At 42.5% G+C, this 118,410-nt stretch overlaps 2 protein-coding genes across 3 annotated transcripts; one reads left to right on the top strand and one right to left on the bottom strand.

Moving 5' to 3' along the window:
• Nucleotides 1-17,678: 17,678 nt before the first annotated feature.
• Nucleotides 17,679-20,311, bottom strand: GPR27 (G protein-coupled receptor 27). The gene has a single exon (XM_033132628.1). The coding sequence runs from the start codon at nt 20,124-20,126 to the stop codon at nt 19,002-19,004; it is 1,125 nt and encodes a 374-aa protein (XP_032988519.1). The 5' UTR covers nt 20,127-20,311; the 3' UTR covers nt 17,679-19,001.
• Nucleotides 20,312-20,523: 212 nt separating this feature from the next.
• Nucleotides 20,524-102,984, top strand: EIF4E3 (eukaryotic translation initiation factor 4E family member 3). Of its 2 annotated transcripts, XM_033132631.1 has the most exons (8): nt 20,524-20,639; nt 46,222-46,369; nt 62,942-63,014; nt 87,795-87,889; nt 89,406-89,466; nt 91,697-91,763; nt 95,159-95,314; nt 99,574-102,983. In XM_033132631.1, the coding sequence occupies exons 4-8, from the start codon at nt 87,864-87,866 to the stop codon at nt 99,618-99,620; spliced, it is 357 nt and encodes a 118-aa protein (XP_032988522.1). In that variant the 5' UTR covers nt 20,524-20,639; nt 46,222-46,369; nt 62,942-63,014; nt 87,795-87,863; the 3' UTR covers nt 99,621-102,983. The 2 variants fall into 2 exon arrangements, with proteins under 2 accessions (XP_032988522.1, XP_032988520.1); XM_033132629.1 differs by lacking the exons at nt 20,524-20,639; nt 46,222-46,369 and adding an exon at nt 49,725-49,891 and having other exon boundaries at nt 99,574-102,984.
• The last annotated feature ends 15,426 nt before the right edge of the window (nt 102,985-118,410 follow it).

Below are 118,410 nucleotides of genomic sequence, written 5' to 3'. Positions count from 1 at the left end.
AAAAACATATAACCAATGTTTTAGAACATTTATTTTACATATACCAACTCGATTTAAAAAAAAAATCGCTCAAGTTGTAGACTGTTACGCATGGAGCCGGGAGAACGGGGGGAAGTCTGCGTGGAAACGTAGAATTGTACCTGCTGGCTCACTACCACCCAAAGGAAAACACAACTTTGGTTTTTGTTACCGCTCCCCTTGGTTATTACTTTTATTGAGGACTAATACTCCCTTTGGCGTTCCCTTTGGAGTTCTGTTTGCTTACTATTTTTTAACGTGTTGCCAAAATTAGCACTTTTCAAATGTTTCCAAAGAAACTTGTAATCGTACTTCATGGAGATTCTTTAAAACAATTCTGTGCAGAACATACATAGTCGTCACTACAAAGACTGCGGCGCTGTCTCTTCCAGGCCAGAGGACGCAGAGGATGCTCTCGCACTGCAGGCGGGACTTCCTAGGCCAGAATTTCTACAAGGTAAGGCAAAGTGAGAATTTACACAAGAAAAACGAAGGCAGCAATGTACTTTGGTGTAAGTATTGTGAATGGATGGAAACCATTCTAAGGTAGAAATGGATCTTCTGCCACAAGCTACTGGCCAATGGGTTTCTTGGCAAACATGAAAACTGTCATGAAAACTGACTTTCATGAAAACTGTAATTTCTGCCTTCAACCTTTGTTATAAAGCTTTTTTTCTTTTTAAGCCATAGAAAAGTTTGTGCCCAAACGATTTTCTTACAACCTCTCCTATCTAACTGAAGACCTTCATTCCTCCCAGCATTTCAGTGTTTTTCTTTTGTTGGACTTGACGTCAGTCTAGTGATCAATCACATAAACCAATTTTCTTCTTCATTGATTTTCATATCAGAAATTTCATCCCACTTATTTCTATCTTCATTTTTTAGAATATTAAAGTTGGTGACCATTTTAATTTAATTTTAATTTAATTTAATTTTTAATTTAATTTTTGGTATTCAGTGAGGTGCACTGTCTAAAATTCACTGGCAACCTTTTATGATCTTTCTGTTTCAACATGTTGCCATGTAGTTCAAGTCATATCCTCAAAATTAATATTGGTTTCACTCTCTATCTTCCCCCTAATTTGTTAATTCTTAATACTCCCTTCTGCATTAAAGAGAACTGTATTTTTAAATGTATCTCAGAGATGACAATTCTTAACATAATCTATAAATAAACTTTAATATCTCCCACCCCCCCAAAAAAAAAAATTGGTACTTTCAGAACACACATTTTCCAAAATTAGAGGTTCTATTAATACGCTGTTCTTGACGTACCATTCCCATTTTTTTCCATCATCTACTGCCCTAGAGATTCTGACTGGATTTGTCTGGGGTAAGGCCTGGGTGTTGGGATGTTTTTTTAAGCTACACATTTAGTTCTAATGTGCACCCATGGTTGAGAGCCACTAAGAAAGAATAAAGGAATACACTTCTATAGAAAGGCTACTGTTTTCCTGTGACACTACTTTCTAGTTAAAATTGAAGTCAAGAGTGTAGCTAAATGTCTTTCTTTTCTTGCCACTCTCAAAAGTTTCTACAACTTTCAGGCATAATGAATCCTCTCTTTCTCCCACCACCACTCCTCATGGGAAGCTCATGGAAGGTCCCACTGGAGGATTTTAGTGCAGTCATGCAGCTCTGTGAGGAGCCTATTCAATGTTCCTTAGACCTAGATGAGGGGAGCAGGCCTGTTGTGCAGCCTAGCTGGCCCCTTGGGTCTCCTGCTGGCCCTGTGGCAGGGCAGGGAGCCCCAGCTGCCTCAGTGTCAGAACCTCTCCTTCCACGTGCCCAGGTGACTCAGCTTCCTAACACCTGTTCAGATGCTCCCCTTTCCCAATCCCTCTTTCCCCTACATTTTAGGATTATATTCTAATTTACTGGGCCACAAATCATCAAAATGCTTTGAAAGTCCAATATTGCAGCAGATTATAACTGAATAACTCAGTAAGCATTTCAATAAAACATGTGCGTGTCACAAAAGATTAAAAGCAAGAAAGTGGAATAGCATGGTGCAAGCATGATTTCTGATGATAAAATGCACAGGCTAACCTAGATTACATCCATACCAATTATGCACCTTTGTGTCCATGCTGGCTTTTCCCACGCATGGGCTTTTCCCTCGCATGGGCCAGCTAGGCAAAACGATGTCTGCTCCATGGCAGGGCAACTGTGGCGACCAACCCCAGGCATTCTCTCTCTTTCATTTGTTAGTTTAGGGTTTCTCCATCTCAAAACAACTGACTTCCTGGACCACATAATTTTGTGGTGGGGGGACTGTATTGGATTTTAGCACCACCACTGGCTCCTTCCCAGTAAATTCAAGTAGTTCCCCCACGTTTGACAACCAAAAATGTCTCTAGACGTCGCCAAATTTCCCTTGGAAGAGCAGGTGAGGTAAATTGTCCCCCTGTGAGAACCACTGGTTTAGTCTGAAGATACTTTGTGTCTGCTTGGCATTATTAATGATACATTTTTGTTTCAGTATCAAACAAAATTTGAAACAACAGTATTAAAAAGAAACATCAAAATGGGGTTTTAGAAAATCAGTATCCTAAAAAAAATTTTAAACTACCACTTTGCGTTCAAAGTAGTAGAAAGGTAAACATTTGATGATAAACTTTACATGGTTAATCAAAGAAATATATGTCCACTCTGTAGTTTACTGTTTCAAGGAAGAATTTTTATATCAAGTCACTCTTTAAAGCTTAAGGAAAAAGGCTCAGGTAAAATAACTTCAATCATAAATGAAAGATTTCACATCTTTAGAGTGCACCTCTAAGCAAATTTTCACGTTGTTTAAATCCAAATTTTCATCGGCTTGATTAAAATATCTAACTTATGAAAAATATTTCTGTCACAGAAACAAAAGCTTTATAAGAAAAATTGGAGAAAATTGTTTTATTAGATTTGAATAACTCTTGAGAAGTTTCATAAATTGAGTTTTCTCAGTGTGTCTGAGAACAGACCTGTTCCCTATAGACAAGATTGATGCTGGCTGGCCTGAGTATACTTGATTCATTCTTAAAAATAAATATGCAAAGCAATAAAAACCTTTTATTATGAAACTTTTTATACATAAAAGTAAACAAAGTTTATAAGGAATCTCATATATCCATCATCTAGTATTTTATCAACAGTTATCATCTCCGTGCGTCTTGTTCCATCTCTACTGTACAAGCCCCACCCCAACCTCTATCTCTCCTTCTTGTCTTGAAGCAAATCGGTTTGGTCTCTTCTTGATAGGGTCCACTAGTCTTTCTCTACTTTGAGAAAGACAGCCACATGCTATGTGTGAGCAAAATACCAAACCTTTTTCTTTTAAGGATGGCTCTGCTCAGATGTTGCCACAGTCCTTTTACTGATCAACCTGAACTTTTAAACATTTACTCTTGAGATATATTTTTTTTTAAATCTCAAGTTGAAATAGAGGAGCAAAATATTTCAGGCCCAGAATGTTGATATTAAAAGACTTAAAGAAGAATATTGCTAACTATGGTGTTGTGACTTGGTTACGGGGATTTGAATGTTGTTGGTAGTCATTAGACCTTTGGGCAGCAAATGTTAATATTCTCTGTTAATTTCCTGGATTCAGTTAGGAGAGGGAAAAATCATTGAATGGAAGACATGGCTGATAGACTCCAATTGTTTTCCACAACTCATTCATTCTCATCTTCTCATATTTATTCATTCTCTCTCTCTCTCTCCCCTGCCCTTCCTCTTCTCTCCTCCCCCTCTCCTCTCTCAGTAGTTTTAGTTGGGCACATGACCACACATCTAGACATCTAGAGAATGAATTTACCAGCAGCTTTGGCTAGGTATGGCCACATGACAAAGTTCTTAGCAATGGACTGTGCTCAGAAGCCCTCTGCGTCATCTGCTTAAAAGAAAATTGTCTCTCTCTGAGTTTTGTTTCTTCATTTGTTCCTTTGTTGTTTTCAGTTTTATATAGCACATATCAGTGAAATCATATGGTTTGCTTAACGTGATAATCTCAAAATCCATCCATGTTGTTGCAAATGGCACTATTTCATCTTATGGCAGAGTAGTATTCCATTGTATACCTGTACCACATCTTTTTTTATATTTATTTTTTTATTAGTTTCAGGTGCACAAGACAAAGTAATACTTAGACGTTTATCATTTATATCCCTCACACTGCGTGAACCCCCCTCCCCCATCCACTACCCCTCTGACATCGCACAGAGCCATTGCATTTCCACTGTGTCTATTCCTAATCTTGTACTCTGCCTCTTGTAAGTATATACATACATACATATATATATATATATATATGTATATACATGTATGTATATGTAAAATTATAGTTGACATTCATTATTCTTCAGCTTCAGCTTCAGGTGTACAGTGCAGTGATCAGGCATCTACATCATCCCTGAGGTGGTCTCCCTAATGAGACAAGTGTCCATCGGATACCCTATAAAATCTTTACAACATTATTGATTACATTCCCCAAATTAATTTTCAGAACGCCAAGGCCATCTTGTGGTTACTGACTGTTTTCTAATCCCCTCACCTTCCCCCTTATCCCCACCCCTCCTCCCATCTAGCAACCCTCAGTTTTTATGTCTCCAAAACTGTTTCTGATTAGTTCATTCACTTATTCTTTTCTTTAAATTCCACATATAAGTGAGATCATATGGTATTTGTCTTTCTCTTCTGACTTATTTCACTTAACAATGTTCTCTAGGTCCATCCATGTTGTTGCAAATGGTACGATTTCTTTCTTCTTTATGGCTGAGTAATACTCCATTGTATAAATGTACCACAGTTTCTTAATCCAGTCATCTACCGATGGGCATTTCGGTTGTTTCCATGTCTTGGCTATTGTGTATAGTGCTGCAATAAACATAAGGGTGCATAAAGATTTTTGAATTGGAGTTTTGGATTTCTCCGGATAGATACCTAGGAGTGGAATTACTGGATCATTAGGGTAGTTCCATTTTCAGATTTTTGAGATACCTCCATACTGTTTTCCATAGTGGCTGCACCAATCTGCAATCCCACCAACAGTGCACAAGGGTTCCCTTTTCTCCACATCTGCGCCAGCACTTGTTGTTTGTTGATTTATTGATGATAGCCATTTTGACTGGAGTGAGGTGGTGTCTCATCGTGGATTTTATTTGCATTTCTCTGATGGTTAGTGAGGTTGAGCATTTCTTCATATGTCTGTTTGCCATCTGTATGTCCTTTTTAGAAAAATGTCTCTTCGTGTCCTCTGCCCCTTTTTTAACTGGGTTATTTGTTTTTTTGGAGTTGAGTTGAGTGAGTTTTTTATAAATTTGAGATATTAACCCCTTATCAGATATATCATTGGCAAATATTTTTTCCCATTCAGTAGGGTCCCTTTTTGTTTTATTGATGGTTTCCTTTGCTGTGAAAAAACTTTTTAGTTTGATGTAATCCCACGTTTATTTTTTCTCTACTTCCCTCACACACTGAGGGGATATATCAGTAAAAATTTTACTCTGGGTAATGTCTGTGAAGTTTCTTCCTATATTTTCTTCTAGGAATTTTATGGTTTCAGATCTTACATTTAAGTCTTTAAGCCATTTTGAATTTATTTTTGTATATGGTGTAAGGAGGTGGTCCAGCTTCATTTTTTTGCATATGTCTGTCCAGGTCTCCCAGCACCATTTATTGAATAGACTGTCATTACCCCCACCATACATTCTTGCTTCCACTGTCGTAGATTAAATGGCCATATAGGCATGGATTTATTTCTGGACTCTCTATTCTGTTCCATTGATCTATGTGTCTGTTTTTATGCCAGTACCATGCTGTTTTGATTACTGTAGCCTTGTAGTATAATTTGATGTCAGGTATTGTTATACCTCCCACTTTGTTCTTCTTTCTCAAGATTGCTGAGGCTATCCGGGGTCTTTTATGGTCCCATATAAATTTTAGGATTATATGTTCTATTTCTGTGAAAAACGTCATTGGTAATTTGATAGGAATTGCATTGAATATGTATATTGCCTTAGGCAGTATGAACATTTTAACTATATTAATTCTTCCTATCCATGAGCATGGTATGTGTTTCCATCTATTTGTATCTTCTTTCATTTCTTTCTTCAGCGTCTTATAATTTTCTGAGTACAGATCTTTTACTTCTTTGGTTAAATTTATTCCCAGGTATTTTATAGTCTTTGAAGCAATTGTAAATGGGATTTTTTTTTAATTTCTTCTTCTGATGTTTTATTATTGGTATATACAAATGCAACTGATTTCTGAATATTAATTTTGTATCCTGCTACTTTACTAAATTCATTTATCAGCTCTAATAGTTTCTTGGTGGACTCTTTAGGGTTCTCTATATATAGTATCATATCATCTGCATATAATGACAATTTTACTTCCTCGTTACCGATTTGGATGTCTTTTATTTCTTTTTCTTGACGGATTGCTGTGGCTAGAACTTCCAGCACTATGTTGAATAGAAGCGGAGATAGTGGGCAACCTTGCCTTGTTCCTGATCTTAGGGGGAATGGTTTTAGCTTTCCCCCATTGAGTATGATGTTAGCTGTGGGTTTATCATATATGGCCTTTATTATGTTGAGATATGATCCCTCTATTCCCACTTTCTTAAGGGTTTTTATCATAAATGGCTGCTGGATTTTATCAAATGCTTTTTCTGCATCTATCAATATGATCATGTGATTTTTATTTTTCATTTTGTTAATGTGGTGTATCACATTAATTGATTGGCGGATGTTGAACCACCCTTGCATACTAGGGATGAATCCTACTTGATCATGGTGTATGATCTTTTTAATGTATTGCTGAATTCTGTTCGCTAATACTTTGTTGAGGATTTTTGCTTCTATGTTCATTAGCGATATCGGCCTGTAGTTTTCTTTTTTTGGTGGTGTCTTTGTCTGATTTTGGGATCAGGGTGATAGTGGCTTCGTAAAAAGTGTTTGGGAGTCTTCCTTCCTTCTGGATTTTTTGGAAGAGCTTGAGGAAAACAGGTGATAATTCTTTTTGAATGTTTCGTAAAATTCACCTGTAAAGCCATCTGGTCCAGGGCTTTTGTTTGTTGGGAGATTGTTGATTACTGATTCAATTTCCCTGGTGGTAATCAGTCTATTCAGATTTTCTGTTTCTTCTTGAGTTGTCCTTGGAAGGTTGTACGCCTCTAGAAAATTGTCCATTTCTTCCAGATTGTCAAATTTGTTGCCATATAGTTGCTCATAGTAATTTCTTAAAATTTTCTCTATTTCTGCACTGTCCGTTATCACTTCTCCTCTTTCATTTCTGATTTTATTAATTTGGGTCCTGTCTCTCTCTTTTTTAATGAGTCTGGCTAAAGGTTTATCAATTTTGTTTATCTTGTCTAAGAACTAACTCTTGGATTCATTGATCTTTTGTATTGTTTTTCTGGTTTCTATTTCATTTATTTCTGCTCTGATGTTTATTATCTCCTTCCTTGTACTCCCTTTGGCCTTATTTTGCTGTTCTTTTTCCAAATCCCTTAAGTGTGAAGATAAACTGTTGATTAGTGATGTTTCTTGTTTCTTTAGGTAGGCCTGCAATGCTATGAATTTCCCTCTTAGGACTGCTTTCACGGCTTCCCATAGATTTTGGGTCGTCATGTTTTCATTTCATTTGTCTCGAGATATCTTTTGATTTCTACCTTATTTCATGGTTGACCCATTCATTATTTAGTAACATGTTATTCAGCCTCCATGAATTGGTGTGTCTTCCAGTTTTTTTCCTGTCGTCATTTCTACTTTCATAGCACTGTGGTCAGAGAAGACAATTGGTATGATTTCAATTTTCTTAAATTTATCAAGACTTGTTTTATGGCCTAACATCTTGGAAAATGTTCCATGTGCGCTTGAGAAGAATGTGTATTCTGCAGCATTGGGGTGAAATGCTCTGAAAATATCGATTAAATCCAAGTGGTCCAATGTATCATTTAAGGCCGTTGTTTCCATATTGATTTTCTGTCTGGAAGACCTGTCGCTTGTTGTCAGAGGTGTGTTGAGGTCCCCTACTATGATAGTGTTACTGTTGATCTCTGTCTTTATGTCAGCCAATATCTGTTTTATATATTTAGGTGCTCCTATGTTGTGTGCATAGATATTTACTAGGGTTATGTCCTCTTGTCGGATCGATCCCTTTATTATTATATAGTGCCCATCTTTGTCTTTTAATATATTCTTCATTTTAAAGTCTATTTTGTCAGATATAAGTATTGCAACTCCAGCTTTTTTTTCTCATTTCCATTTGCATGAAATATCTTACTCCAACCCTTCACTTTCAGCCTGTGAGTGTCTTTTGATCTGAGGTGAGTCTCTTGTATATAGCATATACAAGGGTCTTGCTTTCTTATCCATTCAGGCACCCTATGTCTTTTGATTGGAGCATTTAATCCATTTACATTTAAAGTGATTATTGATAGGTACATAGTTATTGCCATTTTTAAATTTGTAGTTAGATTGTTTTCATCTTTCTCTATTTACAGAAGTCCTTTTAGTATTTCCTACAATGCTGGCTTGGTGGTAATAAATTCCTTTAGCTTATTCTTTTCTGGGAAGCTCTTTATCTCTCCATCAACTTTAAATGATAGCCTTGCTGGATAAAGCAATCTAGGTTGTAGGCTTTGTTTTCCATCACTTTGAGTATCTCCTGCCACTCCCTCCTGGCCTTCAATATTTCTGTAGAAAAGTCATTTGATAGTCTTACGGGAGTTCCCTTGTATGTAACCCTATGTCTTTCTCTTGCTGCTTTTAGGATTCTCTCTTTGTCTTTAACCTTTGCCAGTTTCACTATAATGTGTCTTGGTGTGGACTTGTTTGGGTTTATCCTGGATGGAACTCTCTGCACTTCCTGGGCTTGTATGTAGGTTTTCTTCATCAGGTTAGGGAAGTTGTCAGACATTGTTACTTCAAATATGTTCTCAATCCCTTGCTTCCTCTCTTCACCTTCTGGTATTCCTATGATGCACATGTTGTTGCGCTTGATGTTATCCCAGAGGTCTCTTAAGCCATCCTCATTGTTTTTTATTCTTTTTTCTTTCTGATGTTCCGTTTGGGTGATCTCTGCTAACTTGTCTTCTAAGTCGCTGATTCGATCCTCTGTTTCATTTAACCTGCTGTTAATTCTTTCAAGTGAGTTCTTTATTTCGGTAATTGTGTTCTTTAGTTCTAACTGGTTGTTCATTATGATTTCTCTGTCCTTCTTTATGTCATAGAGACGACATTAACTCCTTAAAATTTAAGCTCCTTAACCATTCTTATCATCAGTGTTCTGAACTCTGTCTCTGGTAGGTTGGTTACCTCTGTTTCATTTGGTTCCATTTCTGGAGGTTTCTTCTGTTCTTTTATTTGGGACATATTTCTTTGTTTCCCCATTCTGGTGGACTCTCTGTTTGCCTCAATGAATTCGGTAGATACCCTAGGGTTCTTAGTTCTTGCTGGGTTATCTTATGTAGTATGTGCCCTTTCTATTTGACTTGCACTACTTCCTTCTTCTCCTCTGTGTGTGCTCCAAAGGTGACTCTTGTGTTGTGTATGTTGTCCTGTTAAAGAAGATCTTTAATTGCTTTTCCCTTGTGAGTAGGTGGGGTTAACTCCTAGGCTGACTATTTGTGAGACTTGGCTCTGCCCACTGCAGGGTGTTCTGCTGCGTGAGGGTTGACCACTTAAATATGGTTTGGCCTCTATGGGCTCTTGTGCCTGTAGAGAATTCCCTCTGGGTGTGTCACTTGTCGGTCAAACCCGGTAGTACTCTGGTTTGGTCTGGCGTTGGCCTCTGGGTGTGTTGAATCTTGTGCCTCTTGAGCTGGGCCCTGGTAGGGCAATTTCAGAACAAAGCAAATCACCAAGCACAACAACAACAACAAAGAAAAAAAATCAAATACATTCACATGTAAAAACAACCGACCACCCACACTCAACACACGCAATGATATCAAAGATATAAAGACAAAACAAAACAAAAAGCAGCGCCAGTCTTGGCTTAAGCCCACCAGGTAATCTCCAGGTTGTCCTCTGCTGTACCAAAGAGTCCTCTTTGTATTGTGCAAGCAGAGCCGGTCACCTGGTGCCCAGAGTGACGTTGGGACTGCATATTTAGATGCATGGGGCTGAAGGGTCTGGATGGTAGTTTCTACAAAATCAGTGCAGTTTCTGCTTTTGCATGCACATATGCACACTGAGAGTAGTAGCACCACCAGCCCTGTGTCCAGTTCTCCTGAGTCGTAGGGCACTTCTGTGTGTGTGTGTGTGTGTGTGTGTGTGTGTGTGTGTGGCGGGCGGGAGATTTCTGAGCTGCTGAAAGCCCAGAGCTGCGTTTGCCGCCTACTGCTGATCCCTGGGAGTGCGTCCCCAGTTGTAATTGCCCTGCCCTAGGCAGGCCAGAAAGGGTGGGGGTTGGGGATGGAGGGGTCTTCTCTTTCCCAGCCCAGCCGTGTCACACTCTTCCCACAGGCCAGAAAAGGTGGTGGCTGGGGGTGGAGGAGTCTCTTCTCTCCTAGCCCAGCCAAAATCACACTCTTCCCAGCCTCTTCCCTGGGTCAGAGCTGCAGGCCAGTCTTCCCAGAGCCTGAGCACTGAGGCTGCTCTGTAATCTGACACTACTCCTCAGTTCAGGGGCCAGTTTAAGTCTCTGGAAGGGTGGGGGTAAGATTGGAAGAGCGAGGAGAGGGGCCCAGGCATGGAGTTGTGTCCTTTGTCGGTCTAGGGCCCAACTGGAGATATCAGCTGAGGTTATTGCCTCAAATGCTGGATATACTGCCCCCTTGGCGGGAGAGATCAGCTGTGGGACGTAGGGAAAGAGCCCACTTCCTGGCTTTTGTGCTCTCTGTTCCATCCTGGGATCCCCTGCATCTCTGCAGCTGCGGATGCTGGCTGCATGTCCACAGCCACAGCTGCGGACCGCGTTTCCACAGCCACAGATGTGGGCCACGTCCCCATAGCTGCAGATGCGGGCCGCGTCTCCACTCCGCTCTCTTCCCCTGCTCGCCCAATTTGCCCCTACCACACCTTCTTTATCCATTCATCTATAGAAGGACACTTTGGTTGTTTCCATGTCTTGACCACTGTAAATAAAGCTGCAATGAACTTCACGGTACATGTATCTTTACTGATATAGACACAGACAATAGTTTAGTGGTTACCAGAGGGTAAGGGGAGAGGGGGGTAGATGAGGGTGAAAGGGATCAAATATGTGGTGATGGAAGGAGAACAGACTGGGTGGTGAACACACAATGTGATTTATAGATGATGTATTATAGAATTGTACACCTGAAACCTATGTAACTTTACTAACAATTGTCACCCCAATAAACTTTAATTAAAAAACAAAAAATAAAAAAAATTTTGAGGCAAGAGGGAAAAGAAGCAGATGATGTAATGGAAGGAGTTAGAGTACTAGATAGAAGAGTGACTGTCTAGCTGGCCCCACCTCTGCCGTGGCCACATGGGTCGCAAGCACTCAATATGAGGATGCTGAACTAATATGTAACAAGTCTCTCCCACCTCGCTGATGCCGCAATCTGAGCAGGCGTTAGTCACATACAACTAATTAGTGCCTACTTGCTTTAATTATGGCTATCCCAAGGGAGAGCAAATCTCACAGGGCACTTCCTTTCCATTATTACTGTCACCCCAACATTAAAGAGAGAGAGACACAGAGAGAGAGAGACAGAGAGAGAGAGAGAGAAAGGGGAAGATGCAACAATAACTCTAGCTACTTCAAACCAGAGAGTGAAGGCACCTGGGGAGAGAGTTGCTGGATGGCCTCCTAGAGTGGTCATCTAGGATCCCAGAGAAACAAGTAAGCCACTCTTATTTTGGGTCTCTGTTAAAGCACTTCCACCTTTACCCTAACCAATGCCAATGGAATCCTTCTTTCCAAAAGTACATCATTTTGTTATACTTCAAACTTCATTCTTATATTTTTCAAACATTGATTTGGGGTTCTTGTTTAGTGGTTGTCCTGCAAAGGGTGGGATCAACCCCCACCAAAAATTGGTTTAGATGTGACTCACATCAAGGGATTTTCTGATGAGAACAGAGCAGGTGTAAGTCAGTCCAAATGGCAATAGTGAGGCAGTTTGGTTGGTTTTAGCTTTTTTGCGGCCAGGAGGCAGGGCCGGGAGTGAGAATTCCTACCTGCAGGGGCTAGCCCAGGTGTGGGGGGAAAAAGGAAAGGGGAGGTGAAGCTTGAGAGCTGTCAGTGTTCAAACATCCAAAGTGTTTTCCTTTTAATCACAGTCCTGAAATATCTTAATGAGAAGCTGATAACAAAATGGAAGAATAATCTTCAAATCAGAAATGGTTACACTTTGATCATGGCAGCATCGATATTTCAAACATGAAGAAAATGTGTAAATCCACTTCTTGCTGTCACTGTTTCAAAATCTGAAAAATGTCATCTATCCAGGGATTAAGAAAGTTTGGAGACAGCAAAGTCACTGAGACCCATTACAATGGTAAATTTTCTTATAATGTTTAAATGAATTTTAATCTCACCAAGAGAAGCCAGAAAAGAAGGGGATAAACTTTCAGTGACAAACTTTCAGTGAACAAAGCTGCCTTTCAAACTTGCAAAAAGTAAAGTAATATGCCATTAGCAGAAGACTAATCACGCTTTTGTATAATTGTGTTCCTTTCAATAGAGGCAAGTTATTAAATATATATCTAAAGGTGTTTAATTCTAATATCCTTAGAAAACTTATAAGGTAACTTACAAATTAAAAAAAATCTTTTGTCAGACTACATGTCACCATACTCAGAAAGGATTAGAACAATTATGCAAATCAAATTCTAGAAATAGCTCTGTGTATCCCATAATTCCTCAAGATAGATATGCAAATTAAATCGATCATGACCGTGGGTTAAAAGAATTATACACTGTACAATTACACTCTTTATATCTCTCTTCAGAATAAATACCTGTGACGGGTTTTTTTTCCTCTCTCTCTTCGCCATCTTCTTCTACCAAGCACATTGCCACGCAAACTGGTCACTACTCAGGAAATATGTGGAGAAAATATATGGAAGAGTAAAAGGGGGAAAATGTTAAATGAGAAAGGCAAGGAAAAGTTTCTTCTTATGTATTTAAAATTTTGTGATCTCTAGAGAATATTTTAATAAGACATGTATTAAGCCAGCACTGAAACTTTAATAATTTTTCAAAGCCTTTTGAAATTACAGCACATCTGTATCTTCAAGAAAATGAAACCAATTATGGCACTCTACAGGTTTCAATATAGGTTCTAACCAAAAAACAATGTGTACTTAGATGTCACACCCTGGAAGAAAATAAGATTTCCATCCTAGAAAGCTACACAGACTGGCACAATTCAAGTAATATAAATGCATTGGGGGGAAATTTAAATATGTATTCTTTTCCAACAGTTTACCTGTTCTCCACCTAGACTAGGCTGAGGTCTTCACTGGCTCTCCTTAAACAAGACTACAGAGCAAACTTCCTCCATTAAAATGACCACATTTCTTTCTGGCACTTGGACATTCAGATAGAATTAGAACAGAAACTTTGAAGAGAAAATGATGTGGTTTTATTTCATTTAGAGGAGTTTATTTCAAAACGGACTCTGGAGTGAGGACAGTGGGGGAGTCAGAAAGAGATGTAAGACCAGGAGGAGGGGGAGATGGGAACTTATCTGGTTTGCGGCTTCCCTCAGCTGGGTAAGCAGAGACAGAATTCCAAGGGGCCTTTTCAGACAATCTGTTATTATATGATGTCTGATCTCGTTATCCCCAGCTCTTTATCTAGCTCCCTCTTTTGGCATCTGTCATGTTCTTCCTTGCTTTATGGTGTTGGGCACAGTTGCCAAGTTTTTCTGATTAGTTTGGTAACTAGTTAGCAAGATAACTGTGTCACCCTGCACTGCCCAACACAGGAACCCACTGCTTCTTAGCTCCTGGTATCTATTGATTAGATGGATTCATTGGGTAGGTTTCCAGATTACTGTAACTAGATTTATGATAGCAAAAAGCTTAAGCAAACACTGATCAAAAAGGTTTTATAAAGTGCAATTAAACAGAATTGGCCTAGTAATGGGTATCTTTTTAATCTTCTAGATTTATTTCTAAGAAATCAAGTCAAATCTAGCTTATTATTTTTCCAGAGCTGGGTTAATTTAACAGTTAACAATAAGCTGAATGATCTGATAGTTAGAAAAAGTAAATTAATTCTAATTTTTAAACATTTGTGAATACAGTTACAGGATATCAAGCATGCCTATCAAAAAAGTGCAAGGGATGGAGTAGTTTTAAGTAATGTTGTGGTTAATTGTTGCTTCAAATAGCAGTTTCCATGAATACTAGTTCCTGAAGCAACAGTAGTTTTTATTTCAAGACCAGAAGTCTAGAGATATGGGGTTGCATGTTTGGTTAAGCAGTTCAACAATGTTAAAATAGGTGTCTACTCTTTTTATCTTTCTGGTCTGTTATCTTCACTGTGTTGACGGTATCTCTTCTCATAGTTGCAAGATAGCTGCTGTGGCTCCAACCATCACATCCTCACCAGAAACATCCCAAAAGGAAGGAAGAGGAGGGGGCAAAGGGATCTCTTCATGGGCTGGCTTAGACCCCAAAAGTCTTGTCCAAGTTGGAAAAAAATATAAAGAACCCCTTGGACTCAGATCAAGTTTGCTTTTACTCCTATTTACTCCAGTAGCCGCTAATAAACAGTACAAAGGATATTGATATGGGGGTAAAATGTGGGTGGGTGAAGACATTTTCCTATTACCTCCTTTGCCCTTCACAGAGGGAGCTCTGAAGTTCAGGTCGCACAGAGTGACATATCTGAGTAGTGACTGGAGAACATTGTTTAGGGTCCACTGCTCTTTATAACCCCAGCCACTTCAGTGCACCACTTAAAATGCTGCTAGGACAATTAGTCTGCTACTCAGTCCACCATGGCACTTGGATCTAATGACTAAGTTTGGAGCCTTGAAAATTTTGCAGGGCCTTCACTGGGACACTCCTTCCTCTCTGTAAAGGCTAGTTCACCCTTTATGTCTAGGAGCTCACCCCAGATGCTTAACAGCTGTCAATTTGGGAAAAGGGAGTGAGGACTTTGGACACAAGAAACAACACACACAAAGGTATGTTGTGTGACACAGTCTGATCTGTGCCTCGGAGACTGGAGTACACGACCTGAGAAAGACATGGGAGGTGGTGGGATTGCAGAGGGAGCCCGGAGCCAGTGGCATCACCAGGATTCATGGAGGCAAACACAATGCATCATGAGAGCCCGGAGGAGGGATGACTGGGCCAAGAAGGGTTTCCAGAAGTCTTGGATGTGAGTCCAGCATAGACACAATGTTCGGCCAGGACCCAGGGGTATGGTTGTACAGACTAGCATGTCCATGCTATCCCAATTATTCAATATTTTGAATATTGCCTGTGCTCTAAAGGGGTTAGTGAGGGATCCCTGGCAGAGAAGGGGGTGTGGGCTTTCCAGGGAGAGCTAATACAAAGGCAATCAGATAAGAGAGAGGGGGAAGCACAAGGGGAGCCTGAGGCCAAGGTGGTGGAGGGGCCCAATCCGAAAGCAAGCGGGGCGGGCCAAGAATGTTCCACTCCTCCTGTAGACCTTGGAGAGACAGTGAAGAGTAGACCCAACCTCTCCAACTCAAAAAGCTTTACAGGGTTTGTAAAGCTAAACCCTGAGTCAGCCCTAGAACCCGGGACCCTGTCACCTCTTAGGCGTAGGGCCCTTGAGAATGAAGAAGCCTGATGGTGAGACCAAGACTTGACAGAAATAGTTGTCATTTTATTTCTTTTTTTAAAAAGAGAGAAGGTCAGGGAGGAAGGAAATGAAGAAAGCAAAGGGAGGAAGGGAAGGAGACAATAAGAGAGGGAGCAAAGAAAGAAAAGGAAAAAGGAGAAAGGGGAAAGGAGCAACCAATATGGCAAAACTGACAAGATTTGGCAAGGCTGAAGAGTGCATGCAGAGATTTCACTTCTCACTGTGGTTATTGATGTTATGTGCTTCTCCACTTTGCTTGAGATATTTCGTTTTTTAAAAAATGAACACGGTCAGGTGGAGTAGATATGATCTTTTCAAAAAGATATTTAATGTAAGATATCAAAAGATCCCCAAATGCTCATTTTTGACCTAATAATTTCATGCCAGGACATGCATGATTTATATACAAGAAATCTATTTTCATTGCCTCAAATTTACTGACAATTGTTTTTCTCACCCTGGTTGGGATTGAGGGAGTGCTAAAGTAACTTCCCAAACAAACAAAGTGAGTTATTTTACTGGAAGTCTTCCCCAGTACATTGTATCTGTCCTGGCACAATGAACAGAGTATTCAGAAACACAAGTAACCTTTTCTGGATGATTTTCTTATTAATATAATTAACAAAGTACATGTTAATAGATTCATTGATCCAAGAAGCTGTTGAAGTATGAGGGGCTTTTTGTGCCTGCCCCCCTCCCCCCACACACACCCTCTATTTTCCTGGACAGCTTGTTTCCTCTGCCTCTTGTGGTTCTTCTTTCCTTTTCCTGTGCTGTTAGCTGTCATTTCTCATTACTCTTTACCTCAACTCTCATTAGAAAGCATCCATCTAATCAGAATAAAACAAGATAAAACCAGATAACCAAGTTTGTATACAAGTTGTCTACAGTAAATTATGTCTGAAAAAAAAGCTTGGAGTTAGGCCTCCAACCACCTGGGGAACTTGTTAAAAATGCTCTTTCCTGGGTCCCACCTCAATCCCTCCGAATAAGAATTCCTGAACCTCGCAAGCACTTCAGGTAATTTTTATAAATGTAAAAATTTGAGAATTACTGGCTTATGGATTCATCTATGAAAAAACGTCCATGAACTCAAGGCCATCTAGCACCAAAAGGGTATCTCTGCAGTGGGGCTGCCGAGGAAGGCTGGCGCTGGTCAGGGCTGGCCCTCGAGGACTGGTTCCTGTGCGGCGCCCGCGCGCTAAACATTCTGAATAGCACCTGGGCTTAGCGACTAATGTTTTTTTTTTAACTTGGATCACGTGGGTGGGTGGAGGGTTAGATGAGGAGAGACTTCTTCCTGGGCCTGTCTTTAGGTTACCTGAGATTTCTCATGAGTGGCCCTGGGATAATCGACATCTACCTGGTCTTATGACCTGGAAGGAATAGGGTAATAGTTATGCATATTTTCCGAGTATGAGGCCTGTCTGCACAGACTGATTGACTTTTGAAAAATAAAATAACGCTGACCATTTACCAGAGATAAATTAAATTGGCCACACCATCTTACTGTTATATTCCTCTTGGACTGAACAGTTAATTGTTTATATTATGTTCAACTAAAATAAATTTCAATATATTTAGTGCACCCATTTTTAAATATTTTATCAAAATGATTACTTTGCTCATACTCAGGTTTTATATGTTCATAAAAAATAGTTTTAAAGCAGTGTATATGTCTACCTGCTTCTTCCCCTTAAAAGAGATTTGCAGATTTTTATCTTGCATTTTAAGTTGACAAGCCTCCAAATATCTTAGATATGCTGACCATCACCTAAACAACATGCACTAAAAGGATAATAGAACACGAGTACCATGCTTAGACACCTATTAGTACCAGTCACAGGCTAGTACTAGTACATACAGCCTCATACAACAATAACAAAACAAACAAACAACAATACTCCAGAGTGAAAATACTGGTATATTTGTATAATGCAAAGAGAAATACAGATATAAATCCTCAAAACAGAAGGTACATTAATAAAAATGTAGCATTATAAGGAAAAATGATACAGTACTTGCAGAATTTAGTCTTTCAATTTAAGATTACCATGTGTCTAACAAAGAAACATTATTTAAATTACAGTTCTCATTATTAATTTAAAATAACCATCAGTAGAATAGCACAGCTTAACTTAGCAAACATTTTAAGGAAATGCTTTGTTTCCTAGAAGTAAAGTATCATTATATGCCATTCATTTATTTATACCATGAACAAAAGAAGAACAATGTTCAAAGTGGAAATTAGTTTCATAAGACAGAATAATGCTGGGCTCCTCAAAGCACAAGCTGTTTCCATAAAATTATTTTAATTTTTATTGGCAAAAAAATAGCTAAACAATTCTGATTTAGTACTCTGCTTCTCAGAGCCTCCCAATCCATGAACCGAGATCAGTACATACAAAAACATGCAATACCGTATTTTCTCCACACCATTACTAACCAAAACACTTTTTAACTCTTTTAAAAGTTACAATTTTACAGAAATGTTTCTAGTCAAGATTGGTATACTGCAGAGAGCAGTTGTTGGAGAGGAGAAGCATCTGGTAGTGTAAAGTAACATAGGAAACAAATCTTAACTTGTTACTGCTTAAAAAACTACTGCCTTGTTAGTCACTCCCATAGCTGCTCTTTTAAATTCATTATCAATACTGAACAAAGTTCTCAACACTTTCAAAGAACCAGAGCAACACAACTGACTCCGTGGCCTGCAATTCAGAGGGAACTTAAGACAATCCCCGCCCCGCCCTTCTGCTTCCAGCAGAAGATGTTCAAGAAATCCAACTTGTGAAGACCTCCTAGGTTCCTCTACTTCACTGCAAAAAGTAATGCCACTCGAGGTTGTCAAAAATAGCTTCTGTAGAAAACTGGCCATGGTCTTTAGGAAACGCTGCATGAAGGAAATTAGTTTAGCCTTTATTTAAAAAGGAAAAAAAAAACGAAAGAAAAGGTAATAACATGGAATAAAAGACATCAGTACTAATACAAAGACTCCAGGCCTATTTTCAGGATGAAAATATATTTCGGAGGACAATGAGCGGAGCGGGGGTGGTGCTGGAACATCCACACCCACCTCTTCATTAAAAGCAATCTGTACAATCCAAGTGCTTATCCAGTTTGTCATTTTGAAGGCAGCTTAGACCATTAAAAAGGGGACAGGGGGAGAAACAAAGTCGTTGTCCAAGCCAAAAAGGAAGGTCGGGTTGGGGTGTACGTGGCAGGAGAGCCCTTTATAAACCAATGCCTTTCAAGTCGCAGGGGAGGGTGGCCTGGGTGGTCTGGGGGCTCTGGCAGCAGGGGAACTGGGCCCTGAAGCAGTCCCTCAGCTCCCTGTTGAAGAGGAAGCACACGACTGGGTTGATGCCGGCCTGTGCGAAGGTCAGCCACACGGAGGCCGTCAAGTAGGCCTGGGGGACTGCGCCAGGCCGCACCAAGACCCGCAGGTAACTGGCCACGACGTATGGCCCCCAGAGCAGCAGGAAGAGCAGCGTGATGGCGTAGAACATCTTGCACAGCCTCTTCTCCGTCTTGAACTCCTCCAGCACGAGGAGGCGGCGCGCGCCACGGCCGGGCCCCGCGGGCCGGATGCCCACGAGCGCCGGTGGCGTGGGCCCGCGGCCGAAGCCCGCCGTCCAGTTGGCGGCCGCCTGGCCGGTGGCGCCTGGGCCGTGGAAAGTCCAGTCGTGGCTGACGGCGGGCACGAGGCGCGCGGGCCTCATCTTGCGGCGGTCATGGATAAAGAACAGCAGGCGGAGGTAGACGAGGTGCGTGGCGCCCACGACCACCGCCAGCAGCAGCAGGAAGCCGAGCGCGCCGGGGGCGCCGTCGGGCCGCTGCTCCAGGGCGCACGGCGCGTCCTCGTCGTCGCCACCGCCGTCCAGCACGGGCGGGAAGGCCGCGGCCAGCGCCAGCGCCCAGGCGGCGCACACCAGCATGGCGGCGCACGGCCAGCCGGCCAGGCGCTCGGCGTAGAAGCGGTGGTGCGCGATGGCCAGGTAGCGAGTGACGCCCACGCCGAGCAGCAGGAAGGCGGCGTGGAAGCAGAAGAGCGCGGCCAGGAAGGCCAGCAGCTTGCAGCCCAGGGCGCCCGGCGGGGTTCCCGCCGCGGCCGCCGCGCGCCGCGCCGCCAGCATGACGGCCGGGAGGCAGGCGAGCGCGCGCAGCCCGTCGGCCAGGCACAGGTCGAGCAGCAGGTAGTACGGGGCGCGGTGCAGGCTGCGCTCCCGCACGATGAGCAGCGCGAACAGCACGTTGCCGGCCAGGCTCACGCACAGCAGCAGGCTGAGCGTGGCCAGCTTGAGGCCCAGCGCGGCCGCCTCGCCGCCACCGCCGCCCGGCTCGCTGGCGTTCGCCATCGCGGCCTGCCCGGCCCGACGCTCCGTTCCGGGGCCGCTCCCGGCCTCGCGGCTCCGCGCGCCGCCCGGCCCAGGCTCCGCCGCCGCACGGGCCCTGCGCGAGCTCCCGGGCCGGCGGGGCTCAGCCTGCGCCCGGCGGGCGCCTCTCGGGCTCCCCGCGCCGCCGCGCCGCCGCCGCCATCTCAGCAATGATGCGCGCGGGAGGCGACGGCCACTCCCTGCGCCCTGGGCGCCGCGGGCTTCACTGCGGACAGGGCCGTGCGGCCGCCAGCAGCCCCCCGCATTCTCCTCCTCCCCTCCGCCAATGCCGCCGCGCCTCTTCGCTCTGCCCCCGCCGGGCCCGCCGCCGCCGGCGCCGAGGAGCCCCCTCCCCTCCGCCGGAGCGCGCAGCGCGGCCGCCTCCCGGGCCGGGCTGGGCTGGGGCGCCGCCGCGGCAGCTGCGGGGCTGGGAGGCGGCCGGGAGGGATGCAGGGCCCAGGACGCGAGGTGGTGACAAGTCGCGTTTGGCCCCAGGTAACGGGGGTCCGGCAGCGGCGTCCGGCGCCCGCGCTAGGGTCACGATGGCCGTACGCTGGGGTGGGGGTGGGGGGGCGGAAGGAGGGGAAGGAGGGTTGCTTGGGATAGCAGGGTCGGGAGGCCTCAGGGGACAGGAATATCTGGGATGAGCCTTCTGTCCGGAAGCTAATAATAATTAACAGTGGTAATCAGCATCGTCACAGTCGTGCAACCGCTGATGCTCAGGTGAGCACTGATGGGTGGCAGTGTCCTGGGAGCTTTACATGCGTTATCTCGCTCAGCGTTCACAATAACTGCGAAGTTGGTTCTAATCTTAACCCGTTTGTACCCGAGGAAGCAGAGCTTGGAGGTCAAGGGAGTTGAGAGCCGGTAAACGACCGAGCTGGGATTCGCATCTCTCGGGGTCTGATATCCGAGGCTGGGTTCACAGCGGCTTTGCAGCAGGCTCTGATGCCCGCCTCGCCGTGGTCCCAGGAAAGACATGTCGGGAAAAGAAATTCAGCGTTTTCTCTTAAGTGACCTGGAAGGTGAACCCCATGACACCTTCTTCCCACCGTGTCCATTTTCTGGGTAAGCCTGAAAGGGCAGCCCCTGTTCTGAGCCTCAGACACACTAAGTTCTCTCAAGTCTTTGCACCTGCTGTGCCCTCTGCCTGGCCCAGCCTCACAGCAGGCTCTCCAGCCTTTGGGCCATCCTACTGACCATCTTTCTACTTTACTGTCCATTCATTTCCCTCCTAGCACTTATTATTTATCATTACATATTTTAATTTATTTTAAAAATCTGATTCTTCCAACTAGTCTCTAAGCTCCATGTAGGCAAGCGACCATGTCTGTTTTTTGTACCGCTATCCCAAATGCCTAGCACAGTAAAGCCAGAATTAAGGAATATGTTGTTTCCAGGTACACTCACTTTTTTTCTTTTAAGCAGAACTTTATTTATTGCCTACCTACTATGTGCATAGAGGACACTTTGGTGGGCATTTCCAGGGCAACACAAGATCATAGAAAGCCTGAATCATCAGGAATGTCAACTTGAGTCTGTAGGCAGTGAAGAGCCCCTGAAGGTTTTGGAGGAGAAAGACATGATGAGAGCTGTGCTTTGGGAAGACTATTTCGGCAGTTGTGTTTAAGTGGACTCACAGCAGAGCCTGGAAGTGTAGCCTAGAGCCTCAGACTTCAGTGTGCATGGAAATCACTGGGGATGCTGTGAAAATGCAGATTCTGATTCAGTAATCTGGAAGGGAGGAGAAGATTCTGCGTTTTTAGCAAGTTCCTAGGTTACACTAATGGTGGTGGTCCACAGACCACACTTTGAGCAAGGACCTTGAAGACAGTGTGGACATCTTGCAAAAATCTAAGTGACAGCCAATAAAGATCTGACTTAGCACCCCTAAGTGGCCAGGGGCCAGTGGCTAACCAGACAGGTCTGCAAATGTTTATTGACAGAAAAGGGTATTTTGGTTAGGATTGCATTTTGATAATAGTAACTAAAAATGTACATAAATTTATTTTCCTCCTGCAATAAGAAGTCCGGATGTCGGTGATTGCCGACATTGAATTATTGGCTTATGACTGAGTCTCTGAAAGTCTTTTAGCCCTTCCCTCATGATCAATAGGCTGCTGACACCTTAAGGACAGTAAAGTGTTCCTTCCAGCCAAGTAGGTCCCTCTGAAGAGATTTTAAGAAGTCCTACATTATAACAAGCAGTTATATGTCATTGGCTACCACTATCAGGAAGGGAGGTTGGGAAATGGTTTCTTTTTTTAGAAAGCCAGACATGTAGCAGTAGAGAATGAGATCCTGCCTTGATGTGGACCTTAGCACTTGGACTGCTTCTGCCCAGGGAAGAAGCCTTCTAATGACCCACGCAAAGACCCCAACTCCAGTTCCTGTGTGATAATATGAGTGGCACCCACCAGTCACTAAGCACTTCCTGTGTGCTACGTTCTGTGCTGAGTCCCTGATGTGTTATCTCATTTCATCATTGTAAGGGCCGTCTGTAGTAGGTTCTGTCACAATCTCTGTTTTGCAGATGAGGCACATAGGTTAAGTAATTTGTGCAGGCTTTCACTTCACCACAAGTAAATATGAGAGCTGGGATTGCAAGGCAGAAAGTCTGGTCCTAGAGCCCACACTCATGATTACCATACAGATTGCCTCTTTTTCATAACTGCAAAGAAAGTTACTGAGTTTCTAAAAACAACAAATAAACAAAAACTATGGATGTTTATGTTCACAGAATTATAGACCCTTCAGAGAGGGAAGGATTTTCAAAAACCATCTAATCTAACACTTTTATAAACTGAGCAATTCATTATTGGTTGAGTGGGAAGTAGAAGCCACGTTTTCTCACTCTGAGGTCAGTACCCTTCCCACTTAGTTGAAATAATAATATTTGTTCTAATGCACACATGACATTGGACAAGTCATTTAAACACTTGGAATCTGAAATGGTCCCATTTATAAAATGGGGCCTTGGACCAAATGATTTCTGAATGTCCTCAGCTCTGAAGTTCAGACTGTATATGAGAAAATACAAGTGGAATGGTTCTATAACCCCATATGAAGAGAGATTTATTCTTCAGACAAGGACACAGAGAAGAGGCGGTGGGCTCTTATCATTTAGACTTCTCCGTGATTTCTACTTCTCTCTATGGCTCAATATGTTTCTCTTTGGTATTTGAGATTTGGTTTAGTCATTTACCCAGGATCAAATAGCAGAAGCAGCAATAGAAAATGTATAAATCATGGCTCTCACAGCATTTATATGCCTGCTTCTTCCATGCTCAACATTTGTTCACTAGATTAGTACTTAAGGAAAAACTATCAATGTTTATTTCATTGCCAGAATCAACTTATTTTCCTTTTATTGTTTCTAGGAAGCTTCAGACAAGAATTTAAATAGTTTCGTAGGCTCCAAGTTAAGTGCTTGCACCTCAAAGCAAAATAGCTCTATGATATTTTTCCCTATAAGAAAATTTTCCATTTTGCTTATAACCAAATTCTTCCTTTTGCACATAGATGGAAAAGTTGCGATTTTCCCCTGAATCAGATATGTCACTTCTTTGCTGAATGTATAGAATGTGAGAACGGTAATAAAAACCCAGACTGTTCAGAGGAACTGATTGACAGATGCAGCAAAGCCATGAGTCCCACCATCATGGGAGCCAGTGTGGCCGATATCTCTTGACCAGTCATCTGCCAATGGGTGCATTGCACACAAAGTTAGAAAAGGTTGGTTTGACTTAACCCCATCCCAGCTCTTAGAAAACATGAGCCTATGTCCAGTGGATGCTGGGTTCTCAAACGACAGTGGTCAGACTAGCCTCTCATGGGAGGGAGTCATTACTTCAGGAATGAAAGTGGACTTGGAGTTACGTGTACCTTGGTTCATAACCAAGTCCCACCAATTACTAGTGTGCATCTTAGCCAAGTCCCGTGCCTCCTCTGAACCTCTGAACCTCAAAGCCCTGTTGTGAGGAAGACTCCATTAAATGTGATCCATGTACAGAGTGTGGCACAGGTGTCACACAGTGGTGTGTAATGAATGGCAGCTACAGTTACTCACGTTTGCTTTTACCAGACTATAGATGCCTTGGCTAATCATGTCTTGATTGACTTTTGTATTTCTTACCCCAAATTAGCCTATCAGGAGGTCTTATACATAGTGGGTTCTCAATATTTGTGTGGCAGGTATGAGTGTCAATCCATAAAATCAAGCATGCAAGAAATATAACTGCTTTCTAGAAACCTAATTTCTCACTCTGAGTTAACCATTTTGTCTTGCTGGAGTGGGTTTAAATGTAGGGGAAAAAAATGTAACCTTAGTGCTTCTTAGGTTTCATCATGGCCCCTTGCTTCTTCAGGACGTGACATAATTTCAGGGTAGTGCCTAGATTGCACAGACACAGTCGTTCAAGACATGCCTGTGTGTGTGTGTGTGTGGGGGGGGGTATCTCATTTAATGTTTGGTCGGTTCTTACCATATTATTCTTGTCCTTACAAGCCATTGTGGTTTAGTGATCCTTAGTTGCATTGTGCCAAACTTAGGGTTGAGAATTTTGGGGCTGAAGATATGTATGATACAGATACATCCACAGCCACGTCTCGCAGCAGTGTGTCCGGGAAATGGGGTGCAGATCCCTTATCTCTCGGTGCCCTTTCCTTCTCCTTCCTTCTGCCTTCCTTTCTGGGGACTCCCTAACTACTCTGGCAGAAGGGGAAACCACTTCTTCCTTGTTTTTCTGGACAATATAATTGGCCAATTCCCCTGGTCCTAGAATTTAGGTGTTTGGGAGAACAAAAGCCAGGCAGCTACTTTGCTATAAACCTCTCCTAGGCAAGGAAGCATTGGGCCTGCTATCTGCTTGAATATTGGGAAGAAAGAGAAAAATAGAGGAGGAAAAATTATGAGTGCATACCTTAAAATATTGTTTTCACTGCGTATATTTGTTGACTGATTCATTTAATATCTTTATTTGTATGTGCATGGTATATTGTCAGTTTAGTAAAAATTCTTTTAACAGTTGATTTTTTTCCACATGCAAAAGAATGAAGTTGGAACCCTCCCTCGCACCATATACAAAACTCAAGTCAAAATGGATCATAGACCTAAGAATTAGAGCTAAAACCATATATTTCTTAGAAGAAAACATAGGAGTAAATATTCATGACTTTATATTAGGCAGTAGTTTCTTAGGTAAGACACCCAAAAGATAAGTAACAAAACAAAAATAGATAAATTGGATTTTATTAAAAGTTTAAAAGTTTGTAATTCAAAGAACACCTTCAAGAAAGTGAAGAGACAATCTACAGAATGGGGAAAAATATATTCAGGTTACAGATCTGATGAGGGACTTCTATCCAGGATATATAAAGAACTCTTATAACTCGACAATATAAAAACAAATAACCCAATTGAAAATTGGCCAAAGGATTTGAATGGGCATTTCTCTGAAAAGACTTACAAATGGCCAATAAACTCAAGGAAAGATGCTTAACATCATCGGTCATTAGGAAAATGCAAATCAAAGGTATCACTGCACACCTATTAGGATGGCCGTTATCAAAAAGACAGAATTACAGATGTTGGTGATGATGTGGAGAAAATGGAACTCACATACAATGCTGGTTGGAATGTAAAGTGATGCAGCTACTTTGGAAAATAGTTTGGCAGTTCCTCAAAAAGTTAAAATGGAGTTACCGATGACCCTGCAGTTCCACTCCTAGATATGTATCCACGAGAAATGAAAACATGTCCACGTAAAAATTCGTACACAGGGCAGCCAGATGGCTCAGTTGGTTAGAGCATGAGCTCTGAACAACAAGGTTCCCGGGTCGATTCCCACATGGGCCAGTGAGCTGCACCCTGCACAACTAGACTGAAGACAATGAGCTGCTGCTGAACTTCCAGAGGGGTGGCCGGATGGCTCAGTTGGTTAGAGCACAAGCTCTGAACAACAAGGTTGCCAGTTCAATTCCCGCATGGGGTGGTGGGCTGCGCCCCCTGCAACTAAAGGTTGAAAATGGTCACTGGACTTGGAGCTGAGCTGTGCCCTCCACAACTAGATTGAAGGACAACGACTTGGAGCTGATGGGCCCTGGAAAAACATACTAGTCCCCAGTAAAATTTCTTTTTATTTATTTTTTTTTATTGGGGAAGGGGAACAGGACTTTATTGGGGGAACAGTGTGTACTTCCAGGCCTGTTTTTCCAAGTCAAGTTGTTGTCCTTTCAATCTTAGTTGTGGAGGGTGCCGTTCAGCTTCAAGTTGTTGTCCTTTCAGTCTTAGTTGTGTCGGGCGCAGCTCAGCTCCAGGTCCAGTTGCCGTTTTCTAGTTGCAGGGGGCGCAGCCCACCATCCCTTGCGGGACTCGAGGAATTGAACTGGCAACCTTGTGGTTGAGAGCCCACTGGCCCATGTGGGAATCGAACCGGCAGCCTTTGGAGTTAGGAGCATGGAGCTCCAACCGCCTGAGCCACCGGCCGGCCCTAAAATTTCTTTTTTAAAATTGTACACAAATGTTCATAGCAGCGTTTTTCATAATAGCCCAAAGGAAGAAACAATCCAAATGTCCATCAATGGATGAATGGATAAACAAAATGTGATAAATCCATAAAATCCATACAACGGAATATTATTCACTCATCAGAAAGCATGAAGTACTGTTACATGATAAAACATGGGTGAACCTTGAAAATGTGCTAAGTGAAAGAAACGAAACACAAAAGACCATGTATTATAGGATCCCGTTTATCTTAAATGCCCAGAATAGGCAAATCCGTGAAGACAGAAAATAGATTAGTAGCACCGTTTCCCCGAAAATAAGACCTTGCTGGACCATCAGCTCTAATGCGTCTTTTGGAGCAAAAGTTAATATAAGACCGGGTCTTATTAGCACCTTTGTTCTGCTTCAGCATGTCATGTTTTGATGCTGAAGAGAACTTGGGAGAAGGGATTAAGAAATTCTTATTCAGTCAGTAGCTTTATATGGGTATTGCAGTGTCTGTCTGCTAGAAAAACTGTCGCTTTTTTAGATCCAGTAGTATACCGAGGTGCTTTGCATGCATTATCTAATTTACTCCTTCAGAACCCTGTACCCCATTTCACAGATGAGAAACCTTGAGTCTTATATTAATTAGAGCAGTTAATTACGTAGTCTGTGGTTACATAGCATAAAGTGGCAAAGCAACGTTAAAAATCTAGTCTGTCCGGCCTGAAAGTCTGAATTCTTAATAAATACATATAGGGCTGTGTTGACTAATACATAATAGAGTGAAAACCCATCAATATCTTATAAATATTAAACTGGGGGTTGTATCACCTGATGCAGAATTGAGAAAAACCATTGTGCTGTAGGCAGTTTTTTAATCACCTGAATATGAATACTTCCAATATATAATAGAAAAGAAACAAATATCTACAGTAGTATGTTATCACCATTTTAAAATCTCATTTTTCTTACATCTCATTTTTCTATATTTCTATAATAAAATTTTTCAAAGAGTTATAGCCATGACTCCAAGTGAGAAAAAGCCTTAAGTTTTATGTGGTCACTCTCTTTTCCGTTGTATTTAATAGCTGTTTAAACTCCCTCTAGTGGTTAAATCCTGTTATGATCCTAAATTATTATTATTTTTTTTTTTCTAAATTATTCTTTTAAATATTGAATGCTACCATCAAGATGAGGGTGCTACCATCAGTGCAGAAGATTATAGGATCAAACCTGTTTCTTAAATATTCTCTTCTGCGTATGGAATAATGGTGTGAATATTATATATCAGAGCTGCTACTGATATATAATATATAATACTTCAGTCTAGCTAAAATCTTCTCCACCTCCCTCCTCTCTTACACAAAAGTCAAATAGTGGATTGTCTGTTACTTTCTATTGAGAATTACAGAGACTGTATTTTTTAAGATACAGATTTGTGTGGGGGGACACATCCTTATTAAATGCTCTAAGCTATGGAACTGAGGTCCACAAGACACATTTTTAGAGATGTACCACTATTTTTTCATTTTCTGTTTTTCCTATTAGCCAATGACTTTCTTGTAACAAAAAATAAAAGTTTGACTCTAAAACACCCACCCTCTACGCACCAAAATCCCACACACGTATGAATTCTCCCTTTTCCCCCTACCACCAAGTTTTGCATTGGATTTTGATTTAGATGAGGTTGAGACTCTTTTTTCATTGGGCAGAATTATTACAATTGTTGAGGAGAGTATCCGTAAGAATAAAATAAGTCTTACCTTAGAGACAAGCCAGACAGATTTTTATGGTGAAACAAGTAACATAAAAGGCATGACTTTGGCACATTTCTCCTTAGATTTCCATAATTACTCGAGGAGGTCTGAGTTCAGTGTCACAGACGTTTTGATTCAACAGCTCTTTTTCTCAGACACGCCCCTGCTGCCACCCTAAAAGGCATAGAACTGGTTTAATGATTAAAGTTGTTTGGAGTATTTAGCATCAGTGAGGTTGGGATTGTAAAATTCCGCACTGCGTAGTATAGTTCACAGCTGAATTATGTATTATAACTACATTTTGTAAATTATACAACTTTTTAATTTTCCTTAAAACTAATAATTTCCTTTTTTCCCCCTTAAAGTGACATGTATCTAACTCACTTGACCTCAAATTTTCTGGCAGAATTGTACAATTTCACTCAGTACAGCCAAATTCATCATCTGTTTTATTGGTTGTGTTTTTGTCCTTGGAGACATCTTTCCTGAAATCTTTATCCTCTTACTTCAGTCTGGTCTGGACACTTCCCTTCACCATCATGTTTGTCTCTTCTCTCCTTTCCTCTGTCAGGTCTCTTGTATCTTGGAGCCCACATTTTTCTCTTTCTTCCTTTATTCTTTCATTTCATTTTTAGGTAGTGTGTATACATCAGTGGCTTCCTGAGAAAGGTGCTTTGGAGCTAAATATTTGAAAATTTTACATAGTTGGCAATGCCGTTATATTGCCTTCATACTTCATTGATAGTTTGGGAATGGAATTTCTACTACATCGGAAATAGTGACTAATGATGTTGAGTATCTTTTCATGTGCTTTTTTTTTGCCATGTCTTATTTGCTGATGAATCTGTTCAAATTTTTGTCCATATTTTTTCATTAAGTCATTTATTTGCTCATTGATTTTTAACAGTTATTTATATATTCTAAAAATCAGGTCTTTTTCAGATATATGATTTGCAAATACTTTCTCCTAGTTTCTGGCTTGTCTTTTTGTTACTTTAATAGTGTCTTTTGAAGGGCAGAAGATTTTAATTTTCAAGTCTGGCTTATGAATTTGGATTATTTTATGAATCATACATTTGGTATCACATCCAAGAAATTCTTGCCTAAACCTATGTTTTCTTCTAGAAGTTTTATTGTTTTAGGTTTTACATTTAGTTTTATGTTCCATCTTGAGTTCAATCTTATAAATGATGTGAGATGTGAGTTGAGAACATACTTGTATGACTTGAGTTTATTAAATGTATTGAAACTTATCTTACAGGCCAGAATATGGTTTATCTTGCTAAATGTTTCATGTGCACTTGAAAAGAATCTGTATTGTTTAGTTTTTGGGTAGAATGTTTTACAAATGTCAATCAGGTCAAGTTGATTGATAGAGTCGTTAAAATATTTTATAGTCTTACTCATTTTCTGTCTACTTGTTCTGTCTACTTCTTGAGAGAAGAATGTTGAAATCTCTGAGTATAGCTATGGATTTGTTTATTTCTCTGTGTACTTCTAGCAGTTTTTGCTTCATGTGTTTTGGAGATATGTTATCAGGAGCAAAAATGTTTAGAATTGTTGAGTCCTCTTGGTGAATTGACTCCTTTATATTAATGTTACTAATTGAACTTCTTCATTTCTGGTAATATTGTTTGCTCTGAAATTTACTTAGTGTCATATTAATGTAGCTACTTGAACTTTCTTTGGAGTAGAAGTATAGCACAGTATATCTTTTTCTACTTTTATTTAAAAAATTATTTTATGGTAGGATATGCTCAGAAAACCAACCTAAGGATCAATATAACTTCTAATTTTGCTTACAACCTAAGCCTGGGATTTCAGGGTGTGTGTGTGTGTGTGTGTGTGTGTATGTGTGTGTGTGTATGTGTGTGTGTGTGTGTGCATATACACAGGTGTGTGGTTTTGAATGATTTCTCACAATATTTTGGTTCTCTTAACAGTTTTTCTCATATATTCCTGGTCATAATAGATACTCAGTACATATTTTTTAAATTAAACGTTTTTTGTATAGTACCTGCTGAGAGACAAATAGACGTTCTATCTTTTTACTTTTAACCTATTTCTGCTTTATATTTAAAGTGTATTTCTTGTAGGCAGCATTATTTTTGGGTCTTGCTATCTTATCCAGTCTCACAATCCCTAACTTTTAATTAGCGTAGACGGTTTACTTTTAATGTGAATATTAATATGGTAAGACTTAAGTCTATCATTTTGCTATTTGTTTTTTCACTTATCCCACCTCCTTCTTGTTCCCTCTTCCCTATTTTTTTGTCTTCTTTTGGATTAATTAAATGTTTCTTATGATTTCTTTTTATCTGCTTTGTTGGATTATTAGTTATAATTCTTTGCTGTGTTATTTTAGGGCTTTACATAGGGTTTAAAGAATAATCTTTAATTTACCACAGTCTACCTTCAATGGATAGTATGCCTCTTCACATACTCGAATAGTATAAAAACATGTTGGCTTGCTTTCATTTCTCCCTCTCAACCTTTGTGCTATTATTGTCACACATTTTTCTTTTCTTTATGCTATAAACCACATACAGCATTGTTATTATTTTTATTTAAACAGTTCATTGTCTTTGAAAGAGATTATTTTAAATATAAGAAAAATTCTCATATATTTACCCATGTGATTACCATTTCCAGTACTCTTCTTTCTTTTCCATAGATCTCAATTCCCTTCGACTTTCATTTTCCTCCTTCTTGAAGGACTTCATGTGACATTTCTTGTATCATGGGTCTGCTGGCGATGGATACTTTCAGCTCTGGCATGTCTAAGAGTGTCTTTATTCTTTTTTGTTTGTTTTATTGATATTAGCTATTTTTTTCAACTTCCATTGATTTCTGTTCTTAATCTTTATTTTTTCTCTTTTTTTTCTTGCTTTGGGTTTACTTTGCTGTTCTCTTTCTAGTTTATTAATGTAGGTCTTAGATTATTGATTTGAAAACTTTCTTCTTTTCTAATGTGAGCATTTAGTGCTATAAATTTCCTTCTCAGCACTATGCATCTGGCATATTTTAATATGTTATATTTTTATTTTCATTCAGTTCTACGTATATTTAAATTTTCTTTGAGACTCCTCTTTAGCTTATGGACTATGTACTTATGTACTATTTGTACTATTCAATTTTCAAGCGTTTGGAAATTTTCCTGTTGTCTTTCTGTTATTGGTTTCTTTTAAATTTGTTAAGGTTTGTTTTATGTTCAAGATGTAATCTATATTGGTGAATGTTCCAGGAGCATTTGACAAAAATGTGTGCTCTGCTGAAGTCCTGTGTGCATATACACAGAGGATGCCAAAAAATGTGTACACATTTTTTTTTTGCATTTTCATAGCACAGACACTGTTTATTCTTTTTTTTTATTATTAGTTTCAGGTGTACAAAGCAATGTAATAGTTAGACATTTAAACACCTCATAAAATGATAACCCACCCCGCAATCCACTACCCCTCTGACATCTTATATAGCTGTTACAATACCATTGACTATCTTCCCTGTGTTGTACTCCATATCCTGTGACTATATATACCTATATATTTAGTTATAGTTGACATTCAATATTATTCTACTTCAGCTCTTCAGGTGTACAGTGCATTGATCAGGCATCTGCACAGTCTATGACGTGATCCCCCTGATAAGTCCCGTGCCCATCTGGCACCATACATGATCTCTACGACATTGTTGATTATATTCCCCATACTGTGTTAGCTATCAATTTGTGTTTCTTAATGCCTTCACCTTTTTACCCCTGACCCCAGCCCCATTCCCATCTATCATTCTGATAGATCTAGTACCTATCTGGTACCGTACCTAGTTATTACAATATTGTTGACTATATTCCTTATGCTATAACCTACATCCCCATGACTACTGTATAACACCCAATTTGTACTTCTTAATCCCTTCCCCTTTCACCCGTCCTTATTCCCCTCCCATCTTAAAGAAGTCCCTCTAAGAGTCCCTGTAATACTGGTTTGGTGGTGATGAACTCCTTCAGCTTTTTCTTGTCTGGGAAGCTCCTTATCTGTCTTTCAATTCTAAGTGACAGCCTTGCTGGGTAGAGCAATGTTGGTTGTATGTCATTGCTTTCCATCACTTGGAATATTTCCTGCCACTCCCTTCTTGCCTGCAAAGTTTCTGTTGAGAAATCAGCTGACAGTCTTATGGAGGCTCCCTTGTAGGTAACTAACTGCTTTTCTCTTGCTGCTTTTAAGATTCTCTCTTTGTATTGAACCTTTGGCATTTTAAATATGATGTGTCTTGGTGTGGGCCTCTTTGGGTTCATCTTGTTTGGGACGGTCTGTTCTTCCTGGGCTTGTCTGTCCATTTCTTTCACCAGGTTAGGGAAGTTTTCTGTCATTATTTCTTCAGATAGGTTTTCAATTACTTTCTCTGTCTCTTTTCCTTCTTGTACCCCTATAATGCAAATGTTGATACACTTGATGTTGTCCCAGAGGCCCCTTAAACTCTCCTCAATTTTTTGGATCCTTTTTTCTTTTTGCTGTTCCGGCGGTTGGGTGTTTTCTGCCACCTTATCTTCTGCATCACTGGTTGGATCCTCTGCTTCATCTAATCTACTGTTGATTCCCTATAATATATCTTCGTTTCCATTATTGTATCCTTTATGTCTGACTGGTTCTTTTTCATGGTTTCCATCTCCATTTTTACGAGATCACTGAGCATTCTTATACCCACTGTTTGGAACTCTGCGTCTGACAGATTGCTTATCTCCATTTCACTTAGTTCTTTTTCTGGAGCTTTGTTCTGTTCTTTCATTTGGGACATGTTTCTTTGTCTCCCCATTTTGGCTGCCTCCCTGTGTTTGCTTCTATGTATTAGTTAGGGCTGCTATGTCTTCCGGTCTTATTAGAGTGGCCTTATGCAGTCGGTATGCTTTGGGTTTCAGTGGCGCAGTCTTTCTTGTCACCTGAGCCACATGCTCCAGGTGTATCCCTTGTGTGGGTTGTGTGTGCCCTCCTCTTGCAGTTCAGCCTTGGTTGATAATTACACATCAATAGGAGGGACTGACCCTTGGGCTCACTGGTTGTGAGGACTGACCTTGACTACAGTGGAAGGGTTGTTGTGCAGGGGCTGATCCTACAGAGCAGGATCTGCCTCAGCAGGACTCTGGTGCCTGCCCAATCCGCCCCTTGGGTGTGTCATACTTGGAGATGGCCAGGTGATTCTCCAGGTCATTTTGAAGTTGGCCACTGGGGGTGCCAGCCACAAGACCACCTTGGAGGGTATCCGCTGTAGGTCTTCTCCAGCCACAGCCCGTGCCCCACCTGGGGCCACCTAGCTGGAGCCAGAAAGAAATCTGCAGATGTCTGCTGCCCATGCTGTGTTTGGAAATGCCTTTGAGAGGCCAAGACATGACCCACGGCTGGCTGTCACTAGTGCTGGCTTAGGGCTGCTCAGCCGGAGGTACAGGACATGCTCACGCCAGATGCTTCTTGCCTCAGTTCCGTGAACCTTTGAGAGGCCCTAGGAAAGTCTGCAGCTTGAGCCAAGGCAAGCGGTCTGCATGAAAAAGCCACTGACAGCAGCCTGGGTGTGCCCAAAAGTAGGTCTCAAATCACCAGGGCAGGGCGATCGAACAGCGGAGACTCAGAAATCAAGGCTGTCTGTGTTCACACGCCGGGAAGAGGGAAGGCTCAACAAAGAAATAATGGCCTCCACCAGCTCCCCCCTCCAGGAGAAAGCTGCCTCTCCAGCCCCGGCCCAAGCCAGACAACTCAGTTCCCCTGCCCCAGCGCTGGAGCTCAGAGCAAGTGACCACTGGTGGGTAAGTCCACGCGTGGTCACTTAAGAGGAGCGCCTGTGAGTGCAGCTGCATTCAGTCTCTCTCAGTCACAATCTCCGCTGTTTTTCACAACCAGAAATTATGGGGACTTCTCTCCCCGGCACTGGTACCCTGGGCTGGGGTGAGGCTGGTATCTCTTTCTCCTTTAGGGGATGAGGGGACCCCCACAGCCGAAATATCCCTCCTGATCTTTAATGGTCACCCATGGGTGGGGGACCAGCCCGTGCCGCGTCTCTGACCTTTCTACCAGTCTGGAGGTGGCTTCTTCTGCATGTCCTTAATTGAGAGGCTTCAGGTCAGCTTGATTTTAGGCAATTTTCAATAATGGTTGTTTTGTAAATTAGTTGTAATTTTGATGTGATTGTGAGGAAGGTAAACACAGCATTTACCTACTGCGCCATCTTGGTTGACTCCAATTGTATACATTTTAAGAAAAAAAAACTGTATTAAAATTATGCTGATGGTAACCACTTTGAGTGCCTCTTGTAATTGCAGAAGTCAAACGTGACTTGTATTCATCTTTTGTTATCAGTATATACTGAGTATTAAAATTTTAATACAGTTTTTTCCTTTCTAAACTGTGTGTGTGTGTGTGTGTGTGAGAGAGAGAGACAGAGAGACAGAGAGACAGAGAGACAGAGAGAGACATAAAAGAGAGAGAGTGTTAGTTACTGTTGGTTGATTTTGCTTTTCATTCTTCTGTATATACACCCTTGCTGATTTTCTGTCTAGTGGTTCTATCAGTTGCTAACAGTGAGGTATTGAAGTTCCCAACTATAAATGTGGATCTCCTATCTCCCTTTCACCCTATTAGGGTTTGCTTTGGTATGTTTTGAGACTCTGATTTTTAATGTACATGTTTGGGTTTGTTATGTCTTCCTGGTGGGTTGATCCTTTCATCTAGGGTTTCCAGGTGGGAATTCCCGCCCATTCTCAGGAAATTTTTTCACTTTCCCTTTCCCGAATCCTGAAATATACACTGTTTTCTGTTCTCCAAGATGAATCGTTTCCACAAAGTGAAAGCCGATACTACCAACCACCTGGGTTCAAGGAGCCGATTTTCCCGATTTCCCGACCAACTTTTCTCTGGCTTCGGGAATGGGAAAGTGAAAAAAATTCCTGGGGACGGATGGGAATTCCCGCCCGGAAATCCTACTTTCGTCATTATGTGATGTCCTTCTTTGTCTCTACTAAACTTTGCTCCGAAGTCTACTTTATCTGGTATTACTATAGCTACTCTTACTTTTTTAAGATTAATTTTTACATGACATATATCTTTTTCTATCCTTTTTCTTTCAATCTACTCATGTTGTTGTATTTGAAGTGAGTTTTTTGTAGATAACATATTGTTGGATCATGGGATTTGTTGTTCTTGTCATTGTTTGTTTGTTGTTTTAATCCACTCTGCCTGGTGAAGGTAGAAGGCTTGGCATTCTTTTTGGCCTTGCTGGCTTGGGTAGAGGTCGGGTCACAGTTTTTTCCATGGTGTTTGGCTAGTGTAGAGCAGTTATTGTCTTAAAGTTTTCTGTCTTGGTAGGCTGCTCCTTTTCTTGTTCTTTGGTAGAGAAAACAGACTTTTCTTGGGTTTTGTGTTTGTTTGTTTGTTTGTTTGTTGCCTCTGCTCATTGGCATTTCCAGGTTGCCAGCTTCTCCAGCTCCAAGTCTAAGATATATGGAGCAAAAAGAAAACCCAGTGAACTCATCACCATGTCATTCCTTGCGTTTCAAGGTTCCTAGCTGATATACCACCTTCTTGTCACCTTTCAGAGTCATCTTATGTTTGCTTTATATATAATGTTCAAGGTTTTTCACTGTACCTAGCAGGAGGAATTAGGAAAAGCATGTCTACTCCATCTTTCTAGAAGCAAAATTATTCCCCATTGTTTCTGAAAAGCTATTTCACTGGGTATAGAATTCTCAGTTGAAAGTTTTCTTTTTTTTCTTTCAGTGCTTTAAAGAGTTAGCTCGAATATCTTATGGCTTGTATTATTTCCTATGAAAAGTCATCTCTAATTCTCATTTTTTGTTTCTGTTTTTCTGGTATTGAGCAATTTGATTATGCTCTGCCTTGGTGTGATTTTTCTGTGTGTGTGTGTGTGTGTGTGTGTGTGTGTGTGTGTGTGTGTGTTTGGAGTTCATTGAGAATCTTGGATCTTTGGGTTTATATCTCATAAATAGTCCCTCTCCAAAAGCAGATGGCTCAACCAGACTTACAGCAAATGCTAAACTGTTGTGATTTTGTAGTTACACTCTGATATTTACTAGGTCCCATATTATTTATTTAGTAGACATACATATGCTTTGTAGACCAGACACACAAGCATGTTTTCCAGTGTTCTGCTTTGAACATTTGGGGACCAATTTGAATACTTCCCTAAGTCAAAGATCCACCTTATTTTCCAGATGACATGGAGATGCCTTCATGGAGGTGAAACTTGTCCTCAGAGGAGAGTTTGCAGCTGTTAGGAGCACAGGCTTGGAACCAGGCCAACCTGGGTTTGGACACTGTACCTCTTGCTGTGTAATTGTAGAAATGTTATTTCACCATTTTGAGCCTCTAATGTATAAAATACCTACCTCATAAAGTTGATATGTAGAATAGATGAGAAAAGTAAATGTGGAACATGGCTGAACACTCATGAAACGGTAGCTATTACTACTGTTGGTGTTGTTTTTTTTTAATAGCTTTCATTTGGTAGAACACTTTTAGGTGACAGTAAAATTGAGCTAAAGGTACAGAATTTTCCCTAATACCCCCTGTCTCCACAGACCCACAGCCTCCCTCACCATCAGCATTCCGACAGAGGGTACATGTGTTACAACCAATGAAGCTACATTGACACGTCATCATCACCCAGAGTCCATAGTTTCCATTAGGGTTCATTCTCGGTGCTGTACATTCTGTGGATTTGACCCAATGTATAATGACATGTACCCACCATTATAGGATCATACAGGATAGTTTCACTGCCCTAAAAATACTCTTTGCTCTGTTTGTTTACCTCTCCTTGCTTCCTAACCTCTGGCAACCACTGATCCTTTTACTGTCTCCATAGTTTTGCCTTTTCTATGGATATAATGGTATATATCCTTTTCAGATTGGCTTCTTGCATTTTGGTAATATGCTCTTAAGTGTTCTCCATGTCTTTTCATGGCTTGATAGCTGATTTCTTTTTATCACTGATTACTATTTCATCGTCTAGATGTACCCAGTTTATTTATCCATTCACCTACTGAAGAACATCTTATTTGCTTCCAAGTTTTGGCAATTACGAAAAAAAAGCTGCTGTAAACATTTGTGTGGAGGTTTGTGTGTGAACATGTTTCCAACTTCTTTGGGTAAATACCAAGGAGCACAATTCCTGGATCCCATGGTAAGACTATGTTCAGTTTTGCTAAGAAACTGTCAAATTGTCTTCCTCAGTGGCTGTACCATTTTGCATTCTGCATTCCCACCAGCAATGTCTGAGGGTTCCTGTCGCCCCACAGCTATGTCAGCATTTGCTGTTATCAGTGTTTTGGATTTTGACCATTCTAATCAGTGTGTAGTGGTATCTCATTTTGGTGTTAATTTGCTGTTCCTTGGTGCCATAGGATGTAGAACATCTTTTCATATGCTTATTTGCCATCTGTTTATTTTCTTTGGTGAGGTGTCTGTTCAGAGCTTTTGCCCATTTTGAAATCAGGCTTTTCATTTTCTTAATGTTGATTTTAAGAGTTATTTATATATTTTGGAGCTGTTGGCATTTTCACTTGAATCATTATTATCTTATGTGCTAGAAAAAGGGCTTCACTGAGATCTCAGCATTCTAGGCTTCAAAACATGGAAAGTCTTTTTTTTCTTTCTTTTGTTTGGATGTAGTCAGAGAAATTATCTTCATCTGAAAAAGAAAAAAACAAAAACAAAAACAGATGTTCCCCTACAATTACCTTGATCTAAAAAGAATTTTAGGCTGCCTCTTAGGTACAAGCGCCCTCCATGCTATAAGTACCCCCCACACAGACACACACACAATTTTAGCTTATGCCGTGTGTTTGCTAACAATTGCTGTTTTGAGTGGTGGGAAAGCCTGTTCAACACAGCATTACCTTTCTTAGAGGTCTGAGTTAACAAGGGACTGGCGTTGGTAACAGTACACCTCTTAGCAAGTCACCCCAACTGCCCGAGAACTGTTCTGGCCTAGATCATTCTGTAAAAAATGTCACTAACACTACTGAAGAAAAATATGTCCCATTGTAGGTGAAGGAAGTATTATGGTCTCTGATTTGCATTCTCCTACCCCTTCACTATACATTAGTGGATTTATATCATGGAATTCATTTTATGTCTCTTTATTTGCACACCAATTCTTTTGCAAATAATTTTAATTCTCCCTTTTATGAGGGTGAGGCTCTGTGTCTATGTGTTCCTATATAAAATAAAGGAAATTATTGTTTTTAATGCAGACTCGAAATAAACATAATGGATTTCAGTTACAACAATTCCTCCCCACTTAGAGGAAATGCACACCTATTTAGAAGAAGAACGTCATTCCTCATATACTTTGAAAACAGCCTGTTTCCACGACAACTTGTACTTACCAGCTTGCATTGTAAAAGAAATGTTTGAATTCTTTCTTTGATAAAAGATTTGACCAAACACTGGAGTTCTAGTTTTTTAATTCCAGTTTGGGATTATTTCTCTTTTTAACATGGTTACTTTTGAGGGAAAGAAACCTAAATACCATTTTAGGGTAACTTCACCTTCAAAATAAAAGGAGAGGATTCCTGGCCAAATGCTAATGAGCATAGGAAATGAAGATACGTTTGCAGGTTGTAATCGTTTTCTGATATCTTCCAGTTAAATTAAATCAACAGAGATGATTCAACAACTTATTAAGATGCTATTTCATTTGGCAAAGAGTGGTTCAGTTTATCATTTCCATCTGGACATTCTAATCATTAGGCTTGTTTCCTCACTGCTGATCTTGCTTTTACGGTGGTTTGTACCTGCTTAGTCTGAATTTCAATTTTTGCAAGGACTATGGTTTTATTAATGGTTTTCCTTCAGAATGAAATATAGGAAATTATTTGCATCATTAACTATGGCTTTGTAAAATATGAAAAAGATGCTACTGTATTTTATTGACAAGATAAATGTAATATAAAATACTTTAGTCCAATAAGACAAGAAAACATGACCCTGGGGCATTTTAGGAATGATAGAGAGTCCACTCAAAGTTATAATAATTCAGAGTTTAGTTTTGAGGGATCTGGAAGTTTTTGAAAGCGCAAAAATGATTCTTAGCTATCTTCAAGATCATTGTCAATGACGTTAAATATTTGTGACACAAAACACACAGGCAAAGTGATCTGTGGAGTACTATATTTATCATAACCCCCATTAGAGACCACATTTTGTAATAGACCAAGTATGATCATATGCACATTTTTCACTTCCCAGAAAACGACAATATCTTACCATAAAAACTAAGATACTTTTAAAGAAATATAAGTTGCGTATTATGCAACTTAACATCATGTGCATAATAATAAGTAACGTGAAAATCAACAGGAAAGGAGTAAGACATTGATGGTATCATTCTGTATTAAGAGTGTGCAGTTCCAGCTGATGGTCAAAAGAAAGAGAGGTTTCGCTGGCTTGAAACACTGTTTGAAAGTGTCTTCATGACGCTAAAGTCGTGCTCTGCACAGTGGTTATAGTTCTGAAAATTTTATGCAGTTATAGTGTTTTTTGAAAACAAATAATGTGGCTCCATTTCAAAAATTGTTTTCTTTTTCTCATTTCCCATCAATTGATAATGGCTTCTCAAATTGTAGAGTACTCAACTCTTAAAAAGTAAAATGACATAAAATATTTCAATATACACTTTAATAATGAATGTTTTAATCATAGAAGGATTCATTATTTAGATACTTAGTAAGTATCCACTATACAACAATCTTTATAATATTCTGTGAGGACTACAGAGGTGAGATCCCCACTCACCCTAAGGGAGCTTAGGCTAATGTGGGAAACAGGTGCAGGTGGTCACTTTTTACGTGACTTATCACTTCCTAGGACCGGGGCTGCCAAAAAAATGTATATACATGACTTGCCCGACAATTAAGTTCGCAAACTCATCCTAGAAAAAGTGCTACACACCTCATTGCTGAATATCACTACGGTCACCTTCAAAGTCCTCCCCTTGGGAAGCTATGCACCAACACCAGCAGCTAGTCCACCCTTCGAAGCCATTTTGGAACTCTTTTTCTGGAATGGCCATCAGAACTGTCGTCGTATTACCCTTGATGTCCTAAATGTCATCAAAATGTCTTCCTTTCAATAATTTGTTTATCTTCGGGTAAAGAAAGAAGTCATTGGGGGCCAGATCAGGTGAGTAGGGAGGATGTTCCAATACAGGTATTTGTTTGCTGGCTAAAAACTCCCTCACAGACAGTGTGTGTGAGCTGGTGCATTGTCGTGATGCAAGAGCCATGAACAGTTGGCAAAAAGTTCAGGTAGTTTCGTCTAACTTTTTCACGCAGCCTTTCCAGCACTTCCAAATAGTAAACTTGGTTAACTGTTTGTCCATTTGGTACAAATTCGTAATGAATAATCCCTCTGATATCAAAAAAGTTTAGCAACATCGTTTGACTCTTGATTTGGACTGACGGAACTTTTTTGGTCGTGTAGAATTGGCTGACTTCCATTGTGCACTTTGACACTTTGTTTCAATGTCATATCGGTACACCTATGTTTCATCACCAGTGATAACACGGCCCAAAACATCGTCTTGCCTCTCCAAAAGGTCTTGGCAAACTTTGACTCTCCTTTGCTTTTGTTCATCAGTGAGTTCCTTCGGGACCATTTTTGGGCACACCTTTCTCATGCCAAGGTTTTCAGTTAAGATTTTCCTAACTGTTTCTCTATCGTTGTTTACTTGGTCTGCTATGCTTCTCAGAATCAGCCGATGATTTTGACGCACAATGCAACAAATTTTTGCAATGTTTTCATCATTTCTGCTTGTTACTGGCCGCCCTGACCTCTCTTCATCAGTGACACATTCTCTCGTCTCAGAAAAACGTTTAATCCATTTGTACACTGCCGTTTTCTTCATGGCATTATCCCCATAAACTTGGAGTAACAGGTCCCTGACTTTGCGTCTATTCTTGCCATGTTTAATAAGAAATTTAATGTTTGTTCATCGCTCTAATTCAAGCTCAGACTTTCTCGCGACAGCATACAAAAACATGTTAACAACACTAATGAACGCCACTCAGCAAGACACCGCCACACGTCGACACAAACACAGCTGTGAGACACTGATACACCAAGGTTATGAAACCTTACTGAGCTGTTTGTACAGTGCTGTCAATGAAAGCGCATGGTGGCAAGTTCTTGAACTTGTCAGACGTATTCATCTTTTGTTATCAATATATATTATAATTTTAATACAGATTTTTCCCTTTCTTAAAATGTGTATACATTTTCTTGGCGCCCTCTATATTTTTCTTTGTAAGTTGGAATTTTTTGTACCAGGATTTCTTACAGTGCTTACAGTATTATTGATGTGATTGTGTATATGAGGTGATTATTTAAGCTTAGAAAGCACAGTGCCCTGCCTCAGTGCTGGCTTGCAAAATGTTCCCCTAAATCATGTCTGAGTAATAACTGAAAGCTCAAAACAAAATCTGATCCTGAAAGCAGCTTCTTAGCTGTGAAGAAGTAACCAGCTTGATGCTGAATTATCCCTCTGCGAGCACTTGTCAGCCAGAAGTGGGGGTTGGAGGCCCACCATGGATGCAGACAACTGAGTGAAACAGGCGGTGCTCTGGGGATGTGCTGTTAGCATGACTGGCCCTTCTATTTGCCAGGACTGAGGAAGGGTCTTCCAGGACTTCCGGTGCTCAGATTCGGACAGGACGTAGCAGTCCACCCTGTGGCATCTTGTGGCTGAGGCAGGGCCTCCCCTCCTGACTGCACTGTGAAGCGGGCAGCATTAGCACACTCAGTTTTCAACTGGGAAAAAAAGAGACTCAGAGAAGTTGAATGATTTGTCCCAAATCACATAGCTGTTAAGTGTGGGCTCCAGCAGACATTTCTGGACTTTCTTTAGCTCACGTTGCCTCTTGACTGTCCATCTTTCCCTCTCCTTTAAACACGCCAAAGACCGAGTGGAGGCCTACTGGCCTCTTTGGGTCCGGTTTCCGATCTGTGTGGTGCCCACAGGTCGGGTTCGTTGGCCTGGGGGAGCATTAATAACTACGCTTTGATCAGGAGCCTGGGATTTGCAGACTATCTTATTGCAGGGTTGCATATCATGGAGACAAACTTTGGTAACAATCTGAATGCCCAGCGCTAGGAGTTGATTATATGAATCATTAGTCCTCCAATGAGTAAAAACTCCTGTGCGGCCACAACAAAAGTCCCTTCATCTGAATTCTTAGATTGGCTGCAGAGCCAGTGTTTCTGAAATCATTGTGACTGCTTCTTAACCAAGGAAAAGCATGGTTTCTTTGCCAGGGCAAAAGGTTTCTGAAGAAAGTAGTTTGGGCCCTGCTCAGCCATTGCTTTGGAGCTCTGGATCTCGTGCTCCTTTCAGGGTTTTGTTTGGTGACTGATCTCTGCCGGAACTTGCCCTGGCCCTTGAGGATGGGTGGAGAATGTGGATGGGCAAAGAAAAGAAAGGTATCAGGAAAAAGTGCGGAAATGTGGGTGCCCACAGTGTTTTTACTGAATGGGATTCAGACGGGTCACCGGTTTAGTGAAGTTGAATCTCCATGTCCAGATGCTGAGTAGGAAGTGGGGAGAGTGTCACAGACCAGCCCTCGGGAGCTCACGCTGTCATAGAGCTGAAGACACACCCAGGGGAAGAGCGTGCTTCCAGATATATATATAGTTACAAAGACATATATTTAATATATCTGTATATGTTTTCAAGTATGTGTAACTATAGGTATATACATGCTTACACGATGGAAAGTTCGCGAACTTCAGTGTCCGACCCATATACATATACGTAATCAAATATATAAGGAAATATACTTGCAAATGCCTTTAGAAAGGTGGGTTAGTTGGGGAGGATTTCAAATGCTAGACTAGAGATTTCAGAACTCAGCCTGAGAGATAGTCAGCCATTTAGGGCTTTTGAGCAAAAAAGTAACAGGGAAAAATGCATTTTAGGAAAACTGATCTGCCATCCACGAAAAGGAGAAACTGGCAGAGGAGAAAGACTAGAAATTGGGAGAGGAATTCACAGACTGTTCCTTTCAATCAATAGTGTTGTATGCCCAAGTCATTTCCTTAACGAGTCTTGGTGGTGTGACATCAGTGTGGCCAGCCCTATGCTGGCATCAGGGGAACAGCGCTACACAGGGGGCCCAGTCCTCTTGGGTGTGGGGGACAGGCAGTAGTTCCATGCAGCTTGTGACACATGCGGTAAAGGAAATCATTAGGATGTGAGGAGGAACTACGTGGAGCTGGAGGTGGGGGCAGATCTCTCCCTGAGGCTGAGTGGGAGGAGAAGGGCAGCCCTGCAGAGCAGGGAGGAGGGAGGTTTGGGACAGGCCTGTGCAGGTGCCCAAGGCTGCCCAGAGGAAGAGCACAGCCCTGTGGCTGGGGAGGCAGGAAAAATCCAGAAGTTGCCAAGCCCTGTGGGCCGCTGCAGAGTTTGGGCTTTGTTCTGAGAGTGATAGGAAGCCAGGGAAGCGCTTTAGACATGATCAAATCGGTGTCTGGGAACAACTGCTCAGGCTACTGTCTGGCAGGCATTTGGAGGAGCCAATGTTGGGAGCAGGGAGACAAGTGAGGAGGGTATTGTGCTTGGCAGGAACTCAGGAAGTCAGGACCCGGGGTGGGAGGGGTCACTGGGACTAGAAAAGGAAGAGCGACTCAGGGTTGCGGGAAGGACAGAAGGGGGCGCTGTGGCTGGTGGGTGCATTGGGGTGTGGAGCGTGGGACAGCCGAATCCCAGCGTCTCCTTTTCCAGGCTTCGTGACTGGGAGGCCCTCAGTCTCCTCACTGCAAATGCTGAACAAATGTTGTCTCCTTCACCCTTTTTCCTTCCACTGGCTACTCTGAAGCAGACCTTCAGGGATCTTTTAAATTCTAGACAAGTAACATTGGTTGAGTTTTTTCTGTGTGTACCTTGCAAGGTGCATTAGACGTATTTTCTCATACATGCCTCAAAGCAGCCCCTTGAGGGAGCTCTTGTCAGTTTCTCCATGTTCCAGATAAGGAATCTGGAGCTCAGCAAGGTTAATAACTTCCTGAAGTCACACAGCAGGATCTTAGAGTGGGCTCAGTGTCACTAAAGCAGTCACTCTTCAACCACACTACAGCATCCCGCGAGGCCCCTAGCGTCCTGAAGGAGTTTCAAGTCTACCCCCCTCCTCCCCCACCAAGCCATCACCCTAGGACTGTCCAACTGCAACACTTGACTTTGCTGGAAGCTTCAGTCCAGGCCTGTGCCCCAGGCCGGTGCCTCCCTGTGCCCTGCATCTAGGAAACTGAGGTCTGCCATCTGGTGGTCACTGCCTTTCTGTGTCTCCTGAGCTTTTAAAAGAAAGGAAAATGCAGTTCCCACATACAAGACAGGCCTGCATATTTATAGCGTCACACCCTGTAAACAGTAATCTTCTCAGACTTAGGCCCTGTGACATAAACATAGGATATTGCCGATGAGTTCCTACACCCATTCAACAAACATGAAAAACGTGCGCATGCATGCACCCCCCCCCCCCCCCCACCCACCCCCATCCCCACACACAGTCATTCCACTGGAAAGTAAGTTCCCTGAGACGGGTTTATTCTGTATTGTTCACTAGTGAATCTCAAGAGCCTAGGACAGAGGCATTTGCATAGCAGACATGCAACAAATATTTGTGAATGTAGAATTCATAGATACCTAACATTTACTGCATCTTACTATATACCACTCACTTGACAGATACCTTTTTTTCATTTAATCTTAATGATGGCTTGAGAAGTAGGTACTATCAGATGCCCATTTCTCAGATGTGGAGACTGAGGCACAGACGGCTAAGAAGCTTGCCAGGTTTGGGGAGAGCTGGCTTTTGATTCAGGTTTTCTGACCTCAGAGAGCCTGGATTTAACTACTATGCATGGTGCCTCCATGTACATCTACTGCGGGCCAGGCTTTGTGTGTGGCATAGCCACCATTTAGACAAGTGGTAATACCTCCATTCCCTTTCAATGTTTTGACCCTATTGAGTGAGTTTCCCTTCCCACAGTGCTGTAACAGTCAATAATGGAGGGAATTCAGAAAAGGCTGGCAGGCCAACAATGAGTCCCTATCACTTGCTAGCTCTGTGAATATGTGACCTTGAAGCGTCCCCAAACCTCAATTTCTCCATTGGTCAAAGGAAGAGACTGAGTTAGGATCCCTGCCTTCCCTTCCAGCTCCAACATTCTGCTGTTCCTGTGATTCCCAGGGAGCCTGATGTGAGTGGAAGAGAGAACCACTTGTTACTAGGCAACAAGCACCTGCCTCACCCATGTTGCCATGGTGATGATGAAAGTTGGGCTGATGGGATTACCAGCTCCTGCTAATTGCATATGAGAGCTCAAGGTCTCTGTCTCTTTCTTGCTTGCTCGCTTGGTCTTACTTTCTCATTCTCCTAGGAACTGTGAAGAGACCTCCCCCACCTGCAGTGTCCTGAAGGCAGCCCTAGTACAATGGAAAGCAACTGGAAATGGAGCCTGGCTGTGTCTCTGAGTAGCTGTGTGACATTGCACAGATTACTCGGCTTCTCTGGGCCTCCATTTCTCCATTTGGAAAATGAAGGTGTTGGAATAGTGATCACTGTCTAAGGCTCTTCCCAGCTCTCAAATCCTTTGATGCCTAGGGAGCATGTCAAGGGAGCCAACCACACTGTTACTAGGCAACCAGCAGGCACCCTGCCCAAGTTGCCTTGGTGACTGGATGCTGGAGGGGAGGGGAGTAGCTGCTGCAGCTAATTGCTTAATTATTTATGAGTGTCTCAAGTCCTTTTTGTTGTTTTCGTTGCTAGGGGCTATGGGGTTACCTCCTCTTCCTCCCTCCTGCCACCCCAAGTCGTCTGAGTTGCGTGTTTACTCACTGGTAGAGCACGTTGGCCTGGATCTCAAGCTATCCACGTTCTAGTCCTGCTCTGTCATTTCCTAGCGCTGTGGCCTCAGGTAAGTCACTTCACCTCTCTGGGCCTCAGTTTCTTCATTTGTAAAATGATGGGTTTGCTTAGATAATCTCCAAGTTCCCTTTCTGCCCTGAAATTTTAATTCCTGCTGTCCAGTTACAAAGTGGGGAAGTTGAGGGGTATTTTCCTAATTTGTTATCTTCTAAGGATGACTCTGAAGAGCAAAAACAGTGGTTAAGTCTCTTTTACATTTCAAATAGGAAGGGAATGGAAGTTACGCTCACTGTTCTCTCCTTGCTGCTCACCTTACTCGCTTGCTTGACCTTTTTTATTAATCTAAAGGTCATTTACAGTTTTTTTTTATATCACCTACTTCCAAAATATTTGACAGGGTTGTATAAGATGCATATGTGAAATTATGAATAGGTCATGCAAATAAAAATAGCAATAAAATAATATAAAAATAGTGATTAGTTAGTACTGATGTTGTGATTGAGCATCAGATGTAATATTGAGCATCCTGGAAGGCAAAGCAAAAAGAGAGAGAGAGAGACAGAGACAGAGAGAGAGAGAGAGAGAGAGAGAGAAGAGAGAGCGCTACATAATTGTTATTCAATAAAGAAAAATTTCCAGACTATTTTTAGTTCTAAATTCTGAAAGTAATTTATCATGTGGTGCATACTGTCTTTTAGAAACTCCAGATGAAACTTTTAAAATAAGCCTTTCTTGCTGAGGACGTTGTTAAAGGACACAAGGAAGAAGCTAACCTTGACATTTTGATTGGTTCTCATCATTAGAAGGCAAAAACTCCCAAAAACCAATGCCTAAAAATTGTATAAAGATAATTGTCACTTAGTAAATACAAATTTTCAGAATCTATTATTTACAAATAAATTACATATAAATTCATGTAACCACTCTGCATAGTAATTTAGCGATATGTATCAAATTTTTAAACACAGGCAAAAATTCTACTTCTCCAAATTTGTTCTGAAACAAACTTGTGCAGATGAAGAAAGACATTAAATACAAAATTGCGTATGGTAGCATTATTTATAAAAGAATATGACCACAAAAAAAGAAAATGACTAGAAACCACAGAAATCTTGAGGGCTACTGAATTAAATTATATTACTTCTTAGAATGGATTGCTTTGCAGCTCTTAAAAAGTAGATCTATATGTTTTGATATGGAAATAAATCTTCAAATATATAATGTTAAGTAAGATAAGGAGGTGCATCAATGGTATAAAATGCTTTTATTTCTGTTATAAAAGATATAGATAGGCATGTAATTTATATGTCTAGATATATGCTTTTATGTATATACTTGGATTTTTGTGGAAGGAAACTGTTAACAGTGGTTTCCTCTGGGCAGGAAGATTGATAGCCTTGGGATGGAGGAATACTTATTCTTCACCGCCTTGTTTTTACTACCATGTTTCCCCGAAAATAAGACCTAGCCGGACAATCAGCTCTAATGCATCTTCTGGAGCAAAAATTAATATAAGACCTGGTATTATATTATATATATTATGTTATATTATATTACCAAGTCTTATAGTAAAATAAGATCGGATTTTATATTAATTTTTGCTCCAAAAGATGCATTAGAGCTCATTGTCCGGCTAGGTCTTATTTTCAGGAAAACACAGTATGTGGACCTGTTAATTTTTTTAGTGAGAGAGGCAATAGAGTCTGGTAGTTAAAAGCCTAGACTCTGGAGTTTGAATATGTGTATTCAAGTCCTGGCTCTATCACTTACTAGCAGTGTGGCTTTGTAGTTAATTTAAGTTCTCCATTTCTCTGCATAGAATGGGCCAATAATAGCTAGCACCTTCCTCACTGGATTGTTGTGAGGATTAAATGAGTTAATAAGCATGAAGTGCTCAGAACAGCCTAAACAGTGCCATATATGTATTTTCTTAAAAAAATAAACTGAATTTTTAAAAATGCATCTAGTCAAGAGGACCTCCAATATCTCAGAGCTGGAAGGACTTTATAAATATGTCACTGCTTCCAGCATCATAAGTTGTATAAATATTATGTTTGAAGCAGGGATTGAAAAGCAGTGGTCTTGTTTTCGTTGTCATTTTATCTGGATTTGAATACTTTTTAGGGAAAGCACGTCCCCTGGGATTCATAATAGGTGTTTACGATGCCTGTGAAGACAGAATGCGTCTGGTTTTGCAGCTTCTGCTCTGGGCCATCCCAGTGAATGCTCAAGCTAAGAGCAGAATGTATGTTAGGCCAGGTGGAAAATCTGTGAAGAGATGTGCAGCCACAGTTGTTAGGCCAGGAGGGCCTCTGCCCGTGTTGGTTACAATGTATTCACATGCCCTCGTGCCTCTCTTCTTTGAGAGGGTGACCGAGACCTGGTAAGAGGCTGTGCTAGGAGGAGCCTCAGTCATCTCCAGGCCACAGGGACTTCCTCTGTGTTCCGAGGCAGGAAGTAGCCGGCTCTGTGCTCAGGACGGCCTGCTTTCTTCCTCCGTCCTTGCAGCTGCTTTGGGACAAGCCTGGAGAACTTCACCCGACTTTAGGAACCTTTCTTTAGAGTTGGCCATACTTTGGGCCGGGCTTGGGCCCCTCGCTACGGGCACATGGTGGCCCCAGAGAGGGTGGAATGGGGACTCTGATCCGTTCAAATTCGCTGAATTCATTAACATGCTGTCACCAGGAGGAACGCAAGGCTGACCTGTTACAACTTCACGTGGAGTCAGCGGTTCCTGGCTTCTGTCTGTCTGGCCCTTTCTGCCCGCACTCTTGGGCATTCATTCCAGTCTATTTATCCATTTGGCCACAGGTTCCCCTTGCATCTGTCTGTCACGTCCAACTATGCTTCCACTTGCCCTTTCATCCCTCCACTCCTACTCCAACCCTCTGCCAACTTTCCCCCCCATCCTTAGACTGCGGATACGTCTGTCCACTCCTCCTCCCCTCCCACCGTGTGAGTCCGAGATCCATCCACTGGTCCATCCAGCTATTCCTCCATCTTTCTGTAGCTCGTCCATCCAATTCGCCGACCTCCTGTCTGGCCGCAAAATCAGCCGCTTGACCAGTCCTCTGTTCCCCGCCCCCATAGCCCGCGAAGATGTCCCCGGCCAACGCACTGCCCTTGCTCTGTAGGGCTCCGTGCTGTGCGCAATCTGCCTCCCACCTCGCCCGGGACAGGCCCGCTTTTGTCTGGCGGCGCCGGCCGGGCGGTTCCCCACGCACCGCGGCTCGGGGCGGGGCGCGTGGGCTGGGGCGGGGCGGCCGGGGCGGGGCGCGTGGGCCGAGCCGGGCCGGGGCGGGGCGGGGCGGGGCGGGCGCCCCAGGGGGCGGGGGCCGGGGTGACTCAGCCGCCGCTCGCCCCGCGGTCCGCGCGTCCGCCGGCTGCCAGGCGGGGCGGAGAAAATGGCGATGCCCCCGGCCGCCGCGCCCCCCGCCGGGGCCCGGGAGCCGCGGAGACCCCACGCCGCCGCCGCCCCTGCGCCGCCGCTCGGCCTTCAGCAGCTGTCGGCGCTGCGGCCCGAGCCGGGCGAGGTCCCGCTGCACTCGCCCTGGACCTTCTGGCTCGACAGGTGAGGGGGCGCGGGGCCCGCCGCGTCCGGCCCGGCCGGGCCCTCCGCGCTGCGCGGCCGCTCTGTATCGGGCGCCCCGGCCCGGCCCGGCCCGCCCCGCGGTGCTCAGACCTGGCCCGGCCCCGGGACGCGCGCAGAGCCGGGTCAGAAGCCGAGGTTTGGGCCGGCGAGCAGCTGTTCGGCGGCCTCGCCTCGCAGGTGGCCGAGGACAGGCGCAGCCTCAGCAGTTGGGCAGCACTTTCCCCTTTATTCCGTTTAGAAGAATGTCCCCGCGCGGGCGTCCTGGCTGGGCGGGGGGGTGGTGGGCCAGCCGGGCGTTCCTGTCCTCGTTGCAAAGCAGGGAGGGCAGTACCGTCCTGGTTTCCCCACGGGGCTTCGGGGCGCGCAGGATACGACCTGCGCTGTGACAGCGCGGGCAAAGTTGACCAGCCCCTGGGAAGTGTGCGTGGGGGCATTATTACCGCCCCGCGGGGGCCGCCGCCCCAAGCCCACCGAGGCCGCCTGGTACAGCTCTTTGAATTCTCGCTCCTCCACGGGTCGGGTGCATTTCGAGCACTGACGTGAGCCACATGCTGGGGTTCGATGGTGAGCAGTACCTGACCCTGTCAGTAACGTGGGACGAGGATTAGCCTCCTCACTCGACCGCTCAGGGGCCGTGTCAGAAATGCCTGCCTGACTACCGCGTCTACAGGAGCGCACCCTGCCCGCCCTCCAGCCATGCGGTAGCCTCCTGCCCTCCGTTTTTCTTCATGATGCATAATGCTACCGCGTTGTGTTATGTGTTTACTTTCAATCTGTCTCAACCCCTCCACACTTCCTCTGTGACAGCCAAAGCGCAGGGACTTTTGTTTTGACACTTGCGTATCCCAGTACCTAGAACTGTGCCTCACACATGGGAGGAGCACAAGGAATTTTAGACAAATGAATAAATTGGCTAATGTAAAGCCCCTTAGTATCTGTCACACGGTGGGTGCCCAACATGACACCTCAGGGTTGTCCCAAGAGCTTATGGAAATTCTGATGACTGTATCTACTATGCTTAAGTGTTAGGAGGAAGTGTGTGCAACCGTTCTCTGTGAAATTTACTAAATAGACACAAATCTGGTCTTAAAAGGCCTGTATAAAATCCCTGCAAGACTTTTTTTTTAAAAGTGATATTCATCTTTTGTAGGAAGACAAGCTCATTCCTTTCTTCCTATCGGAATTAGCACCCATCTATAACAATTGACACTTGGAGCACTGTCTTTTCCCGGGACCCAAAGAAGTTGGGGGTGGGGGAGATACAGCAAGTCTCGCTTCTGAAAACATTTTCACTTTCATTATGGGATGCTAAGAGAGCATTTTACTGTCAAAACAGCAGTGGTTTGGGCCAACTTTATGAGAGTGGAAACGTGTGACTGGTTTTCAGAGGTGTGCTGTAACTGCCCGTTGTTAGTTGGTGTCTGTTTCCAAGGCGGAAACCTGGACACTGGTTTCTGGATTCTGATCACTGGTAGAAACAGTATCAAGAGTTTCTTTTAAAACAGGTCAAAATTAGTCTACTTACAGGCACAACATTTTAAGAATGGTCTAAGATATTAATACAACATAACAACACACAACTTTTTAAGAATATCTACTATCTAAGATAAGAACACGGTAACTTCAATGAAGACAAACTACTTTCCTGTTACTTATTTGCACGTTTTTGTTCTCTGAGAGCCAGAAATAAAATGAAATATAGGATTGTCACAGTGTCCAAATCTTTAATAGCAACGACTCTTTTAATTTAAAATGATAATTAACTCCAACTTTGCACATATGAATTAATTTTGCCTGGTCGGTAACCCTATGCTTTTATTGAACTCTCTCCACTTCTTCAGGAGTCCATTACATTTACGTAGGCTGCCCCTTCCTCTTGGGGTTATGAACTCAGTGAGTTCTAGAGGTTCATTTGTAACTTTTTTCCCTAGAGAAACAAGATTCTGAAGAGGGTAGTAAGGGTCTCAGGAGAGCCCTCCAAGGCAGCCTTCACGCCAGCATAGCTGATGGCTGCTGCCCAAGACGTCAGTTTTGAGCCCCACAGCATCTAACAGCCTCCTGCTACTTAAAACTCTCCTTTGGCACCTATCTCCTGCCCTGTCCTACCATCCAGCCTACTGTGTGATGATGGACAAGGGATGTAGTTTTCCTACACCTCACTTTCATTGTTTGTAAAAGGGAGATAATCGTAAGATATATCTCCCAGGGCTGTGCTGAGGATTAAATGAGAGCAATGAATGTAAAACACCAACACATAAAAGCTTAATAAATGTTATTTCTAATACCAGTATTGGATGCTGCCGTATTACAAATCCCCCGCCCCGCCACACACAAACACCATCCACAGTTCCTGGAGCAGCTTATCTGAATTCAGTGTTAAGAAGCCAGCAACCTCATTCATTCCCTTCATGGATGAGTTGGAGAGCCCTCAGGAGCATTATTTGCATTTTCAATAGTAAACTCCAGTAATTCATTATTATTACCGTTATTTTAGGAAGACTGGCTAAGGATTTAAGCATTTGGGAGGTGATTTTGGTTGAGGGTATGAAATGAAGAGTTTTCCTTCCATTTTCTGGATCTTGAACACCCTGCCCTGTCTTGATTCTTGGGCACTCTTGGTTGTTTGTGTGTCTGACTGCTTTGTTTTCATCTCATGGTAACCCCTTTCCTCTGAGTTTTATCCACAGTCCTCAGCCCTCTGCTTGTCCCGAGACACACCAGTGATCTCATCCAGTCACACGGCATTCAGTTGCATCTTTGTGCTGGTGATTCCCAAAACTCGACACTGTGCACTGGGCTCCTCCTCTGTCTCTATGTAGATGTGTAACACACATCCAAACTCACCAGGTGCCAAACCACCTCCTCAAATCCCCTCCCAGCCTCACCCCCCGCTCTGTCCCAGCTCAGATATGACCCGTTAACAGCAACCCTGTCCTCTGTCTGCTCAGCTCCCAAATCTGGGAGTCATCTGTGACTCTCCTCCTCGTCTCCCCCCGTTTCTTTCCTGTCCTTCTCCCCTACATCCATTTCAACAAACGCCATTGATTCTACCACTAAAGAATATCCAGAATCCAATTCATTGTCACGTCCTGCACCCTAGACCACGGGCCACGCCACCTTCTCACCTGGATGACTGCAAGAGCGTGCTGGCTGCACGCTCTGCTTCTCCCCTTGTCCACTCACAGTCCATGCCCACCACAGCAGCCAGAGTGGTCCCTTCAGTACCTAAGTTAAAGCCTGTCACTTCTCTCTTCTCCGTCTCCCTTAGAGCAAAAGCCCAAGTGCTTTAATAGCCCCTGAGACTCTGCAGCGTTCCCTGCCCCCGCCCAGGACACCTTTCTCCCTGTGTCTCTCCCTGTCACTCTCCCTCCTGCCCGTGCCCATCTAGCTCACTGGCTGTTTGCTCTGTCTCCATCATGCCAAGCTCGGGCCTTTGCCACCATCAGTGCCTCTGCCTGGAGCACTCTTCCCTCAGTGATCTGCTATGTGCTTGTGCTTTTTTCTTTTTCTGGTTTCTGCTCAAATGCCATCTTCTCAGGGAGGCCATCCTCAACCACTGACACAGAATGGCACACACATGCAGCACACTCCCGGTGTGACCCGGCCTTGTTTCCTCATGGGATTAGCCCCACCTGCCTGTCTTCTCTCACTAGAGTGGAAGCTGGCAGGGTTCGTTCCCAGTGCTCTGCCTTCCGCTGCTAGATCAGCGCCTAGCACAAGTCCACACTAAATGTTTTGGGGGCTGTTGAATGCTACCCACAGTGACTTTCCCTTGCCCAGGGTGGTTCGCTGCTCTGATGATCACTTGCAAATCTGCATCTCTAGCGCTAAGCTCTCTCCTGAGTCCGGGACACCCACTACCTACCACGTGCTGAGTAACAATAACACCCATCCAAGTTTCTCAAAGCTGAGACTTCCGTTTATTCCTTGAATGCTCTTCTCTCTCAAGTACTCTCCTCATCCAGTTCTGAGCTTCGTATTGTTGGTTGACTGTTGGAGAAGCTGCTCCAAGCCTAAGCCGCCCCTCCTCTCCACATCCCGCCCTCCGGAGGCCCCAGTTACTCCCGAGCCTGCTTGTCCCCACGCTCTTCACCTCCTCCTCCAAGCGTCCCCACCTGGGCTGGCAGGGTAAGCCTTCTAGGAGACACCTGATTGTGTCATTCACAAACTCCCCTGTCCCTCTCTGCCATAGCAGTGGGTTTTTACTGCTCATCTCTCACCACCTAATGGTGCCTCTATTATCAGGTTGTGTGGACCAGACAGGTGGGATTCTGCATCTCCAGCCGACTTTCACCAGAGCAATTCTGATCAGTTTTGTTGTTTTTGTTTGTTTTTAGAAATGGGCTGCTTTAATTTGAGAAAAGCATGTCCCAGCTTAGAAAACAAGTGAAAACCATAGACTTACAAATTGTGGTACAAACTTCTGTACTGCTATATTTAATACGAAACCCACTTCCTTTTTAGCCTCGTCACCTACCTCTCTCCAGCTCCAAACTATCACTCAGTTTGTCTATTCTCCCTTGTAATAGCAGACTACGGCCCTTTTCCTGGATAAACCATGGACTTGCCAGCCTCTGAGATTGGTTTCTCCTGCTTGGTGCCTGTGGGGACAGAGCCAGGAGTGCACTTTCCAGGCTCTCGCCCTCATGTGGAAAGGTGCTGGCTCAGGTAGTAGATAGCCGTCAGCTGTGGCTAGTTGGCCGTCAGCTGTAACCAGTGAACCATTGGCCACTAATACAACTCCTGTGACTACACTAGCAGCAAATGGGGGCTAGCAAGAAGGTGGTGGCTGAGCTAGCAAGAGCGGATTGCAGTTAGCACGGCGGATTGCAGCTAGCAAGTGGGGTTGGTTGGCAAAGAGAAGTGGACGGCAGGTTGTGGATCGTGTGGCTGCTGCCTCCTGTGTCTCCAACCCAGCCGCCAGCGAGAATATAGTGGTATGAGTCCCCTATCTATGGCTCTGTGGGTGTTCCTCTTTGGCCTCACCCCATCCTGCATTCTTATGTGGGGAGCGGGACCAGAGACCCCGCATGACACCCTGCATGACAGTGCCCTTCTCCCCTTGTCTGACTTAGAAGCTGCCATGCATCTTTCAAGGCTTTGCTAAAATGCTGAGGCTCTCCTTGTCCTTCAGTTGCCCTTGGCCCAGGATTAAGCCCACCGCCTTCGAAGTAAGGAGCATTGATTCCTCTCCTGTCCAGTCCTCTTGACTGTGAGCTCTAACTACCTCACGTCTGACTCCCAGGAGTGCACGTCAACATGCACAGAGTAGGCGCTTTGTGAGTATTTGTGTTCTTGTGTTTTCAATCATAAAGGTGGATCATCCCGTACACCTCCCACCAGCCCACCCCAGGGCTTAGTCCCCACCCCGGCAGTGTTTGTCCAAGTGTAGTTCCTTCTCGCTTACATCAATCACCTGGCAGTGCTTATTTCAAGTTCAGGCTCCAACCCTGTCCAGGCTTAGACCCTGGGGTAGAATGGGCATTTGTCACAAATGCGTTAGGCATCAAAACTTGAGAATTACTGTTCTGTTTAATTGATCAAATTCATGGAGCATATCAGTTGCTAGTCACTGTTCTAGGTGCTGAGAAGGAAAAGATGACAGCATTGGACCTGGGCCCCAGGACGGCTGTCTCCCAGGCCACGTGCTTCAGTAGCATCAGTGACGAGTTCAGTGAGGTGCTGAGTTCTAGAGGGACCCGCCTCGCAGGGTGTGAGGCTTTCAGGTGCATTCCAGTCATGCACGCCATACTAACAACTCTGCTCTGGGACGGCGGAGTTGGGCTTGACAGAGAGGATCCCAAGCCCTCTTTGTCCATAGAGTGGCTCCTGGGGACGAGGGAGGGCAGGGACTGCATGAAGGCCGTGGTTGCCATCTCTTTTTGCCCCATTCTTACCTTTCTGAACCCACAGGCTCTCTTAAAGGTGCAGGATTTTGTCTTCTGTAAGGGGCAAGGCTTCTGGGGAGGTTAGGCAGGAAAAGGCCCTGAAGAGGGACCCTCAGCCTGCCTGCCTGTCGGTGTGGCTTTCTGCACTGACGACCCTCAGCATGATCATTCAGAGAAGTCACTAGTTCTTACCCAGCACCAGCTGCTCACAAACATGTTTTCCTTCTTTTAATATTACAGATGCCATTTCCTTGTTTCCAAACCTAAGACAGCTGGCAAGACTAGCATTCTGGCATGATAAGCGCTGCACACCTGGTCTTCCTTAGTTCTGCTGTCAGCTCTAACATGGTTAGACCTCTGGCTCACCCAGCCTCCACAGACTGAAGGTTAATTACATATCAAGATGAAAAGAGTCCCAATTGCTATCAAGGACCTCATAGGGTTGGAGTGACAATAGATGGAAGCAGGGAAAAGTCAAAATCAAATACACATGCAAAAATAAAGCATTGAGATTATATAGATGGTTTCAATGGATGCATTACTAAATGTTAATAATAGGCCCTGGACCATTTTTGTATGTGACTCTCAAACAGCAAGCTGGTAGAACCACAAGCCACACATCTATCTAAAAGCGATTAAAATGAAACATCTTTATGGGAATGAATGATATGTAGGGATGCCCTTCATCAGATACCTGGGCCTGTGCAGATTTTTCCCTGGGACAGCTGAGCCTGATGTCAGGAAATTCAACAGGAAGACTGGCTCTTACGTAGGAGACACAGTCTCCCCCTTAAGTTGGTTCTCTTCTCTGAAATGAGATAATCTCTCAGATTAGGCTGAGTATTGTCATCATTCATTTTTTTCATCAACCATTTATTGTGTGCATGTGCACGGGGCATGTGTCTCCATTAGCTGGATATACTGTACCACATACAAAGGTTTAAACGCCCCTTCCCACTTTAACCTGTTAGGATTAATTACCATCTACTACAGTGTGCTAGGAACTGGACTGGGTACTGGACAGAATTACCCACAAATCCTCACAATACTGAAGTAGGACATAGCAGCATTTTACAAATGAAAACATTGGGGCCAGAGAAGTCCCTTGCTGAGGTCACACAGCTAATGCAGAACAGAAACAGGATTTGAATGAAGGACTGTGTGATGCCAAGCCCTGGGCTCCCTAATCCCCTGAACAGTGCCTCCCTGTGAGTGGGAACAATGAACGGGATACAATTCTCTCATATTTCATATCCTGAAATACAGGAGCTGGGTGAGACATGAGAAGTCACCTGGGCCTACCGCTGAATTTCACAAAGAAGGAAACCAGGGGCCCGTGTCATCAGAGACAATTAAGCCAAAGACTTCCTGCTTCCCAATTCGCAGAGAAAGACAAGAGCCCTGCCTAAAACCCATATTTAAGTGCCTTTTAGGATTGCCCTTCACATTTAATGATAACACTGTCTTGATGATTTCTTTGAGTGATGAAAAAAATTCCTATGTTAGAATAGTGATGTTTATATTTTTCTTACAATGTTATCTATAGTTCATTAGCTTTTATTCTTGAACTGTTAGCACTTCTTATGGTGACTTGATTTAGATGACATAGGCCAGCACACGTGAAACTTTAATGTAAAGACAAATCACCTGGGATTCACCAGGTGTTAAGAGGGACCTGGAAACTCATCTCTAACAAGCTCCCAGGTGAAGCTGTCAGTTGAGGCTTACTTAGAGTGGCACGAATGGAGGCACGGTTTGGGGAAGCCTTTTCAGCTTGTTTTCCGTGTAAGAAGCATCTCCGCGTATCCAGGTTCCTAGTGAGTGGTGCTGTGGCCCGCTGAGAGCTAGCTAGGTAATTTCCTTAGGTGCTTACGAAGTTCCAGTGGACTATTCATGAGGTTAGCTTGCAGCAACCATATCTTTAAGGAGGGGTTTCATAGAGAAGGCACATTTGGACTGCTGGAGTATCAGATTGAGGATTGCAAGCTGTAGGAGAGTTGGGACTGTGTTTGTTCAGAGTTGTGTTAATGACACCACGCAGTGTAGTGGTCACGCAGTGAATGATCGGTTTAGGCTAGTGACTAAGAGCGACCCTTGGTCCAAGTCCCAGCTCGGCCACTAGCCAGCTGTGTGTCTGTGGGCAGGTCACTGCCCGCAGACTCAGTCTGCTTACCTGCAGAGTGGGGTTGCGACCATTATTTCCCTTGTGGTGTTTTCATGAGGATGAACAGAGACCATGCACGTAGTACACGATGGGTAGTCTTTTTTGCTATTAGGGACCAGTAAGTATTTCTTTAGTAAGAAGGAGGATGAAATGCTTGGAAGCATTTCAGACTTAAATTGAGCTCAGAGAGTTCTGGCTTGAGATTCTCAGGAACGTGCTTTAATGACTAGAGAAAGGTGATTTATAAATAGCACATTAAATGTTCGCGTGTACGTGGTGCTCAGGAACCTCAGAACCATTCAAGAAGAACAATTGGTGCAGCCTTATCAGAACCAACAACACGAGCGAAAAGGACTTTTAACCAGTTTTCCTCAGAGAATCCGAAGCTGCATTTCCTATTATTCCATTATTAAGTGGAAGGTGCACAGGAGTAATAGAAAGCTGGAGCTGGAGTTTTGTTCTTAAGTGCCATTAAATGCTGCCCTGACATCTTTATGCTAATCATCTACTTGGCAGACTTGGCAGGGTGGCTTCCCACTTTGGCCTTAACATGAAGCTTCTTTGCTGGCGGAGTCCGAGCAGAGGCAGCCCTCACGGTAGCTGTGGCCTTAAGCCCGAGAGACTGGCTCTTCATGAGCTTGCTTTTCGGAGGATGGAACCCTCACAGACTTCTTGAGATTGTTACTCTCTGTCCCACATATTAGAAAATGTGGTTGGTGTCTCTTAGTCCTAATTGCTTTCGCATCTGTTCCCTTTCTTCTGTCCATGATGATGAGGATGATGACAGCAGCAACACCTGCTTAGTAGATGCCAGAAGCGACGTCAGTGCTTTCTATAGCATTAGCTCACGTAGCCTGTGTGTAATAGCAGACCAGTGGGGTAGGGACCGTGTGCTCAGAGAGGGGAAGTGACGATCAGAAGAGTCAGGCAAGTCACACAACTGGTAGGTGGCAGAGATTGAACTTGAACTCAGATCTTTGATTCCAGAGACCATCCTCTTAACCCCTCTGCTTTCCTGCCTTCCTGCTGCAGCCCATCTCTGGCTTTTGTTTGGTAAGTGATCTTCCTCTCGTATCCAGCACCAGAAAATGATGGCCTGAAGATGTGTTCTTGAATTGTGTTCCTTGTATCACATGTTGGGATATCATTACTGCCAGGGATTTTGGTGGCATCTGCCCCTGTCCTGCATCTCTGCTTCTGCCGCCTCCCGATCATGGGGGGAGGGGGAAGGGAGGAGGGCAAGGAAAGGGAGCAGGTAACTAAGAAGGGGCGAGGGAGGGATTTGCCATGAGATGAACTGTGTGTGACCACCCATGCTGACAGTGACTGTTTGGTTTTCACTGAGAGGCGTCCTCGTCCATGAGAAGACCATGGACATCAGAGCCAGGCAGACCAAAGAAAGATCTGCTACTTAGAAACATGCTCACTCAACCTCAGTTTCCTAATCTGTAAAGTAAGGATGATGATATCAAGTTGGCAGAACTGCTGTATGGGTTAAAAATAATACATGCAAAACACCGTCACATAATACCTGCTCAATAAAAGGAGGCATTGTGACAGTAACAGCATCAGACCAGAGGGGACACTGCTGGTGGAACAATTCAAACTACTTAACCTGTTCCATCCATTGCTGTGTTCTCAGCTCAGCTGTCTTCTGTGGCAGGGTGGCAGAGAATTCAGAGAATGTGAAAACAGGTCCCGATTCCTCGGTTCTGTTTTCAGTCATCAAGTCTAATACACACTGACCTGTTTACAAGGCAGATCATTTAAAAATCTAAGCTTGCTTGCCCATTTTAAAATTGATTCTGTGGGTATGGCCCAGTTTTGCTTGTTAAAGATGTCTGAGGTTCACACATGAGATTTAGAAACTTTGGTGTTTTCCAGTGACTGTCAGAATCAGATTTGGCTCACGGAAGAGCGCCATGGCTTGCACTGGCCCAGCCAAATATTCACTGCCATCAGGAGTTCTGACAACACTGTGTTATTACTTTGAAACCTGGATATGCATACAACTGTCTAGCAGCTGGAAAGAACCTTTAAGATTACAGAATCCAACCACTCCATTAAGAAATTAGGAAAACGAGTTTGCATAGAACCTGCCATATTTCTTTTCAAGCACCCCTGTACCAGCATCACAAGATGTTAATCAGAATAGGACTATTGATGAACGTGATCCTGTGAGTTTTAGTGAGGACCTTCCCTACCTTGCTCCATTGGAAAGACTGTCCTAAGAAAGTTATGTGGACACAATCTCGTATTAAAAGCAGGCGGGATTCAGAAAATTGGGGCCTTGATGAAAACACACCAAGAGTCAATTGCAAAACCCCATTTAAAAAATTAAGTATGGCTTGACCCGACAGTTCAGCAGTCAGGGGTAAAGAGCGGGACATCTCAGATAGGTCACCTGTACTCAAATCAGGTTTTTGTATCCTTGGGCAAGTTACCAAACGTCTATAAGCCCTGGCTTGCTCACCTGTGTCACAGAAATGATATTGACAGCTACATAAATAGGTTTGCGAGGATTCGGTACTGTAATAAAGATAAAACACTTAGCGCACTAGCAAAAATGTAGTGCATACATACTAGCTGCTGACCTTGTTATCTTACACCGATAAGCACTGCCTCGTCCTTGTTGCATGCTAGAAGGCCCCTTCTTGGACTCCAGAAACGATTTCTTCAAAAAATTTTGAAGAAAAAAAGTTCCAAAAAGTGAAACTGAGGGGACCTAGATGACTTTGTGTAATTATCTCCTACACTAGACTGTGAAAAAAAGACCAGAGGCATTTTAAAAAAGGCATGTACAGCAGATGTTCATCACTGAATTTTCTTCTAGTTTTAAATGGTGTTATCCGCAATTGTATTTGCTTAAGGTGACGTAATGTTGTATGAGGGGAATATTCAAATTATTTTTGTTCTAAACCATCATAAATTGAAATGTAACTTTAAATATTAGTAAAATTTTGAAATATACAGTTTAAAATGAGGAAATACAAAAAATTATTTTTGTTCTAAACCATAATAAATTGAAGTGTAACTTGAAAAATTAGTAAAATTTTGAAATACACAGTTTAAAGTGAAGCAGTACACAGTACAGGTCCTGCCTGTGGCCCGTGGCAGCCCAACGCTGCGGCCATGGGAACACTCTCCTCTGTGCTTTCTCCAGCTGGGGAAGTACGTGCTGGGCACATGCGGCAGGGAGGTCAGCCAAACTTTTCAAAGGAAGGAAATAAATGCCAATAGATTTTCATATAAAAGCAATAGATTTTTATGTGAAAACCTCTTCAGAAAAAGTTCAATCTTTTAAAAAATAATTCCCCCCCCAGTCTTTCCATGATTTAACCCCCCCCTGCCTTCCGCCCCTCCCCCCAAAAAAACCCAGCATAAAAGCCTGCATTAGCCTTGCAGAGCAAGTCCATATTTACCCGAGCCAGTGCTTTAGCGCCCAGCCCAGCCGTCGGGTGGAGCGATGATGCCTCATAGCCCGGGCACCGCCAGCCAGTGGAAGTACCTCGCTCTCCACCACGCTCTTCACCAGGTACTTTAGGTTCAAATCACGTCTGGCAACCAAATGCAATCGTGGAGGTTACTGTGGGTTTGCTTATTTATAAACAACTCAGATGGTTGTAAACCCATGCTTTTTAGGTAGATTTATTTATCAGACTTTACCCGCTCGACAGGGGTCCCTCGTTTGCTCCCAGACAGGTCTGTAATTGTGCTTCCTTAGGGAGCTGACTTCTGAAATGTATTTTTGATATTCAGGTTCGACACCCTAGGAGCATCCATTGGTCCATAGTTCCAGGGATATCACCTGTATAGCCCTGTCACTTCCATCTCGTGCTCACCCCCCACATACACACCTGGGCATGGTCCCTGCCATACCCTCTTCCTCTAAGACTGTGAGTTTTGTGCACACCCCAGTGTGCGATGGTTTATCGACTATCCAGAAAGTTAACGTCTTGAGGTTCCCTGGGGACAGTGTCTGAGGGTCAGTGGCTAGTAAAGAGCATTCCTTTTACAGATTCCAGATCCTCGTGGATCAGACATGAACCAGTACGTTCTCTCAGCAAACCTCTTATTTCTCACCAAAGGACATGGGCTTGCAAGCATTATTTTGAGTGATGAATTTTCTCCTTAAGCTTGATGTAGTTGGACCCCAATGTGAATGAGCAAGGACTGCTAATGCAGTATTGGGAGAAAGAAAAGGTGTCAGTAGTTGAGAGTCTTAACTTCTAAGGGTTGATGAGGCTGTGTCATGTCACCGACATGAAGTGCTGTTGAGTAAAGCTAGTCCTATCGCAGGTTGCCTATCTGGTAAATAAACCTGTACTATGTTGCCATCTAGTGGAACATATGGCAAACTAAAAGTTAATGTATCGTGACCGCAAAGGTCAGCAGAGCTGTTTAAATCAGCCAGAGAAAATAATTGAGTGTTTTCTAAAGGCAAGTGTTTTGGAAACACATGCAAATTCAAGTGAAATTAAAGTTGATTTTTAGTCATCATGTTTTCTTAAAGTTGGCAAAACATTGCTTTGTTTCTCAAGAGTTCATGAATATTTACTATTGGGGAACTAACAAGTTTTTCAAACATAAAACCAGGTCAGGACCCTACATTTTCATTGTCATTTGTACAGTAGGCACTGTTTTTTACCCGAAGTCCTAGGCAAAAGGCTTGTTATTTATTACATGCTTACTTAAGTATTTTTTTAAATGTGATTTTAAGGTTTTCAGTGCCTTTCTTACTTACATTTCCGATTTTTTTCTACTGAATTCCTACAGAATAAATAAGCTTATTTTTAGGAGAAGCAAACCGATGACTTCACAAAGTAGGAATTCACATTTTTAATTCTAACTAGGTCCCTGCATTGTGCAGGTCTGTGATTTTGGACCTTTCTGCGTGCAGACCTGCAGACTTTGTAGTGGAACTGTTTGCGACAATTGACTACTTGTTTTTGTGCCCTTTTGCTTATGTTTGCTTAGATCCCTCCCTGGTGCCACAGCAGCTGAGTGTGCATCAAATCTGAAGAAAATCTACACAGTACAAACCGTACAGGTAAGATCAGAACAGGTGCACACCCCATTGACTTCGTATATGTTGTATATATTGACATTTAATCATCCAACCTGAAAACGGCTGCTGTGCTGGCAGCCCCCACCAGGATTCTGCTCTGGGATGGCTCTCACGTACATTCTGGTGCAGCTGCCCTTGACTGAGTGGACCCCAGAGGGTGGCTGAGCACATGCCCAAGTGGCCTGCTCTTTTCTTGGTGACCTGCTAAAACTTATCTACTACCTAAACCTTTCACAGAGCCTCAGGAGCAGCAGACTGTGCTGTGGTTTGGAGGACATGGATCTTTGTCCCCATGCAAACATCGGCTGGGCCACGCCCTCTCTGAGCTCTGATTTCCCATCTGTGAGAGGCTCTGGCACCCACCTGCAGGGTGATTCAAGGTTACAGTCACAGAAGAAGAGCAGAACTTTTGAGCATGGAAGTGGAAGGTCTAAGAGCAGTTTCTTACTTCATGTTCAAATTCCACTGTCCTCAATTGGCCAGGTCTCAACCTTTTTAATTTCTGTAAAGTTAGTATGATTAGCACCTAGTTTGATGATTAAGACAGTATCTATACCACGCTTGAATGCCCAACACATACTAGGTTCTCAACAAATATAAGCTCTCAGTTCTGTTCTTTCGCTGTCCAACTCGTAGGATGAACATTTCTTTAAAAAAAACTGGTTTATTTAGTTGGTTACATTTCTGTTTTCTTCAAAAGCAAATTCTACCAAGTTTCCCCTTTTCTGGTTATAGAGAGAATAAGGCTGCTTCATGATTGCATTGACTGTATGTCCTGAATTTTCTAGAAGGCCAAATTATTTATTTATTTAACTTATTTATTTTTTTAACTCTCATTTGTTTTAAGTGTGTTTTTCCAGGACCCATCAGCTCCAAGTCAAGTAGTTGTTTCGATCTAGTTGTGGAGAGCGCAGCTCACAGTGGCCCAGGCAGGGATTGAACCGACAACCTTGGTGTTAAGAGCACCGCACTCTAACCAACTGAGCTAACCAGCCGCCCCTAGAAGGCCAGATTTAAATAGTTTTTCTGTTGTGCCCCTAAATCTTGTGTTTTAGAATATGAAACCTTTTATGTGATCACAAATGCAAGAACCTTATTGTTTGAAACCACTATTAAATCAAATTTTCTGCCCACATTTATAAAAAACAAAACAAAACCGAAAAACACTATATATTCTCAGCCCTAAGTCTTTCAATGTCTTAGAAATTCTAATAGCTGGCATCTACATTGTGTCTCTTAGGCAGCCTCTTACATGCAGAAGTAGCACAAAGAACCTTTTTTTCAGACACTTCTGCCAATATCTGGTTGAGAAAATTTGGTTTTCCTAGATATGTGATCCCAGGGAGGGCGGTAAAAGGCCATTTCTGACCTAGTTGGGAGAATGACAGAAGCATGCAGAAAGCAAAATCACAGTGCTGCTGTATATACTCTCCAGGCCCAGTACGGGCAGCGTCACCAGGCAGCGTGTGGGCCAATGTCCAGAGGGACAAACTCTCTCCTAGTCCAGGAAAGGTGTCTCCTCACTTCTCCCCTATGGTGACTTTTGATTTTTGTCACCTCTTCCCAGCAGCTTTGTATAAACCTCAGAGCACTTGATTTAAAAGCTTGTCCTCAGATGGAAGTTCTTAGGTCCCACTGAATTTTTGAGTTACTTCTTAGACTGTCTCCTCTCCATCATGACATTGGTCATCAGCGTGGTGGCTGAGATTCCAGGGCAGACAGGCAGATACGGTAAAGTCAGCGCAAGGGTCAGCTAGTGAGTCTGACTGTCATGCGCGGCGGCCTGCAGGGTCTCTGCTCCCACTCCCCACATAAGAACGCAGGACATGGTGAGGTCAAAAAGGAACACCCACGGAGCCATAGATAGGGGAGTCGTACCACTACAGTCTCACTGGAGACAGGATCCCCATGACCTACAACCTGCCGTCTGCTTCTCCGCCTGACAACCGACCGACTCCCTCAACTCGACTTACTGACTGACCAACCAACGCAGCCGCGGCAGTTATATCAGTGGCTAATTGGCTAACTGGTTACAGCTGATGGTCAATTAGCCACAGCTGACGGCCATCTACTACGTGAGCCAGCACCTTTCCACGTGAGGCCGAGAGCCTGCCTGGAAATTGCTCTCTGGGACTCTGTGCCCACACTCCACCCTCCCACGATGCGTGACTTGGCCTCACGTCTATGCGACGTCTTGAGAATCCTGAATGAGAAACGACGGAAGGGAGGGCCCGCACCAGTAGAAGCTCTGCTACGTGGAACGGCCGCTCCCATTCATTTACAAGTTACCACCAGTGAGACTCTGTTAAAGCCAGGCTACGGCAGGAATGGAAACATTTTGCTGCCAGCACCCACATGCTTGAAAGCAGGGGAACGGCAGCAATGGCCTTGGCCCTGGCAGGTCAAAAGCCCCCACTGTCGATGGTTGGGCTTGATAGCCCCATGAGGGGCTGGTTTGACTCATGATTTGCAAGTGACGCCAGGGGTGGTGGCTGAGTGGCCACCGCAAATGACTGTAGTATATGGAGGTCCCGATACTGGGATGATTTTGCGGGGAACCTGTGTGCTCTCACTATGGCCTATTATAGGGTCCCCTGTTCTGTTACGTCTTGAAACTACGCAAGGGACCCCAAGCACTGCCATAAAGGTCTGGTACCACAAACCGGGAAAGGTGCCAGTGGCAGCGACTCTCCTTTCCCAGGACAAAAAGCTATCATGTATCCTCCCAGATGGAAGGGATTTTCCACTGTTTCTTTCTGTCCATAGGTGCCGTAGGCTAATATGGCACAGGGACCCTCGGGGAAGACGCTTGTCCGTAGATTGTGAGGCGAGACCCTGTAGGGGTGGAGTGTGGGGACAGAGCCCCAGAGAGCAGTTTCCAGGCTCTCAGCCTCACATGGAAAGGTGCTGGCTCGGGTAGTAGATGGCCATCAGCTGTGGCTAATTGACCATCAGCTGTAACCAGTTGGCCAATTAGCCACTGATATAACTGCCACGGCTGCGTTGGTCGGTTGGCAGGCAGAGAAACGGATGGCAGGTTGCAGGTCATGTGGATCCAGCCTCCAGTGAGACTATAGTGGTGTGACTCCCCTATCTGTGGCTCTGTGGGTGTTCCTTTTTGGCCTAGCCATATCCTGCTATATGTGGGGAGCGGGACAGGAAGCCCCGCAGGCCGCCCTGCACGACAAATGGCGCAGGGAGCAGGGTCTCCCACACGACACTGACTCTGCAGGATGACACAGAGCATTTGGTGGAGATTTGGCATCAGCAGCAATTTAGGGTCTTCAAGGGTCCGCTTTCAAGTACCCAGGCTGGTACACTAGCTTACTTTCTTTAAAACTTTCTTTAAAACTACATTGGGATACAATTTATATCCAGTAAATGAAAATTTCTTAAATGTGATAAATTTTGGCAAAGGTATGGACACATGTAACCGTCGCCCAGATCAAGGTAAAGAATTTCCATCGTGCCAGAAAGTTCCTCCATACGTCTTTCCACTCAGTTCTTTTCTCCCAGAAGGAACCACTGCTCACATTTCTCTCACCATACATTCGTTTTGTTTTTTAATGAACCTCATATAAATGGGATCACACAGTACTTACTATATGTGGTTCCTTTCTACTCAATAAATACTGAAGGATTGAATGAAGAATGAGAAATCAGGAAATGAACCGTGTTCCTGGGTCAGAGCAGACTGCTCGTATTACGATTCTGTGGGCCATGTATTCTCAGTGGGGGCAAAAACTGATTCTTGGTGGGTGAAAAGCATCTTACCCTTTTCATGTATAAAGCGCAGATATACATGCAGTATATAAACAGATAACAGTCTCCTGTGATATTAAAATTTCACAAAGGCAGTATTAGGAAAAAGGGCTGCTTCAGGTGCAGGGGCACTGATGACACCGCTCTGAGTGGTCCAGAAGTTCTGTCACAGCTCTGATGTCTCTGCCTCCTATCTGTAAAACTGCCGTAATAACAGTGCCTACTCCTGCAGGTTGACGAGGGTTAAATGAGATTGCACCTAGCGCTTAGCAGTGCTTGGCCCTTGGGAAGCCCTCAGGTGTTGCAGCTTTTACTGAAGTGTTGCTGGCTTCTACCCCTCGTTTTATCAGTTGATTGACGAGGATGGGGGCTGGGGTGGAGGGTGGTCACACTGCCTGGGTTTATGTCCCATGCCTGCTGCTTTACCAGCTTGGGCACGTTGCTTTAGCTCTCTGTACCTGCTCACTCATACCGGTTCCATCGTGAGGCTGAGAATGGGACGGCACAGGAAGTGAACAGCACACAGCACGTGCCCAGTGCTCATCAGCTCATCTGCCATCGTTTGCCTGCTTCTGTTGGAACATCTTTTTATGCTTGGCTCAGTCATATTTTATATCAGAAAACTGTGTACTACTACTTCTAGATTATTTATTTCAGGCAGTTATACGACAGCTAACTTATGAAAACTTATCTAACTTATCAGTAACTTTTAGAATTTCAGCCCATGAGTGTCCTTAGTATCTGTGAATAGTCCTTAGTATTTAAAAACTATCCTAGGTGTCCATCGTAAACTCATTTGAGGACTGGCTTTTTTCACTGTCTTTTAATTCTGTGATTATAGGTTGGTTTTTGAACTCTCACTGCCAGTATTAAAAACCTGCCTCCCTAATCATGTCTGTTTCCCACTCCCCATTTATGTTTGGATGAAATATAGGAACCAGGTGTTATTAATGATTGCTTTACATAAAGACAGTGTGTCTTTTTGTAGTTTGAGGCCCTTCAGCAAATCAGAGATCTTGATGGGGTAGGGAAGAATTATCCGTGTTTATTAGCTGGGAGACTGAGGCTGGGAGGTGAGTGGCCCAAAACATCCAGTGGAAAGAGCCACTCGTGCTGTGTCCCCGGGGTTGTAGCTTCCTTCCCCTTCTGGCTCTGTTCTTTCTCTGACTCTGCCCTGACTAACGGGTGGAGGGGTAGGTGCTTCCAGATGGCCCAGTGACCCCTGCTGAGGACACCTTCGAAAGGGCTAATGGTATCATTCTCTCTCTGCTTGTATGGACATTTGTTTCCTACTTTCCTGCCTTTCTTGGAAAATTCCATTTTTCATGTAGATGTGTTTTCAAGACGTTTATTGATTTCTTTTGTAAACATTTCCAATTTTCCCACATTTCTCCTGTGTTTTTATGTCCTAAATGGATGTTGTACAGAATAGAACACAGCTTCTGAACGAGCCTGATTTTACCTGTGGGAGAATGAAGAACTCCCTGCCAGATGTGATTTGCAAGGGAGGGCTCCCCCATTCCCCGTATCTTCCAGCCTTGCTACCACAAGACCAAACTTCCACCCCTGCAAACTCATTCTGTCTGTCCCATCTCAGTTATCTGTGCTATCACCTCCAAGTTTTTCCACACTATGTCCCTAATTGTACTACATTCTACCCAGTATTTCCCGTAAGTTGACTGATTTTTAAAATTTATATAAAACAGAAACTTCATATTTCTTCTGTAAATGGATATCCAGCATCATTTATCATAAACAGAAGTTATATGTGTATATATACATATATATATATATGTGTATATATACATATATATATGTATGTGTTTAAAATTGAGAAAATGTTCCTTCTGTAACTGTACTGCCAGTGATATCAGACACCATCCCTTATCAGAAGGTGTCGAGTTGTGGCACTGTTACAGGTCCTTCAGTCATGACAACAGGTTGCTTTCCAGATCCCTGGGATCTCCCTTCAGAAGGAGAGGTTTTATAGGTCTGTATTGGTGGAGAATGATGGAAAAATTGATTCAAAGTGCTCACTGCCCTGGACAGAAGGGCAGCCTATGGTGGGTGGTGTCCTGAGTAGAATGACCTGGACTCTGCACCATTGGGGTGAAAGGAGGCGCTGAGGGAAGATGGAGAGCAACTCCACACCAAAGGGGGGTGGGGCCTGCAGCAAGGTGTGTTTCATAGTTCTGTCTGGCACAGACAATAAGGAGTATAACAGGATTATTGATTATCATTTCATTTATTTATTACGTGTACGTATGATGGGATCAACATTTATAGTCACAACCTTGTGCAGAAGTAGAACTTCAGTCAAATTACCCATGACCCTCCCTGTCTGCTGGCATGCTGGCAGTGGAGGCCCTTTGTGTGGGTGAGATGGGCGTTGAGGGGGGAGATTAGTCTTGCAAACTAAAAGTAATGTAGTCACTTCAAATGTAAAACTTGTTCTCTTCTGAAGGAGATCAGAATATGCTGACTGAAATTTACCACTTACCAAAAGGATTTTTTCTTTTAATAAAGTTTATTGGGGTGACAATTGTTAGTAAAGTTACATAGATTTCAGATGTACAATTCTATAATACATCATCTATATACAAAAGGATTATTTTAGGCTGAAGACAATTGAGAAACAGCAGACATACTGTATTTCCCCAAAAATAAGACTGGGTCTTATATTAATTTTTGCTCCAAAAGACGCATTAGGGCTTATTTTCAGGGGATGTCTTATTTTTTCATGTACAAAAATCTACATTTATTCAAATAGTCATATCATCTTCTTCTGGAACATCGTCATAACTCTCCAAACCCCGAATTCGGCTTGAATTTCTTGCGACTCCATTTCCTGTAGAACCATTGGCCCCAATCTCTCATGTCCAGCAATAGAGCTCTCCTTAAATGAGCACTTCTTGTCCATGTAGCCTGCTCCTAGTGCATTGGCAACACAGCTGGCAGTGATTTTGTCCCAGGAATTCTTCACCCAAGTCATGAGCTCTTGCAGGCTAGGCTTCACAAAGTTTCCACGCTGATTTCTCTCCATTCTATTTTCAGTGTAGTCATTGATTTCCATGCGCAAATGGTCCTTGAATGGCTTGTTTATTGCAACATCTGGAGATAGCCAGTCATTCCTGCAGGAATCATTATTCGATCTATTCTTCTCTCTGCAAGGAAGTTCTTCATGTCTTTAACGTGGTGAGTGCTAGCTGAATCCCAGATGAGCAGACCTCTTTCGCCACCTCGCAAAACAAGTGGCAGCATTAAATCGACCCACTTCCTTATAACTGCTGTGTGCACCAGGCTTTTTTGGTTTCAAGAACATAAATGCCTGAAACACGTTCAACCTTATCTTTCTTCCCTTTAGTAATGATTAGAGGTGGGGCTTTCTTTCCATCCAGACGAATTGCCAAAATACAGGTAACACGTGCACTTTCGTAACCAGTGGAGGGAATGTAGATTGACGAGGCACCCCTCTGATCAATTGTCATTTGAGATCCTTGGCCCATAACACTGCAGTTTCATCCATAGCAATTGTGTTGGAGAGTTGGTATTTAGAAAAGTCGATGCCATCAACAAAGGACTTGAATACAAGTGCACGTTTAATAACTTCAGTATCTTCCAGCTTGAACAGTGTTGTCAACTTTAGAGACAGGTCATATCGCTGAAGGAAGCCATCCAGCTAGTGCTGTGATGCTTTGAATTCTTCTGGTGATGTTTCTAACTGTGGTGCCACTGCAAGGGCAAATGCTTGAATATCAGCCCTGCACACAACCAAAGCCTTTGTTCTCCTGTCAGCAATCCATTCACTGATGATATCTTCCAGCTCAGGAAATAATGGTTGCCGACCTGATCCACACTTGCGCTTCTTAGCATTTCTCTCGTCCACCTGTTGACTGAGGTTATCGTACTCGGCTCGCCATTTTCGGACCTCTCAGAGATCCAACTTTTCTTTGCAGAAAGCCGTAAGATTCTTGCCCTGGGAGTCCTCCACAATTCCTTTCTTGTACTCGATGGAATAGCTCTTTCTTTTTGCACTCATCTTGTCTGGGGGTCAAAATATTATTCCCTTTAAATTTACCATTAAATCAAGTGTTAATTGAAGACTTACGAGACAGGAGTGGCAACAAAAATGATGACAGTTAAGAATGATGGTCCACACAAAAGCAACGAAAAATTGCAGGCACCAAAATTCAGAAAATGTTTATTTCACACGAGTGCATTAAGTATGTCTGTTACGACACACAACGTATTGAATTATGAAGATTTATATTAGACACAACCACGTCCGTTCTTTATCAAGTGCGCATGTTATTCTTGCGTTGTGTCTGTACTCTGATTAGTCATTCGACAGTAAGTCCTGAGTTCATCTCTTTACATAGGCGTTTACCTCTCGTCCAAAGGCACCCGCTTGGGTATTTACAAATACTTAATTATAATTTATATTATCATTTATTTTAAGTATTAATGCCAATAATATTATTTATTTATATTTAACTATATATTAATATTATTTTATAATTCAATACGTTCGTCGTGTCTTGCAATGGATGTACTAAATGAGTCTGTCTGGCTGACGATCTTAACTGGGGCTTATTTTTGGGGTAGGGCTTATATTACGAGCATCCTGAAAAATCATGCTAAGGCTTATTTTCCAGTTAGGTCTTATTTTCAGGGAAATACGGTAGGAGTTGCTGTCTAACTAAAAGCAGGACATAAATTTCTCTTTGTAAAGGGAACATGAATTTCCATTGGTAAATTTTCCCCTTCTTATCACTTGAGTCTGCATAACAAACCTTACTAAACAACCCTTATCTGCCATATGTTTCCCAGTCATGTCCCGAAATTTACCACCTCTAGGACCCAAACCCCATTTTCCTTTGTCTAGTCACTACTTCACAGCTTACCACCCTTTGTTAAAATGATATATAAGCTTCTGAATCCAACCAGTTTTTTAGGTTTTCTGTGAAGCCCCTGTATATTTAAAAATGTTAACATCAATAAAGAATCATCTATCTATGGGCTCTGGCAGGATATACACTACTCTACTTTATTTACCCAAACTTTTCTGGACGGTGTGGAGGCACTCTCTTTTCTCTCAGTTTCAACTCCACTTGGCTCCCCAGCTCAGACTTTGTTTTTCATTCATTGACTTCCTGTGTGGTGGAAAATTTCCCTTGCATCCTATCCTCCATCTTAATCTGTTCCATGATCAGTCCTCAAAACTTGGGCTCTCACTTGGATTCAAGCCCTTTTGGAATTCACAGCAAAAACCATTTCTCTCTCAAGGAACCAGCTCTGGCAAATCAGAAGCACTTTGCTTTCAGCCTATAGTGTCCCCTGTGAGTTAAAAACATCCATTAAGCCCTTAGTAACCTCCTTTGTTCCCAGGCTTTGTTTGCCCTCCCTGTAAATACCATTGATTCAGTTGGTGGGAAGCAAACCCCACACCACTAGAAGTAACTAATGAATAGAAACATTTGTTTACTTCTTCAAAATACTCTCCTGCTGTGACCCTCAGAAGAAATCCTGTACTTTGTGGATTTTTTTTTTTTTTGGAGGTGTATTTGCTGATGTTTTTGTTTTGTTTTACAGCTTATTGTTTGTCACCACATGGCATCTTTTCATGTATTTTCAAGTGTGTTTTTTTTCCTTCAGACCATTCCAGTAGAAAATTGAGGAAATTTGTCTGTTTTCCTTGTTGTGAATGATTATCTATTTTGCAGAATACTGTCGGGTGGGTGTAATTGCTCCAGTCTAGTAAATTGGGGATTTATCCACTGGTCATCGCTACCTCAGAGGTCGCAGCACACCTGCTTCCTTACCTGAGGCTCCCATGCACTTCTCATTTGATAATTGGATTATCCAATGTATTGGCCCTGTTACCCAGAGAAGGAAACTTGGTGTCAAGGGCTATGTGGCTTGTGAACGTTATCCTTGGACCTTGGGTCTTAAATCCAGGTAGACTTCACTGGACTTGAGACTTCACTGAATAACCATCTGACCTAAAGAGGTGCCAGAATGACGCTCAAGAACTGACCCACCAAGGAGTGGATTCTGTGTGCAAAGGCTGCCCCTCGTGCATCCCACGCAGTTCCTCACGGAGCACTCAGTGTCACAAATGCGGACTGAATGAATGATACCCACCTCTTGCAGTTCTCCTTGTACTTAGGTTATCATTAAGGCTTTTGAAAAAAGCAGTTGACCATGGTGCTTAGTTTTAGCTTTACTACAATCCACTGTTTGCAGGCCCAAACAGAATTAATTATAAGCCTGATCGCTTTTGAAATTTATTTAGTAGGTTCTATCTGTAATAAAATGTAGGTGTTTCAACTAAAAAGACAATGTGTTACAAGGAATACAATCATAAATTATCAAGCTTCCAGGGAAACAGTTCTTTCACTTTTACAGGTGAGGAAGACAGTTAAGGAGCCTTCCTTGAGCTCTTTCACCATGATACAAACCTCACCAATATTACACATATTGGACGAGGTTTGTTACAAGGAAATAGACCAGTTTCATGTCATGTACTTTTTAAATGCATCTCTTTTCCACGATGTCACAAGATATTTTACTCCTTTTGTTTTCGTGCACAAGCATGCAAATATGTGCTTTAATAAGTACACTAAGTCAGAGTTAAGTCTATTGCTGTATCTTCTTGGGTTGTAATCTCCTCCTGTCAGATTTACCAAAACTAACAAAATCAGTTGTTCGTTTTTGTTTTCCAGAGAAGCTTGTAAAGCTACGCATCTTAGCTTTACATAACCCTTAGAGTGTTTTTCTGACCTTTGGAACAGAAAAGCATTTCGTTTTTTTTCAAGATGCTTAAAACACTAGGAAAAAAATTCAGGATTCAAGAACTCTGGCAGGGCGTGAGGGCAGGTACTCTGATGTGGGATGCCTTTTCGGAGAGTTGGAGTTTGTCAGTACCAAAGTCCTTTCAGTTGTACCTAAGGCAGGGGTTTTTATTTTAGCATAATCTTGGCCATAAATTCAACACATGTCATTACTACATCCTAGTTCGCTTCCCAGGCTAGAGCAAGGCAGCTACCAGGCTGGATGCGGTTAAGGGCACCTACTGGTGGGAAAATGTCTGTAAACATTTCCTCATTCTGTGACTCCATGACCTGGTCCATGGCTTCCAAGATGGGAGAAAGATATGCCAAAACCACATAGTAATATCTTCAAAAGAAATCGCTTACAGGTTAAGAACACAGATTTTTGAATCAAACTGCCTGACTTCAAATTCCAGCTCTATCTTTTCATGTGCACACTAGGCAGAAACTGAAATATTGTAAAAATCTTATTCTTTGCATTAAGAGCAAATCACTTATAGGCTAGAAACTGTAGGCATGGAAAATAATTTTCCTCCCACCTTTCTAACTTCTGACTGGACTAAAAAAATTAGCATGAGGCAGACTAACAGGAGAAAATGACCTAACATTATGTATGTACATACAGGGTTTCCAAAAGAATTTGAGACTCGAGGACTCAGGGGACAGTGGAGGCTTGTATGCCATTGTGGACTAAGGAGAGGGAGCAGGGGTCTGGGACTTCAAAGAGAAAGTAGGCAGTTCAGGTAGCCGAGAATGAGCAAACGTGTAGACAAATTCATGCGGGGCCAGAAACCATGGGACCCAGAAACCATGGGACACGGAGGGGAATGGAACACGCACACTCGCTTGGATGCTCCCTGTCGGCCACACTTACTTCATATGAGCTGAGGTGAATATGCTAAGGCTGCCTCCTGAAGCAGGTTCTCCTACCTGATTCCTTCAGGCAGGGAGGGGGGCGGGGGGAGGGGCAAAGGTTCCTTCTGAGTCTTTTGTCTCTTAAAAATAATCAATATAATCAATATCCCAAATGCATATTTTGAGGTGAGAAAGTCTGCGCCCCCTCAGTCCCACCTTTGAAACTTTGAATAAGTCTCTAGTCCAAAAGCTAAGTCAGGAGATTGCTCCATATTTCATTGAACCAATTACTCAGCCCTGAGAATAGCTCAGTTCAGTTAACTCATGTCTCATTTCAGGAAGCAGTGATGCAGGAAGTCTCCTAAAGTTAGGCCTATATTGTGGAGGCAAACAATCAGGTATTTAATAAGAGGCATTTTTATGGAAACAAAAGAAAAATAAAGGTTAATGATTAGAGCAAATTATAAACCAGTTTCTGAGCTTGGAGGCTATGAGTCAAGATGTCAGGCTCAAAGCATCTTTGCAGTTTAAAATGTCTCTGATGATGTCATCAGGTGTTCAGGCAAACTTTCTAAGTGGCTTATACACCAACAGGCACAAAGATTGTCCATATATGAGCTGTTGTGGTGTTTTCTCCAAAGTTTGTGTCAAGTTGTCTAGTTGCCGTTTACAGAGCTTCAGGAAAAGGGACGTTTTAGTTCTCAAGGATTCCAAGTCAGAAGGATGGGAGGAAATTGGAAATATTAGTTTGGAGAGTTGCAGCCAAATGTTAGAGTAGCCAGTCCAGTTTACAGATAAATAACAAAAATCTCAAAGAAATTAACAAGAGTAGAATTTAATAGCCGTAAGTGTATTATACTTTCTACTAAAACACAATTTTTTTCTCTAAAATTACCTTCTATTTTTGCCAAAGATAGCCAAATTAAGACTAATTCATTTGCAAATAAGTCTAGTTTCAATAAACTTGGCCTGTTTATTTTTATAAGTACAAGAATACCAGTCGATCATATAGGCTCTTTTCAATCTGCGTTACTGGCATTGTTCACAAGGAATCTCTAGATTGGACTTTAAAAGGCCTCTGAAGGCCAGAAAAGTGAAGCCACGGACTTGCCATCTGATTTTCCTTGCAATACCTATAGATTTGGGTGAATTCTTGTTTTCTTGAAGTCCCTAAAATATTTTGAGTTTCCTGCACTTGCCAGGAAGTGACATTCCTTACTTACCTGGTAGGTTGCTGGGAACCCTGTAAGCAAGTTTCCAAGCCAATGTTTCCAAGTAGGCTTTATTGGCTTTTATAGTCAATCTAGTTCCTGAAAGCTTTCTCATAATATCTGAGTCTATGCATCTCTCTTTCAAATATGACATTCCTGTCAGAGCCTTGGTAATATAACCAATGTTTCCAATTATGTCCTGTTACAAGGAGAACAGATTCTTATTGAACTTATGCAAATAACAGTATTGTCATGAAAATAAGAATACTCAATGAGAGTGTCTGAATTCTGGAGGAATGAGGTATGGAGAAAGAGATAAATGCTTCAATTCTGCTCACAAAAGTATAATTTACTAAACTGCTCTAAGTCCTAGGTTGCTTACGAGAAACAAGTTTCCTTATACCTGGAAAACATCAGCAATGTTCCAAACAAAAGTCACAAAAAATTAATCATCCTCACCAGTTCATTCAGTCCCACATAAAAATAAGGCTTGTTCTGCTTTAATCCAGTTTTTCCATTGGTTCTCTCGATCTTGCCTGATGATTGAGGTTGATATTGGGGAGTGATAACTCCAAAAAGTTTATAAGTCCTTCATCAAGGCTTCTATGATTTACTCAGTGAAGTGGGTTCCTTGATCTCTAGAGATTGTAGAAGGTGGAAAATATCTTTTCTAACAGTTTCTTTGCCACTATGAGGGCATCAGCCTTGCAACAGAGGAAAGCTTCAACACATCCAGAAAATATACTTGCAACAACAAAACCATATTGAAAACCCATACTAAATGTTGAATGAAGTCCAACTTAAATGTACTGTGATGGATGAAAGAATGCAAAAAACAAAAAATGGGCTTTCCCAGGGAGCCAAGAAGAACCAAGCAGCCATCTTGAGTTTCCCATAGCCACAACTATTCATTTAGTTTACAGCCCTCGTTTACCCATACAATATACCTTAGAAGTTTGTCTAAACTTGTTGGACAATGCACCCCATGCAATTTAAGTTGTCAAATAAGCCTAATTAGTTTAATTTTTCATAAAGAAAGAGATTCTTTGAAATGTTCCAATGGCCCTCTTTGGAAACTCTCAAAGTTATTTTCAGGTTAAGAAAAAAGATTTTATTTAAATTTGAATTTTGGGAAGTTTGTCAAGCATAATAAAATTTGACTGAAAAGATCACAGGTCATTATGAAACAATAATTAACCAATTTAAAAAAAGTGACAATAAGAGAAACATGGTGGCATGAGGGGGTTCTCCTTGATATCATGCCTTAAAGTTACAACAAATTGAACAGCTGTAATTCAACAAAGGATTCCCTACACAACACACAAACCTATCTGAGAAATCCACACATCGAAACAGCTGAAGGTGGCTGAATTGGGGCAAATAGAGGAGGAAGGAAAGGAGAAGTGCAGAGATAGAGGGCTGCAGGACGCCGCCTGGAACTCACTGTGGTCCTGGGAGAGGGGAGAATTGAGACTACAGGTGCACTCTCTGGCCACAGCAATTCTGCCTGAGGGATCAGCATATAATATGGCAGAGGCCTTAGGGAAAAGACTGAATATAGAAGTGGGACAGCTTCAGTCTAACAGGCCTCACTGCCAGGCAGAAAACAAAGCCATAGAGCCTGGTTGCCTCTCCCCACCGTCCCAGAGCTTGCCTCCCCCACTCCCTCCCAATGTTAGCAGTGGGTCCCAGAAAAAATGGTAGCAATGTTGGATTAAAGAGCAGAATATCTACAGCCCTGAGAACTGGAGAGACAGTTCCTAGCAGCAGACACACAGTGTGGCTAATCCCAGTGACAAGGGAGGAGCTATAGGGGTGAGGCAGCTGTGGTCTGGCAGTCACCATTACTTGGAAGAGAATTAAGCCACAAACACACCAGCTGCCTCTCCCAGCCCACCCCACCCCCTTCTTTCACAGCTGATTGCAGCAGGGGCACCCAAGGCTGCTGAGACACACAGCTCAGCATCTGGCTGCAGGGACAGCACTGAGATTTCAGAGGCTCAGAACCCCGTTGCCTACCACATCCTCCCATGGGGGTGGTGCACTGAGACTGAGGCAACCTAGCCACAGAGGAGAAGCACACCTCCCCAGGAAATCTCCCATCATGTGAGAAACCTGAACAGCGCAAGAGAAAATAAAATGCTGCAGCACAAGAGAAAATAAAACCCTCCAGTGCTACCTACTGGAAAGCAAAAGATCTCTGTATATTAACCTGATGCACAATTCAGTCCTGTAGATGCCCAAGAAGATAAATAATCCATTAATAACCATAAATAACGAAGGTAACAAGGCAGCTCAGAAAGAAAATGAAAAATCCTCAGAAGATAAACTTAAAGACATGGAAACGTGACTTAAATGACAGAGAATTCAAGATTGCAGTTCTGAAAAAACTCAGAGATGCAAGAAGACTCATATAGGCAGTTTAATGAACTCAGAAATCAAATACACAAACAAATTGAATATTTACCAAAGAGATTGAAACTTTAAAAAGAAATAGAAATTCTGGAGCTGCAGAACTCAATAAAACAGATGAAGAATGAAATAGCCAGCTTAGGAAGTAGAACTGACCAGATGGAGGAAATAATTAGTGATATCAAAGATGGAAATCTAGAAATGTCACAGATGGAAGAAGAGAGAGAGACTTGAGGGTTAAAAGAAATGAAAGAACGCTACAAGAACTATCTGACTTCATCAGAGAGAGGAATATAAGAATAATGGGTATACCAGAAGGAGAAGAGAGGAAGAAGGGAACAGAGAGTCTATTCAAACAGTTGACAAGAACTTCCCAAACTTAAGGAAAGAACTGAACTGCCGAATCCAAGAAGCAAACAGAACACCTAATTATCTCAATCCTAGCAGGCCTTCTCAAAGGTACATTGTATTGAAGCAATCAAAAATTTATGACACAAAAAATAAAAAATAAAAGAATTCTCAAGGAAGCCAGGGAAAAGAAGACAGTAACCTACAAAGGAAAGCCCGTTAGATTATTATCAGACTTTTCAGCAGAAACTCTATAAACCGGGAGAGAATGGAATCAAATATTCAAACTATTGAAAAAGAGAAATTACCAGCCAAGAATAATATATCCTGCAAAATTATCCTTTAGATATGAGGGAGGAATAAAGGCTTTTCCAGATATACAGAAGCTGAGGGAATTTTCTATCACAGGCCTGTATTACAGGAAATACTGAAGGAGGCTATTTGACCTGAAACAAAAAGACAAAAGGATACAAAACTATGAGCAAAATTACTAACAGATAGAAGCAGGAAATGGCAACCCCTACACAGAACAGGGCACTATGCACTTAACATAAAGAGTAAAAGAGATAAAAACCAAAAAAAGAAAAAGAGAAGAAGACAGTTTGCTACTGCAACTCAGAAGTGAACTCACAACATAAATAGGGATCATTTGTGACAACAAAAACATAAAAGCAGAAAAGGTAAAGGTCTGAATTTGCCAAGGGGAATGGAAATAAGATTCGTGCTGAAGAAAAAGGCCTACTATACATATGAAACTTTCTTTCACGTAAACTTAATGGTAACCACTCAAAAAAACAAACAAAAAAATCTAGAACTGAGACACATAAAATAAGAGGAAACAGAGGGGAAAAAATCATAGAATACCACCAAACTAACATAACAGACAGAAAACACAAAGACAAAAGCAACAATAGAGACACCGAGCTACCAAGAAACAAAAGATAGGATAGAATGGCTTTAGGAAATCCTCAGATATCAGTAATCACCCTAAATATAAATGGACTGAACTCACCAATAAAAAAGCACAGAATAGTAAATTGGATCAAAAAACAAAACCCAACCATATGCTGCCTTCAAGAGACATATCTCAGTCACAAGGACAAATATAGACTCAAAACTAAAGGGTGGAAAATGATACTCCAAGCAAATGGCATCCAGAGAAAAGTGGGTGTAGCCATACTTATATCAGATGAAACAGATTTCAGGATAAAAAGGTAACAAGAGACAAAGATGGACATTTCATAATGATAAAGGGGACTATACAATGATAAAGTGGAAAATACAATAAGAAGACATAACACTTATCAATATATATGCTCCCAATCAGGGAGCACCAAAGTATACAAAGCAAATACTAACAGAACTAAAGGGAGAAACTGACAAAAACACAATTATAGTAAGAGACCTAAATATGCCATGGACAGTTATACATAGACCATCCAAACAGAAAATCAGTAAGGAAATATCAGCCTTAAATGACACATTAGACCAAATGGACATAATTGATATTTACAGAGCATTTCATCCTAGAACACCAGACCATACATTCTTTTCTAGTGTACATGGAACATTCTCAAGGATAGACCATATATCGGGACACAAAAGTAACCTCAGAAAATTTAAGAAGATTGAAATCATACCAAGCATACTCTCCAACCACAGTGCTTTGAAACTGGAAATCAACTGCGAAAAGAAAGCAGGAAAAACCACAAATAATGGAGATTATACTCCATGTATTTAATACATGCTATTAAGCAAATACATGCTATTAAAGAACAACTGGGTCAAGAAGAAATAACAAGAAAGATCAAGGGGTGGCCGGATGGCTCAGTTGGTTAGAGCGTGAGCTCTGAACAATAGGGCTGCTGGTTCGATTCCCTCATGGGCCAGTGAGCTGCGCCCTCCACAACTAGATTGAAGGCGGTGAGCTGCCACTGAGCTTCTGGAGGGGCGGCGGGATGGCTCAGTTGTTTAGAGCGCGAGCTCTCAACAGCAAAGTTGCCGGTTCAATTCCCACATGGGATGGTGGGCTGTGCCCCCTGCAACTAAAGATTGAAGAAATGGCGACTGGACTTGGAGCTGAGCTGTGCCCTCCACAGCTGGATTGAAGGACAGCAACTTGGAACTGATGGGCCCCAGAGAAAGACACTGTTCCCCAATATTCCCAAATAAAAAATTTTTAAAAAAGACTTCTTACTTAGTAAAAGCTGTTAAAAAAAATGAGAGAGAGAGATCAAAAGATACATAAAAACAAGTGAGAATGAATATACATCATATCAAAATTATTGGGATACAGCAAAAGCAATATTAAGAGGGAAATTTATATCATTACAGGCCTATCTCAAGAAACAAGAAAAATGCCAAATAAACAACTTAACATTACATCTTAAAGAACTAGAAAAAGAAGAACAAGTGAAACCCAAAGTCAGCAAAAAGAAGGAAATAATAAAAAATTAGAGCAGAATTAAATGAAATGAAGAATAAAAAAGGCAATAGAAAAAATTAATGCAACAAGAAGATGTGGTACATATATACACAATCAAACATTACTTGGCCATAAGAAAAGATGAAATACTGATATTTGTGACAACATGGATGAATCTTGAGATTATCATGCTAAACAAAATAAGTCAGAAAAAATCGAGAACCATATGACTTCACTTATATGTGGGATATAACACTGAAAGCAACAAACGAACAAGACAAAGAAACAAAAACTCATAGACACAGGCAACAGTTTAGTGGTTACCAGAGGGTAAGGAGAGGGTCGTAGAAGAGTATAAATGGCATCAAACGGTGATGGAAGGAGAACTGACTCTGGGTGGTGAACACACAATGTGATATATAGATGATGTAATACAGAAGTGTATACCTGAAACTTATGCAACTTTACTAACAATTGTCACCCCAATAAACTTTAATAAATAAAAAATTAAAAAGTGACAATAAAAGATTTCAAAGAAAAACAGAAGTTTACATAATTGTTAGCAAAATGTTTGCTCTTACTATTGAGAAGATTCAGTTTTCTGAAGTTATCAGGACCTGATTACGACAACATAAAACAAAATTATTTTTATAAAACATAAAATCTTTGCTTTCTAGGCGGAAAACTTTTCACAATATCTTATCAGGATCAAACCAACAGTACAAGCTAACTTTGTCCTTTTAACAGAATGAAACAGGATCAAACTCTTAATTCTGTATCAGCTTTCTTTTGATATTTAAATTCAGTTAATTAAATTTATTCCAATCTCATTTAGCTTAACCACACAAAAAATTTCCTTTCTCTAGATTCCTTTCTATAAACCTTGTACAACTTTCCTTGTCCAATTTACCTTGTCTGTTATTCTCTTACCCATTCAGAAATAACTAACTTATTTTAGGGAAAACCATTTTCTTATAATATCCTCAAAATGCTTTTCCATACCTTATACCGTCTATTACTAAAAACATATTATGTCCTTGCATTCGAAGTTGTTTCCCTCATTGTTCCTAGTAGTTTCAATTATATTTATTGGAATTTTTAACCCCTAAAAACCTCAATTTCTAATGAAAACTAAGTAATTGTGAACTATTACGTCAGTACTTTTTAGGTTGGAAAATTTTATAATTTCAAGAAACAGGCTCTTTTACTGGCAAATATATTTCATAATTTTTAGAAAGACATGCTTCCTCAACAAAGCACAAAACATATTCATTAACATCTGAATTTATCTTTTAGTTTCTTTGTAATAAGAAAATTCAGGTTTCAGTATTTTATCTTATTTGGAAATGATCTATGTATTCAATAATTTCCATCATTTAAGTTAACAAAAGTCTAAGGTTTCAAGTTACGAAAGATTTTGGAATATTATTTGAAGTGCATATACCATATAGTTATTGTAAAAAGTTTCACCCATAATCTTTTATTTCTATTTATATCTATTTAATTTTTTCTTTAACAATTATATTTAGATTACTCATGAAAACTCCATGAGACATCAGATAAAGTCAGTTATTATCCCAAGCTATGTTTCCTGCTGACAAATTTTGTAATAGATAATGTGAACTTATTTTTGTAAAGCCAGGTAAAATAAAAATATTATGTTTAATATTGATAACTCTAAAGTCGTGTGTTTTAACCAAACCAAACTTAAACCAGTTTTAATATCAAATATTTTCCCAGATCATGTGATCCTGAAAAGCATTTGGGTTACTTTCTATTATTATTTTTTTGAGACTTTTTAAGTGCTTGTTTGTTTACACCAATTAAATAAAGCTCTTTTAGAAATTAGCAGTACCATCCAGAGGTAGAAAATACCATGTTATACGTAAGACATACAGACCAACAAACACAGAGTTACTAATATTTATAGAGAACACTTAAGATTTTTTTCACTTGCCTAATTTCCAAGAATCATTTGCATCTTAAGGAATGTCTCTTAGGTCCTAGAGAAGATGGGGTAGAAAAATCTACTTCATAAAGGCACAGAGAAAGTATCCAAGTTACAAGCTTAACAATATCTTTTCCTATCAGCCCCCGATAGAAGCCCGTATCTTCTGTTTTACACTGTGTCTCCGGGCATCTTACTGATTGCCATTTGGTGTGTCTAATTAATATTGCTGACGGGCAGATTTACGTGCCTTCTGCTTTACAATACTAGGTACTGGAAATGCTCCCCAATCAGATAAAAATTCCATCTCCATAATGTAATCAGGTAAAAGACACAATCACTTCACTTAAAGCCAATTCAAATATACTAGTTTTCCTAGGAACTTTTACCTTAATTTTATCAACTGTTATGTTGCCAATCTAGAGTCTTCAAAAAGACTTCATGAACAAGTTTCAGTTTGACAATATGGGAGGGAAAAGTGTTCCTACGCTACACCTACTATCCGTGTCCATAAAACATTCAGGTAACGCTCATATAGCTTCTTTACATAAGTCCTCTTTAAACATTATAATTTTTGTCGACGAAAAAGCATGCAGCCTAAGGAAAAGCGTGTAAGAGTTTATTTGAGCCAAACTGACAACAATTGCCAGGAAGCAAAATCGCAATGGATTGAGAAAGCGCTCTGCAAAATGGTGGTTTGCAGCTTATTTTATACATTAGAATCCAAGGAGGAAGGTTAAATGAAATCCATTGGTGGTAGATTAAGGAGGTGGGAGAAAGCAAAGCGGGGAAATCTCTGGGATTGGATAAAGATAAATTGGAGAGACAGGTGCTTCTTTCACATAGGTGGGTACAGGATAGTTAATAGTTGACTGTTTACAGCACATATAGAGATGGTAATCGTGGGACAAGAAAAACAATGTGGGGTTATGTAGTTTCCTGCTCTGGTTGAGAAAAAAGGGATCACTGACATTCCAAGGGCAGGTTATCCTAGATGCAAAAAGACAATAGACAGGCTCACTTAAGGTGAAGATTGACCTTTGTCAAGGAAGCTTCAGGCTAAAGATGTGACTTCCCGCTGGCCCACCTTAGTTAGGAATTTTTATGTTCATGCCATCCTATGTGGTTATTTTCAGTCTCCTGAGCTTGTCAGGTTTAACCTGTGCCCCCTTTTCCATCCACATTTTCATAATCTTAACCATTACATTTTTACAGTCTGCCAGTCTCACTGTCATCTGAATCAGGGCTTCCCCAGTAGGCTTTGGCACCACAGTTCATGCAGGGGCCTGTACCAAGGAGTAACTTGATGAACTGGCCTGACTGCTGCCCCAAGCAATTGCTGGTCATACTTCTTTCTCATTGAAACCTGTGCTTCCAACTTTTTCCATTTTTCCAAACTGGGATAAACAGAGTAGACTTACTTAGGGCCCTTTAGTGTTGAGGACCAGCGGGGTTCCTTTGGCCTGCCCAGCCTTTGCTAGTGCTGTCTTAACCCCATAAATATCTGTTTTATTTGTTCCATTATTAATTACTCTCTAAAGATTTCCACCTTGCTGGGACAAGCCTGTGACTTTCCCCATACAGTTTGCTCTTTGTTTTGCCCCATCAGTATTTTTCACTTCATTTCTCAATAATCTTCTATAAATTTCCAACTTGTTGGGAAGCATCCTTTGACTCTCCCTTTGATGTTTCCCAATTCTCTTGTTAATTAACCTAATATCTTTATTAGTATCTATGAGACCTATGAAGCGAATCTGAGACAGCAAATTCAGTAAGGCTTCCCTAATTATTTTTGTTTGTAAGGCTAGTCGTTATATTTCTTTGTATCCACTTTTAAAATTTGGTCTATAGGTACCAATAAAACAGCTGTTTACAGAGAGCTCTCTAAAATATTTCCAATTTAGAAGTTTTTCTAATTCAAAGAATCCATCATCAGGCCAGTGATGGTAGGATCTATTAATCTCAATAGTAACTCAAACCAATAACGCTTTTTCTGGAAAGAGACAACTTGCCAGGCTTAGAGTAAACTTTCACTATGGACGTTACAGGTGTCCCTGCAGTGGGCACAGACAGTGCAGCCCTCGTGAGCTAAAACTTCACTTCCCAAAACAGACAAAGCAAAGACCTTTGTTGGACAGGTGGTCAGGATGGCGTAGTGGGTACCGTGTTTTTGGTCTCTGATAAAAATGTGAGATGCCTCCAGCCACAAACCTGCTAATTTGTGGCAGTGGGCAGGTGCTACAGGAAGGGGATTTTTCCAGCACTCACAAGTGACAAAGGTTGAGATTCCAAAGACCCCTTGTGGGCTGAGGTCTCTCACGACAAATTCCCTAAGAGCTGGCACAGACAAAAAAGATGCTTGAAACCCCAGTCTGTTCAATTGGCCACCAGATGCACCCCAATAAGTGCACTTTCCAGATGTTGGAGACCAGAGAAAATATGTTTGCTGATCACAAGCCAAGCTCTGAGGACACAGACAAGAGACATAGACAAAAAAAAACAACGACAATCTCTGAGAGGAAAGATCAATAGAAAAAGAAAGACCCAGTGGTTGCTAGGCCCAAGAAGCTAGCTTCAGAAATACATATTTTCTCCTGCCAATCAAAATTTAGAAGAGAGAAAAACGATTCTCACCACTTCTAACTTCGGAAGGTTGACAGGTAAGAATGCTTATCTCCTGCCAGCTGTAAGTCAGACTTCCATGATCTCTCAGTTGTAGCTGCCTCTGGGAGCTAGCAGTATTCCAGCCAGAGCTCTGTCTGGCTCGCCAGGACTGTGGGGCAGAAAAATAATTTTCCTCCCACCTTTCTAACTTCTGACTGGACTAAAAAAATTAGCATGAGGCAGACTAACAGGAGAAAATGACCTAACATTATGTATGTACATACAGGGTTTCCAAAAGAATTTGAGACTCGAGGACTCAGGGGACAGTGGAGACTTGTATGCCATTGTGGACTAAGGAGAGGGAGCAGGGGTCTGGGACTTCAAAGAGAAAGTAGGCAGTTCAGGTAGCCGAGAATGAGCAAACGTGTAGACAAATTCATGCGGGGCCAGAAACCATGGGACCCAGAAACCATGGGACACGGAGGGGAATGGAACACGCACACTCGCTTGGATGCTCCCTGTCGGCCACACTTACTTCATATGAGCTGAGGTGAATATGCTAAGGCTGCCTCCTGAAGCAGGTTCTCCTACCTGATTCCTTCAGGCAGGGAGGGGGGCGGGGGGAGGGGCAAAGGTTCCTTCTGAGTCTTTTGTCTCTTGAAAATAACCAGTTTGAATAATCAATGTCCCAAAAAGCATATTTTGGGATGAGAAACTCTGATCCCCTCAGTCCTCCCCTAGGGACCCATAGTGTTTGAGGACCTCCTGTTACTGCAGATCTGTTTTCAGCTACTCCCCACGTTGGCACTGCTTTAGTACAAGGGATCCAAGACATAATAAATCTGCTAGCAGGTAGGTTTTTGCCTTCAGTTTTGTCCTACAGTTTATTGTTGCTGCTCTTGCAATTAATTCAGCTTTAATTTTTACATAAGACAGGCTCAAACAACAAGTAAGGATTATCGTTCAACATAGATAAAATCTCATTCCACCAATGCTACTCCATTCGTGATGCCCTGGGCTTCACTGTTCTGATTGTTCTATTACTTGTGCAGGTGTCTTCAGCCCCACTAGGAGACACAGACAGTCACCCTCTACTTACCTCCCCACACAGAATGAGATGTCTCCTTTGTGTAGTAGTGCTATGCGTGGAATTCAGAACAGAGTGATTCTATGGCCCAGTCCAAACAAACTGGGAAGAGTTTTCTTCTTTGTAAACTTACTCCTCATCCTAAGCCCGATGGTCATACCAAACAGTGGGCAGGTTGGTCTCTGTGCCTCGGTTTTCTCATCAATAAGACAAGGATAATAATTGTACCTCCTACTGAGGGTGTCAGTAGGATAAATTACATAAACATGTAAAAGTTCATAGCCCACAAGCTGGCACTATTCTTGCTATTACTATTACTCTGTTACTGTTACTCTTGTTTTTAAATAACCTGTTTCTGTCTACCGGCTGTGTGTGTCTTCTTTAGTTCTGGCTGCTAAGAGAATGCCGTAGACTAGGTGGCTTAAACTACAACATCGATTCCTTCCAGTTGTACAGGCTGGAAGTCCAAGATCAGGGTGCCAGCGTGACCAGAGTCTGGTGAGAGCCCTGGGCCTGGTTTACAGGCAGCGAGCCATCTCCTCGGTGTAGCCTCACGTGGTGGACACAGATGGGCCAGCTCTGTCCCTCTTACAGGGGTACTGGTGCCATCATGGAGGCTCCACCTTACGATCTGATTACCTCCCAGAGGCCCCACCTCCTAATACGACGCCATTGGGGGTTAGGGTTTCACCGTATGAATTTGAGGAGAACACAGTAGCCATAAGACCCTGTATCTTGGCCAACGGAGCTGTTCCCTGTTCCTTCTACGAGGGAAGAGGAAAGGGACAGAGCACCTAAGGCGACTCCTCTTTGTGTCTTTCTTGAGACCTGACCTGCAGTCCAAAGCATAACAGACTCCTTCCAGGCTTAGAAGGAAGACACAGTCTGCATTATAGGAAGCACGTCTGCATTATATATCAGTGCATGTACAGCACTACAGGCTTTCTTCGATGCCATCTACCTGTCAGAAGAATCATTAGCAAGATCCTTACTAATTAGCAAGATCCCAGTTTGATGTGGAGATACACTGCTGGGAATGTTTGCTTAATAACCACTGCACCCTGGAGCACAGAATTTGGTCCGACTTCAGCGAGGCACATTCCTTAACGTTATGGTACATTTTCTAGCAGAAAATTAGAACACCAAGAAAAATGTATTTTGAATGGATAGGACTTCATGAGAATCTGATTTTTTTTCTTTAATTCATTAATTTATAATCTAGTTGCATAGTGAAAATCAAAACTGGGTATATTAAACTAAGTGTTTTTCTTTTAAAGATATTCTGGAGTGTGTACAATAATATCCCTCCTGTCACTAGCCTGCCTTTGAGATGTAGTTACCATTTAATGAGAGGAGAGAGGCGACCACTCTGGTAAGTGTCTCACCTTAATTCGAGGTTAAGGTGGGAGGGAAGTGACCTCATCAAACACTTACTTCGCGTTGACTTGGAATGAATGCCCAGCACTTTCCTCCAGGTGATGCTGGATAGTGATTATAGCTGTCACTTAATTATGGAATAAGCCCTTCACCTTGGGCTCAGGATCATGAGAAGGTTCTCAGTGCCCCTCTGCCGAGCGCCCCAAGCGTCCCCACCAAGAGGTCCTCAGCAGTGCTCTCTACAGGGTGTTGCATCAGTTGGGTTTGTTCTTTCATTTGTTCAACAATGACCCCGGCAGGGAAGTGAAAAAGCTTGCAGGCCGGTGGGAACTCAGGGGGACAGATGTGGTATCCACATCTACTGGTGGTTGAACAATGACCATGGTACCTCAGACCGTCTCTGGATGGACCCTTTAGCATGGAGCTGACCATGGCTCAGGGCCGAAGGGAAGGTATCCTCCGTCAGTAGCTGGTTGTAGTGATGAAGGTGGTTTGCCTAGGCTGGAGTCCCAGTTAGTAATAAGTCCGTACTATGTCCCTCAACCGTTCTAAGTTACGTACTCATTAATACAATGAAAATGTACCTCAACTCCTTTGGTAGAAAATGACAAGAACCTAACATGAGAAAGAAAATTAGTTTTTTGGCCCTTGTAACTGAGAAGTGCACTGGGCAGGGCTGATTTCTGGCAGATCTGGGTGCTCAAATGTTACGAGGAACCTGATGCTGTTCATTGATGTACTCTGCTTTCCTCTGCAGTGGTTTAATTTCCAGCCTGTCCCATCTGTGGTGGCAAATGGCTCACAGCAGCTCGTGTTACACCCTACAAGGATGGCAGCATCAGCACTCACTGGCCCCAGTAGAATGGCAGAGCTGGCTCTCAGTGGCTCTCGTGGGTCACCCTTCCATCCCTAGCTAGTCACAAACGCTAGAAGAGGCAGTGTTCTCTTGGCAAACGTGGGTCACAAGTCCATCTTTGAAGCTGGGGTGTGGAATCATCCCTCTCTCAACGGGTCTGACATAAGAGTAGGTGACGGTGGCTCTGTAAAGCAAAATTGGGATGCCCTTAGCAGAAGAGGCAGCAGATACTAAACAGGGAAACACAGCAAATTCGCACCACAGGGCTGGGTCTCCTAATAGACCCACGACACAAGGTTGGTATGAGAATCAGACAAGGTGATGCCATGATCGTGATACTGAAATGTAAAGGCCTTTACACGGGCATTTATATTAATTTGTCCATCCCCAGATGGTCTCGGGAATCTCTCCTCACCACCTCCTTGAGGAAGAGAACCTGGTGTCCCATCACCTCCTCTGCCCTCCTGGTCACTGAATTCCATTTTCTTCCCTCCCAACCCCCTTCAGCTTCTATTTCCAGTCAAAGGACCAGGGGAGAGTTTATTGGAGAATACTGGGGCTTTTTTTTGTTTTCAATGTCATCTGTTGTTAAAGTAAATGTATGTAGAACCACTTAATCCTTGAGTGTAACTTTAGATGTTGGTCTTTGATCCAGGGAAGAGGACAGTAATGCAAAGGGTGGCGTATGGAAGATGAAAGTGCCCAAGGAGAGCACGGTAGGTTCGTCCTGTTCTTTCCTAGACCTGGCTACGCTTGCGGGTGTCTACTGCGGCAATGAGCATAAATTTTGTGCTTTTCGGACAGTCTGCCTGGTGGTGTCAGAACAGAACTGGGGATGAGAAATTCAGTTCTGACTTGGGTGATTTTTCTGCCTTATGCTGTCCCCTTGAAATTATGTTATTGTGCTTTTCTATAGAAGTGGTGGAATGGTTTTACTGTGTTTTATAGTCTGAAGAGCTTGATGCCTATAACCTTTACAGAAAGCTTCTTATCTTTATGGGGTCATTTCCTCACCAAGTCCTAATGAACATGTAGAAGTTGGTTTACATAGTGAGAAGCAGGACGCTTCCCACCAAACGCTCGTCCCTCCTCCAATGGGGGCTAAGTGGTTCTGAGAATAACCATGGTACAGAGAGCGGATGCTGGGGAGGCCTCGCATCTCACCATCCTTTGGGGTTTCACGTGAGGCTATGCCAGCCTCGCCCTGGGGCTGATGAGAACCTAGTTGGAAGGATGGCCTGGTGGGATCCTGGTTTGCAGTAGCCAAACCTCAGAAACCTGGATTCCCAGGGGTGGGCTCTGATTCATCATGCTGACTAAAGATGAATGTTCAAATCTGTTCCTAAGCCCTGGGAAACCAAACGTCTTCTTTGAAAATAGATGAAAGGGCAAATGCTACCCATTCTCACCTTTTCATGGTTTCTTTCATGTGGATAAGCTCAAAGCATTGAAATGTCTCCAGAGACCCATAGGCTTGAGCTGGAGTCATTTCCCTACAAGCACATACCTGAAGATATCGCCAGATTTATTTCTTAAAGACGCAAATATCAGACAAGATGTGTACCTCCAAGGTTGTCCTATTTTTTGGCATACATAATAAAAAGTGTGAGAGGAGCAAATAACAGATCGTGTAAGTAAGTCCTATGAATCCGCTCTGTCCCCTTAAAAAGGAGAGAAAGCAGAGAATATAAGAGAAGAGAATGTAAGTTTTTTTTTTAATTTCAGTAAGAACAAGTTTTCCTTTTCATGTTGTTTTCTAACACTAACTTTGAATTCTAGTAGAAACATGCATGATGCCAACTTTCAGTGAAGACGGGCTGAAGGGCACATTTTTCCTTCCTGTTGTTAACCCACTTGCCCACATTCAGTCACAGAAAAGAACTCCTCATGTCTGTACATGTGTCCTCTTCTGAAACAGTTCGGCGCATGCTTAATTGTCAACGAGTGGGAGTCTGGTAGGCCAGCCTCGTCTGAATTCAGAACACTTCCTCTCACTCCCTCACTTCCTCTCTCCAAACAGTGTAAGAGACTGCAATTGGGACAGACAAAAAAATGGAAGGGATGATTTCGAGATAGGAGACAAGTAGACCAGAAGGGAGGGTCCAGGAAAGAGAAAAGAAGATCCTCCTTGAGAGGGAGACGTCACAATGGTTAAAACTGCTGTCGTCTTGGTGAAAAACTCAGCTACGCTGCTTTCAGCTCCTTAGGACATAATACTAAACTCTATTAGCACCGTGGATTTGTACTGAGCCCTGGCAGATGGCAGACCCACGGCTATTTGTGGGATGGTTGAGTCCTTCAATGGCGATCACGGTGCTCAGTCCTTTGAATGCACTTAGTGACTGATTTCATGGTCACAGCCCTGGGAGGTTGGCCCTGTTACTGCTCCCTGTTCACCTATGGACACTGATGCTCAGAGAGGTTGATAACCTTCAGTGCTCTTTACTTTGTAACTTTTGGAGTACCTTATAAACTACAAGAAAAACAGAGGAAAGAGTTTTGAAGAGAAGGCTTTTACTAATAGTGTTCAAATGTAACCAGCTGATACATTATAAATCCAAGAGCGGTAAAGAAATCAGAAAATTATAAGTCATTTGAAAGTATTTTTCCCCATTCCTTGAACTTCTTCAGGTTTCCACTAGAGATTAGCTTTGTGATTCTAGACACAAGATGTGTGACTTTGGATCACTTGTACCTTATGTGGAAAGTTATTTGTCAAACAGTGCGATACCTGCCCCTATTGTGAATGTTCACAGCTGTAATGTGGAGAGGTCTGTGGGCGCCACGTGTGGGCATGGGGAGTGTGTGTGGAGTTGCAGAAAATATGACTTGTTTAGTTCTGGAGATAATTGTCTAAAAATATATATGTGTGTTGTTGTTTTTTCTTTTTCTTTTTCTTTTTTTTTTGGTTTCTGTTTTTTGTTTTTTATTCTTTTCCCATCCCAGTCCACAGTTTGGAAAGAGTTGTTGTTAGCGACTATCGGGGAGCAGTTCACAGATTGTGCTGCTGCAGGTAAAGAAGCCACAGCTCCGGCCGTCTGCTCACGTGTGCTCGGCATGTGCTTGTTCCTTGCAGAAGTCTGTTTTTGTGTGTTTGACTTTTCACATGTTTTGAAGTTGTCTGTTTTGTAACTGTGAAGTTACTTAGGTTTTTTTATGTGAGTGTGGCATTTAAGTGTTATATGTGCATATTATATGTATATACGTCTGTGTATATGCATATGTATTTTTCCCTCATAATTCATCTTAATAGTATCTGTGACCATCTGTCTAAAATAAATAGGCAGAAGAAAAGAAAACTTGGTATTAATTGGGCTCTTAACAGAACTGTGGTTGGTTTCCTAGTCCAGTTCTTCCAGAAGGGAAAAGTGCCTTTGGTGTCTAGTGAAGTTTGTAGTTAGGAAGACACAACTTTTTCTGTCCCTCTCAATCCTTTTCTCCTTTCTCCTGTCCTTTCTGAGTCCCCTTGCTCAAAGAGAGCGATAAAGGTAGGCAGGGTGCGCCCAGCACCATAACCCGACCCCCCCTAAGTGAGGCTAAAATATAAAGTCTTCAGGACTTTGGAGACCATTTTCAAATATTGAGTCAATTTCTGAGAGCCCCTTTGAGTGCATTTTTATTTTGCTTTTTTTTGTTTGTTTTGTTTTTTGTTTTGTTTTGTTTTTTATCATGAAACCACTCAAAGAGGGAAATTAAATTGCTTGTTTAAAGTTTTATTTTTCTTGGGTAGTTCTTTCTGGATGCTTCTGAGGTAACATTAGATAACATTTTTCCTGTTCAGCTTTCAGTTAATATTTGTTTTTAACAACTTGGTATTGACTAATTTGCCCTCAGACGTCTTGGATGGTCTATCTTTAGAAGCCCTTGTAAGCCTAGCCCATGCTATGGCAACTTTCAGATTCATCTCACTAGCGGTTTCAATAATTCTGCTGTTGTTTGGTTTTCTTCTTACACCACTTTTTTATTTACTTAAAACAAAACTGGGGCTAAGATGAAATTGTTTTAAAAGCACAGATTCCTTCTGTTTTAATAGGGAGTGGTTAGCAACTTCACAACGTGCGGCCAAAAATACGTCCTACGTATAATTAGAAATACAGAAATCCCTGGGAGAGGAAGTTTTCTGTATGAATTATTCCTGTTTCCAGAACCAGGGAAAATTATTTAAGTAATAATAAATAGCCAGGATGAAGTAAAGAAGACCCCTTGTTCTGTGGTTGACTAAGGAGACGAGGACACCACCATTAACGATTAGCTCTTCCATTAACCTGGCTCTGCCACTTGCAGCAAGTCAGCTAATCTTTCTGGGCCTCACTTCCTCTATCTTTAAGCAGTGGCTCCTCCTAGCTCTAATGTCATATGCTGCCAGCACCCTAAAATAATCAGGCTTTTTCGGGTTGACTCTGCTTATGAATATTATGTTTGCGGGTGGATCTGCCTGTACATATGAGTGGCAGCCTTTTTACTTTGCCATTTCTAAAAGTGCTGTGCTAGTATAGTAGGCTATGCCTAGTTACCAAAAGCCAAGCCAAACTGCAATGTGGACAATTGGGCATACTCAGCATCTATCAGTTATAGCACCCTCTGACCAAATGCATAGATGTGGACAGCACCGAAAGACTGGGAAGGCTGAGATTTTCCTAAAAGTCTCATCTAGTGACTTCATGGCCATTCTTGAAAGTAGTAAACTGCAAACCTTCCCTCTTCACTTGATAACTTAATGTTTACATAAAAGTTAACATTGAACTCTAACAAGTATATTTTGAAGGTGTCAATTAAAAAATGAGAAACCTGTACATAAAATAATATTTTTTGATGGAATAATAAGTTCCTGTCAGATAGCCATGATCAGATACTATTTTTTTGTGGAATTTTTTGTTTAATTGTGACATATATACAAAAAAGTACATAAGCTATAATATGTATACGTTGATAAATATTCACAAAGGAAACAGATCCCTGTAACCAGCATCCAGATCAAGGGGTAGCACGTGACCCACCGCCCTCCTGGAATCCTGCCTCGTCCCCCTCCCCCCCAAGGTGGCCCCAGTTGACTTCCAACACCATAGGACTGATTTTGCCAGCTTCAAACATTTATGTAAATGGAATCATTTAGTGCCAAATCATACACATTCAGCCATGATCAAATTCATTTAAAAAGAAAAGGGAAGAAGGGAAAGAAGGAGGAAAGAAAGCAATTATTTTACTGCAGAGGAATTCCCTTAGTAAATAGGATGTGTGCTTACCTAAATTGTATATAAATACTAGAATGTTTCAACCTCCAGAAGACAGTTGAAGAACTGATGACAGAAATATTAGATTTACAGATTTACAGCAAATTAGGCAAAGCACATTCCTTAAAGCAACATTTGCTAATTTTGATGCTTACCTTTCTTGTTTTACTTACTGATGCTGAGTGCACGCGACAGAGCTGAGCCCCCATCTTTAATATGTACTGAACATGTAAACCAGGAGTCCAAAGTTTACTCCTGGCACTTGGCTGCAAATCAGTGTCCACAGAGTACATATGCTGCCTGGGAGCCTGTGCTAGTAAACAAACCTTACGTATCCAACGAGCATTCCTGAGGAGCTACAAGGATTGTCTGGATCACAAATCCAAATTTAGTTAAACAAAAGAAAGATCTACGTGAATTTGTGTGGGTAAATGCTTTGATGGGCATTCCCTGAAGTGCTGTCAGAGCAGAACCACACTGGGAAGGGACTCATATTTCCTCTTCCTTTATCCACAGTGCTAACAGATGGTCCTTGGGTCCATAACCCACAGTTTAAAGCCCAGGTGCAGAAGGTGGAGGCTATAGAGAAGTACTCGAGAGCAGGAAAATTGATAGGAAAGGAGACAAGCAAGCCCCAGAGAGCAGAAAGAGCGACTGCGATCACACTGTCCGGGCCCAGTTAGTGTTGGGGCAGGTGGTGCTAACCACCCCGAGACCCCTGAATGCTTGGCAGGAAGTCCAGAGAAACTCTTGCTGTTCTTAACAAAGAGAGTCAAGCACCGATGGAAAGTTCGTTTGAGTTCACTTGGCTTCCAGAGGCAGAGTCTTGTGCAACTCATTTGAGAAAAAGTCCCATCAAAACAGTAAGAAATAGTCAAAAAGCTTTGGTAATATGTTAAAAAGGGGAAATTACTTATCTGGAAAATTTGCTTGGCTGGAACACTTTGTTTATCTAAGTCCCTGGTTAAATGTGATGTGATTGCTACAGCTTTTGCCCAATAACTTGCTTTTTGTCCAATAATTCTCCTTAGAAACAAGTATTTATTATGGGTTCTCTTGTGCCACCTCCTTTTTACCATCTTGTTTTATAACGTACAGATACAATGATAAGTATGTAAAAACAATGCGGGCAAACTTGAAGCTTTCACTCATTTCTTTCTCCCTGCCTTCCCCTTAGATGACGAAGTGGTAGGAGTGAGCGTCAGCGTTCGGGACCGAGAAGACGTCGTCCAAGTCTGGAACGTAAATGCCTCCTTGGTGGGTGAAGCGACTGTTTTAGAAAAGATCTATGAACTTCTGCCCCACATATCTTTTAAAGCAGTATTTTATAAACGTAAGTGCTTTATTTCCAGTTATTTCTTTCTAGATAATTCTTTCATACTTTTAAAAATAGAAACTGTGTTGCAAATGAGGGGAAGGCAGAATCGCTTGAAATTCTATAATCCAGAAAACATTTCAATAAAATACATTTAAGTGTTTTTTAAAAAAGCAAGTTCAGTCTCAGAAATTAAAATGAGATTTAATTGTTTCTTAAATGCATGGCTCAGAAAAGGAGATACATATTGTATTTATTATTTCAGACATTTAAACCTGACCTTACGTTTGTCATTCTCAGAAAAAAATTACCTTCTATTTGAAGCAACAATAACAACAACAAAAAAAGTTATTGTATGGACTGGCAGGTAGATATTCAGTCATCCCTTCATGAACAGGAATTTATAATGCGTAGCATCTGTATTTGTGAAGGAACAGTGCTGAGCATGGGTGATTGTCTGTTCTCCTGAAATGCTAATGCATCCTCATTGCGGGTGACTGGGACACAGGCCTAAAACAGGAGTCATGTTCAGTGCTGAAATGTTAGCAGTATGAACAGGTGTGTGGACCCATTGTTTCCATCATGATTCATGTTCATTGCTTTTGTGTGCTCTCTTGAAAAAGTCATTTTTGTCATAATGAAAACAGCTTAGTGCTATTAAACCAATGTTTGGGAGATCAAACTTCAGGTTACACTTTCAACATAAGTTAGAGTGAAGGATTGACAGCCCTACACATGTATGATAAATTTTCTATTTCCCAAACTGTTCCAAGAGTCAGTAACCCACTTTTTTTAATGACTGTATTTCATTGAATATCAGATGCCCTGGATGATAAGTATAATTTTAGTATTACTAAGAAAGAAAAATAAAAGGCTCCCAATTAAATTATGACACCGTATTGATTCCAGGGGATTTCAGATGTGGGCTGGGAAGTGGGGGGAGTACATCTTAGACTTGCTAAAACACACTTCATTTATTGTTTCACTTTTCTCAACCCCTTGCCAAAACCGAGGGAAAAAAAATCCAATTGTGTTTCATGATTGTCTTAGTATGGTGGTGGATATAAAACTAAGGCCTCTCTGTAAGGAGCCACACAGCACAGACCACACGATTTAGGTTTTAGCAGTGAGACTGACCGGGCGCTGCAGACGTCCAGGAGGTCCTCCACTTCTGAACTGGAAATGAAAGTTTCAATACAAGAGACAGACGGTGCCACTGCAGAAGGCGCTTACTGGCGGTGTGGTGTGGCAACTGCACATCTGTAGATCCCATTTCCATTCCTCAGGGAACACTAATTGTGTTTTCACTCCAGATACTAATTGAAAGGTTACTGAGGGTCTTTTCTTAGTACTCCACAAAACTGACCGCAGCAGACACTCTGGAAGGAAGTGTGTTCCATTGCCATTTATGAACGGGGCTAACACGTTCTTTCCTGCTTTTGAACCAGCTCCACATGTGACTCAAAAGAGAAGAGCAGTTTGGAACGATTAAGTCAGACACTCTGGATTTTTGTCCCATTTCAACAGTGTGACCTGGAGCAAGTCACAGTGTTGTCATCCTTTCATTTTCTCTGTAAATGGTGAGGAGCTCGGTCTGAAATGATCTCCAAGGTCCCTTCTACTTCAAAATTATATGATGAAATTTCTAGGTATCGCGTGGATTAGCAGCAGGTTCAACACATGAGAGTTTCATTAGATAATTAGGCCACAAAGCGCGTGGGCTGATTTGAGGGCATCCCATCAGGTGACACTGAACAGGGATGAGTCCCTGCTTAGCTGTTGTGATGTGGGAGACAAGCCTGGGGGGCTGCAGCTTGGCCAGTTGAGTCAAGCGGAGCAGGCGCCCTAAAGCTACGTGCCACTGTGAGGTTTGTGGGTGCTGCAGAACTGGCTACGGTCTCCGTAGAAACCCATAGTTTAATGGCATAAATTCACATTTAAAAACTCAAAGATTATTCACATAAAAATTTGAGTCAGGAAAGAAGAAGCAGTTCTCCTTATTTTACATAAAGCAGGCAGTCCTTTTCTCAGTCGGGTCATACACCACGAGCTGCAGAATTGATTTGGAAAAGTGAAGTTTGGGCAGGAATCAGATCACAGCGTGAAGAACGGTCGCAGCGTGAGCTAAGTTAGAAATGGCCTGCTCCACACTTCTACTGTCTTGTTAATAGGATCTTGGTGGACGTATTCGCACATGTACCGGAGCCGGGTGACATGGCAGATTGCCGTGTAGAAAGAGCTCTAGCACATTGTCAAGGCTTCTAGCACGGTGGGTGGGGGGAGGGCTGCCGATAAGTTACAAATGAATTGGAGAAAGATTGGTATTTGACTGAGAAACTCCCAGTGTACAGAGACCCCCCCATCCTGCAAATCTGTGAGGTTATGCAGAGCAGCTGAATGACATGTCTTTTCTGACCTGAGAATTGTTTAGAGCAGACGTTGGCAAACTACAAACCTCAAGCCAAATCTGCAGCGCGCGCACGCACACCGCCTGTTTTTGTATGGGCTTCAGCTAAGAATGGTTTTCACATTTTTAAATAGTTGGGGAAAAATCGAAAGAAGAATTACAACACATGAAAATTGTATGAAATTGAAACCACAGTGACCACATATGTATGAAGTGTGTCGGCACTAGTACCCATCTGTGTGCCCAGTGCATGTGGCTGCTCCATGTGACAGTGGCAGAGTTAATGACTGGCAGAGACCCAATGGCTGGCAGAGCCTAAAATATTTACCCCATGCCTCTTTCCAGAAAAAGTTTGCTGAGCCCTGGATTCCAGCGTTTCTATCTTCCCTTTCTGCCAAGGCTTACCTGAGGTAGACAGAGCTTCCTCTGCTCCCCAGGGCTCTCCCAGGCCGGAATTCTCTGTTCTGCTGTCTCCACGAGCCATCCAAGTCGTAGCACATTAGTGTCTCAGCTACGACTGCCCCACTGTGTCCCTCATTCTTATTACGAATCTTCGGACAGTCCATATGTCCTGATTTTATAATGTGCAGCCCAGCATCAACATGAGCTCATGGTTCTCCATTTGACACAGCAGCACTGTATGTTTTATTGCAGAGCAGACCATATTTTCTTCAGTGTCTGCCCTGAAAATCTTTCTTAAAAGGAAAAAAAAGAGAGAAAAAAACCAACATAAGTGAAATATTTGCAAAGGTCTACTTGTGAGAAATGTTCAGTTGAATCGGTTTGGAACAGGCCTCCCTTAGGAGTTCAGCAAACCAGAAGTGATCCGCGGAGTTACAGGTGTCCTTCTAGGTTCTATCCAAGTGAAGAGCAGGGTGGGGTGAACATCCGGGATGCACCTTTAGGGAAGATGGTCTGTGCCCCACCCCGCATCCCACACTAGTCTGAAGAATTTAGTCCGTATTAAACCCAGAGAATTGGGAGAGGCTCAGAGGGAAATGGGCCAGCCCACGTGTTCCTCCAAGGACACCGTTACTGCTGGTCCGGTCTCGGGGACAAAGCACTGGATCCTGAGTCATCCTTGGCAAGCAATGGAGACTTGTCCACTTGAGAGAAGGGAGGCTGCCCTTGCTTCATGGTGATAGTTAAACAAGGTCCAGACAGGAGATTTTCAGTCTTGGCCCCTTTGCCTTGGAGGAAATGTTACATATTTCATAGGTCTCCCATTTCCCACTTCCACTTTTTAAAGTTTTAAGTCTTTGAAAAGTATTTTTGATAATTTTTATTCTAGAGGTTTTCATTGTAATTAGTAATTTTGCAAGCCAGACAATAGAGCTGGGGAAAAACAATCATTGGGAAAAATAAAAGACCCATTAATTTTATGAAACTTCATGCCCCACAGAGGGTGTCCAAAGGTGCGGAGACATAATTGTCACCACCCTTGTGTTGGTCTTTGTTTTGTATTCTTTTTCTTCCATTTTATTTTTCAAGATAGGCTTGTGAATGGCCCATCTTGCGTAACATGAGGCGCCTGCCTACCCATGCATTCTGTGGGGTGCGTTTTTCCCTGCAGCATTTGCTCACAGCCCCACATACTCTCTTCATCAGCTTGTTGGATTACTCATCGTCTCCAGCACAGCAAGAAGAAACAGGCAGCATGCCCATTGCTTGTTTATTCCTTGTTTTAATTTTCATTATTACGTTTCTCAGGAAATGCTCGCCTTAGCTAACAGTTACTGGCACAAAAAGGTATTTGAGTTCTTGCCAACATTTGGGGAAACTGAATGAGATGCCTTAGAGGAGGGTTGCCCCATCCTTTGCTTAAAGTTTTCTTTCCTTTTTTTCTTTTTTGTTGTTTTCTGTCCTTTAGCCCATGAAGAGCACCATGCTTTTGAAGGTGGACGTGGAAAACACTAATTGCACTCTGTAAAGAATTCTTTGTGCTTTGCTGATTGGTTTTGGAAACGGTCTTAACAGGAGGGACAGTGAAGAGAAGACTTGCCGAAGTCCGATGCTGGTCCATTTAGAGCGGGTTTCTGTCCTTGCAGATTGGGCAATTAGGGCTCAAAGTGGCAGGTGGGGTGTGGGAGAGTGTGTGGGTTTCTACCATCATATTTTTTTTTTTATTTGCTTTCTAAATGTTCTGTTCACTCCAATTTTTTTTCCCCTTTTAAACTCCTTATTTGGTCTAATTATTGTTTTCTACACTCCCCTTTCATTGAGGCACAAGAAATGGGTTTCCCTTTAAGTAGCTCTGCTGTACCTAGTTAATGAGAAGATGCATAATCATGACAATACTGCTTTTGAGAAACCACACTGTACTTTGAGGAATACTAGCTGGTGGAACCTGTCTTGATTAATGTGACACATTCCTATGTACTATGCACTGGGCATTGTTTTTTTCTGTCCCAGGGAAAAGAAAAACCATACTTAATCAGATTTTGCACTGACGGCACACACATCTTTTATTTTTCCTTTTTAAAACTTTTTAAATTTATTTTCTTAGCTATAAAAGGAAAATAATAGTTGGGTTGCCTAACATGTAAACTATAATCAGAGTTGATAAATCAGGATATAAATCAAACTCTAGGTTTTGGAATCTATGAATATATTTCTAACCAGAATTTCATTTGGCCTTTTCAAAGGAAGGTTTAGAGGGGTAGCAAGGGATTCCTCGAAATAGGAAACCTTATATTTCTGATTGAAAAAGGAGGCAATATTTTAATTGTCTGAATCAAGCTTCTCCTGTAAGGAAAACCCTGCATGTAAGGGTTTCCATGTCAATGTATGTCATTTCCCGTAATCGGCAGCCCTCCAACCCGGGACTGCCTGCCTTCCATTCAAGAGCAGGAAGTTCAATCTCATTTCCAGGATGAACGTGAACACGCACAAAGTTGAACTTCGAGTGCATTCTGCTCGTCTTAATTCTTTGGAATTGTTAATACATCACCTACTATGTTGCCAAAGAAACACTGGTTTGAGAAGAAGCAGAAGCCTCCCTGAGGAGCATGGAGCCATGCTCAGAATGTGCCCCTCCCCACCTTCCCGCGCCCCCTGCTTTCACCTGGAAGGGCGGGGCCACTTGCAGATTCTTCTTCCCGCTGGCGTGTGTGTGGAGTCGCAGCCAGTGCCGGCTCAGACAGTTCAGCCAGGGCCCCGCGCTCAGACCTCCCTGGGTCCGGGATCTCGCGTTCCTCTTGCAGTACCAGCAGAGACGGGTGGGCTGCTTCAAGTCCTCCCTGTGTGTGCAAATAAAAGTCTTCTTTCAGACATTTTAAAGGACTTTAAACAATATCTATTTTTAAAAGCTGTGCCCCTTCACTTGCATTACTACTTGCACATCAACCATAAGAGCAACGATCAGTTTTTTAAAAAGACTTTGTTTCTAAATTTGGGTTTCTTCAGTGATTTTAAAATGAGGTATAAGGATATCAGACCCATTTTCCAAAAGCCGGAACTTATTTAACTTATTTAACTTATTGTGCTAACATCCAACTTGTTTTTAAATTATTCATCGAGGGTTGAAAAAAGGTATTCTGGACATGAATTAAAATTCTTTTTTATAATATAACTATTTTTCTGATAGATTAGAAAAAGGATTACCTTCATTATAATTGTCAGATATATTCCATAATAAGTGGATTTTGAAGTATTTTTATTTTTGAACTTTATTTAAAAGCATTGTGATGACATGTTCAACTTTTGCATGTATGTAGCCTTTGAAGTACAAATAAAATAAATAGGAATGTTAGGCTCACATTAATGTTTTCTAGTTTCTGTTGTTTATGATCATGAAGCATGGCTTAAGACACAAAGTAGATTTTTGTCCCAGAGAACTTGTGCAACTGTTTCTGACCCTGTGGAAAATACCAACTGTAAGAAGGATTTAATTTGCCTAAGTTAAGAACCTATCATCTAAATTGCTTTAAGAGAGGGTTTTGTCAGATTTTGCTTTGGAAATTGTTCTAATTGAATTTTTAGTTCATAAGAGACGCTGAATGAACTAAGCTGATTTAATCAGTTAAAAAAAAACCCTCTCCTTACCTTCGTGGATTAAAGAATCCAATACTCTTTTGAGATCCAAGGGAATATTTTGTGGATCATGCGACTTTTATGTTAGGGCAGTGTACTCATCTCGACCGCTGCTGGGGAAAGTGAGATGTCTCAGTAGAATCCTATTTTGTTTTTGTTTTTCAGCGAAGTCCTTGCAGGTGCAGCCTATACTCTCCACACAGAGACACACAGAAGCCAGAGCTCACTTTCTTGTCTTTGTAATTCCTCAGGGTCTGTGATGCAGAGGCAGGGACTCTGAGACCAGTGTGCTTTTCTCCTCCCGTTATTCCCCAGGTTGTCCGAGCTCCGGGCTTCTTACATCAAGAAAGTACACCTGCTAAATGAGGCGGAACAATACTCACTCCAAGTAACTTGCCTGTATTTCAATTTGCTTTTGTAAGCACTTCCTGAAATGCTGACTTTCTCAGTTTGAAGACTGCATTTCCGTACACCCCCGCCACTTTTTCACATTTCTGAAATGAGGGTGTAGTTTACAGTGAACATGTATACTGAACATAGTGTGGCTATTAAATTCATGGTACAACTGACAGGGGAAAAAACACGAAAAGAATAACACAACTCTAATAAACCTTAAATGAGTTTAACTTGACTCTAACCTCAGCTTTCTTCTTGAATTTAGCTCGTATCCACATCATGTATCTGTTTAGTCACGAGACTTTATAGTCGAAAGAAACTTGGGGAAAAAATTGGGTCCACTAGACACAGTGTAACATCTACCAACAGGACCTTCACCAAATCTGCTTTTTGTTAAAGGAAATGGGGCTAGCTGGGCACAAATGTCTGCAGGCTACACCCTCGTCCAGGCTTCCTTAAACCGAGAACACTCAAAGTCTGTCAGCCTAACCCTCCAACAAGTCACCCCAATCAAACACTAATTATCTGATCCAGTCTGGCCACTGATAAGAATGTACAGAATCCGACGTCCTCGTTACAAACGGTTCGCATTTCTCCCTCTCACGCTCAGTGACCACAGCAGTGTTGCAGTTTGGTGTTTGAAAATCATCTTGGTAGAGAACCCCCTTTCGAGTTTACACAGGGCTGACAGCGTTTGGAGCGGCCACATGGTGGCGCTGCCCTCCAGCCGGCGGTTCTGGCTCAGTAACGGAATTTCTCGAGCTATACTTGTGTAATTAAGAGTCTACTGCATTTTGCTCTTATGATTTTATGAAAATTAGATTCTACCAATAGAAGTTTAGCTCTCCTACACCTAATAAAAATGTGTCAAAGACAGACCTCTCCAGATGTTGATTTAAAAAATCTCAAATCTTAGGATCTCATTGAGCCTAAAGAGCAGTTACGAAGAGAAAGAATAAAATAAAGTAACATGTAGGAAATATTTCTTCAAATATTGTGCCAAAAGGGGGAAGTTAAATTACAGTTTGATTTTTTTTTAGCTTTCTGAATATGGAACTTCCCTTTAAAAAATATGTCTACTGTTCACCTTTCCTATACTGTATGTTTCTATAAGATTTCATTTATTACAAATGAATAAGTAGAAGACTGCCTGTAGTAGTTTATTTCTTTAAAGACTGTATTCACATCAATTGAAAATTACAAGAGTTTGGTGACTTAGGATTGTAAAAAGCCTGGATAATTTTCTCAACACCTGAGAGGAGTTCAGAAGGTGAAGAGGAAAGAGAGAGGAATGAAGGTGCAATGGAAAGGCGCTGTGAACCTGTGCTCCTGTGTAGTACCTAGCGTGGGTTCTTCTCCCATGAGGAACAAAGCCCAGATAGATTCCTTACACATCTGACTATACTGTTCTGTTTTTATTTTCTATTGGCTTTTCATATGCATGAAAATCTAAGCACACTTCTTATTTAGGTCAACCCAATTCAGGCTAACAGTCACCATTTTGTGTGGTAGAGATACCTTCATCCTGCTGACATGACATCATTTTTAAAAGAAAACTCACAGACTCTTAGAATTTTGGAGTGGAAGGGGCCTTTGAGATCATCTGCCAGTGCTTCTCACCTCTCAGCAGGCAGAAGAATCACTAGGTGCTTGCTTAACATGCAGATTTCTCAGCCCAAACCTGGACACTGATTCAGTCTGCCTGGGAGGTCTGGATATCTGCCTTTTTAACAAGCTCCCCAGTATTCTAATGTGGTTGGTCCTCAGACATCACTTTGAGAACCTCTGATTGTATCCACCCCACATATGACAATGATAAGGGCTGTCCTCCCCCAGCCCTTTCAGGTGACCTGATGAGAATGTTTAATACCAACAACCTTATAAAGGATGGAGAAAGCCATTATTATGAAGACTTGAGAAGATGAGGCTTGTAAATAAGAACTTTATGGCTAGGACCACAGCAGTAACAGGTCGCCCGTGTCTGCAAGTCCATAATATAAAACCTTTAATACAGAGTGGTGGCTTTTTTCTAAATATCATTTCAGCCTGTTAAGAAAAAAGAAATTAATGTTGAGAAAAAGTAGTTACTCCATATGTACAGTAACTGCTTTTCTATAATGTCTTATGGCATCTGGGGTTCAGCATCATTGAACAAGATTAAATGAACGTTATAGAGTTATAAAATTGCATGTAAAATAACGCAAAACTGTTCAAATCACTATCAAAGTAGCCTGGGAATGAATTTCCACTAAAATTAATTGTCACTCCTAGATGTAGTTTAGCAAAGCTGTTACTAAACTGGAGGGATTCTTGAATACAAGTGCCAAAAAATCAAATAAGTATTCCCTAAACTACCTGAATGATAAACAAAAGTCATTGTAAAGTCAACATTGTTTTGTCCATCATTGCTGCTAAAGTTCAGAGTCCCGTGTATATGTGTGTGTTGGATGTAACTTACTAGAATATCCAGTAAAAATCACCTCTTGGATATTCTATGCACTTGTGTCCTTCAGAAATCATGAGGTTGAAGGAATCTATGTTAAATGTTTTTGTTTGGGTTGCTGCCTGAAAAAAGTTATCAACTCACTTAATGAAATGAAAATTTTCTTTATGAAAATTTCAACTTCTAATGTTTAAGTCTAATGTTTAAACTTTTATATTGGAGCAAGTGTTTCTTTGGGAATTATTGAGCTGGCAACTTAGTGTTATATAAATGAGCATGAAGTAGATGAGTGTTTCTCAGTTTTCTATAGAAAATTAATGGTACCTCTCGTCTTTTTACATATGAAGAAGCAATGATGAGTGAAGGTTGAAAGTGAAAATTTTAATTTTTAGCACTTTACATTATATGACAAATGGAGAATATTCAGGAACTTTGAGCATTTAAATAAACTTACAGGGTTTCTGTTTTCAAATAGAGCCGTTAATTATGTGAGCCTACATTCAATCCCATTCTCCTTCTCCCCCCAAATTTCTCAGACCTTAATCAGGTAAAATAGCTGATAATTACTGTATGGTTTTTTAAAAAAAGTTTTAACCATCTTCTCAGTAATTGTTTAATAGCAAGTCACCATCTCTTTGCGTGTATACTCACTGCAATTTTAGTTTCATTTAAATGATCACACAAAGGATTTCAGAGCTTAAATTAATGAGTATACTTTAGCGTGGGGCATCTAGCACCATTTGTCCCAAATTTAAAATCTTATCGATTGCGTTCCAAATTCTTCATTCTTTCTAATTGTCTTACCTGTGTAAGTTGAAGCAGGTTTCTTTGCCTTATGTTTTGGATCTGCTTGTGCCCCCACCCCCATTGTATACCATCTGTGCCCTGTACCGTTGGGCCCTTCACATATGGCTCCAAGCTGGTGTAATGCCCTGCCTTTGATCTGGCTTCATCCAGTGATTTGCTCAGGATTTCTAAGGTCACACTGAAAACTTTTCTGTTCTAGTTATTTTTGATTTTATATTGTGTGTTGTGTTTGATGTTCGGATACATGTGAAAGTTACTTCTATAAGTCAGTAATTTTTATTCCAGCCTTTTGCAGCCATAAGGTAAGACTAGACTGTACTTTTCTTACTTGAAAATATAGTCATTTATGTGTTTCGTGCAAATGTTTAGCATTTTCATGCAAAAGTTTTTGCAGTTTTCTAATTTGGGACTATATTGCTATGGATTTGTACTCCTTCCTTTTTCAAGTTATAACTTTGTGGGGTGTGTTTTAGTGTTCACTGGTTTGTAGAAGTTTATGTTGAGATCTTTCCTAATCTGCTGCTAGTAATTCTCACTCTGTGATTATGTTCTATAGGATAGAAATGGCATTCTCCCCCCCTCAGGTCTAAAGTTTCATGCACTTTTATTAACCACATTGCTTCATCTTAATGGAGTTCCAAGTGTGTGTATGGTGGTTGTCCTAACCCTGCTGATTCCAGCACGTGCCGAAACTCATGCGTGTGACGCCCCTCTCACAGAGGTGTCTGCGGTGCTCTGACAGGGGCAGTGAGGTCTGCTTTTTAGTCTCCCCTAGTGAACACTGGCACGACTGGGCTCATCTGGGTCTTTCAGAAAGCACAGTTCACCTGTTTTAATTCTCTCTCTTTACCCTTTACTGAGAGTGCCTTCATTGTAGAAGCAAGTGCTCTTATTTCTCTTTTTGTCCTCCAATTGGCCTGTAACATTCAGTTGTTCCCATTTAGCCAAGTAAAGTGCAGCTGCTCCTCCTTTCTGGGTGTCTAGTATGTCCCTTTAAAAACAAACAAAAAATACCAGCAAACTCTTTTTTCTCCCATTCATCTGCACACTTTCCTGTCTGTCACTGTAGAAGCCGGCAATTCAAGACGATGTATGTGACACCCAATTCATTTTAACGTGGTGAATTTAATGACACATTCGAGGGGCAGGGCACAACACTGTGAACACTTGAAGATTTCCTAATGTCTCCTTCTCATTCCGCTGTCGTATGCTGTGTGCACTTCCTCATCCAGTGGTTAATCGCTGCACTTTGGGGGCATGTTATTGGCTGTTCTATGAGCATAAGCTCTGCCCTCCCACCTAACATGCAGTGTTTTAGGGCCTGCCAGTGATTCTTTTAGTGCAGTAACTGCTGTTAAACAACTTTTAACTGCTCTCATTAATGAATGTATTTTTCAAAAATCTGTGGAGTCCTACAGGAAGATAGGATTTTTGTTACAGAAAGATAAGAAAACAGTAGCATTTACAAGGCTCAGCAAGTTAAAATGTATATCATTGAAATACGCATCTACTTCCCGTCACCTGGCTAGGCTGCAGTGCTGACTAGCCTGTTTCTTGCCAGAGAAAATAAGTTTAAATCATAAGCATATTTAACTAGCAAACATAAATCGTAAGCCCTTGTAGTCATGAGCGTGTTGAACTCGGTACCATTTGTACAGACGGTATGGTTAAGTATGCATGCTCCTCCCAACCTCAGATGTGGACGAGCTCTTACTCCCCAATTTCCTCTTGCACTCAGGACACTTAAATCATTTGTTTTTGCACAAATAGAACTCTACAAAGCATGGACCTAGAGGAAGATTTCAGGTCTTAGGAAAGTTTGGGGTTTTTTCACTCTCTCTTACTGGAGAATGATGGAAATGAAAGTTAAACACTAAAGCCATGTTCCTTTTTTAGGCAAAAATAATTGGCGTTTCATGAAGATAGCAAGTTAGGAAGTATAAGACTTTGATTTTCAGAATATATCTTTTTTAAAAAAACATAGAATCATAAATAAAAATTGAACAGAAGTCTTTTGACTTTCAAAGAGTGTTCCCCAGGTGGCTATTCTACAGAAATACCTTTAGATACTGAAAACAAAGCTCCTATTGTAATATATATATATATATATATATATATATATATATATATATATATATATATATTTCTAAAATGTGGTAAAACAATAACATATTCAAGCTGACGTGCATTGTGTGGTAAAATGTTAACATTTTGGAAGCCAGTAAGCATAATTTATGTAGTCATTGATTTTGTTTTATGAAACATCACTTCTTGAAACCTTCTTATGGTAAAAAAAAATAAAGAGACAGAAAAACCACCCAAAACCAATGTGTAACTTAGTAGATTGTTATGAGGAGAATACTCTTATAACAACACCCAGGTTGAGAAATACGCCTTGGCAAGTCACCCAGGAGCCCCCTTCATGAGTCGCCTCCCCCCCCTAAAATAACCATTCCCCTGACTTACAGTAGGCACGTCTGTCTTTGCATGTCTTTCTGGTTTTATCATTCAAGTGATAAACGTCACTTTTATCATTTTGTATAGAAGCTTCTATACTAAAGAAAGTTGGGTTCACAAAAGTTATGTGTAAGCCCCTTAAGTGATAAGTGCAGAATGACACTCTGTAAGCAATTGCTACCCCCATAAATCAGCGATTTGGCAGTTTGACAAGCTTCTGCTGTAGTGTGTGGCTCGTTCATAGCTGCCACATCAACAACAAGCGCTAGCGTATGTGGAGTTCCGTGCCATCTAAGCACACAGATAATTTACTTCTCCCTAAAACCCTATGAGATAGATGCTATTATTGTTGTCCCCATTTTCTGTAAGTGGAAACCAAGGTTCAGAGAGCTGAAATAACTTGCCCAAGGTCACAGTCTCTCGCAGAACCAAGACACATGTAAGGGAGCACTCCAGCATGTTCTCCCAGCGCTAGGCTGCCCTGATGGAAGGTAAGGATTCTGCTGGAAGAGAATTTTGAGATGTCTTATAAGAGCTTGTTTCTACAGCAAAGGATCTATAGCTTTAAGAAAAATACTGAAACATCACTGGTCTAGTTCAAACTTTTCCTTGTGCAAATGAAGAAATGACCCAGAAGGTATATAAAGAATTTGTTTAAGCAGTTGGTGGCAAAGTTGCAGCCAGATCCCCAAATCTTCTGGCTGTTAAAAATCAATGAGTTTCCTTCATTTCATACCCTTACATGGAAAAAGTACACATTTTCTATCTGCTTCGTTGTATCAGCTCCACAAAAGCAGATTTGACTGAAATCAGTTTATAGCTAGGACACTCCATCCCCTTGCTTACTTTCTCTAGGTTCTAACTGGGAACTGAAAAAATTCTCTTTGACGTTTGCTTTCTGCGCGTGCCTAACACTCTTCTCCAAAGAATGCACAAGAATAACACGTTTGACTGGTGTGGATGGCAGGTGAAAAAGAATTACTGGTGGAGTGTGGGCAATTCAACATGTTCATGGCCAATGCTGCATTCTCCCAGCACAGATGGCTCGTGCAGCACCCTTCTTCCCCTTCTCACTGGTGACCTTTAACTATTTGTGTTTACAAATGCTGCCACCAGGGATTGGAAGGGAGAAGAGCAGAGAAGATGGGATCTGTTTCTTGAGCAGAGTGTTATGTCCTGGTAAAATGATTGGAGCTTTTGGTGGGGACTTGGGGAGCGTCTCGGGGTTGGACCCCTCTGGGATGCCCAGCGGAGCCTCGGATGTTAACCATGAGACGGGAAACAAGCTGGCATAATGCAAAGAGCTTAGTTTGGAATTTGCTTTATTGGGTTGAAATCCCTTTAGCTTGTGCCTTGAGCAAGTTACTCATCTTCTCTGAGCTCCAAATTCCTTACATTTAGATGTGAAGAAGGTGGAGTTTCTTCAAAGCAAATAACACATTTAGGCACTCAGCTCAGTACTTTGGTCATGTAGAGAGTTAGTAAATGGTGCTTCCATTGGTTGACCAGATCCATTTGTCCATACAGTAAAGAGAACGAACTGATCCAACTTTTGCACTTACCTTGTGAGGTACTGAACTTCAGTTATTTGAGGTCCTGCAAGTTGGTGGTGGTAACACTGGCCAAACCCACTAGTGTGCGAACTGCTTGTCTACTGATCTTTCTACCTCATCACACCATATTGATGAGGGGAAGTCTGCCTTCTTCACTTGATTTCTCTGTTCCTGACTTCTGGGTCAATTTGCTGTGAACCAACTGAAAACCTGAATGAACCTTCCAATTAATTATTTTCTAAGGATGTTATTGGCATCATCACTCAGGAATAGAAGAAGAAGTTCATTTAAGGCAAATGTTTTCCAGGCTGACTAAATTCTTGTTGAAGCCTAAGTGTCATATTGTCGTCCCCTGTGGATTGTAGGGTCTTATTGGCGGAGCACTGGGGGTTGCCACCGAGAGTTCCCGGCATGACATGCATGGATTTTAATCCTTGTTACCTTAAAGGGAAGGAAAGTTCATAGGCAATAATAGATCTGAGGTGAGGATTGTTTGGGATATTGACTCATTCACTCAGTAAGTATTTATTGAAGAACTAGGATGTGCTTGGCGCTGGGGATACAGAAATAAGCAAGACATTGTCCCTTCTGCATGGAGCTTGCAATGTAGTCGATTGGTAAATGCCATTAAAACTTCTGAATGACTAGACCATAAGAAAGGCAGGAAGTATATGTTAAACATCTTTGAGTCCCGCATACTATGAACTCAATGCATGTTTGCATGAGGAATGTTTGAATGTTGTCATAAGCAGTGGTTTTCTTTAAGTCAAAATTGTATTAGATTTCTGCAGCTGAGTGTTTTCACTAATCTCATTATTGTTTTAAAATTCTCTAATAATAGTTTTGACACTGAATTCAGTAACCACAGAAGCTGTTTATAATTTGTTGGTGCTTTTCAAACATCTTGAAAAGCCAAGCGAGCCCTTGACTTTTGCTCAGTAATTGACTGCGTCTTTATGAATATACCTGAGGGGCAACCTTCAGACAAAGGCCTGTGCACCAACATGTTAAATATGGGGATTCTTACACTGTGGAATGTCTAAAGAGTGCTCAGTCTGTAATTTTTAAAAGCCTGTAATTCTCTATAAAGTATATATAGCATCTGAACAAGAAATATGACACTAAGTCTAGGATTAAATAGCATCTCAGGGCCACTGCCTTGTGCATTTTCAGCAGTTTGGGAAGTTGTGTAAGTGCAGGTTAACGAGACCAGAGCCTCCAAAGTGAGCATCTGTCCCCTGACCCAGCTGGGGACCTCTCCGTTATTCATTCCAGAAGCCTGTGCTGACACTGGGTTCAGCGCTCCACATCTCCCACTCACAGTGGTCTTTTCAGATTGGCAGGAGGTCAGACCCTTCCATCCGCATGCTTTGTGTTGTGGCTAAATGTTTTCTGGGTCTTGCCTTGTAGCCCTGATAACTCTATTTTCAAAATTAAAGTAAACAAAAGGAGACCCTGGACAGGGAGTGCTGCAACTCTGACCACTTGTGTGGAAAAGGATTTTTTTTCTTCTTTTTTTTTTTTTTAAGTATTGTGAATGAGAACAGGCAGCTGTGCAGAGAAGACCTTGTTCAACTGGGCAGCACCACTGTTCCGCCCGCTGGCCTGGGCTTTCGCAGCCCACGTTCCTCCTTCCACTTCAAAGGCCTGGGGCTGAGGGATCACACATTTTCCTTGATGACAAATTAATCAAACTTGATTTTCTTGGATGAGATGGATACAAAAGAACTACAACTCCCCAAGGCCCGAAAGTCAATACAGCCCTCCTGGCTCTGATTAGAGCAACAAAAGGATATCTCAGAGCCATCTTCTTCCCGGCTCTGGCTGTGGGCTGGAGCTGAAAGCCAGCCGGCTTGTAAAGGAGAAAGGCCTTATTAAAACACATTTCAGCTGCGACCGAGTGCATGGAGAGCTCTCCTGACAGAGAAAATTACTTTTTAGTAGATGCTCACCTTTTCTGAAGAGCAAGGTTTCCGCTTAGAAGAACCTAAAGGAAGTAGTATATTATGATTCTGAAATGTTTATAGATCTCCCCTTTTATGTTTCTGCTGTGAAGATGTTAAAAAAAGAAGAAGAAGAAATCGGCCTATGATATCTGGCAAACGTTAGAGAAGCCCGCGTTTGGATAGGGAAATTTACTTCTACCTGGTTAACAAGGAAATTCCATGCGTCTGGGGGATTTATGTGCCTGTTAAGGCAGGCCTGGGACAAGGTGAAGGAAAGGGCTTCAGAAGGCATCAGCGGTGGGCCCGCTCCGGCAGTCCACTTGTGGGAGTGAAGTGAGCCTCTGCTGAGTCGGGGAACACAGGATTTCAGAGCGAGCCTTCTTAGCAACGTTTTCACCTGCCTGTTCTGTGCAGCATCCGAGGGCAATACTGGCACCCGTCTTGGGATCGCTCGGAGTCCTGTATTTAGAAGAATTGCTGTTACAGAAAATACAGTCCCCTGACTGTCCCTGGGCATGTCTCACGCCTTTCCCAAAAAGGCTTTGAAAAACGAAGGGTTTATACTTTTGTTTTTCAATTTCAGAAAGAAGGCTTGGGTGGTTTTTCCCTTTAATATGTGGGCCAAACACGTGGATGTCTCCATTGTGGGTTCCCGTTTTACACGTTTGTCGGGTCCACTTCCACGCAGCTGAGCCACTGGATATGGGTGCTTGGTCAACATGTCCGCAGTGGCAGGGGTCACACGGGCCCATCTTTCATTTCTGACACTTGGTTTGAAGATTCTTTCTCCAAGTTATCTTCCTGATCCTGGCAGCAGTTTTCAAAATGTTTGCGGCATTCCAGGACCCTTAATAATTTAAAGCTGTATCTTAGACTCCAGAAATGAACAAAATGTGTGGAAGACTCTACCTCTCCTGTGAGCTGGCTCCAATGCTGTGTCCCCCACACTGTGACACAGCTCCAGGCTGTGGGCTGAAAGCCCATGGTATCTCCAGCCCTCCCAACTCCCCCCTTCCCAGGGCTCTGAGAGTGAGCCAAGGTCCCCTCCACCATGAAGTCTGTTCTGAGCTTTCAAGCTTGCAAGGAGCCTTCCTTTCTTGCCATGTAGGAGACACTTGAATGTCCCTGTACCCCTCTCCCCGAAACCCCTCCCCACCCCAATGGCGCAGGCTCACTCCAGTGATCTGTGAGTGTGGCACTAACTTGCAAGTCCCTAGGCCTTTTCACACCCCTCACTCAGAGTCCCCACCCCACACACAGGCTCTGCTGTTTGTTGGAAGAGGAGTGACATTGCCACAGCCTGTCAGAGACCTCATCCTTAAGAAACCCGCCCTGCACTCCTGTAGGACTGCGTTTGTGGTTGGAAAGAGCACCACGCTTTGAGTGAGAAGACTAGCTCTTGCCTCCCTGCACCCAACCTGCTAGTTTTGTGACTTTCAGTGAGGTCCCTGACTTTTCTGAGCCTCAGTGTGCTCATCTGGATCGAATGAATGCCCCATCACTGGGTGGGCGTTGAGATTCAACGAGAAAATATGGATGAAGGCCCTACAGAAACTGTGCCGTGCTGTTCTAAGCACAGGTTTCGGTGTGACTGCTTCGTGGCAGGTACTACAGCGTTCTGGTCACAACAGACCTGGGATTTTAGGTACTTGGCCAGTTGTTTTAAAATCACATTGTAAAGTAGAGTCCAGAAACTTTTTGTTTTTACAAAAATCCTTTTTAGGAGGATGAAAGTAATACATGCTCATTTTAACAAATGCACACAATAGCCACCCCTACATTATTTTTATTCCTAAATGATCTTAGTAGTAAACAACAGTGTTTATGGATATCTGAAGATATGCAAGGAAATTGGGCTGCCTAGGGCCAGCGTTGGGTGAGGGCAGTATGGCACAGGCGGTAGAAAGGAAGGAAGGAACATTTAGTAGGAAAAAGGAGGGGCCAAAGAAATCCAGCGAGTCTTGTGGAGAGGTACTCATCTTACCTCAGCTGATAGTTTATCAACAACACCTGTCTCCTCCCCGTGTTCAAAGGAATTGTAGCCATTAAGCTATATTTGTGTGGGTCCAACACCTTAGGACTTTCTTAACTCTGTACCTGGAAGTGAAGTTTGAGGGCAGATAAAAGCCGCGAGAGCGCCTCTGAGTTTCCAGAGTTTAGAACCCACCTCCTATAGGTAATTAAGTCATCACTCACTTCGATCAACAAATGTGCGTTATCTCCACACCAAGAGGCAGACTGTTGGCCCTGAAGAAACTTCAGTGGAGGTTTGTGGTTTTCAATCTAATTATTTTTCTTGTCAGTGTTGTATCTCGTCCTCAAGAATGGCTTATGCCTCTTGTGTTTATGTAGCTGAATTATAGTCACTGTGACAAAAGTTGTGCAATGTTAATAGCTTCTACTGGACATTTTGCTAGAATTTGAGTCTACGTGAAATTCCAAAAGTATAAAAAAAGGAGTTACTTTGATGTTCTCTTTTTTTGTCCTGCTAAATATAATGTTAGGTCTCTCTGTCCATGTGGAGTCCCCAGACACAGCGGCCCTAGGCTGTCATTCAAGCCCGAGGGCAAAGGTCCAAGTCCCGGGAGGACTTCACCAGGACTTAGAGCCAGCCAGTGTGCTGGTGTGACCTGAGGCTGGGGACAGGAGTTCTGCCTGTGCAAGGGCATCCAGTGACCTGTTCTAACAGATCTCAGTCGCCATTTCACACATCTATTTGTATATTTCATTTTTACAAAACAAAATTTAAAATCTTATGTGGCAGGCCAAAAACACATCCTAATTCATAGAGCAAAGTGTGGGAGAACAAAATGTATTTATCTGTGGCGGAATGCAGGTTTTAAAGGCAGGTTGAGCTAACGCCTATTACAGTGATAGACTTCTTAGCTCCAATTCTTATACTTTCTTCATCGTATGAAGTTCAAAATAGGTGAAACTATTTTTAAAAGTTGTAGAAATTCTAAGGTTAATTTTTAGCGGAATAAGTAAATAAAGCACTCAACCCACCAGATTTTTCCCAGTCACCATCCACGTGCCACCTGCCAGTGTCACCCTTGATAAACTAACCTGTGTGGTGTTCACGGGTTCCCTGCTGGCTGCCTTCCAGTTCACTGGCTGGTGTCATCAAGAGACAGCCATGAGCAGCTGCGCCTTGGGGACCTGCAAAAAGGCTTTGCTATGCGCGAGTCCGTGAAGGTGCTGGGAAAGTCCTCTCTCTGTCAGCCAGGCGGTGGAGTGTTGTCTCGAGCACAGCAGCGCTCACACCAGGCTGAAGACCCTCTCCCAGGACTGCCATTTGACAATTCTAAGATTCTGCACAAGTGAAGGCCCTTGGGCGTTGTCAGTTCTGTGATTCCATGTCCCTGGGCCCAAGCCCAGTGACCAGCCTCTCTCAGCGGCACCTGTCAGACACAAACAGGTGTGGACTTTCTTGGAGGGAAGATAAATCTCCATTTACCTTTGAATATGAATGGGCTTCCTAAATCTGTGGTAGCTAATATCTGATTATTCAAAAGCAACCTAGGAAGCAGTCACCAGCTTGAGTCAGGGCTCATCCAGTGACACTCCCTTATTTCATAGCTGAGTTACCAACGCTTAGGGAGGAAGTGGCAGAGCTGGCGAGCCCAGGGTGGGGTCTGTGCTTCAGCCCCCTTACTCCACGGCTGGTTCCCCTTTCCTATGCAATTATAACTTCACAGTTGTTTAAATAGCATATCCCTGTACTCGACTCAGCTTTTCTTTTCAGAGCTCCATTTATTCTATGCTAGAAATTTTCACTATTTTTTCAAATGTAAGAATTTAAGAACACACCGAATCAATTTCAGTGATTATAACACTAGGTGGACAGTAAGAGAGGGACACCATAGGTGTCATCGCTTTAGGGCTACTCAGGAGGCCACGGGGTCCGGCTCAGAGCAAGTGGTCAAAGGACCCACAGTGTATGAAACAACCAGCGCCGAACGGTGGCAGGTGTCTGCCAGCTGGAGGCCTGGCAGTCCTGTGTGTGGTGTCTCACTGGGTGGGGGGGCTTCACTCTGACCTGCAGCTGCAGTCATCACCCCTCGATCTAGGCCACTGCCTGCAAAGTGTCCTCCTGCCACCCCAGGGGGAGTGCTGTTCCCAGAGCGATGCCCCACCCATGCACCCCTGCACCCGGGCTCCCCCCCACCCAGGCACCCCCCCACCCGGGCTCCCCCCCACCCAGGCACCCTCCACCCATGCACCCCTGCACCCGGGCTCCCCCCCACCCAGGCACCCTCCACCCAGGCACCCCCCACCCAGGTACCCCCCACCCAGGCACCCCCCACCCAGGCACCCCCCACCCAGGTACCCCCCACCCAGGCACCCCCCCTATCCAGGCACCCCCCTATCCAGGTTCCCCCCCACCCAGGCACCCCCCCTATCCAGGCACCCCCCTAACCCAAGCCCCCCTCCCCACGGTGGTCCTGCCAGGTGGCATGGAAACAGTGGCTTTGCTGACTGGGCACTCTTCACATGCCTTGTCTAGGCTTTTAGACAATGTACTTTTGTAACGAATTATTATTTTGAAGAAATGAGCTGCTTCTTGATTCAAAAAGCAGATTTTAATCCACCAAAGAACTTTCCTGAAAGTGAAGATTTACTTTCTGTGTTAGAGCTTTAGAGCTGCTCAAGGTAAAAATGTCCCTGACTACATGTCCAGGGAAATCTGCTCTGGGAGGAGAATCAAAAATGTAAAAGAACACAAATTTTAAAATAACACAACTTGCGTTTGGGCCCCTCCTCTGCCTGCCCCTCCTCCGCGTTCTCAAATAGGAGGGTCTACTGTTCTTATCTTCAGATGGAGGTGACCGTTTGCAGGGAGGGTCTTGGCAAAAGGGAAGTATTAAACTGTCTAGTTGAGTTCAGTTTTGACTGTTTACTGCCTAGAACCCAAGAAATGCTCCCTTGCTATAAATGATGGAGGTGAGCTCAAGCCCTGGATCCCAGCTGCCAATGCATGTCGCCTGTCTGAGACACAAATGCCAGGCAACTGCTCATCGGGCTCGGCTTGCAAACCGCCCTCCTTCTGTTCCTGGACCCAGATTTCCTCTTGTGGAGCTGGGCTCTGTCTTATTGGAGTACTTCCCATGTGTTTGCTAAAGGGATATCACCACCAAGACATCTGCGGAGTCTCCAGGCTTTGAAGTACCCACAGGAAAGACAGCAAAGAGAAATCGGAGTTACTTTGAGTTTCCCGGGTGGGTGGACGTATTGTTGGTTTGGTCTGGTTTTACAGCGAGTGGGGATGAAGCCCAAACCCAAGGTGCCGGCGCCACCAGAAATTAAAGTCTCTTCATTTTTGTCCTACCTGAGACAACAGCTTTAATTTTTTTTTTTAATTTAAAGGAATGAAAAATAGAAGCACACGTCGAAGTGTTTAGTTTCCCCTTCTTCAAATGAAAATTCAGATGTCTGTGTGCCTTTAAACATGTGTGTTTCCACATTTATAACCGTTAAAATATATGTAGTATTTAAAAATTTACCAAGTGTATTTGTGTACTGTAGCTGTAACAAATCAAGGTGATCAGTGTTTTACCATAGTTTTGAAATGTGTTGACTGAGAGAAAGATGCAGGGATTCGCCCAGCATCACTTAGCCAGTGAGGAGCAGACCATCTGATTGCAGAGGGAACACTTTCCAGCTAAGACACACTTCCAAGTACTGGGGGAAAGTGGCCTGATACTGAGCCTTTTCCCTCCACGTTACCCTCAGATTGTGGAGTCATCTCTTTCCTTGGGGTGGAGGCCAGTGTTCATGTCTCCACGGACAAAATAGAATTAAAAACTTAAGCAATGATCATAATACAATTAATGGCATTGGCCAAGCAGGGACTCTGTGCCAATTCTGTTATAAATTACGTGTGTGACCTTCCTTAATCTTCACAGGAAGCTTCCTTATCCAGTGAGGTGAGGTGACCTGCCCAAGGCCACATAGGTGGAACGTAGCGAGCCAGGATTCCAACGCAGGCAGTCTGAGGGCAACCCCCATCTCATCACCACTCTCTCTGTGCTTATCAAACACCTCCTAATACCAGACCTGTTATGTGCACTACCTCAGTGAGTCATAGCCATCCCCATTTTTCAGACGAGGGAACAGAGGTCGATGTGTTTAGGTGACCTGCCCAAAGTCCTAAGACTTAGGAAGTGCTGGAGTCAGGATCTAAATAAGGCTGTCCATCTTCCAAGCCAAACCTTGGACCCTCCTGCTCATGGCATGCCAAAATGTGCCGTCTGCACTGCAATGCATACAACTGCAAAACAGCCCTTGGAGGTGGGCCCCAGAAGCTGTGCCACCCAGTGTGGAAAGAGCGTGGTGCACCTGCTTACAGCCCCCTGAGCAGCCCAGCAGCCCGTGCTACACCACTTTGCGTGGGTGTCTCACTGAGACCCTGACAGAGCCCTGCAGCCCAGGGAGGCCGGGTGACTTGCACAAAAGCCCTGTGTCTTACTGAGGGTGAAGCCAGGATGTGAACGCATGTGCTTTGGATGCAAGGCCCCGGCCTGCACATGGGCACCTCGGAGGATCCTGAACTTGAGGGGACTGCGTGGGAGAATGGGGTTTGGGCGTCCACTTTCCATTCCTGCAGTACCCCCATGTTACTCCAGGCCCGTGACCTCCCTCTGTTCTCCTGTCTCCTCCAGAAACGTAGAGAAGCTGCCACCCACCTTCTTCACAGGAATTTTGCAAAGATTAATTGGGTAATTTCAGAATAGTTCTTTGAGCTTCTTGAAGGAAAGGTGCCATCTAGAAGTACAAAGTAAAATAACAATAATAATTATTATAATGTATTTATGAAAATCTCTGTGGGGCAATTAAGAGACCAGCTTGTACTTGTGGAAAATTCACAACCTGACGAAACGCTCTTATCCCTGCCAGTCCCCTATGATCCTGCGGGGCTGCTGCTGGCATGACGGTGTCCTGGTACCAGATCGGAAGTATGATCACATGTGGTGGGAGCTTCCCAGCCCAGCCACCCATTCTTCGGTACAAAAATAACTGTCGCCCATCTCAGGCCTGCAGGAGACGGCAACTGTCATGACCCCGGACTGGCT

This window comes from Rhinolophus ferrumequinum, chromosome 17 (assembly GCF_004115265.2).
Source record: "Rhinolophus ferrumequinum isolate MPI-CBG mRhiFer1 chromosome 17, mRhiFer1_v1.p, whole genome shotgun sequence".
NCBI classification, from domain to species: Eukaryota; Metazoa; Chordata; class Mammalia; order Chiroptera; family Rhinolophidae; genus Rhinolophus; species Rhinolophus ferrumequinum.
Note: the sequence above shows the minus strand (reverse complement) of the source record. Positions and strands in the feature narration are given on the sequence as shown.

Excerpts from the sequence above, each read along its gene's own strand:
- EIF4E3 (XM_033132629.1), top strand. The coding sequence starts at position 49,725 with ATGGCGATGCCCCCGGCCGCCGCGCCCCCCGCCGGGGCCCGGGAGCCG. Across the intron at positions 49,892-62,941 it reads TGGACCTTCTGGCTCGACAG|ATCCCTCCCTGGTGCCACAG; the intron begins GTGAGGGGGCGC and ends ATGTTTGCTTAG. Across the intron at positions 91,764-95,158 it reads CACAGATTGTGCTGCTGCAG|ATGACGAAGTGGTAGGAGTG; the intron begins GTAAAGAAGCCA and ends CCTTCCCCTTAG.
- GPR27 (XM_033132628.1), bottom strand. The coding sequence starts at position 20,126 with ATGGCGAACGCCAGCGAGCCGGGCGGCGGTGGCGGCGAGGCGGCCGCG.